This window comes from Bubalus kerabau, chromosome 3 (genome assembly GCF_029407905.1).
Source record: "Bubalus kerabau isolate K-KA32 ecotype Philippines breed swamp buffalo chromosome 3, PCC_UOA_SB_1v2, whole genome shotgun sequence".
In the NCBI taxonomy this organism is placed as follows: domain Eukaryota; kingdom Metazoa; phylum Chordata; class Mammalia; order Artiodactyla; family Bovidae; genus Bubalus; species Bubalus kerabau.
Window position 1 is genome coordinate 126831409 of NC_073626.1, and position 144179 is coordinate 126975587.

The following is a 144179-nucleotide window of genomic DNA, read 5'->3' on the forward strand; positions in this document are numbered from 1 at the left end:
ATGAGTCAACTCTTAGCATGAGGTGGCCAAAGTATTGGAGTTTCAGCTTCAGCATCAGTCCTTCCAATGAACACCCTGGACTGATCTCCTTTAGGATGGACTGGTTGGATGTCCTTGCAGTCCAAGGGACTCTCAAGAGTCTTCTCAAACACTGCAGTTCAAAAGCATCAATTCTTCGGTGCTCAGCTTTCTTTATAGTCCAACTCTCACATCCATACATGACCACTGGAAAAACCATAGCCTTGACTAGACAGACCTTTGTTGGCAAAGTAATATCTCTGCTTTTTAATGTGCTACCTAGGTTGGTCATAACTTTCCTTCCAAGGAGTAAGCACCTTTTAATATCATGGCTGCAATCACCATCTGCAGTGATTTTGGAGCCCCCCAAAAATAAAGTCTGATACTGTTTCCACTGTTTCCTCATCTATTTGCCATGAAGTGATGGGACCGGATGCCATGATCTTCGTTTTCTGAATGTTGAGCTTTAAGCCAACTTTTTCACTCTCCTCCTTTACTTTCATCAAGAGGCTTTTGAGTTCCTCTTCACTTTCTGCCATAAGGGTGGTGTCATCTGCATATCTGAGGTTATTGATATTTCTCCAGGCAATCTTGATTCCAGCTTGTGCTTCTTCCAGCCCAGCGTTTCTCATGATGTACTCTGTGTATAAGCTAAATAAGCAGGGTGACAATATACAGCCTTGACGTACTCCTTTTCCTATTTGGAACCAGTCTGTTGTTCCATGTCCAGTTCTAACTGTTGCTTCCTAAGATCTAATTGTCATCTGAGTTAAATTCACCCATTCCAGTCAGTTTTAGTTTGCTGATTCTAAAATGTTGTTGTTTACTCTTGCCATCTCCTGTTTGCCCACTTCCAATTTGCCTTGATTCATGGACCTAACATTCCAGGTTCCTATGCAGTATTGCTCTTTATAGCATTGGGCTTTACTTTCATCACCAGTCACATCCACAACTGGGTGTTGTTTTTGCTTTGGCTCCATCTCTTCACTCCTTCTGGAGTTATTTCTCCACTGATCTCCAGTAGCACATTGGGCACCTACCAACCTGGGGCATCATCTTTCAGTGTCCTGTGTTTTTGCCTTTTCATGCTGTTCATGGGCATCTCAAGGCAAGAATACTGAAGTGGTTTGCTGTTCTCTTCTCCAGTGGACCACGTTTTGTCAGACCTCTCCACCATGACCTGTCCATCTTGGGTGGCCCTAGATGGCATGGCTCATAGTTTCATTGAGTTAGACAAGGCTGTGGTCCATGCAATCAGATTGGTTAGTTTTCTGTGATTGAGGTTTTCAGTCTGTCTGCCCTCTGATGGGTAAAGATAAGAGGCTTATGGAAACTTCCTGATGGGAGAGATTGACTGAGGGGGAAACTGGGTCTTGTTTTGATGGGCAGGGGCAAGCTCAGTAAATCTTTAATCCAATTTTCTGTTGAAGGGCAGGGCTGTGTTCCCTCCCTGTTATTTGACCTGAGGCCAAACTGTGGTGGAGGTAATGAAGATAATGGCAACCTCCTTCAAAAGGTCCCATGCACATTCTGCTACACTCAGTGCCCCCAACCCTGCAGCAGGCTACCGGCAAACCATGCCTCTGCCAGAGACTTCTGGACACTCACGGGCAAGTCTGGGTCAGTCTCTTGTGGGGTCACTGCTCCTTCCTCTGGGTCCTGGTGCTCACAAGGTTCTGTTTGTGTCCTCCAAGAGTCTGTTTCCCCTGTCCGGTATAAATTCTGGCAGCTCTATGGTGGGTTAATGGTGACCTCCTCCAAAAGGGCTTATGCCATACCCAGGTCTACTGCACCCAGAGCCCCTGACCCTGCCCCTGCAGCAGTCCACTGCTGACCCGTATATCCTCAGGAGACACCCAAACGCAGTTCTGTCCCAGGTTCTATAACGTTATTAATTGGCCAAATTTTGATATTTTTGTGTCCTGGGGAATAGGTAGGACCAAGGAAAGAGAGACTAGGAAACAGCCAGTTGATGGAGAAGTCAGAATACACATATTTATTGATTATATTTGCCATCTTATATGCACATGGTTCGTGGTGCCCCAAACAAGTATACAATAGTAACATCAAAGATCATTGATCACAGATCACCATATAATAATGATGATAAAGTTTGAAATGTTGCAAAGATTACCAAAACTTGACACAGAAGCATGAAGTGCACAAATACTGTTGGAAAAACAGCACTGGCAGTCTTGCTTGACAGAGTTGCCACAAACATTCAATTTGCTAAAAAAAAAAGAAAAGAAAAGCACAATAAAACAAGGTATGCCTGTACTATGCACTGGATGCTACGAAGGATAAAAAGGTGAAAAATACAAAATCTTCTTCCTCAAGGAACTCAGGCTTTGTTTGGGAGTAAAAATATAAATCTTTGGAAACTTCAAGCAAAAAATAAGATTAAAAACTTTTTTTCTTCCAGTTTATTGAGATATAGCTGACATACAGCACTGTGTAATTTTAAGCTCTATGGCATAATGATTTACATATGTCATGAAATGATCATCAAGGTCAGGTCAGTGAACATCCATTATCTCATATAAACACAAAATTAAAGAAATAGAAAAAAATTCTTTTCCTGTGCTAAGAACTCTTAGAATTTACTCTCTTAACAGCTTTCATGCATAACACACAGCAGTGCTATTTAAATTAATCATGGTGTACATTACATCCCTTACTTACTTATCTTACAACTGAAAATTTGTACCTTTTGACTACCTTCATTCAATTCCCTCAACCCCACCTCTGGTAACCACAAATCTGATCTCTTTTTCTATGAGTTAGTTTGTCTGTTTTTGAAGTATAATTGAGCTGAAACACTATGTTAGTTCCTGTTACACAACATAGTGATTTGATATCTCTATATACTTCAAAATGATCATAAAGATAAGTCTAATTTCCATCTGTCATTATAAAAAGATATTACATAATTATTGACTATGTTCTCCACACTGTACATTTTATGCCTGTGACTCATTTATTTTGTAACTGAGAGTCTGTACCTCTTAATCCCCCTCACTATTCCCCCTCACCCCTCCCACTGGCAACCACCTATTTGTTCTTTGTATCTATGACTCTGTTCCTGTTTTGTTATGTTTTTTCATTTATTTCATTTGTTTTAGATTCCACATATAAGTGAAATCATATAGTATTTGTCTTTCTCTGTTTAACTTATTTCATTTAACATAATATCCTCTAGGTCCATCCATGTTGCTGCAAATATCAAGATTTCATTCTTTTTTCAAGGCTGAGTAATATTCCATTGTGTGTGTGTGTGTGTGTGTACCACATCTTTATCCATTCATCTGTTGATGGGCACTTAGCCATGTCTTGTAAATAATGCTGCTATGAACATTGGGGTGCATGTATCTTTTCTAATAGTATTTTTGTTTCTTTGGATAAATACACAGCAGTGAGATTTCTGGGTCGAGGGTAGTTCTATTTCTAATTTTTGAAGGAATCTCCATACTATTTTCCATAGTGACTGCAGCAGTTTATATTACCATCAGTGGTATGTAAGTGTTCCCTTTTCTCCACATACTCACCAACACTTGTTACTTGTCTTATTGATAATAGTCCTTCTGGCAAGTAGGAGGTGATGTCTCATTGTGGTTTTAATTTGCATTTCCCTGATGATTAGTGATATTGAGCATCTTTTTATGTCCCCGTTGGCCATCTGTGTGTCTTCTTTGGAAAAATGTCTATTCACATTTTATGCCCATTTTTTAATTGGGTTGTTTGAGTTTTGTTTTTGTGTTTGTGTTTTTGGCTACACTGTGCAGCATACAGAATCTTAGTTCCCCATCCAGGGATTGAACCCATGTCCCCTGAAGTGGAAGTATGGAGTTAAACTGCTGGACCACCAGGGAAGTCTGTAGTTGTTTGTTCTATTGATGTTGAGTTGCATGAGTTCTTTGCATATTTTGGATGTTAATTCTACATTGGCCAGCAACCTTACGGAATTCATTGATGAATTCTAGTAGGTGTTTGGTGACATCTTTAGGGTTTTCTGTGTTTAGTATTATGTCATCTGCAAAGAGTGACAATTTTACTTCTTCTTTTTCACTTGGATTCCTTCTATTTCTTTTCCATGCCTGATTACTGTGGCTAGGAGTTCCAATACTATGCTGAATAAAAGTGATGATAGTGGACATCCTTGTCTTGCTCTTGACCTTAGAGTAAATGCTTTGAGTTTTTCACCTTTGAGTATGCTAGCTGTGGGCTTGTCATATACAGCTTTTATTATATTGAGGTATGTTCCCTCTTTACCCACTTTATTGAGAGTTTGTTTTTGTTTTGTATCATAAGTGGATATTGAAGGGAATAAAATATAAATAACAAAGATGGCAAAGTGAAATCTAACAATGATAAAAACAGAATTAATTACCAGGTACTTTGCCTCTGCTCATCATAGCTCCTCACACTTGGGGTCCCAACCCCCCTCCTAGAGCCTCACCCCTGTCCCTATCTGCATCCTCAGACCAGTCCATCATGAGAAGCTGGTTTGTGAGCAGCCTGAGTCCCATCCTCTCCCTCTATCATGAACCCATCCTATCCCTAGACCCTAGGAAGTAGGTACCTTTCTGCCCATTTTATAGATGACAAAACTAAGGCCCATAGTGATTAAATGACTTCTCAAAACCCCAAATTCCATAAGTAACAGAACCTGGATCCCATCCCAGCTCTATTTGACAGTCTGAGCTTCACCTGCACACTTGGTCTACCCACACTGGGAGGCATTTGGTAGGAATTACACTAGGGTGTAAGGCAGCATTTCTGCCCTTGTGGATTGTAATCCATTTGAAGGGAAGAGTATTTGCTCACCTGGAACAGTTGGTATCATGCAAGTGCAAATATGTGTGTTGAGTGCAAACAACAGAAACCCAACTCTGGCTGCCAGGGATCTCCAAATCGACAGGAAAGTGGGAGAACAAAGCTCAGGAAATGGCCAGGAGCCAAAGGAGGCTGGAAGCCCAAAGCATAGCCAGTCACACCCCTAGCTCCTCTGGGCAAGGTCCGCCTCACTGCGGCTGGTCTCTAGGACTGCTGCGGTCACCTCTAGCCATGGCCATGGGGAACGGTGTCAAACTCTCCCTTTGAACGATGTCATCACTTAAGATTCTGAGCCCTGGATAGCAGTGTCTTTTTGGCCAAGCCTGGTCAATATGCCAAGGAACTTGGTGAGGGTACATTTGCCCTCTTCAGCTTTTGGAGTGGGGTGGCTTATATTCTGCCAGTATCACATAAAGGGGCCTTCCTCTCAAATAGGATGGGCAGGGGGCAAATATGCTGGGCAGTACTGTCCCCATCCCAATAACCCCTGCAGTAAGATAAAGCTAAAAAGAGTAGTCTGGACACTGTGGGGTCTAGTTGTCTAAAGGAAGAGCCCAGATGAGCACTGAAAGAACTCAAGAGGTCTTCACAGAAGAGGTGTGCCTTGACATTGGCCTCATAGAGAGGATGTGGCCCTTGCTCTGGCCCTGATGCTTGGTCTAACCTGGAAAGTTGTCTTTTGGGTGACTGTTGCCATGTCATTTTCACAAGTCTGCCAGCCCCTGGCACTGAGTTGAGAGCCAGGCCTGCCCAACTTCTAGTTCTCCCAACCATCTTGCTGGCCATCTTCACTGGCTCCATTTCACAAATAAGGAAACTGAAGCTTAGAAAGATCACATGTGTGGGGTGGAGGAGACTGATGTGGGAACTCAGGCCTGTTCGACCAGGATCCTCCACATTCTTTGCCAGAAGCCTGATGCTTCCCAGCATGGCTAAGAAGTAGCAGGAACACTACACTTCACTCCTTCCTGCTCAATGCTTTGCTCAGGAATTTTTGTATCCTTCACGCCAACGCTATGAGAGTGAGGGCCATGTGATTACCCCTTTGAGTAGCTGAGGAATTTCTAAGGCCAAGGTCAACCAGCTTTCGTGGCCTGGTGCTGGCTTTCTGGCCTCATCCAGCCTGAAAGCTGCCTTCCTCCCCGTGACCCTGCTGCTGGAGGCTGTGGGGTAAAGTGGCTTGGGGAACAGATCCCATTAAGATGTGTCCATCCTCAGAGTGTAAGCCCACACCAAGCCCGTCCCCGGAACCCAGTGGTCAAAGGCACTGAGGGGACATGTCTAGGGGAACAATACGTATTGATGACTCTGGCAGCGGCAGCTGGCAGGCTCTGGCGGCGGTTTCGTCTGGGGTTTGAGGTGGGTTTTACTTGGATGCCAAAACCCAGTTACTCATCATTCTTGCTCTACCTGGGCCCCTGGGCTGCCTGAGACCCAGTAGGAACAGCTCCACAGCCCAGATGGGCTGTCCCCTGGCCCCTCTCCTCCTGGGAGTGACGGATATCAAGGCCCTGACTTGGCCTGGACTGGCCTGAAACCCCTCCAAAGACTGGGACAGAGGCCTGGACACTGGGCTCAGACCTCCCAGCCCTGGAGGCAGCGGGCACCCTTCTTTATACAGGGCACACACACCTGAGAACTTTCTAGAGAAGACTGCATTCTTGCTTCATTACTGGCCACCTACCTGTCACTCCAGAGACTCTCTCTGTATATTACACAGACTTTACATGCACACCCAGAGCCAGGTCACCTTCTGCCTGTCACCACCTCAGTCACCTCAGTCGTCTGAATGTCAAGAGATCTCAAGCCAGTCCTGGCTCAGCCACCAAGGCATGGCCTTTCACGTCCCCTCTCAGTATCTCCAACTGTGTAATGAGGAGACTGGACATATCGGCCTCTTGGTCTGCACGGCTTCATGCCTTCTGGATCTCACCTGCCTTCTGCTCCAGCCACCTGGGTACCTGCGGGGACCAGCTCTGAGTCCTCATCCACGGAGCATTCCTTGCCTGATGGCCATGCAGTTACAATAGGAAATGGTGGGATGCAGGGGCCTAAGGATAAGTTCCCCGCTTCCCTCCGCCAGAAGGAGTATGTGCCACTTCTTAAAGCCAAGACCCAGGAGACTGTCATCAATCCCATCCAAGCATCCGTTCTCCACCCCAGCCCATGCCCTCCCCTCTCCATTGCTCCATCTCCCAAGGGTCATACTGTTACCAAAAGGGATATGGGGGAGAGGGAGTGGTCCAGCCACTTGCCACTCAAAAGCCAGTAAACAGGCCAGATTGGTGGAAACTTTGCTTTATTTCAGATGCTGGCAACTGGAGGTGGGGAGGGCGGTAGACATCTGTCCAAAGGCTGATCCCCACCCTCCAGCAGGGGGTGACAGGTCTTATAGACTGGGGGGGGGGGGGGGGCTGGGCTGTGCAAAAGCAGCACAGTCGTCTCTAACAGTCATCCTCAAACTGATCATCAGTGGTCTGACCAGCGTCATCTTGTTTGTTTCAGGTACAGTTAATCTTCAGTTCCAGGGTCCATTTGTTCCCATTTCTTTGTGGTCCATTCTCAGAACTGTGGCAGCTCAAGTCCTGGGTACAGTCTGGTCATCATGTAGCTAACTTTTCCACCTGGTGTTTTGCTATCTCTAAGACAGCTCACAGGGTATGGCTCAGAATATTAGCTATAGCCCTTGAGAAAGAGCTAACGTCCTTGACTATGCTTAATGACTACATTTTTATTATTTAGTCTCCTTTGACTGTTTTCCTTTGTCTCAGCATTTCTCACTTCTCTGATTAAACTTATTCTTTGATTAAAGTTTTTCATAGGCAAAAGGCAGGCAGAGGACATAGGGGGGCGGCAAGGACCATATGGTCCTGCTCCGTTTCAGTACTTACCCCAAAAGATTTCACACAGAGGCTGGAAGCCTCAGGCTCTGCTCGGATGAACTCAGGTCAAGACAGTGGGTTTGAGAATCTCTCTGGTCTCTGTTTTGTCACATGGGAAGGATGTTCTCTTAAGAAAAAATGCCGAGGCCTGGGTCTTACTCCTGTCACACCTGCTTTGCATCCCTGTGTAATGAGGCTGAACTCTTGCAGACTTGCTCCCAAGATGAAATGAAACAATGCTTCGAATGCACTCTGAACAATGCCCATGTCCAGTAGGTGCTCAGTAGGGACCTTTCCAGCTGTCCCTTGGGAGGCGCTGCCTCGCCAGCAGGCCCTGATGACAGAGGAGCCAGTCCACCCAGGTCCCCCACATCTCCCCCTTCGACCAGCCCCCAGATCCAGCGTTCACAGGCTGGATGATACGCGCCCAGAACTGGGGCCAAGACTCCGGCAGGCGCTCAAGATCAACAAGCGTCGGGTTTCCTGGTTGAGGACATGCACGTACACCATGTTCGTCTCTCCAGAAGGAGGTGGCAGCTCCAGAGGCAGCCCCATGCAGCTCTGTCACCCTGACTCCCTCCCACATCCCCCCGCCCTTGGTTTCCCCCAGCTGCCTGGGCCCGTTCACCTGAGCAAACCCGCAATGGCTCCGTCTCAGAGTGACGAGCATCAGACATGACTGTCTGCACCCCTTGAGCCAGCTTCTAACCCTGGTTTCACAAGACCCTGGGAACTTGGCTCTGCAGTACCTCTGATCACAACCCCATTCACCTCTGGAAGTCAAGGCTGGGCAGGGAGGGTGGGAGCCTGGCAATGAAGGAACACCACGGATCTGATCCTCAGGAGGCAAGTGCGACTGGCCGGACGGGCAGACATCAGCACTGCTCCTCCAGCCATCTGGCTAAAGCCGCAGATTCCCAGTCAGTGGAAGGCCAGGGCCCTGCCCGCGGGAAGGTGGTATCATCACCCAACAGCCAGATACACCTGGGAGAAACGCAACACGAGCCCATCAGCCTTTTAGTGGTAGGCGCAGTAGGTGCTAAGGGGAGGGAGGGGCAGCTCAGAAGGTCCCAGAGGGTTAATCCTGTAAAAGTCCAACTCCAACTTCCACATCCTATGAGGTGGACAAAAATGTGACCAAAAACTCACCCTCCAGCCTGGCTTTAATATTAACCTTCACCTTATCCAGGAGGCCATGTCTGGTCCTGACCCAGACCTGAATTTGAATCCTAATGAAATCCATTCTGCAGCCAGACCTCAGTCTCCACATAGAGGGCTCAAGAAATCCTTGTGTGACAGCCAACCAAATAGAACTCAGAAATGCTCTGAGAGAAGACTCTGGAAAAGGCAAAGCAGATTCAAAGAGCAGCTCCTCTGTAGGAAACCCATCTGCAGCTCTGGACCACAGCACAAGACAGGGCCAAGGACTCGGATGTCTGGGAGTCATGTCCCTTCAGCACCTACGGAAATGGGCTGAGGGCCCCCCAGGCACCTGGGGTCAATTAAGGTGTCTAGGAGCAGCGGTGGAGAAGGAAATGGCAACCCACTCCAGTATTCTTGCCTGGAGAATCCCAAGGATGGAGGAGCCTGGTAGGCTGCTGTCTATGGGGTTGCACAGAGTCAGAGACGACTGGAGTGACTTAGCAGCAGCAGCAGCAGGAATAGCGGACATAGATATCTGGCTTCCTGTCCTCTGGTCTCCTGCTCCTGCTTGGAGGCCTCACTGCTCACACTAACCAGCTATTGATCCTTGGCATACACGTGGGGATCCCTGCAAAGGCTGGGTCCCCTGCTCAGCACTTGGAGGTGAAGTATGTGCAGGTCTTGCCCTCAGGAACCCAGCTGCAGTGGGGGAGGCAAGATTTATTCTACTAAATCTTATGCCTGTTCATCCTACAGACATTGCACATCTTCTGCAATTCCCAAGCTCATGGGTAAGAGTCTCACAGTGCAAGGCTTTGGAAATCTGCTTTAGGGGACACCCCACATGCAGCTCCATGTCTTCAGATGGACTCACATGTGTAAACTTTCAGGCCTGTGCATTCATTTATAATGAGTATCCCTGGGACATGATGGAAACTGTTCTTGGCCTGTGACTCTGCCTTCTTCCCACAGCAGACCTTCATCAGAAAATAAACAATCATACATAGGTTGCTCAGAGAGCATGAATGTGGCACAGAGAGAGCTAGAAAAACCAATGGGTCCAGAATTCTGAAAGGTCATTGACTAAAAAGGCTCTTGTGGGCATTGCTGGAGTGGGCACTGCCAGTGTTTGCTTCTGTGTGGCTGTGACAGAAATTTTCTTTCTTTAGACATTGTAGAAGATAAGAATACACCTGGCTTCAAGTTCTCTGAGACTCCTTTCTTTTATGTGTATTGCCTCACAGTGGCAAAATGGTTGCTGCCTCACCAAGCCTCATAGCAACATTCCAGTATCCCCTACAAACCTGACAGAGGGAAGCAGGATGGTCAGAGGGAAGGAGACCCCTGCATTGGTGGGTGGAGAAGGCCTGAGTGAGTTCTGAAAAGTAAATCAGCTCTTGGGGCTGCTATGAATGGAAGGAAGAAGTCAAAAGTAAGGGTAGATGGAGGGTGGGGCTAGATCACAGAGGGCGGGAGGTTCAGCTGAGGGAAAGCTGTCCTCATCCTGCCCCAAAGAAGGATCCATTCTGTTCCTGCATTCTCATAGTGATGGCTCATGTTTGCACAGAGCCCACGAGTCCAGGCTGCTCTAAACAGTTTACTGGCATTAGCTCATTTACCTGGCACAGAACTACTCGGAGGTGAAGACTGTTCCCACCTCCACCTTACCAGTGAGAAAACTGAGCAGAGAGGGCAGCAGTTGTCCAAGGTCACACTGGGAATAAGTGGCTCCCAGGCTGTCTGGCTTCAGAGCACAGGCTCCGAGCCTCTACCCCACTCAGCCACAGAAGCACCTTTGGGTGGTTGGGGCCTGGGACAGAAGCAGCCCAAGGCTGCATCCTCTGACCTCCTCGATTCTCCTTGACCCTCAGGGAGGCGCCTCTCCATTCCCAGCCAGGTGAGGATGCTACTGACCTGTCCCTTCAAACCAAAGCCTTCAGAACTCCAGGCCCTCAAAGGGAGCTTGTCTTCCAGGGACAAAGCAGCAGATGCCAAGCCCCAGGGGGTGGGCTGTGGGCCAGGGACATGGTTTGGCTCCAGAACATCATAGAGCAATTTGCAACACCTTCAAACCTCCCAGAGCAGCCAAGAGAGGCACAGGTCTGCCTCTCTTGGCTGGAGAGAGGGCCAGGTGTTGATTTACCTGGGCCGGGGGTGGGGGCAGGAGAGGAAGGTGCTGGCAGCCCACACCTCCCCCCAGAATGCCGGCACTCTCCTCCACGCAGCTCATTGCCTGGGGCTCCCACAGCCAGGTACCGGCCTTGGCGGTCTTACCTATGAGATCCATCAGCACCCCAGCTTAGTCTCCTGGTTGCAGGGGTCTTCAAGGTATGAGAGCACATACGCAGGTGGGAGGCTGGCTGTGACCAGCCCACCAGGACCACCCATCACCTTCAGCGCTGTGGGCTCAGCCTGGGTTGCCTGCCTCTGAGCTGAAGCAGTGGGTCATGACTGGATGGTTTAAAGCCCTCATTTAAAACAACTGATGCTTCCCCTAGATCTGCTGTAGGCCAGGCACGATCTTATGAGTTTACTTCCCTTTACCTCCCTCTCGGTTCCATAAACACCTACTGAATAATACTAAGTACCAGGTACCCTGGCCGGTGAGCCAGGCCCAGGCTATCCCCACCATAACCTACAAGGGATGGACTGCCATTCAGGCTTTACAGAAGTGAAACTGAGGCTCAGAGAGGTCAAGCAACTTACTCAGACTCTCACAGCAGCCATGGGAGGATTTGAACCCCATTGTGAACAACCCCAAGTTCTTGTGCTCAGTCCTGAGGAGCAGGGCAAGCGGGACAGTGCTGGGCGGCTGAAGCAGGATGGTTGTGGGGGTGGGTGAATGCGGAAGGAGTGGGCCCTCAAAGAACAGTGACTCACCCACTGGGAGACGTCATCACAGGTTACAAAACAGGCCTGGCCCATGCCAGACACTTATTATCACTCACTTTTTTCTGTTTCTTCCCTGCCCTTCCACTCCCTGTTCCTTGAGCTCCTGGAGTACATTCTGTTCTTGCTGAACTGAGCAGGGCCACTGGGTTGCCCCATGAACCGAGGGCCCTCAACCACCGGGATCATTACTCCAGGCCGGGAGGACCTGAGAGATGCAGTTTAAGGTGCGTACCAGAGCCCAGGCTGTCCAACTTGCAAGTCTGCAGGGCTCCCCGTGCTAACACTCAACTTAGTGCCAGGGCTGTTCCATTGCCCAGGCTGCCTTTCAGTCTGGCCTCCTCCATGCCTCCCAGACGCTCGGCATAGACACGCTGCTCAGATCAACTTAGCACCAGGGCTGTTCCATTGCCAGGGCTGCCTGCTCTGCAGTCTGGCCTCCTCCACGCCTCCCAGGTGCTCAGCACAGAAACCCTGCTCAGACTACTACACACACCACCCACCTTCACACCCACAGGCTGCCCACAACACTCCCTACAATTTCTTAATGTTGATCATGGTACTGGGGTTGCTCTTGCGTTTAGGAAACTCTCACTGAACTATTTAGATGTAAAAGGTCATCATATCTGCAACTTATTCTGAAACACTTTAGAAAAAATAAATTTTGAGAGTTATAGATAAATGATGAGGAAGATGATAGATACTGGATAGATAGATGATAGATATGAGGAAGACAGAGAGAAAGAAAGTGTGGCAAAATATTAACATTTCAAGGAATTTGAGTGAAGGATATTGGAAATTCTTTGCATGATTTCTGCAACTTTTCTCCAAATTTGAAATAACTTCTTTAAACATGCAGAAAATTAGAATAGGGAAATAAGTTTTAAAACCCATCTACCTAGAGTTTCATCTCCAGAAAGGCCCTCCCAATCATTGAGACTGGGTGTGGGGCCCCTTCCAGGCTTTCCCCAACATCTTCATGTCCCCTGTCACACTGCATTTTAATGAACTGTTTGCCACTTTAGCCAGTGAGTGCCTGGAGGACAGGGACTGTGTCGAATTCAGATCTGTGACCCAAATGATGTGTGTGTCTCTGCCTCTGGGCTCAGTGCTCTGAAAATACAACAGTAAGATAAGATGGTACCCTATGTCCAAAAGCTCACAGTTGACTAGGGAAAGGAGAGGAGAGAATAATAAATCATGACACTTGTCTCAGACAGTGCAGACATGCCACGTGGCTGCCAGCACTCACTCTGGCCAGAGCCATTTTCCTGAGCCACCCAGTTACCTCCTCCCTCCCCCACCCCACCAGCTGACTCTGATGAGCCTGGGCCCAGGATCTCTGAGAGCCAATGTCCCTCCAGGGAACTGGAAATCTGCGGAGAGGAAAGGCCAGGCTACTGAGAGCCAGGGAGATGGGGAGGAAAGGCAGGGTGGTGGGGACACTGGGAGAGGCCCAATCTTGCCAGCTTTTCTCTCAGGACTTGTTCTTCATGGGGCATCTACCTGTCCAGGCTCTGCTCCAGGTATAGATGATACAGCAATAAATGAAGCAAAGCCCACTTCCCAAGAATGGCTGTCCTGCTGCAGGAGACAGTCAACTCCGCATATCGCGAGCTCTACAGCTTGGGCTCTCTCAGCGTGGAGAAAATGACTCTGATTAGCAGGCTCTGGGCAGTGGTGGAAGGTGTCAGTCCAGCCCTGAGAGGATGTGCAGGTGGCAGAATTGAGGCCTCCAGCAGGGACACTGAGGCAGACACTATTCTCAAGTTGCCACCAGGGAGGTGTTGAGAGACCCTCCCCTGCCTCCTTTGAAAGGTACACATGCCTTTGTCCAGAAGCAGTAGGGAACCGTTGACCAACCTTTTGACCAGGCGTGATGATAACCACTTGCATGAGTTGTCTCATAGCAGGAGGTTCCGATAAGGAACATGATGCTGCTGCCGAAAACTAAGAATTAAGGCAGGGCCAAAAAGAGGGAGGAGACTCTGGCAGTCTGTCTGTCCTGCCAACCTCCCAGAAGCCTTCTTGCTGGAATCCATCTTGGCTGCGAGATGCACACATAATTAGGAAAGACCTTGAGTCAGACCAAATAAGAGCCAAGCAAGATGATTGTCCAGAGATAACCCGGAAACTGAGCCCATCACCATAAAACCTGAGACTGCAAGCCATGTGGCAGAGCAGTACTCCTGGGTTCCCTCACCCTGCTGCCCTCTGCCTGGGCACCCCTTCCCAATAAAGTCTCTTGCTCTGTCATCACGTGTGTCTCCTCTGACAATTCACTTCTCAGTGTTAGACAAGAGCCCAGTCTCGGGCCCTGGAAGGGGTCCCCCTTCCTGCACAGAGAGAAGTCCCACGGGCCTTCCACCCTCTGTATGATTGGCCTTGGGTAAAAGCAATGGTGATCTCGGCTGTGTGACCCCACCACCACCCCCTGCCCTGCCAGGACTGTCTTCTTCCACCCAGCAGCGCAAGCTCTTCAGTCTTTCCCAAGGTCATAGCCTAGGTTAGCCATAGGTCAGGTGCCTTCCTCAATGGACATGAGTACTCCCACCCTGGCAGCCTTGGCATAAGTCACTTCAGAGCATCATTATGTGGGGATTAGGGTCCAAACCTGGGAAGAAAGAAAGAGAGTCAGGGAGACCTGTACTCCTCTCCTGATCCTCCATGACTGGTGGCCTCGAGTGAGCCTCAGAAGTCAGTCACCTCCTCTGCGGTGTCCAATGTCTGTTGAGTGGGTATCCTCACAGGCCGGTGTGTTCACTACCTCATGTCTGCAAGGCGGCACTTGCATGGGCACTTTCCAGGGAAGCCAGCCTCTGCATCTCTGACTCCAATTCTGTCTGGGAACCAGGAGTTCCCTGGCCAGGGATCCGTCCTTGGCCTGCCCTGGGCCCCATGCTGGGCCCTGGACCCTGGTGGTCGGTCTCACTAAGTCTCATCTAGGTTGGCCTCTAGTTCACCAGGAGTGGCCAGAGGGCTGGCTGTCTGGAAGGGTGAGTGGTTCTAGGACAAGCTGCAGGTCTACACAAGGCAAGGTGGGAACCGGGAGGGAAAGGATATGGGTGCTCACAGGGGGCCTGGCTGCAGGGAGTGAAGGTCCGACACTCTGCTGATAACTGGCCTTCTTTCTCCTCTGTTTCCTCATCTGGAAAATGGGTGCAATAACACCCATCTGACAAAGCCATTATGAGGATTTTCTGAGAGTATGAAGTGCAGAGTCTTGCTCATAGTTGACCCTCAGAAAACAGCAGTTCCCTGATTTTTGCTTATGAAAGTTTCACATGATGGGGGTGAGGGGAGTGTGTGTAGTGGATACTCATGAATGTCCCCTTCAGGGATGAAGGACCTTCTCTCCAGGTTGTTGGGTGGGGTGAAGCCCCCCACAGTCCCTGCAAGAATTGCTGCCCTGAAGTCACATCCCCTCTGCCTTCAAACCACATGCCTTCCACCTTAGGGTCACAACCTCCTGGGTGACCAGCATCCAGCGACTGACTTGCAGGTGATGTAAGGGTCTGGCTCTCTTACCCCTTGTGGGGGAAACTCTGAAATGTGTTCCGGCCTTGAGCTGCCTGTGGGGCCCTTGGAGGCCCCACCCGGACAGCCTGGAAGCCTGATATGTTCATCTGCTCTTCCCTGCTTCCCCACCACGTCCCACTCCCAGTGCCAACCTCAAGACCATTTCCTATTGGAAACTCCCTGGCAGTCCAGTGGCTAGAACTTGGCGCTTTCACTGCTGGGAGGCACAGGTTCAATCCCTGGTCATGGAACTAAGATCCTGCAAACCACATGGCATGGCCAAAAAAAAACACCCAAAACAAAAAACCAAAATGGCATTCATTCCCTGTTAAATGTCCTGCACAGTGATCTCTATCCTGGAGTCTGCTTCCCAGATCCCTCAGTGTTCAAAATGTGGATTTATGTAAGAAAAAAAAAATCAGATGGGCTTTGTGGCTTTACAAAAGAATCCTTTACTCTCCCAAAAAACTAACTCTTCATAGGCTTTCCTTAAAAGGTGAAACCCACTGACGTATTTAAATTAGCGCTTGAATGACTCACAGTGAATGGGCTGTATCCAGAGTAGCCCGTGGAAACAAGGGCCTCGAAGGGAGATCTGGGGGTTACTCTGGAAGCTGGTCAGCATCTCCAATTCAGAGCTCCCAGGATGTAAGACAAGGGCCCGTGCTCCAGAGGCTCTCGGCCCAGGGGAGGACAGGGCAAGGTGAAACACCTTTGCTGGTGCAAGCTAGGGGCTGTGGGAGTTGGAAGGGGGCGTGTCTGGCCTACCTGTGTTAGAGGCAACCGGGAGGGCTCTGTGCCTGCAGGAAGGGAAGGGTGTCCTGGGCAAGAAAGCCATGTGGTCGGGCCCTTTCCACATTAGTGCCCCGTACCTTTCCTGTGTCATCACGTTGAAACCAGGCACCTGCCCTTGGGAAGAAGGTACGATTATCTTTAGTCTAGGGGCTAGAGAAGTGGTCAGGGCTGAGCCTGCCTGAACCCTCCTGTTGTTAGAACACACTGGCCAGGTGTGGGCTGAAATGCCTCGTGGTGGGCAGTTGTGGGCACCTGCAAAGGAGTCCCTTTGGCTCCTGGGGACTGGGCACTCCAAGGCAGGATCTGGGCCAGCATGTGGCCAGGGGAGGCGGAGGACACCCCTGCTGCCAGCTACTCTGAGGCCTCCTCTTTCTTCAGAGTTGCCAGCAGAGCAGACTCAATGGGCAAGAACAATGGATGACTGCTCTGGTACTGCCCAGCTCGACGGCAGGGTTGGGTGGGGATGGGCTGGCCCCCTGGAGAGGGTCCCTTAGGTGCAGCACTCTCCTCATCAAGCAAGCATGAGGAACATGGACCAGAAACCAAGTGCTGCCAACACCAGTTGTGGAAGAGACTGAAAGAAAAGCAGGCGCATCCAGAAGAGAAGACAGTAGAAGATTCTTCAGGTCCGTGGGGGAACTGCCTGCTCCAGCTGGGAGCACTGGGCAAGGGACGGGTTTTGTTTTGTTTTGTTTTTCAGAATGACTTGTTTTATGAACTGAGCATTTCTTTCTCTTTCTGTCTTCTTCAAACCTATTTTATTGTGAAACTTAATGTGAATACAGAAAAGGGCACAAAACAGACACACAGCTCAATGACTTATAACAAAGCCAACATTCAAAAAGATCACTCCTGGGGCAGGAAATGGACCACTGCAATTCCCCAGAACCACCCCCAAGCTGAATCCTCTCCCACTGCCCCCTCCCCCCCGTCCCCGCCAAGTTAACCACTAGCCTGACATTCACAGCTATCACTTCCTTGCCTTTCTGTTGAACTTGACCACCTAAGCATCCCTATACATTCATAGATTTGCCTTCTTTACCAAGCTAGGAAGTTGGGTAACATGCATTCTTCCTTGCTTCTTTCACTCCCTGTCACGTCTGAGATGGTCATGAGCTGTTTACCGAGAGGCCTTATCAGAGCATCTCTGCAGCCAGGCTGGCTGGTACCCCCTGCAGGGCATGACCTGGGCTCTGAGTCTTCCCACACCTGGGCATCCTGTCCAAACTTGAAGGTGCCAGTCCCAAAACAACCACCCATCTGAAGAGTTCCAGAACTAAGTCTGAACCCAGGCTTCACCACTTTCTGACTGTGTCATCTTGGGCGGTTTTCTTTTTGGCTGCTCTGCATGGATTATGGGATCTTAGTTCCCCCATCAGGGATCAAACCCATGTCCTCTGCAGTAGAAGCTCAGAGTCTTAACCACTGGACTGCTAGGGAAGTCCCTGACTGTGTCATTTTAATCAAGGTACTCGCTTTTTCTGAGACCCCATTCAGTTCAGTTCACTTCAGTCGCTCAGTCGGGTCTGACTCTTTGCGACCCCATGAATTGCAGCACGCCAGGCCTCCCTGTCCATCACCAACTCCCGGAGTTTACCCAAACTCATGTCCATCGAGACCCCATTACTCCTCTACATAGTAATAATAGTATCTCCTTGCAGGATGTTTTAAGAACTATGGATGTTTGGGTAAAGGCATGGTACATTTCTTATCCTCTTAGCTATAATGTCCCCAACCTGATGTGATGTTTAATAAGTTACTTATAAACAACCACTTGTGAGAGGGACCCTTTTCTTCCTTTTTATTTGAAAACATGATGGTATCTATGAAATGCAATGCCGCCATAGTTCCTGGCTGAAAAGACAGCTCTATCAAAGTGCTGTCTGCCCCCAAGCTGTTTCTGGGCTTGACGGGAGCAGGAGGAAAGTTCTGCTGCCCTGGGGGAGCCCTGGACACCAACAGCTTGTACCAAGTCCCTCCCAGAAGGAGCCTGCTAGGGCCTCCTATTCCTCTGGCTTCCACCAGCTTAGAGCAAGGAGTGTCCATGAAAATGTTCCAAAACCCATTGTACGCTGCAAGTTTGGGCATTTCAGACCCACCCCAGCAGGAGCCGAGAAAGCACCTCTCTGTAAGCAAAGGCCCCAGTGTTAGAAAGAAAGGCAGACGGAGGTGGCGTCTCTGGGAGAAGAACCACACACCAGGATTTATGGGCAGCCAATGGCTGGTGGCATGTGGGGCAGGAGCCTAAAGTCAGACTTCCTTCAAGCAGCCTCTATCCCCCACTGGGTGCCCTGTCAAGCCCAAGGCACCTCCTGAATTGATGCCAGGCCTCCCTGGGGACGTCCGTGTCCCTGCTTCCTGACCTAACTAACCCGGACCCCTGAGCCTGCCCCATCCACAATGCCTTCTGCAGTTAAAGTGCTGAGAATCCTGGTCAGGTGGAGATCAATTTTAAAATACAGAGGACAGTGGCCAAAATAAAAAAAATAAGTGAATGGTTGAAATCTAACATCTTCTGTTCCAAAATAGGATAGCTGAGTCTGTTTGCAATTTTCACCCATGGATGAAGACGTCTCACTCAGAGAAATGGAATTTACACTCAGGTCCCCAGATGTCACTCTGGTCCTTCTTAGTTCTAAGTCACTGTTGGACTCAAAGGGGACAGGCTGGAGAGGTCAGGTCTGGATCACTTTCCTTCAACTGGAGACAAGCAAGCTGGGCCCCTCGCCATGGCAACTCTTATACCTAGATCTCTTCCTGGTCACCACGCAGGTGTCAGGCCACTGGAGTGGAGTACGGGTGGGGCCTTCCATGGGAAAGATGATGTGAAAAGGTGTGGGGGAGACTTGTGCAGATAGAACTCCCTTTCAGGATGTCAGGCCACACTTTCTGGCCAAGAATGTACCACATTCAAGTCAGTGTTTTTAAGCCTGAGGTTTTTCCTTGGAGAACAAACACGGTAGCCTTAACCTGTAGGGTGTTGCAATGGTTAAATGTGGCCATTTATGCACAGAGGACTATAACCAATCTTCTGGGATAAACCATAATGGAAAACAATATTTAACAGATTGTACATATGTGTATGTGTGTGCTTAGTGACTCAGTCGTGTCCGACGCTTTGTGACCACCAGGGACTGTAGCCCTCCAGGCTCCTCTCCCTATGGGAGTCTCCAAGCAAGAATACTGGAGTGGATTGCCATTACCTTCTCCAGGAAATATTCCCAACCCAGGGATCGAACCTGGGTCTCCTGCCTTACAGGTGGATTCTTTACTGTCTGAGCCACCAGCCCCATATATATGTGTATAACTGAGTCATTTTGCTATGCAACAGAAATGAACACAGCACGATAAATCAACTATAATTCAACTAAAAAAAAAATGTGGCCATTTAACTGAGTCTGCTGTGTGCTTGGCCTGAACTGTGGTACATACATTCTGTAAGTGGTGGTGATGGGTATCTGGAAAAAGACCCTCCCAGCCCTGATACTCCCGTTAGCCTTCACTGGGAGGTAGGGACTCGGCTGCCCCCTGGCAGAGGCTGGTTGGGTGCCTGGCCCCTCCAAGCCACATAACCAATCTCCACTTGCCTCAGGCATAATCCTCTGGGGCAAGTACCTCAGTAACCTAGGGTTTCCCCTTGACGTGCACCTGCCCACATCCACCATCCTTACCCACTCCAGCTTTTCCTTGCATCCTTGTCTCCTGAAGGCAGCCTTCTCCCTGCTTTCTGGGTCCAACACAGTCCAGCACCCTAGGTGGCCACTCTGTCCCAGGAAACACCCACTCCCTTCCAGGCAGGTTCCTGACATCTCTGATGTGGGGAGGGCGTGAGTTGGAGGACAAAGCCCTGTCTGAGGACATGGGCACCTGGGTTCCTTCTCAGTCTGGATGGGCCCCAGTAACCAGGGGGCCTGGGTGTGTTGCCTCTTTTTTGTGGGCCTCAGATTCTCTAGTAGCAGCAACAGAAGAGTTTAGACAATCTTGGAGCTACTTGCACCCTCCCCTCTCCACCCTGGGTATCCTCAGAGACTCCCTCATAAACCCATGCCCCCTTTACAACTCAGTCTGGTCCTCAGAGCAGAGTTTGGGGTGTACAGCCACACACAGTTGAAAGAAGGTTTAGGGGGACAGATTTGAAGACCACTGGCCTGGGCAATGTCGAGGGTTCCTGCCAGGTTGACTATCCAGGGTCGGGTGACCTGGGTCTGGCTGGAACTGGGCCAAACATGGCCACAGCTGGGTCACGTGGGAGCAGGTCCTCCCTCCCATGCCTCCTCCATCACCCCATGCCAGAAACAAACAGGACCAAAACCAGCCTGGAAGCCTCAGCCCACCTCACAGTGGACCCTGTGTATCCCCCACCCAGCCCTGCTTGTTTTGTACACAAACACTAGGGATAGGGTGTTGGAAACCTGTGCACCGGTTTTGTCTTTCCAAAAACAGTGCTGCTTTTTTTCTTAAAGGTGCCGTTGCACACTAGGGTTGGGGAGGCAAGTCAAGGCCATGAGGAGTCTGGAAGGGGACTACTTAGTCAGTAAAAAATCTGCCTTCAACGCAGGAGACCCCGGGTTGATTCCTGGGTAGGGAATCCCCTGAAGAAGGGATAGGCTATCCACTCCAGTATTCTTAGGCTCTCCTTGTGGCCCAGCTGGTAAAGAATCCTCTTGTAATGTGGGAGACCCGGGTTCGATCCCTGGGTTGGGAAGATCCCCAGAGAAAGGAAAAGCTACCCATTCCAGTATTCTGGCCCGGAGAATTCCATGGACCATATAGTCCATGGGGTCACAAAGAGTGAGACATGGTTGAGGGACTTCGACATTCACTTTCACTGTCTTGGTCAAGATTTTGCCTTCAAGTGCAGAGGCTGCCAGTTTGATCCCTGGCCAGGGGATCTAAGACCCAACATGGCTTGCAGTTAAAAAAATAACACATAAAACAGAAACAGTATTGTAACAAATTCAATGCTGCTGCTGCTAAGTCGCTTCAGTCGTGTCTGATTCTGTGCGACCCCATAGACGGCAGCCCACCAGGGTCTGCCGTCCCTAGGACTCTCCAGGCAAGAACACTGGAGTGGGTTGCCATTTCCTTCTCCAATGCATGAAAGTGAAAAGTGAAAGTGAAGTTGCTCAGTCGTGTCCAACTCTTCGCGACCCCATGGACTGCAGCCTACCAGGCTCCTCCGTCCATGGGATTTTCCAGGCAAGAGTACTGGAGTGGGTTGCCATTGCCTTCTCTGACAAATTCAATAAAGATGTTAAAAAAAAGAGGCTGGAGGAGGTGGGAGACCACAGTTCTGCAAGTTCCTTGCTATGAGCATGAGATGGGGGGGTGTCCCCTACATCATTCCATCTAGCAGAGTGCCTGACACACAGCAGTGTGGGCTCAGAATGACTGTTGGTGAAGAAAATAAAAAAGAATGAATAAATTCTGATGCAGAGCCCCTGAAAATCAGCCCACTTTGGGGCTGATTACGTCTCTATTGAGGCAGAGTCAAGCAGTGGTTTTAGTGCACAGGTTTGAGTCAAAACACTGGCCTTCAGATTCTTTCCTGGACAAGTTAATGAGTCTCTCCTGCTCCAGTTTTCTCTTTCCTGAAACTGAGCTGTTGATGGTGCCTGAGCAGGGCTGTTGGGAGCATTGGTATCTAGACCCTAAACAAAGCTGGGTGCAGGGGTGATGCTGGACATATCAGTGAGTCCTTTCTTCATTAATTCTGGTGGGTTTTGTTGTTTTTGTTCCGTCACTAAGTTGTATCCGACTCTTTGTGACCCCATGGACTGCATCATGCCAGGCCTCCCAGTCTGTCACTATCTCCAGGAGTTTGCTCAAATTCATGTCCATTGAGTCAACGGGTTTCTTTATTTATTATTAAACTCCATGGAGGAAGCGAATGCTGGACCTATAACTGGTCTGCATTTCCCAACCACTGAAGAATGGGACCAGTGATCTGTGCAACTTCCTTCTGTCTATAGTCATGTGAGGAAAGTTGCTGGGGGCCACTCTCAAACTGGTCTCTAAAACCACTCCTCTTATCCTCTGGGTGCTCAGCCTCTGCCTGCAGCAAAAGGTCAAGTAGAGGGCTCTAAGGCCCTAGGAAACAGTGGGGACCCCAGATGGAGGAACTTTGGTCCTTGAATGACCACATGGAACATAGCCTGGCAGCCCAGATCAGCCTGAGACACAAAAGAGAAATAAACCTTTATTGTGTAAAGCACTAAAATCCAGGGGAAGGGGTGGAGTGATGGAGTCTAGCATCACTTACCTAATATGACCATAACATGAGACTATGAGTGTAAAGGGATATAGCCTATCCCTTCTCCAGGGGATCTTCCCAACCCAGGAATCAAGCCGGGGTCTCCTGCATTGAAGGCAGTAGTCAACTCTTCCCAGGGCATCTTCAACTAAATCCTTTTTTCCTAATAATTATTATCTGGTAAGATTGTGTGTTCCAGTCTTAGTAGTCTTCTTTTAAATGTTATCATTTGGCTACTTTACAGACAGTTCAGTTGGTCTACCATCCATTCTTTTAATTCATAAGCTGCTAACAACCTAAGAAAAAATGGTACCCAAAGTGCTACTTAGAACATGTGGTTTCATCTGTTGGGAGAGTGTGTAATTTCCTCAGGTCTGTCTCACCACAGCAAAGATTTGAAACAGCAGACAGGTGTTACAGCTCGGTTAAAGCTCAGAGTTTTATTTGGCAAACAAAGGATAATATGCCCTTCAGGCATGAGGGTGGGCCGACCCCAAAGAAGAGGCCTCAATCCATCTCGGCGTTCTCTTTTTATACGTTTTTGTCTCCTCCCTCCCAAGCCTGCCCAACGCAAATTGGGCTAGCCAGGAAGGCTGTTTGTTTCACCTGAGGTTCTTACTCCAGTCCATGGATTTTCTTTTGTTCCATTTTCGTGGGCTTTTCCCTTTCATTGTCTTTTAGCCACTGTCATTTTGGACTCCATTTTTACCTACCTATTCTAACTACCTAACACATCCACCCTTTTACATGGTCAAGGGAAGAGTTAAGACATGGCTGAGATGGGCATGGGATGACCATCATCCCTGACTTCACCAAGGGGATGAAGAATTGGGAGGTATCCAAAGAAAACTCTAATTCAAAAGTATACATGTGCCCAATGTTTATTGCAGCACTATTCATAATAGCCAAGACCTGGAAGCAACCTAAATGCCGATTAACAGCTGAATGAATAAAGCTCTGGTATGTGTATATATATATATATATATATATATACACACACACATATATATATATAAAATGGAATATTCAGTTCAGTTCAGTTCAGTCGCTCAGTCGTGTCCAACTCTTTGTGACCCCATGAATCACAGCACGCCAGGCCTCCCTGTCCATCACCAACTCCTGGAGTTCACCCAAACTCACGTCCATCCAGTCGGTGATGCCATTCAGCCATCTTATCCTCTGTCGTCCCCTTCTCCTCCTGCCCCTAATCCCTCCCAGCATGAGGGTCTTTTCCAATGAGTCAACTCTTCGCATGAGGTGGCCAAAGTATTGGAGTTTCAGCTTCAGCATCAGTCCTTCCAATGAACACCCAGGACTGATCTCCTTTAGAATGGACTGGTTGGATGTCCTTACAGTCCAAGGAACTCTCAAGAGTCTTCTCCAACACCACAGTTCAAAGGCATCAATTCTTCGGTGCTCAGCTTTCTTCACAGTCCAACTCTCACATCCATACATGACTACTGGAAAAACCATAGCCTTGACTAGACAGACCTTTGTTGGCAAAGTAATATCTCTGCTTTTGAATATGCTCTCTAGGTTGGTCATAACTTTCCTTCCAAGGAGCAAGCGTCTTTTAATTTCATGGCTACAATCACCATCTGCAGTGATTTTTGGAGCCCCCCAAAAATAAAGTCTGACACTGTTTCCACTGTTTCCCCATGTATTTCCCATGAAGTGATGGGACCAGATGCCATGATCTTTGTTTTCTGAATGTTGAGCTTTAAGTCAACTTTTTCACTCTCCACTTTCACTTTCATCAAGAGGCTTTTGAGTTCCTCTTCACTTTCTGCCATAATGGTGGTGTCATCTGCATATCTGAGGTTATTGATATTTCTCCCGGCAATCTTGATTCCAGCTTGTGCTTCTTCCAGTCCAGCGTTTCTCATGATGTACTCTGCATATAAGTTAAATAAGCAGGGTGACAATATACAGCCTTGACGTACTCCTTTTCCTATTTGGAAGCAGCCTGTTGTTCCATGTCCAGTTCTAACTGTTGCTTCCTGACCTGCATATAGGTTTCTCAAGAGGCAGGTCAGGTGGTCTGGTATTCCCATCTCTTTCAGAATTTTCCACAGTTTACCGTGATCCACACAGTCAAAGACTTTGGCATAGTCAATAAAGCAGAAATAGATGTTTTTCTGGAACTCTCTTGCTTTTTCCATGATCCAGTGGATGTTGGCAATTTGATTTCTGGTTGCTCTGCTTTTTCTAAAACCAGCTTGAACATCTGGAAGTTCACAGTTCATGTACTGCTGAAGCCTGTCTTGGAGAATTTTGAGCATTACTTTACTAGTGTGTGAGATGAGTGCAATTGTGCGGTAGTTTGAGCATTCTTTGGCATTGCCTTTCTTTGGGATTGGAATGAAAATGGACCTTTTCCAGTCCTGTGACCACTGCTGAGTTTTCCAAATTTGCTGGCATATTGAGTGCAGCACTTTCACAGCATCATCTTTCAGGATTTGAAATAGCTCAACTGGGATTCCATCATCTCCACTAGCTTTTTTCGTAGTGATGCTTTCTAAGGCCCACTTGACTTCACATTCCAGGATGTCTGGCTCTAGGTGAGTGATCACACCATCATGATTATCTGGGTCGTGAAGCTCTTTTTTGTACAGTTCTGTGTATTCTTGCCACTTCTTCCTAATATCTTCTGCTTCTGTTAGGTCCATACCATTTCTGTCCTTTATCAAGCCCATCTTTGCATGAAATGTTCCCTTGGTATCTCTAATTTTCTTGAAGAGATCTCTAGTCTTTCCCATTCTGTTGTTTTCCTCTATTTCTTTGCATTGATTGCTGAGGAAGGCTTTCTTATCTTTCCTTGCTATTGTTTGGAACTCTGCATTCAGATGCTTATATCTTTCCTTTTCTCCTTTGCTTTTCACTTCTCTTCGTTTCACAGCTATTTGTAAGGCCTCCCCAGACAGCCATTTTGCTTTTTTGCATTTCTTTTCCATGGGGATGGTCTTGATCTCTGTCTCCTGTACAATGTCACGAACCTCTGGATAGTTCTTCAGGCACTCTGTCTATCAGATCTAGTCTCTTAAATCTATTTCTCACTTCCACTGTATAATCATAAGGGATTTGATTTAGGTCATACCTGAATGGTCTAGTGGTTTTCCCTACTTTCTTCAATTTAAGTCTGAATTTGGCAATAAGGAGTTCATGGTCTGAGCAACAGTCAGCTCCCAGTCTTGTTTTTGCTGACTATATAGAGCTTCTCCATCTTTCAGCCAGAAAAAGGAAAGAAATAATGCTATTTGCAGTAACATGGAAGGACTTAGAGATTATCATACTAAATGAAGTCAGACAAATAAAAATATAATATGGTATCCCTTATATGTGGAATCTAAAAAAATGATACCAATAAACTTATTTACAAAACAGAAACAGACTCACAGGTGTAGAAAACAAACTTATGGTTACTGAAAGGGATAGTGGCAGGGAGATAAATGAGGAGTTTGGGATTACCAGATACACACTATGATATATAAAATGGAGAAAAAATAAGGTCTTACTGTATAGGATGGGAAATATATTTAATGTCTGATGATTAATCATAATGGGAAAAATATGAAAAATGATGTATATATACATATAGTTGAACCTCTTTGCTGTACAGCAGAAAATAACATAACACTGTATATCAGCTATATTTAAATTTTATAAAAAGAAAAGTAATTGGGAGGAAGGGCACCCCACAACCTACCTAGACATACTGGATATTCCTTCCAAGCTTAGAGCAGCATCTCTTCCAGGACATGCTTCCTCCTTACCTCTGGCCCCATCACCCCCTCCCCTGAGCTGCCTGCACAGCCCTGGAGTCCATGGCAGTCCTTGGAGCAGATGAACATGGGTCAGAAGTCCAGCTCTGCTTCTGACCCGCTGTGTGTCCTTGAGTAGACTATTCAGCTTCTCTGAGCCTCAGCCTCCTTATGGGCAATACAGAGACTTTAACAACTGCCTCAAAAAGTACACTGAGCATTAGGCAAGTTTACAAAATGTCAGAGAGCAAAAACTCTTCCTCTGCCCTCTGATGTTCAGTATTAAGGAGCCAGAGAATTAATTGAACAGAAAGATTAGCAGGAGAAAAGGCAGGTTTTTATTCTCTCCTGCACACAGGAGTTCACAGAAAAATGTGACTCAAGGAGACAGAATTTGGGATTTATATAGGTGGCTCAGATGGTAAAGAATCTACCTGCAATAAAAGAGACCTGGGTTCAATCCCTGGATCAGGAAGATCCCCTGGAGAAGGGAATGGTAAACCACTCCAGTATTCTTGCCTGGAGAATCCCATGGACACAGAAGCCTGGTGGGCTACAATCCATGGGGTCGTAAAGAGTCGGACACAACTCAGAGACTATACTTATACCATCTTCATAGGGGAAGGGGCAGGAAAGAAGGGCCCTTGAGGAAAACAAGTCATTTGTTTTCCTGAATGACAAGTGGGCCCTCAGGAGAACTGGGAGAGGAGGGGAGGGGAATTTTGTAACAATGTTTGTTAGGTGATTTCTTATCCAGGTGAAGATATCTGGATTTTTTCTCTCTGGTGACAGAAATCAGCCTTCCCTGGTTGCAAAATGCCCAGGGAGAGGATTTATGACAGCTGAATTCTTTCAGAAGACTCTGCTTTTATGCAGGTAAGAAGAGTTAAAAAACAAAACAAAAAACTTTCTGTGGTAGTGTATCCTGGCTCCTTCTAAAGCCCTGTAAGACCCCTGGCCCATGGTGGGCACCTGACTCAGGCTGCCTTCCCAGGCCCCTCCGTGCAGACCCAACCAGTGTTCTTTTGCTCCATGATTGGTTCTTGTCCCAATTCCTTACCCTCCCATCCAAATTTTCCCATCCCTTGTCCTCTATTACCATAGCCCTGTTCCCTGTGCTGTGAGCTAATAAACTAACGTGCAGGCCTGCCAAGGCGCACCAGCTGATGCCCTGCCCTCTACAGGCATTCCTCCCTAAGGCCTCCAGCTCCCACTCTTGCACTCGCCCACTACCATATTGCTATCATTTAGTCATTCAACCAGCACTCTTGGAGAGGCTTCTCTCTGCCAGGACTCCAGAGTGGCCGTGATCAGGCAGACCACTCTCTGTCCTCTAGGAGCTCTGCCTGGTGAGAAGGGGATACAGATACATGGACAGTTCAGTCTATGCCCAGGAGCCCAGGGGAGCTCAGTGGAAGAGCAGGGCTAGCAAGCTCAGTGCCTTGTTAGTACCAGGAGAGCTGAGTCCACAAAGGGACGGTTGGGGGAGGGGAAAATGGAGGAAGGAGGAGACAGAGGGAGGGAAAGAGGAAGGGGGAGAGAAGGAGGAAGCAGGAGAGCTGGCTAATTTCCCTCCACCCACCTTTCTCTTCTCTATGGGCTTTCCTGATGGCTCAGATGGTAAAGAATCTGCCTGCAATGCAGAAGACCCAGGTTCAGTTCCTGGGTCTGGAATATCTCCTGGAGAATGGCAATCTGCTCCAGTATTCTTGCCCGGGAAATTCCACGGACAGAGGAGCTTTGTGGGCTACAGTCCTTGACTAAGCAACTAACATACACCTTTCTCTTCTTTGGATCAGGGTCCAGCTCCCCTCCCCCACTCATGTCAGCCTCTCAGATTATCAGATTTTCCAATAGCCACTCCTGCCTGATAAACTCACTCCAGATAACCCTTTTTCCTTGTAATTGAGTTTAAATATAGATCCACCCAAAGGCAGCCGAACCTCCCTTTCAACAACGCTGAACCTTTATTTTCTTGGGCTCCAAAATCACTGCAGATGGTGACTGCAGCCATGAAATTAAAAGATGCAAGCTCCTTGGAAGAAAAGCTATGACCAACCTAGACAGCATATTAAAAAAGAGAGACCTTACTTTGCCTACTAAGGTCCATCTCGTCGAAGCTTTGGTTTTTCCAGTAGTCATGTATGGATGTGAGAGTTGGGACAATAAAGAAAGCTGAGCACTGAAGAATTGATGCTTTTGAACTATGGTGTTGGAAAGGACTTTTGAGGGTCCCTTGGGCTACAAGGAGATCCAACCAGTTGATCCTAAAGGAAATCAGTCCTGAATATTCATTGGAAAGACTGATGCTGAAGTTGAAGCTCCAATACTTTGGCCACCTGATGGTAAGAACTGACTCATTTTAAAAGACCCTGATGCTGGGAAAGATTGAAGGCAGGAGGAGAAGGGAATGGCAGAGGTTGAGATGGTTGGATGGCATCACCGACTTGATGGACATGAGTTTGAGCAAGCTCCAGGAGTTGGTGTGCTGCAGTCCATGGGGTCACAAAGATTCATACACGACTGGATGACTGAACTGAACTGAACCTCCCAGCTACCAGGCTCCCTTCCCTGGAGTAGCCTGGGCAGCCATGGGGCATGGCCTTCTCGTGTTGGGGGCCCAAGAACCCTCTCCAAGCTGAACCCTGGTGCCTGTGCCTACAGCATGGAAGCCCCAGCACCTGCCTTTCCCAATGTTTGGACCAGGTGAGGGCAGAAGACATGGGCAGTTTGGGTCCTGCCCACCGCTCCCGCCCAGGCAAGACACAGGGGGAGAAGCACTTCCGCTGGCCCCTTTGCCCAGCTAGAGAACAACTCTCCTTCAGGGGCTCTGCTCTGCTAGCCTGGAATGAATTCCCTCCGGCTCCAGCGAGTTTGGTTCCTGTTTGTCAGCCCCTGAGGGCCCATCTTCTCTGACACACTCCTGGTGGAATTTCCAGCCCACAGGATGGAGGCCCAGGAGTGGCCCCTGACTTTCTCTGGTTTCTCAAAGGGACAACCACGACCAGTGACGTGGAGCCGCTGCAGCCAAGGACTCAGGAGAAGGGCTCAGTGTGGTTGCCGCATATGCCAAACAGGGGAGTGGAGAGTTGGCAGCCTCTCTACCTGCAGCTAGAAGGCCCCCTGCCTCCCCCAGCAATCAATCTTACAACCCAAATCAGCTTCCCCTAAAGTGAGGATGGGGATTCCCCAGTGGTTCAGCGCTAAAGAATCTGCCTGCAATGTGGGAGACGTGGGTTCGATCCCTGGGTCAGGAAGATACCCCTAGAGGAGGGCACGGCAACCCACTTCAGTATTCTAGCTTGGAGAAGCCCATGGACAGAGGAGCCTGGCAGGCTGCAGTCCATGGAGTTGGAAAGCGTCGGACACGACTGAAGCTACTGAGCACGCACGCCCACAAAGTGAGGACAGACGATCCCACCATGGTGACTGCAGGCCTCAGGTTCTGATGACCTCTGTGTCCACTGACCTAACATTCTCCAGTCCTCCTGTGCCACCACCCCACCCTTAGCTCACACTCAGGTCTGCATCTTTCTTTCTTTTTTTTTAATTATTTGGCTGCAGGTCTTAGTCTTGGCATTCAGAATCTTCGATCTTGATTGTAGCATGCAGGATCTTTAGTTGTGGCATGTGGGATCTAGTTCCCTAACTAGGGATCAAACCCAGGCCCCCTGTATTGGGAGAGCAGAGTCTAAGCCACTGGACCATCAGGGAAGTCCCCAGATCTGCATCTTGAGTGACTGGAGAGTGACTTTAAGAGGGCACATGCCTCAAAGGGCAGGGGTTCTCAAAGTGTGGCCCCCACCAGCAAACAGCACCCACTGGGAGAAATACAAAGTCTCACCCCACCTTTCTGAATAAGAGACTCTGCAGATGGGGCCCAGCACTGTGTCTGATGATCTCTTCTCTCTCCAGGGATTCTAAAGCTTAGGACACTGGTTCTCAGCAGGGGCTACAAAGTTGTTGTTCAATCATGTCTGACTTTTTGCGACCCTATGCCATCCACGCAGACCAGGAACTGCAGTGGGGCTTCTCTGGTAGTTCAGCTGGTAAAGAATCTGCCTGCAATGCAGGAGACCCTGGCTCAATTCCTAGGTTGGGAAGATCCCCTGAAAAAGGAAATGGCAACCCATTCCAGTACTCTCACCTGGACAATACCATGGACAGAGAGGAGCCTTGTGGGCTACAGTCCCTGGGGTCACAAAGAGTCAGACATGACTGACCAACTGTGAGAGCATGGGCTGCAGCACGCCAGGCTTCCCTGTTCTTTACTGTCTCCTGGAGTTTGCTCAGACTTGTCCATTGAGTTGATAATGTCATCCAACCATCTTATCCTCTGTCACCCCCTTCTCCTCCTGCCTTCAATCTTTCCCAGCATCAGGGTCTTTTCCAATGAGTCAGTCTTCCCTCCGCAAAGAATTACAAACCATGACTAAAAGGCTCTCACTCAGTTTACTGTGGGCTGCTGCTAAGTCACTTCAGTCATGTCCGACTCTGTGCAACCCCATAGACGGCAGCCCACCAGGCTCCATCCCTGGGATTCTTCAGGCAAGAACACTGGAGTGGGTTGCCATTTCATGCATTTCTCCAATGCATGAAAGTGAAAAGTGAAAGTGAAGTCGCTCAGTCATGTCCGACTCTTAGCGACCCCATGGACTGCAGCCTACTAGGCTCCTCCATCCATGGGATTTCCAGGCGAGAGTACTGGAGTGGGTTGCCATTACTGTGGGCTAGGGTCATTCAAAACTCTTTACTAATTTTTAAATTTTTAAATTTTTAAATTTTCTAATTTTTAAATTAAATCCTAGGAATAGGGCATCATCAGTCCTCTTTTATGGATGAGGAAGGCAAGGCACAGAAAAGTTAACTCCCCTCGCCCAGGTGACCAAGCTAATAGCTGACTCTGAACCAAGGCAGTGCCCCCACTGAGAAGGTTCTCAAAGTGTGGTTCCTGGACCAGCGGCATCAGCATTGCCTGGGAACTTTTTAAATTTTTTGGCCGCAGCGTGAGGCATGCAGAATCTTGTTTCCCTGACCAGAAACAGAACCCACTCCCCCTGCAGTGGAAGCACAGAGTCTTAACCACTGGACCACCAGGGAAGTCCTATCTGGAAATGTTTTAGAAATACAAAATCTTAAGCTCTAGTTCAGATCTGCAGTCAGAAACCCTGGGTGCAGGGAGTTTGTTGAACAAGACCTCCAGGTGATTTGGATGCAATTTGAGGATCACAGCATCCCATCCTGCTACCATAAATGGGGCGTCATAGGCGATTCATCCCCAAAACCTCATGCCCACATCGTGGCCAAGGGAACGTTTGCTGGAAAGAGAGCATCTTGTACACTGCAAGGGCTCCCTCCACTCCTGCCCATCTGGAAGGATCTGGGCAGGGGAATGTGCCGGTGGAGCTTGCCTACCTGGGCCTGGCTGGCTCTCCTGTGGATTGCGTGAAGGCAGCTTCTGCTGGGCCCTGCGGTCAGGGTCGGGGGTCGGGGACGGCTCTAGGCCCCAGCCACTGGGACGGCCTGCCTACGGTAAGCTGGGAGCACCCCTGGGGACACGCCACTGGACTTGTGTCCTTCTGCTCACATCTGAGTTCCCTGCTGGGGCAGAGGCCACACGGGCAGGTGGGCAGCTAACAGCCAAGCCAGGTTCCAGCCCCAGTGGCTCTGAAACGTCAAAGAGCTCCTGAATTCAGCTGTGAACTTCTGAACCCAATCCTGTCTGACCCTTCTTAGTTTCAGGACCTCCATGGCTGTGTCCCACCATCCCTTTAGAAAACAAATCAGAACTCCCTTCCTCTGCCCAATGAGACCCCATGTCAGTATTGTCAAAAATGCAGGGCACATCCCACTGATGGGCCGGGAAGTCAACTTGGCAGGTCAGAATCCGCATTTTTTAAAAAAGCAATTTATTTATTTTCGGCTACATCGTGTCTTAGTTGTGGCACTCGGGATATTTGAACAGCACATGGGCTGCTTTCTCTTTGTGGAGTGCTGGCTCAGTAGTTGTGGCTCATGGGCTCAGTCGCCCCACGGCATATGGGATCTTAATTCCCTGTCCAGGGACTGAACCCAAGGCCCCTGCATTGCAAGGCAGATTCTTAGCCACTGGACCACCAGAGGAGTCCCTGGACCTGCATTTCTAAAGAAAACCTAAAATGGAATCATTCAAGTATTGTTTGGTGAGACTCCTATTAATAGGTGTTTACTGGGTAACATTATTAATTCAAAGAATCACAGTGTTATCTGACCTGATCCCCAGTCTCCATCTGTTTACTCTGACCCCTCACAGTTGGGCTTCCCAGGTGGCACTAGTGTAAAGAACCCACCAGCCAATGCAGGAGACATAAGAGACATGGGTTCTATCCCTGGGTCAGGAAGATCCTCTGGAGGAGGGCATGGCAACCCACTCCAGTATTCTTGCTTGGAGAATCCCATGGACAGAGAAGCCTGGAGGGCTATAGCCCATAGGGTTGCAAAGATTTGGACATGACTGAAGCAACTTAGCACGCACCCCATGGTGTGAGTCTTTTGGATCTTGGAATACATCAAGCTATCCTTGCCTTGGAGCATCCCCACCCCAACTGCTCCTGCGTGTCCCTGGGAGCCTGGTCCTGCCCAGCCTTGTGCTAGGTCACACACCGTCACATAGCAGCCTTGGGCGAGGTAGTGACAAGGGTCTGGGCTGGTGGCAACTACAGATGTGCCCCCATCGGGCTTAACACAGCCCATCCACTGATCAAGCTTCAAAGACCCAAGGTCTCCTATTGAAACAGGAGAGAAGGGCCGGGCATAATTTTTGAATGCCACAGCTTGAGGACACAATATAAACCAATTAGAATCAAATGGGTCCAAGATGGCAGACAAGTCCACTTGATCTTCAATCAGCAAGTTAAAGGACACACCCAGAGGTACCATGACGACCCCAGGGCACTGTCAAAAGACCAAAAGTGGACGGCGGCCCAATTCCTAAAAATCTCCACCCCTTCCCCAAAATAGTTGGAATAATCCTCCCTCTCATTAGCCTATGAAATTACCAAGCCCATAAAAGCTAACCACACCACATTTCAGGGCTGCTGCACTTGTCCTCTGCGATGGCCCATACTCTGTGGAGTGTATCTGTCTCTAGATAAATCCACTTCTTACCTACCACTTTGTCTCTCACTAAATTCTTTCTGTGATGAGACATCAAGAACCTGAGCTTCATTAGGTCCTGAAACCAGGTACCAGGTTTTGGCTGGGTTTGAGTTCCAGCACATGGGTTAAAGTCCTAATGTGATGTAAACAGTTTTACTATGAGTATGGTACTAACCCCCCCAAAAAAAAGGAAAGAAAGAAAAAGAGAGAAAATGAGTGTTAGCACGATGTGGAGATATTCGAACCCTTATGCACCACTGGTTGGAATGGACCATGCGATCCATCAATTGCACTTCTTGGTGGGTGTGTATCAAGGCAGAGATGCCAACAGATAATTTCACACCCATGATCACAGCTGCATCATGCATAAGAGGTGGAAGCAACCCAAGTGTCCATGGATAGATGGATGGATACACAGCATGTAGTATTTAAAGGCAGTGGAATGTTATTCAGCCTTCAAAAAGAAGGAAATTCTTGGGAATTCCCTGGCTGTCCAGTGGTTAGGACTCAAAGTGCTTTCATTGTTAGGGTCTGGGTTCAATCCTGGTAGGGGAACTAAGATTCCACAAGCCTCGTGGCAAACCGAGAAAAGAAAAAAACTCTGTGACCCTCACGGACTGTAGCCTGCCAGGCTCCTTTGTCCATGGAATTTTCCAGGCAAGAATACTGGAGTGGGTTGCCATTTCCTACTCCAAGGGAATCTTCCCAACCCAGGGATTGAACCCAAGTCTCTTGCATTATTTGCATTGGCAGATTCTTTATCACTGGGCCACCTGGGAAGCCCCTGAGGACATTATGCCCTGTAAAGTCAGCCACTTACAAGAGGACAAAGACTGTATGACTCCGATTATAAGAGGCCCCCAGAGAAGTCACATTCACAGAGACATAAAATAGAAGGGTGGGTACCAGGGGCTGGAGGAGCTGTTTAATGCTGAAGATGGTAAATTCCCTGTCACATACATTTTACCACAACTGAAAAATATTTAAAGGCCAGAGGTCTGAGCCACACAGGTTTCTTACAAATGAGTTTTATTTGCATTCTGACCCAAGCACGGAACCTACACAGAGATCTCTCATCTTCACAATGGTACAGTAACAAGTGCAAATATGCTTTATTTCAGGTACAAAAACTTGGCAGTGTGACAACTTTTGTTTTGATGCCCACTCCACCCTACAACCCCTCCCAATGTCATGCCTACCTGACCCATCAGAGAGCCACACGGCCACAACTGAGATGCCCACCACCTTAAGAGAAGAGTCACCCCATCTGGAGAAAAGTGACGAAGTGACATTTCTAAAAAAGAAATCACTTTCTATACAGGAGCATTGGTAAGCACAGTAACCAAGGTGTTGCCCAGCCAAGGGGAGGGCTGGTGGGAGGCACAAAACAATGACCTTCTCTTCTGTCCCCCTCCTTACACCGCCCCGCCCACCCCCCCAAATCCACCGCAGGGCATAGAGCCCAGGGATGATGTCATCAGGAGAGTGAGCATCCCCTTTCAGGGATGAAAGGACTCGCCCGTGCATCTGGGACAAGAGTGCGCGAGGTCTAGATGCAGGGTCGGGACCCTGGCTCAGCCCATCGATAGTCAAAGGACCCAGGCCCCTATCTGATTTCTCAGTCTTGATTTCCTCAACTAGAAATCAGCCTTCGGGGCCTCAGAGCTGTGAGGAGGCTCAAATGGGACAACGGCAAAGCACGGAGCCCAAAGTCTGGCTCAGGCGAGGCCAGTCAGCATCATCAGCGGTTGGTGCTAACGGAGGGCTGGCTGCGGCGGTGTCTGGCCATCTTCACTGGAAGCAAAGAAGCTGGGGCCCAGAATGGGCAGCCAAGCCACAGGGAGACGGGACCGCCCCAACATGAGGCTGCCTATGGGCTGGCTTCTCCCAGGGGCAGAAGTGAGCACTGGGCCCAGGGAACCCTTGCAGAGGGCAGGGAAACCCTCCCCATCACCTAGCTGAAGCTGTCACAAGCCAGTCCCTCTGTCGGGGGAAGAGCTGCAGACGTGTGGAGGGGGCTTTGGGGGACCCCAGAGCAGTCTAGAGGTCCTCAGGTGCCAGTAGAGGTGGAGGTCAGGCCGCAGCTCCTGGGGTGGTAAAGTCCTAGTGACCTAAGTCAAGAGACCGCCGCCCACCAGGGCCCGGAGCCGGTGCTGTTTTCTCGGACACAACCTCCCGCACCCTGCCCTGCGACCAAAGGCCCAGCAAGTCTCCAAGAAGTGGGCAGCAGGAGGGAAGGGGCAGGAGCAAAGGACTATGATTCCTGAGCAGCTGCGGCAAAGACTGTCTGGGGGAGGGGGCACATGACTAACAGGCGGCCTGGGGGTCTGGTTTCAAAGACTGCTCGGCTGAATAATCCTCCTGCTTCAAAGCTCCAAACAAAATCCTTTTTATTATTTTTAAAAGCCCTTATTTTCAAGGATATTATTCAACATCATGTAGGGGGCATATACAGTAACAGAGGTCTAGCTCAGCAGTGGGCAATGTTCTTCTGTGAAGGCTGGATGAGACCTATTTTTGACTTTAAGGGCTTCAAGGAGGCAAATAAGAGAAAATGAGTTTCCATGTTTCAGATGATGAAATTCAAACTATAATAACTGAGTACAGGTTTTGGCAATACAAACGGGAGTGGAAAGGCGGAGGGGAGGACAGGATGACATTTCACTTCATTGAGTTCAGTGTTCCCTGTTATCAAACAGACTACAAAATGCAGCAAGAAGCTGCATTTGGCCTGTCCCTGATGAGCAGGTGTAGGGTGGTCGTCGAGGAGGTGGAGTGATGGGTACCAGGGCTAATTATATTGGTATGTCTTTCAAGAAGGATTGAAAATTTTTCACGATAAAAGGCTTCCGGGTCCCTGCTAGCCCTCTGCAGGCCACCACCCCTCACCCCATCCCTGTCTGGGGCTCCACAGGATGAAGGCAGGGACAGGCTCACACACTCCCTCCTGGGACAGGCTCACACACTCCCTCCTGGGACAGGCTGGCCTGGCTGCCCAAACAGCCAGGTGTCTCAGCCCATGACTAAGCAGTGCTGGCCCCTCCCTGCCTCACCCCGCCAGTTGTCCTGGACAGAACAGCAAAGCTACCTCTTAGAGATACTTCTTGGGGATGCTGCCACTAGAAAGTCCCTACATGGCCAGGTGAGAACCACACCCTCAGAACTCAGTCATTCCCCGCAGGAGCAGGAGGGAGGAAAGCCCAGCCTTTGCATGGTGCCCTGGGGAGCTGGGCAGAGGCTGCATGGAGTTCTCAGGCCCGCCCCGGGGAAGGAGGTAGGGGTGGCTTGTCTTGTACTGCACTGCTCTGCCCCACAGAGTGGAGGGAAGGGGACCGAAAGGTGATCAGACAGGATGCACAAATACTTCCTACTACTGCCTGGCCTGACTGATGATGTCACACACAGAATACGCAATCCAAGGGGACAAAGGGAACGTGAGGTGGCTGCAAGTAAGACCAAGTCCGAGGGCCTTGCTTTTGAGGTCCTGGTTAGATGTTAGCTCCCAGCATTGCTCTGCTCCCTAGGGCAGGACTGAGGATGGGCCTTTCCCCACAATTAGGGCAACAGTCCCCTAATCAGTTAGTCTGAACCAGGAGCATCATGTAAGGTCTAAAGGAAGCAGCAGTCATCATTCTGTCTAGGTGAGCTGAAGACACTCAGGGCTGCCCTCCTCATGCCAGATACAGGGGCACAGGAGGGGATTCATGTGCATCCATGAACATGCACACACACAGGCATGCATGCATGCATGTCTGTAACGTAGACACAAAGCCAGCCAACAAGGAATCCAGCTTCAGGCTGCAGGGAATGGCTGGTGGCCACTCTTAAGAGCATGGATGGAATCAAGTCACCCCGGTTGCAAGCTAGGCTGGATTCCTAAAGACATGGCTAAGATGCAGTGTCTCACATCGAAATGCACGCAACCTCGCAGAGTGTGTACCAGCCCAAGCAGAAGCACTGAGGTGCTGTGTACCACTAGGAAGCACGCATGTACACGCCACCCATCCACAGTGCAACTCTGATGGAGGGAAAAAAAGGAATGCTCCCCTCAGACACACTCATGCCTGAGTCATTCACAGCCCCAGAAGCCTCCTGAGAGGAGGTGAGATCCAGAGAGGCAGAAAAAGCACGCCAAGTGAGGGCCTAGGAGCCCAGGACTCCTGGCTCTTGGTCACTTGCTTTTCCATCTTCTCTGAGCTGCTGGGGGCTGCCTCCCTCTGCTCCACTGACAACAGCAAAAGAAGCTCTTCCATTTTTCTCATTAACTCGTTAATGATTTTCAGACCTTAACTCATGCAGGCCAGCCCCTGAGGCCGGTCTGGACTTGGAAACTTGTGACGCATTGCTCAGGCAGCTCCACTCTGCTCCTGGGAAAGTCCCTCTAGGTTCATGGCTCTTCCCAAGAAGCCCAAGGTGGCCGGGGAAGGAGGTCACCAGGACAGCATCCGACCTTTGCTTAGTACTTTACACTGAGATTTCCAACTCCCTGCCCATCCTGCTCTTTCCAAAGGCCTGTCATCCCTTCCCCCATTCCAAAGCCCATATTTTTATTATAAAGGGGCAACTCGGTAACCAGGAAAAGGCTTATCACAACCTTGCAGACAACTGCCCAGCAAAGAAATGCGATGGACTGAGGAAAAAGCACTCCACTTGGGGTTTCTGGTTCAAGACAGTGGCTCTGGTGCATGGGACATCTTCTGTCCCTTGGGGGATCCCTTTTAAAATTTGTTGCTGCCAAGGAGCAGCCACAGCTCAGAATACATGGGGGTGGAGGGGACTGTTCTGGGAGGGGCCACCCTGTCCAGCAGGCCCAGGCGCTGGACTCAGAGCACACAGGAAAGACAGTGGACAGGAGTGAAAAGGCCACAGTTTTGCTGTACTTTAACGAAATGAAAAAAAAAAATAGACACAAAATCCAAACACTTGCAGCTAGCTCCTCTGACCCCTGTGGAAGCAACAAACTGCTGAATTGGGCAGCTAAAACATTTTGGTACCAAATGACTATGTATTCTTCTTTGGTATTTATTATTTTCTACTTCTGTGTAAGCTACAAGACTGAACTATAACCATTAGAAGGTAAGCAGAGCTGATGCAGTGTGCATTCCAGGTGAAAGACTCCACCTACAGCAAACTGAAGGTCACAGATCTTGACTGGACCCTTATTTTGAATGAAGAAATAAAAATAAAATATTAGCCTACCACATTTTTAGAATTAAGATTTTAGCCTGTCATCACTTGGCCTGGGAAGTGGCATCTCTTGGGTCTAGTGAATTGTAGACATCTCAAAATGCCAGAAGTCACAAGACCAATAATCTAGTTCTGGTTCTGGTGGACCTTGGGCAAGTTTTTCTACTTCTGTGTGACTTGGTTTCCTCAAAACAGAAAATGATTGATCTTGACCTTCCCCTAGGACCGATGTGTGGAGCCATGCATCCAGAAAGGCTGTAGATCATCAGAGTGATGTCACCCAATACTGTTGAAACAGGGAAAGGGGGAGACAAAAAAAAAAAAGAAAAGAAAGCCATTTGTAAAACTGGTGGAGCCAAACATGGGCTGAAAAAAAAAAAGGTGAGCATCCTAATGACAGTCCCATGTCGCAGAGAAAAAGATCCAGTAAGAATCAGGGGCCATGATCAAGGGTATAAAGACAATTCTATGGGGACCCCAATAGTGTTTTCAACAATTGGTGCTGGGACAGCTGACTATCTACATGCAAAAGAATGAAGTTGGACCCATACTTCACATCATAAATACAAATTAATTCAAAATTAATCAAAGACTACTGGAGAGCTAAAACTATAAAAATTGTTGGAAGAAAACATAAATCTTCTTGACCCTGGATTAGGCTGTAGTTTCTTAGGTATGACATCAAAAGTACAAGCAACAAGAGAAAAATGGTATCTTAGAGATCATCAACATTAAAAACCTTTGTCCTTCAAAGGACATCATAAGAAAGTGAAGACAACCCCCAGAAGTGGCGAACAGTTTGACACTTCATATATCTGATAGAGGGCCTGCATCTAAACTATACACACTCCTACAAGTCAATAATAAAAAGACAAATAAGCCAACTGCAAATAGGCAAAGGATATGAATATACATTTCTCCAAAGAAGATGGCCAGTAAGCACATGAAAAAATACTCAACATCATTAGCCATCAGGGAGATGCAAATTGAAATTCCAATGAGACACCACTTCCATCATCAAAATGACACTGGGATGCTATCATCAGAATGCCAGACACTAGCAAGTGTTGGTGAGGATGGAGGAAAACTGGAACCCTCACACACTGCGGATGGGAATGTAAAATGATGCAGCTGCTTTGGAAAACAGTCTGGCAGTTCCTCAAAAAGTTAAACATGGAGTTACTAAATGACCCAGCAATTCCAGTCATATGTATGTTCCTAAAAGAAAACACACCAAACCATGTACAAATACTTCATAGCAGCATTATTCACAATAGCCCCAAGACAGAAACAACTCAAATATCCATCAAGTGATGGAAGGATAAACAAAGGCAGTCCATCCATGGAGTGAAATATTATTAAGCTATAAAAAGACCGAAGTACTGATACATGTTCAATATGGATGACCCTAGAAAACACTATGCTAAGTGAAAAAAAAAAGACCACGAAAGACCACATATTGTATGATTCCATATACATGATATGTCTTGGGTGATGAAAATGTTCTAAAATTGATTGTGGTGATTCTGTGAATTGACTAAAAAAATCACAGAACTGTACACTATAAAGAGGTAAACTGTATAGTATGTGAATTATATCTCAAGAAGTCTGTTACATGCTCCCCATCCCCCCACCCCCAAAATGGGAAGGGAATGAGAAGCCTGTCCTTACAGAGCAGTACATCATACCTGTGGTCCAAGCATTATTATTACCAGAGCTCCTTTCACTCTCAGAAATGCCCTGGTTTAGATGACAAATCTATGTCATTACCCTATCACTATGTGATATCAGGCAGGTGGCTTTGCCCCTCTAGGCTTCAGTTTCTCTGTCTGTAAAACAAGGTCTACCCAGTTATGATCATCTCTATATTCCCCCAAAGCATGCTATTCCCCAAAAGCTCCACTTGAAAGGCTGTCAGATCCTGCTCAGCTGGTCACAGTGCTCACCATGCTTTGTTAGATGAACCTATGTTAGCAATATAGATCACAGGGTCCCAAGAGACAGACACTAATTCCTGAGTCTACTGGTTATCTAAGAAAGGTGATCCAACCATTCTAATGCAGGAGAAATGCCCAAACACAGCCTCTACAAATGAAAAGAAAGAAACCTTCAAAGGGGAGCCCGCCCAGAAGATACAACGTCCCTAGGGAGCTTGGGAAGGTTGGTGGTCTTCTCTAAATGGGATTTGGTGAGTCCACCCAAGAGGACTGGGCATCAGGAGAGTCATGGTCATGTGATCCTACAACAGGATGTTCACTTCCTAGTCCTCCTCTACTCACGACTGCTTAGGAAATAAACTTACACCCAAAAAAAGCCCAAGAGGAATCATTTGGTTCTCTTCCCTTTTATACTCATGAGAATATGCCTAAAAATAGTCTTTTCAGCCTCGTCCTCTCCTCCCCAAGGGCCTTAGAACCAGGTGTGTGTGGCTCCGTAGTGTCTACCCCAGCAATGGAGAGACACAAGGCCCCCTCTGGGCTGTGAGCAGCAGCAGACACTTAGAATCAAGGTCAATGTGAAAAGAAGCAGAAGGCACAGGTCAACCCAACACCCATCAAGCCATCCAGGAACAGGAAGGACAGATGCTCACCAGGATCACCAAGACGGGAAACCGACACAGAGACAGGACAGTTTCAAACCACCCCCACGTAGTCAGCCGCCCGGGGACCCAGCCAGTTAGCAGAGAAGAGAGTGAAGGCCTGCGGGAAAGGCAGAGCCTTCTCTGGAGGCAGGAGAATGGGCGGAAGGAGCCGGCACAGGTGGCACCCGGGTACCTGGTGAACCAGCCTCCAACCAGGGGAGCAAGAGGTTTCAGAGCAGATGGCCCCTGTTGGCCTTTTCAGATGGAAGGACTGGGAAAAAGAACAGGACTGTCCCAAAGCTGGAGGCTAAGAGGAGGGGAGAGAGGAGCTGCTGGCTTTCTGCCCTCCAGGCCCACAGCCTCCGCGGGTCTGTGGCTTTCACGGGCTGGGCCAGGTCCCTCCTCGCCACAGCTTCCAGGGGTGTGATATCTACATCCAAGGGGGTCTGTGGGGCTGGGGGTGGGAGGCAGCTGCCCACTCTGCATCTGCTCAGAGGCCACATTTCAGGATGACGTGGTAGCCGTCGTTGCTCTCGGCTGCAAGAGACAAACACTGAGGTGTTAAGGGAAGAAAGGCAGGCGTGGCAGTTTCTGGGAGCCATGGGATTGGGGTACCAGCAGACACTCTGCATGGATGCTGGCAGAGGCCACCAAAGTAAGACTGCACAGAACCAAGATAACAGCAGAGATCCCAATGCACACCTTCTCAGCTGCCTTGTTGAGCTTCTTTTTAATAGTGGGCTTTTTGCCACAGCCCAACACCCAGGGACTAAAGGGCCTGTGGGTAAGGAGGCCATGGGTTTGATGGCTGCCCGGGTCTCTGAAGGCACTTGGTGGCTGGATCAAGAGAACAAGGGGAGGAGACTGTCCTTGTCATGGTCCAAGGTCTATGGCCCAGTGAGGGGCTTTCATTCCTGTATAACTCCACACACTCATCTGCCCCAGCCCTCTGGGGTTGGGGGGAGGGGGTCATAGCTGGTCTCCCCTTTCTCCTGGTAGAGGAGTTCCTTCTCAGACCCCTTCCTCGGGTGGGCCCTTCATGCCCCACCCCCCTCCCCCCCACCTCCACACACAGCCCCAGGTTCCCAATCCAGGCGGCCTGGAAGCTCAAGCGTTACTGTGCTCCTCGCCTGCTCCTCCTGGAGACCCCACACGTTTTTTTTTTTTTTTGGACATGCAGCATGTGGGCTCTTCATTCCCTGACTCTGACCCTCTGACCAGGGATTGAACCTATGCCCCCTGCATTGGAGGCGCAGAGTCTTAGCCACTGGATCATCAGGCAAGTCCCAGACTCATACTTTAGAGCAACTCAAATGTGTCTTACTTCTCCTCGGCACTGGGTTCGTGCAGCACACAGTGAATGGCCAAGATTTCCCTTTCACGGTGACCTTGGGGCCCACCTCTCCAGTTCACACATTTCCGAGGCTGAGTTTCCCGGGAACTGTGTGTTTCTTTTCCCTGGAGGATGTTTCCAAGTGACACTCACTCAAGGGCTCCCCATGCCAGCCCCACTCACTGGCCTGCTCTCCCCTCACCCAGTTAACCCAGGGGGTGAAGCCAACATCCTTTAATTAAATAAGAGAGGGCAGGGAGGAGCAGGTTTTACCTTTTAAGGTACTGAGGATGAAACAGGATTCATCTTGGAAATTCTGCACCATCTGAAAGGCAAAAGAGAGACCATGTCACTTCAACAACAAGTTCAGAGAATGAAAAGCCTCAGTGACGCAGAGCCCAGCCACTCACAACCATCAGAAATGAGAGGAGCTGCATTGACACACACACAGGAAGACAGTTACGTCTTACTTTCACGGAGGAAATATGATGCCGAGTCAATGGACAGAGCAATTACAGTTGTTTGCTTTTTTTAATTTATTTGGCTGCATGGGGTCTTACTTGCGGCATGCAGCATCTTTTTTAGTTGCGGCATGTAAACTCTTGCCTGTGGCATGTGGGATCTAGTTCCCTGATCAGGGATTGAACCCGGACCCCCCGCACTGGGAGTACAGAGTCTTAGCCACCGGACCACCAGGGGAAGTCCCACAATTACAGTTTTGAGTAACAAAAGACTGAATGTAAAGGACAGAAGAACCCTGGAAGGGAATTAAAATGTCAACATTTCATACGAGACTCCATTGTTACTGATTTTCTTTCATTTTTGAGTTTTCTGAGTGATGGGGTCTTCCAATCCCTCTACAGGACACATTATAGGAGCAGATGTGTGTAAAACAGCACCAGATAAAAAACTAAAGTGCTTTACACAGGGAACTACATTCAATATCTTATAATAACTTACAATGGAAAGACTCGGAAAAAGAGTATCTATTAATGTATGGAGGCTCAGCTGGTACAGAACCTGCCCACCAATGCAGGACACACAAGAGATGAGGATTTGATCCCTGAGTCAGGAAGATCCTCTGGAGAAGGAAATACAACGTACTCTAGTATTCTTGCCTGGAAAATTCCATGGACAAAGGAGACTGGCAGGCTACAGTCCATGGGGTTGCAAAGAGTCGGACATGACTGAGCGCACATGTGTACACACACACACACATACACACAGATGTATAACTGAAATCACTGTGCTGTATACCTGAAACTAACACAACATCGTGTGTTCAGTTCCCTGTGGCAGGAACCAAATAACGATTCACCAGCCCCCTCTCTCTGGAACTTTAATTAATAGCCCAGTGACCTTGGACAAGAAAACTTCCTGTCTCCAGGCCCTGTCTGTCAAACGAGGCTGTTCTGATAAAAATATATACATAACCAGGATGCAGAGCAATAGGAGCTGGCATCCTCTCTGGGGGGGAATCCATCCAGACAGTTGCTTTCTAGGACTGTCCACAGGAGCCAGCACAGAGGACCACACATATCTCTCCTACCCAGACGGGTGCCCCAGCCAACCTCCTGCACACACACACACAAAGCACACCTAAGGATGTTGAGAACAGCACCGTGTGTATGAGTGAAAGCTAGAAACAGCCCCCTGTCCCTCAAGAGTAGAAGCAGCAGCAACTGTGACCTGATCACACCCAGGCACTCAGCAGGGCCGGCGACCCCCAGCAACACTCCTCAAAGTACATGAACCACAAACTGTAAGTCCTGAAGAATACACTCCTATTCCACTTATATGAGGTTTTATTTTTTTAATATAAATTTATTTATTTTAATTGGAGGTTAATTACTTTACAATATTGTATTGGTTTTGCCATACATCAACATGAATCCGCCACAGGTATACACGTGTTCCCCATCCTGAATCCCCCTCCCTCCTTCCTCCCCATACCATCCCTCTGGGTCGTCCCAGTGCACCAGCCCCAAGCATCCAGTATCGTGCATCGAACCTGGACTGGAGACTCATTTCATATATGATATTATACATGTTTCAATGCCATTCTCCCAAATTTGAAATTAATATATTGAGGAAGAACCAGGGAATACAAAATTCAGACCAGTATGTGGAGGGGAATGTGGAATTAGTTCACAAAGGGGCTTCCAACAACACTGCACTAACCTGAGTGCAGGTATTGAGTATTTCAAACTCTACAAATGAGCTTCCTATACTCTAAATATGTATGCTATATTTCACAATACACATTTAAAGAATATGAAAAATACACATACCTACCTAAACACACCACAACACACACACTGGCCCACAGGACAGCAAAACCCGTTTACCAATTAAAAAGTGCAACCTACATTTTATTGCCTGCTCTGGCTGATGGCCCCAAATCCTGCACATCCATCTACCTGTCGACCCCTGCCCCTCCCCTAGGCCTAATGACGCGTGAAGTACATTTACGCTATGCTGCCGGCCGGTTCCTTCGGGGACTCTTGGCAGCCCCACCACTGGAGCATGCCAAACCTGACGCAGGGCCCACACGGGCTTAATCAGTAACTGCCTTGTTTAATGAAGTGCCCTTGCACCCCAGGGGCCGGCTGTGCGACTGGCCGGGCTGCCTCCAGTGCTCCGGGCAATTAAGAACCAAAGGTTTCCAATTGATTCGAGGTTAAGAGGCAAGGGGACTTCGGAGGAATTAGAGTCACCTACTTAGCGGAGGTGGTGTTGAGTTCTATTCTCTGCTTCACTGGCTTAACTGCCTGCTCCAAGGGGGCATGGGGCAGGCTGGGGAAGGAACCCCCTTAAGGGACTGGTGAAATTGCAAGGGTTCCATGAATTCTTGGCTTTTGTCTTCACGACAGAAATGCGTTGTGAGATCAGACCCCTGCCTGATGCTCAGGGCGCTTTAACCTTCCTGGCTATTCTAAAGTACGCGCTCAGGCCAGTAGCTCTGGGCTTCGTGTGCTTTATCTATGAGATGAGGGCCGAAGAACAGCCACCCTAGATTTGAATATGACAATGTGAAAGCAATTCTGAGCTGATGACAAAAATAACAAGTTACAGATCAAGTCCCTTGTTCAAATGGATCCTGGGTGTGTGTTTTAAAAACCCATACCTACACACACTCTGGCAAGTGACAGACACACACAGACACAAAATTATCCTCCATGATCACATCAAATCTAATCTAAACTCTTCAAGGAAAAGAGAGAGGGGCAGAAAAGGGCCTTTCATGCTTGCCTTCTTCTGGTTTATGCTGCCTGATTTCTTACACAAATTGTGAATTACTTTCTAATTAAAAAGGAAGGAAAATACCACCTTGTCCACTCCCAGGATGAAACTCCCATGAAACAGGGGACTCAGGACTCCTGTGTAGGGAGCTCGGGCAGTCATGATGACAACATTAGTAATGCTACTGATGATGATGACAGTTTATGCAGATCCTTAAAAACCTTATACGTTATATGTTATCAAATTTAAAGCTCTCTCTCCAACACTTTTTGCCCCCCAAAACAAATGCTTAGCTAATTTAGCATCTCCTGGTACCTGCCACTGTTTCTTCATTTTATCCTTACTACAACCTGCTCTTTGGGTAGAATTATCCCCATTTTGGAGACATGGAAACTGAGGCTCAAAGACATTACATAGATTTACCCAAGGTCACCTGGCTATGAGGAGCCAGTCTAGGTGGAGACTTCAGCTCAATTCCAAAGCACACCTTCTCCCTGCCTTCCCTACCACCATTCCTGGACTGTTTCCTCCATCACCCTCAGTAGGTTGCCCGTTAGTGGGTGGAGGGTCTGCTGCAGGCTGGGCTGGGGTTCCTTCTGCCCCTGCTCCCATCAGCACAGCTCTGTGCAGAGGCCTCATTTCAGGAGTGGTCAGAGAGGCTGCCGTCTCAGAGCTCGAACTCTGCTGCTCTGGCCCACCTGTGTTTCTACCACAGCCTGAGCTCTTATGAGCTGTCCACCCTGGGGCCATATGCAACCTCTCTGTGCCTGCTTCCTATCTGTGAAATGGGCTCATGACAGCACCTGCCTCACAAGGAGGCTGGCAGGACTAAATGAGTCACTTAGAAGACTGCACAAACATCGTGAGCGCTGCCGAAATGCTAACACTCATCATCAACATTATTACTAAGAAAAAGGGTCCAGCATAGGACAAACTCAAAAGCTTCTGTTCTACAACATGCAGGAATGCTAAACCGCATCAGCAAACCCGTTTGATGACCCCCGCTGAGCCAGCAGTGGAAGCTGATCACTCTGGCGCACCGTCACAGCTGGGCTGTGTTCTGAACCTGTGTCCTCTCTCAGGGGCTGCCTGTGTCCTGCAGAGGCTTGTGGGGCCAGGGACAGACCCCGGAAGGCTGCAGCAGGCACCTTCACCACTCAACACAGGACGCTTCTGTTACTTAAGAGCCAGGTCATCTCATCAACCCAGCCCATCTCACATCCCCAGGGCTGCCGCCCGTGCAGATGAGCACCTGCATCCTCACTGCCCTGCCTGGCAGCGCCCTGAAGCAGTGGTGCAGGGCACCTGGTGGGGACAGGACATAGGGTGGAGGGGAGACAGCTATGCCAAGCCTGGTCCTGGCCTCAGACCCCTCTCTCCAGGCTGTCCCAACAGACCCTACTGCTGAGAGCAGGTGGCAGGTGGATGAACCCCATCTTCAGGCTAAAGTCACCCCCAAGCCCTGCTGGGCTGTTTCTTGCTCCTGCCCAGAGCCCCAGGTCGGTTCCGCGGGGTGGGGCCACAGCACTCACCTCGTTGCTGACCACCACGTGGATGCCTGTGGGGCCCTGGCGGTACACCCGGTGGATGTGCTGTGGCGAGATGCTGTACAGGTTGGCGATCTTCTCGATCAGCTCCAAGGTGGTCAGCTCCTCCAGGAAGATGGCGTGGTACACTGGAGGGCGGAGGACAGGTCCTTCTATAGAACAAGCATCTGCTTTCAAAGCAGCCCACCTACCAATTCTCCCCCCACACCCTCGAACCAAGAACTAGCCCAGATGGACTCTGGGATCTGGCCATACTGGGGGCACCTCTGGAAGCCACAAGGCCCCTGCGTGGTCCAGCACCAGGTGAAAAGATGCCAAACTATGTTCTTTATCCCTGTTTCAGTCTCTCCTGGGGAATTCGTGTAAAATGGAGAATCCTTGGATCCACCCTGGACCCCAAGATTCCTGTCTCGTTTGGGGATGGAGGCTGGAAGGGGAACAGCTGGCTGAAACCTGCATCTTTTAGAGATTTCCAGTGATTCTGAGGTGTGGCCTGCTGTGTACCCTACCATGGGCAGGTGGAGGAAATCCCGTGTCTGCGTTCCTTCCCTTCCATTGGTTAAAGGGGTTACTGGATGGCTCCAAGAGAGGCCAAGAGTGAGACTCAAGGATAACTGCTGCCTGACAGCAGGAGAGGGGCTGGCCCTTGCCCTCCTCCACAGCACAAACAATACCCAGCTGGAGCACTGTGACCCAAAAGGGTGAAAGAGGTGGCATCAGGAACGTCATCAGACAGTTGGGATAACAGTGACCATGAGGCTAGTAGCAAAACCCAAACCAGTTAGGGAGGAGCAAACCCCATGGGTGATGGGGGGAAGAGGGGCAGACCTCAATGCTCAGGGACCTCAAGTCCCTCAAAAACTAAAACACAACTGGATTAAACAAGAGATGCCCAAGCTCCTCCCTCAACTAAAGGAAGAAACTCTTGGTTCAACAAATCTAATTGGCAGTTCCATATACTAAAAGGGCACGGACACGCACGTGCACACACAGTGGCTCCCTTAGAGGGAAGTTACAGAAGCCACAGGGTTCCAGCCACACACAGACTCACCTTCCCAGGATTTCACATGCTGTTCACAGAATGTGGTCATTGGGTAATGTTCCTTCCTGAACTAACCAGGTAAGAATCCCAGAATCTCTGTTCCAAGATTCCTTTTTTATAACAGAATTCTCATTGTACTTTTCCCCCACACCCCAACTTTTCAGAGCTAGTTCCACTTTTTCTTATTTTACTCCTCAAAAAAATTGGACCGCGGGCATCAAAGAACCAGAGGGATTCCAGCTTAGCCCTGTGGGTGTAACCTTTCATCTCTGGCCTTTCCTGCCGCTGGAGGAATGTGGAGGTGACCAGCACTGCTCTGAATAGCAGACAGTCAGCCACCCACTACTCAGAACTCCTCTCATCTTGTTTCTCGAGTGAGGCAACAAGAGGCCCTCAAGTGGGTCAGCCTAAGCTCAAATCCTGAAGCTGCCACCCCCGAGAAGCCAGACCTCGGCCCTCTCCAGACCTCTGAGCCTTGGTGTGTGGGCTGGGGCGCCTGCCTGCTTTTTCCATGTGCACAAGAAACCGTGAGACTCAGGCTCTGTCCTTCCCAGACTGACTGCAGGCGGAGGGCTGGACTCTTGCACACATGTCCTGAGGCCTGGACACCAGCTGCCAGGGACTGGATATATGGATCCTGTCTCTGCCACTCGACACTGGCCTCTCAGGGCAGCCTCTGTGCCTCAGTTTCCCCCATAGCAAACCCTGAGTGGTCCCTGTCTCTTGGGGTGTTGGGTCCCTTGCTGATCTGGAGGGGCACATGGCAGAGAGGGGTGGGGGGAGGGGGGCTCTCACTGCAGACAATGCAGAGTTCAGACCACGCGGGTGGAGCCAGGCAGCTTGTCAGACTCAGTGCTTAAAGATGCTCAGAAACAAGGTGCTGAAAACTGCTAGCCCCAAAGAACCATGTGCCCCAGAGGTGCTCTAAGACTCTCTTGGGCACTAGCCAAACCAAATGGGAAAGCCTCACCCAGCTGCGGGAACACAGGAGGACACACTCCTGGGAATACACTTGTCAGGTGGCATTTGTCACCAGCCAGGGAGCCAGAAAGCCCAACTCCCAGTTCTCCCCCGAGTAGCTCGGTGACATTGGGGGCCACGTCTCCTCTCCAGGCCTGTTTCCCTAGATGGGACATCAGTAAATGGGACAAGACTGTCTCAGAGATGATCTCCACCTTATACATTTCAATCCCAGGATGAAGCACAGCAGAACCCCTCTTGCAAGCAAGGCGGATCAGGGGAGACACTCTCAGCCAGAGGACTCTCCCTGTTGCTTTGCTGCCCTCTCACCAGCCCAGGGGAGGGGCTCCCCACAACTCACCACACAGGTTGGGGTCCCCACTGCCGTCCCGCTTCTGCTGCAGGGGCACGCGGCTCTGCTCCAGCTCCTGGCAGACATAAATGGTCATCTTCGGCCTCACGTTCCTGGCAGGAGGAAAGGAAGATAAGGAGCAGGTATGGGGGACCGAGCTCTGTTGTTCCAGAATGTTCCAGAACACAGGGTGGAAAGAACAGTAGAAGGGACTTAGGGGGAAGAAAGAAGGTTGTGGGGATACAGAGTGCCTTCCTCCTCTGAGGAAGGAGCTGTCAGGGAGAGAATCCCATCCAGGTGAGCCCTGACAGCTTCGAGCAGACTTGCTAGATGGAGACCCGGGGATGGGCGAACCTCCCAACCGCCACCCAGGACCTGCAACTTGCCCAGAGTGGACTCTGCTCATAGCACCAATCTGAAGATACGAGGTTCTTCAGGGTGATAATCAGAGCAAATGCATTCTTCGGCTTACTCTGAGCTCACTGCATCCTCACTCATCTATTGGGAAGCCAGGACCACTGTCCCTCATTGTACAGATGAGGAAATTGAGGTTCATGGGGGTTAAGGGTTTGGCCCAGTTGCCAAGTTCCTAAGAGGCAGATATGGGATTCAAACCCAGACATACCCTCTCACTCTCAAAACGGTGCTGTCCATGTGTGGCTATTTAGACCACTCCATCTGCATCTGACCCCCACCCCCTGCACTGGGAGGACAGGGCAGGCATCTTAGAACCCACAGCCAAGAAGCAGAGACTCAGAGACCAAGGCCCACATCAAGCCAAGAAGAGGGAAGGAGAGAGTGGGCCTCCAGGCAGGGTGGGTTGCAACCCAGGGCATCTCACCCTCTCTGGCCCCTACCCCACTCCTAGCACCTCCTCCTGCACTCACCCCCAGAGAAGCCCAGATCCCACCAGCTAGCCCACCAGGTGTCCAAGGGGCTGAGAAATGCAGGCCACCAGCCATACCCTGCCTCCAGTGGGAACTAACACCTACCTGCCTTTAATGGCGTTGAAGAGCCGGATCCCATCTGCAGGGCCACAGATCTGGACCAAGTCATCTCGGGACATCTTGAGCAGGTCAGCACCTGGGCAGGTAAATGGGGCCGGCTTGTTACATGGTGACTGAGGCCTGAGGCTGTTACACGGCCGCTTCCCCAGGTACCTGCCAACTTGGGGCAGGGAAGAGCTAGCCTCCGCCTCAGGAGGCATGGGCATCCCACACAGAGAAATGGCAAAAGCTAAACAACATCACATCATAGCCCAGGAGGTGTCAGAACTCGACAACGGGGTTCACAAACTCAGCAGAACTGACAGGCATTTGCTGGTTAGTCATCCTTTCTACCTGGACCTGACTCTCCCTCTGGGCTTTTTATTAGCATCACTGTCCATGATGTATCTTATCAGCACGTGGCACTGATCATGTGTGTTCCTGCCTGTAAGCAGAAACTCATGGCTCTCTGGAGGCTTTTGGGGAGCCTGGGCACCCAGACACCCATGCACCTAGCACCCAGATCAAGAGGTAGGACATTCCCACCAGCTCACGTGCCCCTCATGCCAGCTACTTCCCCTCTCCCCACCTCTGGGAAACTGCTGTCCTGATTTCTTACACACAGAGGAGTTTCACTCGGTTTTCCATTCACATGGCACTTACGTGAATGGAATTAGAAACTGTGCCTTTCTAAGTCTGACTCTCCCTCCAAGTTTCATTTAAGGCTTATCCGTATTGCATGCAGTATGAATCATTCATGCCCACTTTCAGAGAGTACTCATGACATGAATAAACCACAATGCCTGTACCCTCTCTCTGCTGATGGGTATCGTGGGTGCTCCCAGTTTGGGGTGATCATAATCGGTGGACATGGTCCTTTCCTCAAAGACCGAACAGCCCCCAAGAGCCTTGAGCTCACGTGGACTCTCCAAGGTACAAGGATGACATCAGCCTTCTGCTAAAACCTGGCCAACAGCCACGTGGTCCAGAGTTACAGCGTCTACCCACTTTCCCTGCCACAGTTAAGGTACAGTTTGGGGTATACTTCTGCAGCCACACTGGCTCCCCTTTCATAGGAAATAAAAGCCACACCCTCACACTGTTGCACCAAGGTCCCTGGGCACCTCCCTCTCTGACCTCACCTCCTGTCTGACCCACTCAACCCCATCATCTGGGCCCTCGTTTCTGTGGCCACACCAGACAGGCCCCAACCTTACACTTGCCCTCTGCTTGGAAAGCTCATCACCCCCCAACACACACACACCCACTTGACTCACTCCTTCCAGGATTTCCTCAAAGATACCTCCTCAATGAGGTCTACATAACACCTTGCTTAAGGTGGAGGCGCCCTGCCTCCCTCCCAGTCTTCCAAGTCCCTGCCCATCACAGAAGGGTCACAGTGCATTGAGACGGGCAGTTTACACTTCTGTGCCAACTCAGAGCTGCCCAAGGCTGGAGTCCCTGCCTGACTGCCCTCATCCCATCCACCCCCAGCACAAAGGATGTACTAAGAAGAACTGAGCTCAAAGATGACTGTTGGGGTGCTCTTTCCCTTCTGCTACCACAGATGTCTTTGGCGGCCACTCCTCTGGTTCCAGCCAACGCTGACTCCCTGTCACTCTGGACTGCCAGGGGGCAAGGTTTCATGGCTCAGCTTCCCTGTCCCCCACTACCCCCAGCTCAGGGCTGCTGTCTGATGGGCTCATCAGCAAGGGCTTGAAAAGCCTTTACAGAAGGAAGAGCCAGCTTTCCCTTCTCACCTTGGCTGCACCACCACCTCCCACATTGCTTACCTGAAGACAGCGTGATGAGCAGCATTTGGGAGGAAGAGGCCAGGAGGCTTACTGAGTACACCCTGGCTTTCTTGGCTAAGGGGCCTCTCCAGGAGGCACAGAGCCCACCCCGCAGGCAAGGAGCAGCTTGAAAAGCCTCCCAGATGGCCCTCCCTTAAAGCCACGAGCAGGTGGACACCCCAGGGGCAGGCCCACCCATTGAGCCCTGGGCCCAGGGCCAGCACATGTGAGTGACCACATGCCTCTATGTCCCCAGGACAGACCACAGCCCCTGGGTGCCCAGGGCGCCCAGAGCACGTGCTGAGTGTTCTGAGATCCCGGTAGGTTCTGTGCACCGTTCAGAGATGCTCACCCGAGAAGCTGGCGAAGAGCCGGCAGAACTGGGAGAATCTGTTGCGGTGGAGCCACTGCTGGGCGTCCTGCATGGAGGCCGAGGGGAGCAGGTGCTGCAGGCAGAGAGGACAGGCCTTGAGGGGGCGCTCACTCACCCTGCGGGAACAGGTAGCCAGCGCCCCACCGCAGCAGTCACTTACATCACTGCCCACGGGCAGGGCCTCCACTGGGTGGGTTGGGGAGCTGTTGCTGCAAAGGAAGAGGAGAGGCGGTGAGCAGCCAGGATGCTCCTTGCTGGCCTGCCCTTCACGTCCCTCAGCTCTGGGGCTCACTGGAAACAAAACGGGTCCTCGAGAAAAATACAAGCCGGAGCCCTACTCTATCCCTGCAAACTCTTAACAAAGCCTCTGGTGTGGACAAGGGTTCTGATGAGCTACACATCCACATCCCTCCTCTAAGGATCCAGGTTTGTTTTGGGCAGATTTCATGGTCCCCACCCCGAGCCCCAGTCAGTGGGAAGTGCAGGCTGACAAAGGAGACTGGGCCTCGAGCCTCACAGGGACTTGGTGTGAAGACGGCAAAGGGCCACACCCAGGAGGGCAGAGGAATCCCTGGGGAACCATTCTGCAGCAACAGCACCCACAGTTTGGCATCCATCGGGGGAAAATCTTTCTCATGGCTTTCCCCCAAACGGAGGCAGAAACCTGAACACCCGGGCTTTTAAGCCAAGAGAAAGACAGTCAGAGATGACCCTCCCAGATGGACGGTGGTAATACTACAATGTGAGTGGGCCTGGTGTCACTGACCTGGCCACTTAAATTTGTTCAAACGATAAAATTTACATTATGTATGTAAGTGTGTATGTGTGTGTGTGTGCGTACACTAAGTTGCTTCGTTGCTTCTTCAGTCACGTCCAACTCTGCGACCCTATGGACTGTAGCCCCCCAGGGGATCAAACCCACATCTCTTATGTCTCCTACACTTGCAGGCAGGTTCTTTGCCACTAGCACCACCTGGAAAGCCCACTGTAACAATAAGGAAAAAAGAAAAGACCTTTGCAGCAATGATTCCTAGGCCAGTCATCAGTGACTATAGATGCAGGTCATCTGGGTCTGGGGGTACCAGGACTCTAAACATATTCCCCTGACCGAGTGTGGAATTCATACTCCCCTGGAAGTAGGGAAACTGAGGCTGCAGGAAGTGAAGGAATCTGCCCCCAGAAAAGTGCAGAGTTAAGAACCTGCCTGCAGTGCAGGAGACCCGGCTTCGATTCCTGGGTTAGGAAGATCCCCTGAAGAAGGGCATGGCAACCCACATCAGTATTCCAGCCTGGAGAATCCCATGGACAGAGGAGCCTGGTGGGCTATAGCCCACGGGGTCACAAAAAGTTGGGCATGACTGAGCGACTAACACTTTCATTTTTTTTCACTGCCTGAATAAAATACAGCAGCCCTTCCTTGTGCCCCCTTCTCGGTAAGGACTGTCCTTACCTAGTAAATCAAGTTCTTGTCTGGCTTGCCCATCAGTAAAGTTCTCTGCCAAGCAGGGGCTCCAAACAACCCGCATGTTCTACACGCCCCTGTTAAACCCGTCTGGCATCCTCCCTGACCCCACCAATAGGAGGACAGTGTCGTCACAGTGACACCACAGGATAGGAGGGACCGCTGCCTGCTGGCCCCTGCACATCTGTCACCTTGGAATCAGCACGGCCTGGGCCTTGGCAGAGCCGGTGACCAGGGGTGGGTCACTTCTGTGCTGTAGGTCCAGATTCCCAGAGGGGTGGGGAAGATCCTGAGCTGAGCCCCTCTGCCCAATGACCATGCACAAGGGCTGCAGCAAGATCTAAGAAGCTCCTCCAGCCGCTACGGGGTCCAGACGTCCACCTCCTGAGGCCCCAGCTGTCTAGGAGGTGGCCCAGGAGCTCGCGGGCTGGCCCACCTTAACTTGGGGAGGGAGTGGGTGCTGGGTGCTTAGTTACTCCACCAGTCGGCCTTTCTAGAAGTGTAATCAAGCATGAAAACCTGTACACATGATGCTAAAAATGGTCGTGAACACAAGTCAACCGCCCTGAAACCCAATTGATGCTGGGCTACAAGAGCAGTGAAGACACAGAGAGGAAGCTAGGGAATGAGTCCACACCTGTGGTCACTTTAGAGACCACAAAGGTGCACATACCCTTCGCCGAGGCCGAAGCTGTTTGGTGAGCCATTGTAGCTTGGGGATGAGGCACTATTCACCTGGTAAACCACATCGGGCCATGGGGAGCACTGTGGGGAGAGAGCACAGGGTGGCAGTGGTCCCGAGGACCCAGACCTGCAGATGAGATGAGCCCAGCTTCCCTAGCCCTCCCACTCGGTGTAAAATCACAATCTTTCAACACCCAACCCACACTGACCTGGTACCCAGGGATGGGCGGGGTGCTCAGACAACACGGAAGAAATCAGATAGAGCCAAGAAGAGACCTCGTCATCAGTAGGTCATCCCCAGGGCAAGCAAAGCATGACACATGTCTGTCAGAGCTTCCAAGCAGCCAAAGCAAAGAGGGAAACCTCATCAGTGCAGGACAGGCCAGGTGCCCGCAGGCAGGTCTTCCCCACACAGACAAATGGGTGTAAAAGCAAGAAACAGGGAGCACTGGGCCACTTCCAAAAGAAAATCATTGACGAAGCTCCGTATTACTAATAGCATCTCCTGATGGGCCTCAGATGACAGGGACAGGCACCTCCACACTGGCTTGTAGCAGCCTGTCCCCAGCACAATTCCATGGGTATTTATAACATTTGAGGCATCCTGCTTAACCCAGGAGCCGAGGGAGACACAGCAACACAAACGACGTGACCCCTGAATGCCCGGAACTTCTTGTGCTGAAGCCTAAATGAACATGTAGGAGTCCCCCGAAGCAAGCCTAGACATGTGGGTGCTGCCTGGGGGTTGGGGGACCAAGCATTCACCACTTCCTTTTTCTGCGATGACCCTGCTCTGGACATGGTCAGACGGAAGCATTCCTGAGACTTAAAATCACCCACCTGACCACAGGGTGGGTCAATATTTAACTCTGTTCTGAGTGAGGGCTGGAATGTGTTCGTGCCAAATCCTGGAGCCCTTGGGGGTAGGAAAACTGATGAGCTGACAAGAGGGGAGCCGGTAGTTCCTAAAGTTACAGATTGGGTAGGGATTTCAATACCTGGTTGGGGAGAGGGGCTGGGCCATAGCCTGGAGCACCCAGGGGACCTGTCCTCCAGCAGGGAAGTCAGGGGAGAGGCAGGCGCCAGCGGCTGAGGCCCAGGTTGGAAGGAGAGGTGGCCACAGACAGGCCTGGGAGGCAGGGAGGGTCCTCAGGGCATGTCACCAGCATATAGCAAGCCCGGGAAGAGCTAAGGGTCCAAGTGCTGCCCCACACCATGTACTTCTGGCTCTGACCAGCTTCCAGGGGGCAGGGCTCCTCCTGTGCCGGGGCTCTCAGCCACCGTCAGCCTCAATCCAACGAAAGGCCAGCGTGCATCTGTCTGCAAAATTAGTGTCCCTGCTCTCCTTTTGCAAATACTCCTCTGCAGATGGCTTGTGTGTATCTCTCTCTCACACCCACACACACATCCTCACATACATGCACAGCTCCTCAAACAGGACCTAGTCACCGGTCTCTGAGCCACCCTGTGTCTGGACCTCACCCTTCACACAGACTTAACCCCACCATGGTCAGCACTGGACCTCAGGCATCCATGGAGGGCCTCCCGAGTAAGTCAGAATATTCACACAACACCTATTAGCTGGCCTGAGCACAGGGCACAGTGGGGAAGAGTTATTAAAATCAAAAACAGAGCCCAGTAAATGCAGCGGCAGCAGCAGGAAGGGCCCGTGACAGGAGGAAAAGGAGCCTGCAATAGGGAACGTCTCAGATGGACCCTGGATGGAAGGACAGAGCAGGCTGGTGTCAGCACCTGGGTTATGAGGAAAGCACCCCAATATCCATCCCAACAGCCAGAGAGTGAGTGTTACCCCCTTGAACCCAGCAACCCCCTCTCTGAGAACAGAAGCTGCAGACATTCTTTCCTCGTGGAGAACTTCACATGAGCAAGGTGTTCACAGCGCCCTGTGTGAAACAGCAGGAGCCTGAGAACAGTCCAGCGTCCGCCAGCAGGCTGTCCACACAGAGAAGGCTATAGAGCTGGATGAAGCACTGGAAAGCTCTTTATGAACAGATAAGAAATGTCAGGAAATAGAGACAGTCAATCTTAGAACAGTAACTGTGTGTATGTGTGTGTGTGTACTGTTGGGGGAAAAAAGCACGCGTGGGGCAAACTTGTTTGAATTGGTTTCTTTCGCAGAGAATGTGGGGCCTGATACAGAAGGACCCAGGGTCACCTACCGCCCTGGGGAAGAGAAACCGAGGCTGGATAGTGCTGGGAGAGATATTTTCTGATGGAGATTCTTATATCTTTTGAATTTGGACCACATGAATATATTACCTATTAAAAAAAAAAACAAACACCTAATTTTGAAATGTGCCTGGTGAAATGTGCCAACAGCAGCCAAGAGTTAGAAGGTATTTGTAAAACGTGTCCCTGGACACCAGGCCTCAGATGCCAGCAGTTTCAGATATGGGAACACACCAGGACTGAACAGCACTCTCAGAAGCACTCACCCCAAACGGGCACTTTTCCAAGGATCCAGGCTGACAGCCCCCCTGCCCACCTGCAGGAGGAGGCCCCCGGCTCACCTCTGAGAGGATGGTAGTCTCATAGGATGGCTGGTACTTCTCCTTCTCTTGGGCCGTTCTTTTCTCCATCTTTTCCCGGTCGGTCTTCTGCTTCCGGTCGGCTCCCTTTGGCTGTAAGTGCAGAGCACAGGGGTCCAATGAGCTCAAAGCTGGCAGAGGCAGCTGTCTGGGGGAGATCCAGAGCTGAGGGGCGGCCCCTAAGGCTGGCACACTCCCCACTCACCCCAAGCAGGGTCTCGCAGACAGGAAAGACTGTCTCTCACCTCCCAGGCATCTGACACATGGTCCTCCTGCCTGGAACCCTTGCCCACCCCAAGGGAGCTCAGAGCCCACTCCTGGTCCATCAGGGACTCTTACGGGGTCCGCTCAGCTGCTCTGGCAGGCATGCTTGGGGCAGAGCTTTACCAGTGGCCACTTGCTAATGCAAAGGACCCCCTCAGGAGCCTTCCTTGGGTTCCCCATGGAGAGAGAGAGGAAGCGGACAAACTAGGAGCTGCTAGCCAGGGCTCCATCTACACTCGCGGTCCACCTCTAAAGCCTCCTTGCCCCTAACATTTAGGGCTCTGGGCACACTCCCAGCTTACAGTCTGCCTGCAGGGTAACATCCATCCTGACATGGCCTGTCTTGGGCGCCCAGAACACCTGAGGAATTCACAGGTATCCAGGCCTCACAGGTACTACTATCGGCCTCATTTACAGATTAAGGAGACAGAAGGTCCAGTGACCCATCGAGACCAGAGAGGAACCACATGCTGATTGAGTCAAGACTCCAGGTTAGAAGAGCTGGGCACAGCCACCACGCTGGCTCCAGCAGGCCCAGCTGACGGGAACCGTTTGGACCACTAAGACTGAGTTCACAGTCTGGTGGGTGGGGTCAGATATCGAGACTCCACAGGGCCCTGAACTGAGCGTTTTACTCTGTATAGGGCAGACCACGCGAGGTGGGCAGTCAGGGAAGAAAATCCACCCTTCCGCTCCATGGTGCCTTTGGGATCATCCTGGTGGGCACTTTCCTCAGGCTGCAGCTGCTGACTCCCAACTCAGGGGGCATTAGGAAATAGCCTTTGAGGGGACATCCAGGCTGGAGGGAGGGATCTTTGCTCGGGGTCCTATGGAGACATGAACAACGGATCTGGTGTCCAGTGGGAGAGCCAGGCGTGCGGCAGCTGGACCCCCATCATCTGGTTTCCCTGCTCCACCTCCATCCTGTCCCAGAAAGGAGGCCCTTCTCCCGGCCCAGAAGCATTACTGGCAGAACAAGGCTGAGCATGCCTGTGGGAGAACCACTCAGCCCCAGGGAGGCCCCTGCAAGGAGTTGGCAGGAAGGGAGAGTCCTAAGACATCCCCACAGAGCCCCAGGGCAGCAACCCAAGAAGCCAGGGGCTTCCTAGTAACCAGGGTGACATGAGATGGGAGAGTTACAGGCAGTTTGGCAGGGCTCTGCCTGGCCCTGGTGCACACCTATCTCAACTGCTCCTGTGGGTGGGTGGCCAGGCCACCTCAGGCATTCTGAGGAGCTCATCTCAGGTGACAGGGCTTCCCTGGCGGCTCAGATGGTAAAGAATCTGCCTGAAATGCAAGAGACCCAGGTAGGATCCCTGGGTCAGGCAGATTCCCTGGAGAAAGGAATGGCTACCCACTCCAGCATTCTTGCTTGGAGAATTCCATGGACAGAGGAGCCTGGTGGGCTATGGTCCATGGGGTCACAAAGAGCCGGACACCAACGACGGAGCGACTAACTAACTTTCGCTTTCACTTTCATTTTGGGTGATAGATGCTCCTTCCCTCTTGCAGGAGATGCCAAAGCAGCTTCCAGCTCAATTCCCCCAGTAAGGCCTGGTGTGGTGTTGAGGAGCCAGGTAGAGGCCTCATTTCTGAGTGCCCGCCTTGAGGTGTAAGAGGGGGAGCTAGCAGGGGGCCATGGGGAGAACTGGGCATCCCTGGCACAGACTGCTCCTCCCTCCTACTGCCTGGCCCAGGGCCTGATCCCAGGGCATCACACTGGATGCACCACCACCTGAGGGCAGAAGATGGCTGGTGGGATGTGGTCTGCACACAACCAAGAGAGGATGGGACTGCAGGACAGGCAGAGACCACTACTGTGCAGCCTCAGAGCTGTCCAGGGGGAGCTAGAATCAAGAACCCAAGACCAGAGGCACTGGTAAACAGGATCTGCAGACTAATGCTCTCCAAAGATGGCCCCGTCCTAATTCCCAGAGCCTGGGAGAATGTTACCTTAGGGCACAATAGGGCAAGGTTGCAAATGGAATCAGGATTGCCAACAGTGAGTGACTAAAATAGGAAGGTGAGCCTGGATCATCCCAGTGGGCCCAGTGTAATCATGGAGGCTTAAAGTGTGTGTTGGGGGGAGCATGGAGGGATTGGGGTAATGCTGGCTTTGAGGATGGAGGAGGGGCCACGGGCCAAGGAAAGCAGATGCCTCTAGAAGCTGGAGATGCCAAGGAAAGAGATTCTCCCCTAGGGCCTCCAGAAAGGAATTTAACCTTCCTGACACCTGACCCTAGCCCAGTGAAACCCATTTCAGACTTCAGCATTAGAAGATAATGTAGTATTAAGCCATTCAACTTTGGTGATTTTTTTTTTTTTTACATCAGGAGGGAGATATAAATATGGGGGAGAAATGTAACTTCCTTCAGAGGCCAGATTCAAGTCTTCATCATGCTGAAGTAGGTTTCTGGAGGTGCCACCACTCGGGCAGCAGAGACAAACTCACGTCCACCAACACATAGAGCCTGGCCAGGGCCTCAGAACCCTTTGCCCATAGCCCACAGATGGCCAGACACTATTAGTGGGGATGAAGCTGGCTGCCCAGCTGTGTGGTCACCTAAGTGCAGACACAGCAGCTTCAGGGCCTTCCTGTCCAATTGGGAAACAGGCCAGATGAGCACTCTGCCACCAGGCTGATGGTTCTACCTGTGGGCGCTTATTTCCACATCTATCCCTAGCTCAGAAACAGCAACACTGACCCAGCTTCTTCTGGGACAGGCCCTCGTTTCTACAGCCTCTCCCTCTGGAATCTCCAGCTCCAGCAGCTGGAACTCTGTCAATAAGTCCCCAGGTCCCGATTGCGAAAGACCAGAAGGAAAGGGAAAGGCACCAGGGCTGGTCCTCAGGCACCTGCTGGGATTCCCCAGGAAAGCGGGCAGGTCCCATCTGCTGGCAGCGGTCCTGCTCAGGGCCGGTGCGCCCACCAGAGTGACGTGGACTCTGCTGTCACCCCCTCCCCCCAGGGCCACCTTGAGCTGCACCACTGGCAGTCATTTTTAGGAAATAATCTGTCCAGAGAGCTGGGATGAGAAACAATGACAGGCAACTGCAGGGGGAGAGGCAAGAAAGGAAAAGGGAGGCGGTACCAGGAGGCCACTGCAGAGGGACAAGGGTCTTGGGGCCCTAAAGAACAGCATCCACTGGGATTAACAGATACACAATAACATGTGTAAAAGAGGTAACCAACAAGGACCCACTGTACAGCACAGGGCACTATATGAAATATTCTGTAATAAGCTGTAATGGAAAAGAATTGATACATATAACTGAATCACTGTGCTATACACCTGAAACTAACACAACTTTGTAAATTAACTATACTGCTATAAAAACATTAAAAAAAAAACAACATCCATGGTCAGGACCTTCAAAGGGGGTCTCCTGACTTGTTTTTTAAGGAGACTCTAATGGGCAATCACAGACTCTGTGGCCAAAGTGCATGGGAGGAAAACAGAAATCTCTAACCGTGCCAGTCCCATCACTCTGGTCAAGCAGAGCTGAGCCCGGCTGCCTGTGAGGGTGAAAGAGCCCAGGCAGGAGCCCCTAGCCCTTGCCCTCATTGCTGAGCTCTGGGGTGTTGGCCTCCAGTCCTGGGCTGGGGTGGCGGTGGGCGGGGCGCTGGCGGCCATCTTACCTTGAACACCTTGATCTGGCAGCTGGCTGAGTGCAAGTGCTCCGAGTACTCTCCATTTTCGCTCTGCTTGAAGGTGTCGATCTGCACCCGGAAGGGCACACCCTTCTCACCCCCGTGCTTCCTCGGGGTGAACTCGGTGCTGATGCAGTGCACCTGCGGGGGATGCGGTAGGCAGTTAGCCAGAGGTGGCCGAGGGTGGGGTCTGAACCCCCAGGAGCTCCTCTCCCAGGAGATGTGTCCATCCCACACAGTCAGACCCGCATCCACCTCCCCGCTGTCCCCCAGTGCTGGCCACTGCATCAGGCCACTGGCCACCCCCCACAGCCTCTCACTTCCATCCTTTGACCTTGGAGGCCCTGCCTGACCAGCTAAGTCCTTGCCATTACTCCAGGCCCACTGACCCCATAACTCTCTCTCACTCCTCCCCCTGAGACCTCTGCCTGGACAAATCCCAGAGACCACAGAGCAGGGACCACAGCTTAGTCCTTAGGAGCCTAGTCCCTTAGTCCCCAGGTTACTCAGGCCAGGCCAGAAGCTAGAACCATTTCTTGACTTCTGATAAGTGCCTGCTACATAGAAAGCACTTGATGTGTACTGATTGCTATAATAACATAATCACATTGTCATAATATTGAGTTGGTGAAAAAGTTAGTTGCAGTTTTTTCCAAAAGGTGGTATGAAAAATCCGAACAAACTTTCTGGCCAACTCAATACAAATACATATTGTTGTAATAATAAACAATAACATTATAATAATTCTTTTGAAATGCAATTCGAGTATTTTAACTATGCAAGGCAAAAAGGTCGCTTACCCTCACTGAGCGATTACTATGAACCAGGCCTGTGGTCATGGCTCTGTTTTCATTCTCTAATTTATAAGACAGGGAGGAAAACCAAGAAGCTCGAAAAGGGACCCACAGCAAGTGAGAGAGCCAGAGGCACAGGGCCCTGGCCCAGAAGCACAGTGCCCTGGCCATGCCCTTGGGCACCTGGATCCGCTGTAGTGTTTAACACAAGGTCAGATCCATAGCAGAAGCTCTTATGGGCTTCCCTGTTGGCTCAGATGGTAAAGAATCTGCCTGCAATGCAGAAGACCCGGGTTTGATCCCTGAGTTGGAAAGATCCCCGGGAGAAGGAAATGGCCAACCCACTCCAGTATTCTTGCCTGGAGAATCCTATGGACAGAGGAGCCTGGCAGGATATACAGTACATGGGGTTGCAAAGAGTCGGACACAATTGAGCAACTAAGACTTTCACTTTCATACCAGGAGCTTCAGAATTAAACATTTAATAACAGAAACAATTATGAAAAAAAATTTGTACTTCAAATTATTTATGCTAGGACTCAGTTACTGTGTAAAAAGCTTACATATTGATAAGCAACACCCACACAGGAGTCTACAACATCCCAAATCTTCCTCCTAGCCCCAGTGACCAACCAGTCTCATGGCTCTGGGCTCCACTCACCCTCCCTCTCAGCCTCCTTGCCTGTAACCAAGGGCAAAAGCCCATCAAGGCCCCACGCATGGATAGTTTTGAGAAACAACACGATGGACCCCAAAGTTCTGACCTCCTCACAAAGGGCAACCTCCTTCCTGCTCACCTGAATGAACGCAGATGCTCTCTTTGAAGGATCCCACAAAAACTCTACTGCATTCAGCTGGGTCGGGCTGGCCCTGGGGTCCAAGATACCAACAGACAGTGGAATATCTGTGCACACACACACACACACAAAGGTGCAATCGTCAGCCACTCCCAATATTTCGGGAAGGACTCCTATTACAGGTCCAAACTCCTTACACAATTTGAAACGCCAAGAGTTCTGAAAGCTAGGTTCTGCGTAACTCATTTGGCAGAATCCTGACTTGAATCTCCATGAAGCTATTCCGACCCCGCCCCATTGTGTGCCATCACTCTATATGGCTACAAGAACATGGCCTGTTCGTGGTGCGACCCGACTGCAGGTCTACACACCCTACTATTATTCCAACTTCTGAATTCCAAAACCCATCTGGCCCCAAGTTTTGTGAATAAAAAGCCTGTGGACCACTGCCTGAGCCCTCAGTTCCATTTCGGTTGTCCCCTCTCTGATGCCCACCCTGCCCTCCATCAAGTCAGGATCCTTCTGTGAAGGTTTCCCTGCTTCTCACTTCCTGACAACAGGTCCTTATTTCTAAATGCCCCTCCCCATGTACCCCAAAAGGGGTACTCCCCGAGGGCAGGGCTCATGATGTGGTCACCTCCACCAGCTCCCATGGGGTTTCACACAAGGCAGAAGTGTGGTAAGAGGCCCTGGACACTGCTGGGTCCTGATGGTGCCCAGGAAGAACCCCCCCATTCAGCCCAGAAACCCACCAATGTCCAGGATCCGGTCCCCAGGCCGGCTCCACCGCCAGCCCTCCAGCTGCTGGTGCTCCGTGTACTGCAGACGCCGGTCATGAAATACCACGCGGATGATGCTCTGGGGGCCGGGGCCAGGGTCGGGGGGGTGGCAGGGGGGAGAACAGCTGAGTGTAGGGCCCAGAGGGACCCGCAAGGAACCCACCCTGACCTTCCCCCAATCAGACAAACCTCTCTTCCTCCGAGGTCCTCTGCCTGGGGCCTTTCCCCCTAGCTCCTCATGTCGCCCCTCCCTCCTTGGAACCCCAACAATAGGAACAGCAGCACAAACAGCGAGGGATGCCCTGCTCTCAAGGGGCTGCTACGTGCTTTGTACACAGGGGTCATTTACAAACCTTCTGTGCAAGTGAGCAAATTGAGGCTCAGAAAACATTGGGAAGAGACAAAGCCAGGCTGCAACCTGAGTCTGTGTGACCTGGCCATCAGCTCCCAGCACTGCCGGCCTGACCAAGGCCCCTCAGACCACACACTCCAGGGACCTTGAGCCCACCTCTGTCCCTGGAGCTTTCCCCAAACCTCCCAGGCACTCCTGATTCCCAGTGCAAGCCCAGGTGTTAGGCCCCCAATCAAGCACCCCCAGGTACCCAGGCAAGGTGCAGACCGGAGCCTTACCTTCACATATTTTGTGTTCAGATCCTGAAAATCTCCCAGTTTCCTGTTCTCCAGCAGTCGGATTTCATAAGACTGACCTGGAGGGAGGTTAATGGTACATTTTCCACTTCTGTTTTCAATTTTGGGGCTTCGGCAAGCTAGAGGCCTTCTCAATGCCCACCCAGGCCTCATGGCTCTGCGACCAAAGCAGAGAAGAAAAGCCAGGGACAAGAAAAGTTCGTATCACACTATGGACAGGACACCCCATTTGTCCATCTGACCTGGTAGGGACCCAGGGCCCCCTAGGTAATGCACATGACCCCTGGAGAGAGCACCTCTACAATGTTCAAAGACAGAATCCAAAACAATACAGTTAACATTACATTTACAGAGCACAACTTTGTATTTCTTTATAAAGAACATCCCTCATACACTCAGATGAAGAAAACAAATACTTAAACCTACATTCAATAACTGAACAGATGGACCCTTTCTGAAAGCAAGTTTAAAGGAATGAATAAAAACCTGTTAAACATTGTCTCTAACTGCAGAATGAAGAGCATTTTCTCAAGCTAAAAGAATTTCATGTATTTGAAAGGTGTGGGGATTCTGTTTGGGGACATGTAACCAGCAAGAGCCAGTTAAAGAATACAGATAGGGAAAAGATCCATCCATAAGAACAAACTTAAAACCCCAAACTTTAAAATATCTACAAGTTACCTGAAGAAAACTACACACATTTTACTGGAAGATAAAACATACCTTGAAAAAATACAACACAAAACATTCCTAGACAGAAAGACCACCTATCAAACGATGTCAACTTTTTCCAAATCAAGTTCAGCGACAATTCTAAAACACCTGGCCACACATTGCAGCTCAACAATGGATGTGTTGCAAATAAGAGAGAACAAATGATGTCATCATTGGTCTTGGTATATCCAATCAAACTGTTAAAAAAAATTTTTTTTTAAATAATGATAGGCTCTCAAGAAGTTATAAAAATAGTACACAAAGGTCCTGAGTATCATCCCCTAGCTTCCCTCAGGGGTGGCATCTGAATTCACTATGGTACATTATCAAAACTGACCACGGCACAGTGCAATTAACTAAACCCCAGACCTCACTCAGGTTTCCTGGGTTTTGCAGATTTAATCCAAGTTACCACTAGCTTAAAAAGTTAATTTCCTAAAGTTTTGTGTTAACATGAATGATTGTTTATCAGACACTCAATGGGGAAGGACTGAACCTAAATCAATGAAAAAAAAGGAAATCTAATGTAGAGAAAGACACAGATAAAGATATATATGCATCTAGGAGCGGCACAAACCCAGTGGTTAACAGTCTTACTATATCTAAAAAAGCAATGATTAGACAAATATTAAGACTCCCTGGAGTGGGTTGAATTGTAGCCCCCAAAAGATATGTCCATACCCTAATCTCCAGAACCTGAGAATATTATCTTTGCTTTGGAAAAAGTTTTTGCAGATGCAATTAAGTTAAGGATATTGAGGTGAGAGAGATGATCCTGGTTTGTCCTGGAGGTCCCTACATCCAATGACAAGTGCCCTTGTAAGAGGACACACAGAGAAAAGAAGGAGCAGGGACCCATAGGAGCAGAGACTGGACTGATGAGGCCACAAGCCAAGGAGTGCCTGGAGCCACCTGAAGCCAAAAGACGCAAAGAACAAATTCTCTCCTAAAGCCCCCACGGCTGTGGCGGATTCCCGACTTCTGGCCTCCAGAACTGGGATAGAATAAACTTCTGCTTTGTTTTAAGCCAATATGTTTGTAGTTCTTTTGTTAAAGCAACCCCATGAAACTACTATAGTCCTCCTCTCAATGAAAAACATAATGGACAGACACTGAAATCAATCATTCATTCCAAGTATTTGCTGAGCAACCATGTGCCAAATGCCAGGTGAATCTTGGGAGATGAGCAGAGGGACCCAGTGGTGTGGTCATGGACACAGTGCTGGCTGGGCTCAGAGATGCCCACTCAGCGAAGTTCCCTTCTCCCTTCAGGAAGGCAGGACTTGTCCAACTGGCTTGCACCAGCCCTGGCTCCCTCTCCATTCAGGCCAAGACCATGGAAACCACTCAGGTTGTCCTGCTGGGCACATCCCGTCAAAAGGAAAAGGCACAGAACTCCAAACTCCTGCCCTGCCCTCATGCTGGTTCCGAAGGGTCTTGCTGATCTGAACCGACACTAGTACCTTTCTGAAAAAGCCAGATTTTTCACATAACATTTCCGGGCTCCTGAGCCAACACTCCCGTGACAGCTACATGAAATGGAGCCTCCCACGCCCTAACTGGTTTTTCCAGTGTCCTCTACCTTCCCCAAGGAAGAACGCAGCCGGCTCTGGCATGAAGCCCAAGGCCCAAATGGTCATTACTGTGGGTTTACAGGCACCCTAGGGCCCCATTAACACTGACCCCAGGCTCTGCAGGGCAAGCTCAGCTCAGGCCTGGCAGAAGGTATCTCCCGTGCCACACAGAGTAATTCCCAGGCCCGAGCATCACAGGCAGCCATTATTTGGGGATCAGAGCTACTAAGTGGGACTTCAGGTCCAGGGTCCCAGCCACCTCTACCAGCAGCAGAGACCTTCCCCCTATGCTTCCCCATGGAGTCCCCCAGCCACTCTACATCCCCCTGCTCAGGCTTCAGACAGAAACCTGGCTCCCTCTCCATTCAGGCTGCCTCAATGCCAATACGCCTCCCAGCCCCCTCCGACCCCGCACAACACCAACAATCGGGCTGATGAACAAGGTCAGGGTGGCAGAATTGACCTGGGGCTGAAATGACCTGGGGGATGAGGGCATCTCTCTGCTTGGCCAGCCTCATTTCTAGGCACCTGTGGGAGCCACAGAAAGTGGGCTCTGTCAAGGCCCAGGGCTGCGTGTGTTCTGCTCAACACTGTACTGTCTGACGCAGAGGAGCGACTCGGGTCTCTGCAAGGCTCCTCTGTGCTGAAACTATAGGGTTTTCAAGACACACTCCTGCCCTCAAAGGGATGGCAATCCTCTGGATACACCAAAACAGCACCGGCATAAGGCAAACCCTAGAGACTGTCATACTAAGTGAAACAGATCAAACAGAGAAAGACAAATACCATATGATATCACTTATATGTGGAATCTAAAATACAGCACAAATGAACTTATTTACAAAACAGAAGCAGACTCACAGATTTAGAAGATGAACTTACAGTCACCAAAGGGGAAAACTGGAAAGGCATAACTTAGGAGTTTGGGATTAACATATACACTCTATTATGTATAAAATAAACAACTAGGACCTACTACAGCACAAGGAACTCTACTCAATATTCTATAATAACCTATATGGGAAAGAATCTGAAAAGAAGAATAGATACATGTATATATAAATGAATCACTCTGCTACAAACCTGAAATTAAAATGACACTGTAAATAAACTATGGTGTGGTGGTGGTTTAGTTGCTCAGTTGTGTCTGACTCTTGGGACCCCAAGGACTGTAGCCCGCCAGGCTTCTCTGTCCGTGGGATTTCCCAGGCAAGAGTACTGGAGTGGGTTGCCATTTTACTCCATTATATAATAAAAATTCAATTAAAATTAAAAAGAAAGAAAAATAACTAAAAAGAAGAATGCCTCTAAGAAACGACGGAGATCCAAAGCGGGTGATCCTCACCTAGAATGGGGAGGTGGGGAGGAAGGGTTTGAACAAGGAGAGAACATTTGCCATGGACTTTAAAGAGCAGGCAAGATTTCTACAGTTGAGGGGAAGAAAGATCAAGAAAGTCACCCCCAAGAAAAACAGTGGCCAGGAGGTGGGTGGGGAAAAACATGCCTTTAGGAAACACCTAACAGCTTCCATTTACTGGGTGCTGACTCAGCGTGAAAGTCTGCCCAGAGATTAACTCACCTGAATCAACAGCGCAGTTTAGATTATGAGTACCGCCTGAAGGAAGCAGAGGCTCAGAGAGGTTACCTGACTTGAACAAGTACACGGCTAGTCAGTGGTGGATGGAGCCAGGGGCAGAAACTTGAGCTCATCCAACCTGGTGGGTGTTGTCTGCAGGACAGAGGACTCTCTCTCACCTTCACCTTTCTGAAGGCATCTGGTTTCATTCTGTGTGCTGGTTAAAGTCTACCCACAGCATCTGGTGGCATATAAAGCACCTCAACAACCACATCCCCAGGCAATATGGTACTCTGTTCTCCTTCCTTCTTCCCTTTAGGACTGTAAATAAAGGTAATTCCTAGGAGGGCCAACTCGACTTTTTCCATGACCCTAGATAAAACATTTCCTTGTCTGCAAAATCCTCTGCTTGCTACACAGTATGATAGTAAAGCCTGTTCTAATTTCAGAATTGTGAAATGTGGAAAAAGAAAAAAAAAGTTGGTCTTAGAATCAAGGGATGGGTGTGATATGTGCGTGCGCTCAGTCATGTCCAACCCTTTGAGACCTCATAGACTGTAGCTTGCCAGGTTCCTGTGTTCATGGGATTTCCCAGGCAAGAATACTGGAGTGGGTTGCCATGCCCTCCTTCAGGCGATCTTCCCGACCCAGGGATCAAACCTGCGTCTCTTGTATCTCTTGCATTGGCAGGTGGGTTCTTTACCACTAGCATCACCTGGGAAGCCCTAGAATCAAGGGGATAGAATAATAAATAAACCACCATCACTTAACTGTCATCCAGCGATGAGTTGGGACATTGCTAAGCCCTTCTGAGCATTATTTCATTTAGCCCTCTCAACCATCTTCGGAGAAGGCAATGGCAACCCACTCCAGTACTCTTGCCTGGAAAATCCCATGGACGGAGGAGCCTGGTAGGCTGCTGTCCACAGGGTTGCAAAGAGTTGGACACGACTGAGCGACTTCACTTTCACTTTTCACTTTCATGCATTGGAGAAGGAAATGGCAACTCACTCCAGTGTTCTTGCCTGGAGAATCCCAAGGACAGGGGAGCCTGGTGGGCTGCCATCTATGGGGTCGCGAGGAGTCGGACACAACTGAAGTGACTTAGCAGCAGCAGCAGCAGCAACCATATTATGAGGAAAACCCAGTATGGCTCCCACTGTAGAGATGAGGAAATAAAGTCAGAGATTAAGTATCTTGTTGAAGATCAAACCCAGGTCTGTTGGACTCTGAAGACTGGTCACTTAGCCAAACTACTCCACACAGTGTCTAGTGGCTTCCAATGCCCCCTTCTGGTTCTGATACTCAGGAAGCTCCTGAATTTCTTGATATTCATTTCATTTCATGACCCTGTTCCATCTACCAAAACCTTCCCCTTTCTTTCAAGGCTCAAATTCCTAAGGCCCATGACCTAAGTTCTCTGAACCAAGATGGGTCTTAGAAGTCTGGTGGCTATGTGACCATTCTGTGGTATATCACTTGCTCATGATAAACTGGGTGTGTTATTCTAGTCTATTAGAATAGACTATTTAGTCTCCCTGAAACACATATTACAACCCCATTTAAAATACTCTGTAGAGCACAGGGAACTACACTCAATATCCTGTGATAGACCATAATAGAAAAGAATATGAAAAAGAATGTGTGTATATAACTGGATCACTATGCTGTACAGCAGAAATTGACACAGAATTGTAAATCAACTATACTTCAATAAAATAAAAATTTCAATAATAATAAACAAAATACTCTGAACATATTATAAGGTTACAGTAGCTAAAACCAGGACATTTTTGGAATGATGACAAATAGAACAATGGGAGAAAAAAAAAAAATAAAGAGTCCAGAAACAGATTTTTAGATACATGGAAATTTGATCTATAACATGATTTTAAAAAGACAGACTTGGGGACTTCCCTGGTGGTCCAGTGGTTAAGAATCTGCCTCTCAATGCAGGGGATGTAGATTTGATCCTTGGTCAGGGAACTAAGATGCCACATGCCATGGAGCAGCTAAGCCCACGAGCCTCAATTATTCAGCTCACAAGCTCCAGAGCCCATGAGTTACAAACAAAAGACCCCACATGACGCAACTGAGACACAAAGCAGCCAAATAAATACATATTTTTAAAAAAATAAAAATTAAAAAGATAGACTTTTCAACACTGTGGGATAAGTTGAGGTTATCCATACAGCAAAAATATATCCATACCTCATACCACACATAATAAGTTAATTCTCAGTGATTAGAAACTATAAGAAAAAAAGCAAAACTTTCTAAAACATTTCTTAAAAAGTATGAGACTACTTTTTGACCGTGGGATAGGAAAGGTTTCTTTAAACTAGAAACAAATACATAAACAAAAAATTATGCCCTTTACATCATGTAGGAAAAACTCTCTCTGTTAACATTTATAAAGCAACACTTTTGAAAATGCCAGAGGTGCTGTTAGTATTTACACAGTCTCTATCAATGGGAAAGGACCTGGCAGACTGGGCCATATATGGTCATCCCATGAAAACATAAAAAGGTCAACAAACACACAGAAAGATGTGCCGGATGGTGTAAGTAAACAGGGCAATGTAAAGTAAAATAAGATATCATCTAACATCTGTGCAGAAAGGCAAAAAATTTCAGTTAAGCATGTGGAGAATGGACTTTGGGGCACTGCTGATAGATGTGTTATACAGATACAACCACCGGGACAAGAGTTCAGGGGGAAGAAAGAAAGTCAGGCTGAAGACACAGAGGCCTTCTGTTAAGCACATCAATTTAAGAAATGTCCTAAGAAAATCCTTGATGAGCACTGGGAGACTTAGACAAAAACTGTTTACTGTGGCATTGCTTGCTGCAGTGAGAAATTGTCACCAACTATATCCAGTCACAGGAGAAAGACAATTCTATTATGGAACTTAAAAACGGAATAACACACAGAACTTAAAACGAGTCCTCTGGAGACACGCACCAACATGGAGAAATCTCAGAAACACTCAACAAAGGGCACAGGGATGTCTAGAAAACCACTTTATATAAAGTTTGGAGCCAGCAAAAATGGCACTGGTCATTTTTAATGGCAAAGTGTACAAGGAGTAAAAATTTTAGAGTGCACAGTGAAAGCGAACATGTTAGTCCCTCAGTTGTGTCCAACTCTTTGAGACCTCACTGACTGTAGTCCTCCAGGCTCCTCTGTCCATGGGATTCTTCAGGCAAGAATACTGGAGTGGGTAGCCATGCCCTCCTCCAGGGGATCTTCCTGACCTATGTACAGAGGTATAACCAACTGCACAACCATGATTATGCTTTTGGGAGGAAAAGCAACAGAATTAGAAAGAAGTAAAAATCAGAAACAAATTTGGCTGAAAACACCGCATTGGGTACATGAGTATTTGTTCTCTCATCTCTAGAGCATTCAGTCGATCTGAATTAGTTGACCCTAGAACATTGCAGGGGTCAGGGGCTCAGCGTGGCTGAAAACAATCTCAGAGACTGCCCTCCAGATCTGCGGTTCCTCCGCATCCCTGGGCTCCACCAACTTCAGATTGTGTATTTGCTATTGAAAAGAATTTAATATTGTGTATCACTGGACCTGTGCAGTTCAAACCCATGTTGTTCAAGTATTTCTCACACAAAAGAATTCAGTGGAGGAAGAACTCTCGGAGCTGGCATCGCATTCTGCACTGCATTCTGCATTGCATTATGGTTGTGTGTTTCCAACTCCCCAGTCCTGCTATAGAGGGTGGTTCTCTTGGGCCCCGTTGCTGAGCCACCACTGTACACGCCCCCACACCACCCCCTCTGTGCCAGGGACATGCTGGGGGCAAGGGCTGCATTGCTTTACTCAGTCACACTCCATCCCACAATTTTGCCACTGAAATTAAAAATCACCTGCAGTGTATCAGCCTATTGTTTTTAATTGATTGAACTATAATTGATTTACAAAGTTGTGCTATATAATTTCTGCTATATAGCAAAATGATTCAGTGATATATACATATATTCTTTTTCATATTCTTTTCCATTAAGGTTTATCATAGGATAATGAATATAGTTCCCTAGGCTATACAAGAGGACCTTCTTGTTTATTGATTCTATATACAATAGTTTGCATCTACTAATCCCAACTCCCAGTCCATCCCTTCCCTACCTCCCTACCCCTGGGCAACCACAAATCTGTTTTCTGTGTCTGTGAGTCTGTTTTATAGATAAAATCATGTCATATTTTAGATTCCACACATAAGTGATAACATATGATATTTGTCTTTCTCGGTCTTATTTCACTGAGTATGATAATCTCTAGATCCGTCCATGTTGCTGCAAATGTGAGCCTGTTTTATTTAATCAACTCACTTCAACTTAATTTTTTTAAGTGTGTACCATGCCTGCATATAGAAAATCATAATCATATACTGCAATTAAACAGTCATTGTAAACATTACACAGCTATGCAGCTACCAGTGTTTTTCTGCAGTCCCTTACGATTATCTTGGGGATCTGGCTGGCACCCAGGTTTGGAGCCCAGACTCCCCTCTGGGCCCATCACTTTGGCTCCCTGTGTAAGTCTCAGTTTCCACACCTCCCAAATGTGGACAATATTGCAGTTAGCACAGCAGGTTGATGCAGGTGCATAGGAGGTCCCTGGCTCAAAATCTCCCCTGCAATGAGGTCATTACAGCACGTCTTGGCTTTTCGAAGCTTTGCCAAAGCCTTTGAGGCAATTTCCTCCAATGACTCTGCCCCACCCTCCACTATGGAGCAGATCAAGGCCTTTTAAAGGAAAGCAGGGAAGAGCCCCAGGGCCAGGATTCAGCCTCTGCAGATGGCAGTCAGCCCTGTCCAGAGGAACCAAGGTGACGGCGTGGCAGGGCCGGAGGAGCAACGGCCACAGGCTCCATCCCTACCAGTAGGGGCCAGTGGAGCTCAGTGACCTCCTCCCACTTTAGGGTTCCGGTTTCAGCCTTCGGGGTTCGGGGGCAGCCCTCAGCTGAACTGAGGCTCCCTAGGAGCCTTCTAGGGAGCTTGGTCACCACCTGGAAGAATGGCCTAGACTTTGTCTAAAAGCCTTGACACCACTCACAAGGGGATGAATGCCTCCCTCTCACCCAACCTCCATCTCTCTCCCCTTCCTGCCTCCACCCCATGCAGGGAGGAGCAGAAATGGGGAAAGAGGGCAAGGAGCACAGGGGGAAAGAAGAGGAAACCCTGCCAAGAAGCTTATATAAAACATAAAGGCAAAGCCCTCTAAGTGGTGCCCAGCCCAGGCAAGGGCCCAGCAAACCGAACTTCCTCCCTCCTCCCTCATATAACCCCCAGTAACCAACATCTCCCAGCTCAGGCATCAGCAAATTTTCTCCAGGAAGGGCTGGGCAGTGACAATTTTCAACCATGTGGCCATAAGATCCATCACATCTCCCGCATTCAGCCACTGTAACAAGGAAACAGCCACAGATAGCACAGGGATGAATGGGCATGGTTGGATTCCAATTAAACATTCCATGGACAGTGAAAGTGAAATTTTCACATAATTTTCACTCCTCTTGCTGAGCTCTTCCTTCTTTGCAACTTCTTACAGTGCTTTGCAACTTTGTTCCTCAGGCTACCAGCTGGCAAGAAGCTTCAAACCAGCTACCAGTTTACCTGAACTAGATATGCACATGTGCACACCACACACACACCCTAGCCCCTTGGACAGTACTGACGTGTTTTAGGTTTTTAACTAATGGTGGCAGAATCTGACACTGAATTCCCTAAAGCAAATAACAGAGCTGGAACTAGTCAGCCAAGCCAAGAACATGCAAAGATGTTTAACCTCTGTAGTGGTCAAAGACAGGCCGAATGAAAATAATGCAATGCCAGTTTCATTTATCAGACTGGCCAACATTTAACAGATTACTAACATCCCTCAAGGACAAAATGTGAGGAAATGAGCTTTCACATGCCAGGAGTGGGAGATGGGATGTCCCAGCCTTTGGACAATATCCATCAAAGCTACAAACACACACAGCCTAGGATCCAACCACATCTCCTGCATTCTAGTCTACAGAACTGCTGGTACACATGAAATTAAAAATATTTTTCTGAAGCTATTCGATGCAGCAATACTGGTACAGCTAAAAACAAAATGAACTGAATGGTCAAAAATAAAAAAGAACAGAGGCTTCCCTGGTGGTCCAGTGGTTAAGAATCTGCCTGCCAATGCAGGGGACATGGGTTCAGTCCCTGGTCTGGGAAGATCCCACATGCCTTGCGGCAACAAAGCCTGCTCACCACAACTAGAGAGCCTCTGAGCTGCAACTAAGACCCAATACAGCCAAAACTTTTTTTTAAATAAAATAAAAGATTACATATGTAAAGGACCTACTGTAGAGCACAAGGAACTATATTCAATATTTTGAAATAATCTATAAGGGGAGAGAAGCTGCAGAAGAATATATATATATATATATACACACAAGAATGTACATATAAATGTATAACTGAATCACTGCTGTACACCTGAAACTAACATGATATTGTAAATCAACTATACTTCAATAAAAAAGATTACATATGTGTAAAGTTACAAGGATATATTATACAATACAGCCAATTTTTTGTAATAACAATAAATGAAATATAGCCTTTAAAAACTGTGAATCACTATACTGTACACCTATAACTTATATAATATTACACATAGACTATACTTTAAAAAAAAAAGATAGTGGAAACCAAAAAACTTAAACAGATCCAAATCCACAATAGAAAAAAAAAGCCACCACACACACACATACATATGAATGGGAAAAAACAAGTCAGTGAATAATATGTACACAGTAATTATATTTATATTTTAAAGTGTTATATGTATATCTCTATACTTGTGAGCCAAAGATATGGAACTAATAATGCAGAGAAAGACCCTTCCCTCTTACATTATATATATTTGCAGCATTAACTTTTTAAAAACAATTAAGATCATTACATGTAAATGTGAAAAACATACAGCACAAGAAACGGAGAAGCATTGTCTCATACTATCCCAAGCCTGTAATAGGTGACCAGGGTGACAATGGTCAGCACTTTTTTCTTCCAGCATCAGGTTGGTACCCAAAAGTTAATCAGACAGGTGGGCATCTGGGAAAAACAGTGTTTCCCCAATAAACAGACCACCAGACACACAGATGAGGTCAGACCCTTAGGTCTCTCTAGGCGGCCACCTGGAGAACCTGCCGCACAGGATGACTGTGCCCATTTTGTGGGTCAGGTCACCCAGGCCCAGGGAGCTGCTGATGCGCGCAAGGTAGTGGCAGCCTGTGGCCTGGCCCAGGACAAGCAGGGAGAGGGGAGCAGGGTCAGAGCAGACACACTGGGGTAGGGTCAGACCCTCCCATATTCTGGGCAGGTTCTCAAACCCCTCTGCTTCTTATTCTACATCTGCAAAATGTTCTTTGCAAACTGTTGTGCGGATGAAATGAGATCATGCACCTGCAGCCGGGCAGGTAATAAGGACTCAGTAAACGCCCATCGTGACTAGCACCTCCAACCAACAAGTGTACTGAGCCCCACCCATGCCCGGCCACTGTCCTGGGGATTGCATGCCCTCCCCACCACTCCAGCCCTGAGCATCCTGTCCGCCCAAGGCCATTCAAGGTCACCCAGTCCGAGGCTACCAGCTGGAACAGGGCTCCAGGCTACCTGACTTTCTTCTGGGCTGTCTAGGGGAAGGAAAGCTACTGTTGCCGTCAGGGTGCTGCCCAGGGCAGACACACCCCTGCCTGCCCGCCCACCCACCCATCCCGGGGCCGTACCCACTGGGCACTCCTGCAGTGCAGCTCTGCCCAGCCAGTGGAACCCAGCACAGGGCCTCTGGCCCAGATCACCGTGTTCCCAAGAACAGGAGGCAATTGCCCGGGCTGGCAAGATTTATAGGTTGTTTACTTTCCAGCAGTTACTGCTTTGGGTAATTAATGCCACATAAAACATAATGGAGGCCCTCGATAGCTCTCAGAGAATGGAGGGCCAGACGCCAGCAGTCCTGAAATAATAGCAGATGGAGGAAGCACAAGGCCACAGAATCTCTAGCAAGTATCTTGTCACTTGCATATGTGTGGCCTTGGGCAAGTGTGTGAGACCGAGTGCTCACACATAAGGCACGCTTTACTACTGCAAGGCTTTACTACTATCACAGACCGGAGTCCTGATCTTGACGGCTCACCACCTGGGTGACCTTGAACCTTAACCTCCTCACAGCTACTTATGAATGCCAGGGACTAGGCTCTGTGTCTGGCATACAGTGCATCCCCAATAAATACTTGGAAGACAGTAAGTATGTGTGTGTTTATACAAAAGTAGAAGAGTAAACCACAGCCTAGAGACCCCTTTTAGAGGGGATTGCTTCCAGGGCAGGGGTCAGGGAAAACACAAGATGCTCAGCTTGTCTTAAGCATCTGGCAGTGCCAAAGTGAGGACATGCTCAAAAAAAGGATGGAGGCATGTCACAGCATCATGGGGGCCAATCTGAAGGAGCTCCCAATAGTCACAACTGGAACAATTTCAGAAACAAAACTGGTAACAATAGTATTGAATTTCAACAAAGAAAATAAATATCCACTTATATACTGATACAATGGTGGTGGGTGGTTTAGTCGCTAAGTCGTGTTCAACTCTTGCAACCCCATGGACAGTCTTGCAACCCCATGGACAGTAGCAGCCTGCCAGGCTCCTCTGTCCATAGGATTCTCCAGGTAAGAATACTGGAGACTGATACAATAAATAAGTGAATAAATAAATTAGTAGTAGATAAGAGAAAGCTCTTACAATAGTGTTTCAATTACTATATGTAGAAAGAAATATCTTTTCCACTCCAAAATATTTATTAGTTACAAAGAGGGACATTGTAACTTCACAGTGGAGAAGCCTGGCAGACACTCAGTCATCAAGGTTAATACCATCAGCAGAAAGACATTGTCAGTGTCATGATTCCCCAGTATGGTGCCCTGGCAAGCGCATCATGTCGCTTCAACCCCAAAAAGCAATAATCTCAGTATCATCATTTAAAAACATCAGATAGGGACTTCCCAGGTGGACCAGTGGTTAAGACTTCACCTTTCAATGCAAGGGGTGCAGGTTCGATCCCTGGTTGGGGAGCTATGCTCCCACATGCCTCAAGGCCTTTTAAAAAACCAAAACATAAACAAACTCAATAAAGACTTTAAAAATGGTCCACATCAAAAAAAAAAAAAAAAAAACAGGAAGTGGTCACAGATCAGAGGAGACCAGGAAATATTTCAACAATATGCCATGTGGGATCCCAGACTGGAATCCAGACAGAAGCAGGACAGTAATGGAGGAACTAGTAAAATTCAATAAAGATGTGGTAGAGGTAACAGAATCAAGCCTATGTAATTGCCTGCTTTCAATCACCATACCATGGTTACATAAGATGTTCACATTATGAGAAGTGGGTAAAAGGTAAGCAGGAACTGGCAGCAGTACTAGTTCTGACATTCTATGTCTAAATTAGCCTCTCCTCCCCCCAGCCCCACCCAGAACTGGGGCTAATAGACCTGACTGCAACCGGCAATCATGCACGTTGTTGACTGAATCCAAATCAGGGGCCTCTAGATCCCCAGATAGGTGATTAACATCTTTCAAAATTGCTCAGTTTGCTCTCAGTACTAGGAATGGTATGGCTTTTTCCTGTTTCATTTTACACTTGGTTGTTGCTGATTCATAGGAAATTCATTACTTTCTACATGTTCAACTTCTCGGTAGCCACTCTGCTGAACCAAATCCTTAATGTATGGAAATGAGCAACATGGAATGGCAGATATGCAACCTGTTCTGATTTACAGAATGTTAACTGCATTCGGTCCAAACTAATACAAGGTTTCTTGCAGCCCAATGAACAAAGTGAAGTGAAAGTCACTCACTCATGTCCAATTCTTTGCGACCCCATGGACTATACAGTCCATGGAATTCTCCAGGCCAGAATACTAGAGTGGGCAGCCTTTCCCTTCTCCAGGGGATCTTCCCAACCCAGGTATCGAACCCAGGTGTCCCACATTGCAGGCGAATTCTTTATCAGCTGAGCCACAAGGGAAGCCCTTGAACAAAAGGGCAGGAAAAAAATTGGCAATAAACATAAACTGCCAGCTTGTTTTTTAAGTAAAAGGAACGCAAAAGGCATACAAACACCTTAGAAGATGGCTCAGTTTCACTCATTAACAGTTGATGGGAAGAAAGTAAGTGCGAAATAAAATCCAGAGCAGGGCTTCGGTGGTGGTCCAGTGGTTGGGAGTCCACCTGCCAATGCTGGGGACATGGGTTCCATTCCGGCTCCGGGAAGATTCCACATGCTGTGTGACAGCCAAGCCCCTGCACCACAGCTACTGAGCCCAAGAGCCCTAGAGCCTGCGCTCCGAAACTAGAGAAGCCACTGCAATGAGAAGTCCACGCACTACAACAGGGTAGCCCCCAGCTGCCACAACTAAAGAAAGCCCACACAAAGCAGCAAGGACCAGTGCAGCCAAACATAAATATGTAAATAAATCTTTAAAAAAATAAAGTAAAATTAGGAGCACATTTTCTGTGTACTGATTAGAAAAAATTCCAAAGGCTGATAGAGTCCAGACAGGGATGCGGAGAAACAGGTACCCTCCTACACAGGCGGGAGGGGTGCGAACAAGTAAGTTAACAGGACAAAGGACAGCAGAGGGTAGAAAACCAAATCTCTCAGATAAGGTCAGGACAGTGACTCCCTCAGGCACCTCCCCTCCAAGCCTGGCCCAGCAGGAACTGTGTCCTGGGCTAGGGTTCCTCACAAGCCTTTGATCTTGAAAGGGGGAGCCAGACCCTCCTGGTTGATCGACCATCACTGTCTGGCCCCTGGCACCCCGTTTTCTGTCTCAGCCTCTGGTACGTGAAGTATACCCTGGGGCAGTTACTGTTGGGGCAAACAGTGTTTATCAGGGAAACACAAAGCAACCGAAAAGCAACCAAAGCGCCTCTTTTCCTTACCCCCAGGCCACCCAGGAGAGCAGGCATCTCAGGGAAGTGCTTCATCCTCAGCCTCTGATCAGAGTGGAGAAAGGCCAAGGGTGGGGGCAGCCACACTGACTCAGGGGCCAAGCTCAGGTGAGCACAGGACCTGTACCCTCCTAGGAATCAGGGAATTAGGGGAGCAGTCCCTCTAGGCATGTGTTCCCAGGAGCATCTGGTGGCTTCACTGTCTGCCCCCTGCCTACAGAGGCTGGGAAGCTGGTGCTCACAGAGAGCATAAAACAGACAAATCCTCAGAGCATCCTCACAGTGTTGGAGCCTCTGGCTTCAGTTTGCTCCTGAGACCCAGTGGCAATCCCGCCTTGAGGTCACCTGCTCCATGGGATGCTGGTAAATGGCTGATGGTGGCCACCAGAAGAGGCTTCCGTCACCCCACCTTTAATCCATCAAAATGATGGACAATTATAACTGCTAGATGTGGAGAAACTGAAATCCTCCCGTATTGCTGGTTCAACATAAACTAGCAAAGCTGCTTTGGAAAACACCCTGGCAGGTCCTCAAAAAGTTAAACATACAGTTATCAAGGAACTTGCCTGGTGGTCCAGGGGTTAAGAATCTGCCTTCCAATGGAGGGGACATGGGTTCCATCCCTTGTCGGAGAACTGAGATCCCACATGCCTCAGAGCTACTAAACCCACGTGCCACAACTACAGAGCCTGCGCACTCTACAGCCCAAACTCTGCCATCAGAAAAGCCCCCGCGTGTGCAACAAAGAGCTTCGAGTGTGGAAACTAAGACCTGATGCACTCAAATAAAATTTTAACTTTTTTAAAAAAAGTTACCATAGGACCCAGAAATTTCACTAAGTGTATACACATGAGAAATGAAAACATAGTTCCACACAAAAACTTGCACGTGAAGATTCATAGCAGCATATTTATAATAGCCAAAAAGTGGGAAAAAACTCAAATGTTTGTCAACTAAAGAATAAATGAGGTAGGTTCACACAGTGGAATACTATTCAGCAACAGAAAGGAATGAAGTTCTGATACTTGCTACATCATGGATAACCCTTGAAATTATTATCCTAAGTAAAAGAAGTCAGCCCCATGAGACCACCATTTGTATTATTCCACTTATTCCAGAATAGACAACTTTATAGATAGAAGGCAGATTAGTGGTTATCAAGGGCTTGGGGAGTAGAGGAACAGGGGGCAGGGAGGAAGGGAATGAACACTGACTGCTCCTAGGTGCAGAGTTTCTTGTAGTGACTTTTTAATTTATTTAATTGACTAAACTAAAAAACAATGACACTTAAATGGTTATATGAATGTACAGGGCATGTGAACTGCATCCTAACAAAACTTAAAAAGAGAGCAAGATCAGACTGAAGTACAACTCTGTCAAATAGGGCAAGTCACACAGCCTCTATTGGTTTTCATGGACCACCACCAATACAAGAGGGTAGCATGAGTATGAACAGGACAGATCAGAGCCTCTCAAGCTTTTTTTAGAAAAATATTTATTTATTTATGGCTGTGCTGGATCATCGTTCCTGTGTACCAGCTTTCTCTAGTTGCAGCAAGCTGGGGCTACTCTTCGTTGTGGTGAGCAGGTGACTCATTGTGGTAGCTTCTCCTATTGTGGAGCACAGGCTCTAGGTACATGGGCTTCAGTTGCTGTGGTGCACAGGCTTAGCTGCCCCTCTACATGTGGGATCTTAGTTCCCTGACCAGGGATTGAACCCATGTCCCCTGCATTGACAGGCGGATTCTTAACCACTGGGCCACAAGGGAAGGCCTTCAAGCTTTAGTACATTCATAAATTACCTGGTCACTTGCAGGGAAATGCAGGTTCTGATTCAGATATCCTGTAGCAGACCCCAGATTCTGCATTTCTAACCAGGTGAAATGCAGGTGCCATTGGTCCATGGACATTCTCAGTAGCAGGGCAGGAGGGATGGCATCTCAGGTCCTCTCCAGCCCTAATACTTCAGGAATCTCCTCTGGTCCACCTCTGTGAATTCCCAGAGCAGGTATGGTTTCTCCTTCCCACTGAGGACATATATCATTCCTTAACCACCCAAATGGGAGCTTCCAGGACCTGGTGCCTGGATGGAGACAACGTATTCTCCCCATGAGAAGAATATCAAGAAATTCCCAAGTATGCCTGAGCACAGAACACCTGGCTGGGCGCAGGAGAGTTCTCAACCTGCAGGGCAGAGCCTTGAGTGGGCAGGGACTCAACTTGTCTTCAGAAGGTACAGGTTTCTTGGACTTCTCTGACGGTCCAGTGGCTAACGCTCCAAGCTTCCACTCCAGGGGTTGTGGGTTTGATCCCTGGTGGGGGAACTAAGTTCCCACATGCCAAGTGGCTCAGCCAACAAATTTTTAAAATAATAATAATAATAAAAGAAAGCCTAGGTCTTTCTTTCTGGAAGAAATGGAAAACAGCACTATTCTCAAGGCAGGGGCTCTCGAACCCTAGGATACATAAATATCAATAACAGGACACTTTACACAGATTCCTGCCCTTCCCAGCTCTAACCTGGCAGGAAACACACTCCAGGTGACTCCGATGCTAGCGGTCCAAGGCCCAGACACTGTCCCAGAGCTGCTATGGAGAGAAGACAGAACTGCTCTCCAAGAGACTGCCAGGAACCCACGCCACACGCTGGCATGTCAGTTCCACCCTCCAGACCCCTCTTTCCCCATCAATCAAAGGGGTGGGATGAGATGCCTCTCAAGGAATCAACAGGACATTCCTGCATGAAACAGCTGAGGGGTAGAGTAGAAGGGAGCAAGGGAGGCCAGCTGTCTACCTCTGGCCTCCAACCAAGACTACATCAACCCAAACAATCGGTTTCTTTGCTGGAGGGCTTTGCAAGGAAGAGTATCCCAGGGGGAACCGCAAGAGGGACAGAAGAGTCCAGAGAAGGAGAATGAGATGGGGGACACCAGCTCCTAATTAACACAAAGAAGCATTTCTTCCCCTCCCTGTTCAGCCAGGGGCTCACGACTGGCCCCGCCCTTAGTTAACTGCATGGCCTGGAAACACTCTGTTTTTCCTTTGGGCTTCTTCCTTCTCTTGGGAAAGGAAATGGTTGGAAGGATCATGGTACCTACTTGAGTACAGCAACTCCTTTAAAGCAAGACACAGGGACTTCCCTGGTGGTCCAGTGGCTAAGACTTCTAGCTCCCAATGTGGGGCCTGGGTTCAATCCCTGGTTGGGCAATTAGATCCCACAAGCAACTAAGAGTTCACATGATACAACTAAAGATCCTGCATGCCACAGCTAAGACCCAGTGCAGCCAAATAAGTAAATAAATAGTTTGTTTGTTTTTTTTAAAGAGAGACACAAAAAACTTTCCTCAATCAGAAAAGAGAATCCATATACATTCTTTTAAGTTGCAGTTTATTCATTTATAGTGTTGTGTGTTTGTTTCTGCTGTACAGCAAAGTGATCCAGTTATACATATATCTATATTATACATCTATTCTTTCTCAGATTCTTTCCCATTACAGTTTATTATAAGATATTGAGTATAGCTCCTTTGTTATTTATTTTATATATTGTAGTTTGTATCTGTTAATCTCAAACTCCTAGTTTATACCTCCCTTCTTCCCCTTCACCTGGCCCCCACCTGTCTGCTTTGGTAATAATAAGTTTGTTTTCTGTACACATTCTTCTGGGAACTCCCTGGTGGTGCAGAGGTTAGGACTCCATGCTTTCACTGCTGAAGGCCTGGGTTTTATCCCTGGTCAGAGAAGCCATGCGGCACAACGCCCCCTCCAACCCCTGCCAAAAAAAAAAGATTATATACATTCTTCTACATTAGTAACTCTAACCATACTTCAGTGGTCCCTGAAACCTAACTCAGGAGCCCCTGTGCACAGGGCAAAGTGGGTCCATCTACTCCTGACCTTTTTTCCTGCTCCCCTTCCCTCCAAACAGCCAAATTTAGTGGCCGAGGGAAATAATACTTATTGAGACCCACTTAAACAAGACTATCTTTCCACAATGCTAAACAAATTATAAGGCTTCTGACCTGTGCAGTGACCAAAGTGAAGTCAATTAAACTTGGTAAACCTCCCCGACCCCCTCCACCACTCCTCCTGCCCACTGAAGGTCTGTCCTCATGGCCAGGCCCGTGTTTGGTTCAGGAGTAGGACTCTCAAGGCTCTAGGTGGACAGTTGTAGCCCCCAAGCCACTGACCATGGGCAGAGCTGCTCTGATCAGAAGTATTCCAATGAGGTTGTCTGAATTAAGGGCTTGAGGGGCTAGTCCCTTTGACCTTCTCCTAGAAACTTGGGGATGCGCTGCTTTGACTGGTTTTACAGGAAAAAGCCAAGGTACTTTGGAGGGGGGAGAGTAAAATCAAGCTAGCCAAAAGCTTTTCTGCCCACGTTGAAGAATGTGTCAAGTCAACGAGCAGATTAGACTCATCACAGAAGCCTTCAAGGCCACTGCAGCGGGGTGAGTCCTCAGACGTTACAAACTCTGCTGCTGAATGCCTGGCAGCACTTAATAAAGATGCAACTAGGTCCACCTTTGCATCTTGACTGAGGACAAAATGCAGGTCCCCAGAAATTCATTCCCTGGAATGATGCTGGCTCATCTGGAACGCCAGACACTGTCACTTGCAGAGGCATCAAAACAGTCCCAAGCGACAGGGGCCCAAAACATGGAAAGACATCTCTGAAGAATGTAGAGCATATTCTGAAGGAAAGAAAAGATGGGAGAGTGAAAGGAACACAAAAAGTGCTGGGGAACTTCACACAAAGGGAATGGGAGGGCAATGATAAAAGGAGGCAGCGAAAATCTCTGAAGATGATATGCTCACTTGCTCTCCTGAGAGATTTCATGAATGATGGCAACTTGACATCAGCCAAAAAGAGGGAGTGAGAAGATGCAGACCAATATTGTCACTCAGAGGTCATTCTGAAGAAACTCAGTGATTTTGTTAAATATTTCCTTTAAAAATCTAGAGAGAGAAAAGTGGAGTATTTTTAAAGTGACGTGAAGAAAATCAAATGCGGTAGCATTTTCAGTTCAAATGCAAAGTCTCCAACCAGGGTAGGCATCTCCTCAGTGTGAAAATCCAGAGGCAGACAGTGAGATTCCAAAATTCCAGCTGAAACTCAACACCGCCTGAATTCCACTATAAACATGAAAGGTAACTTTGCAGAAAACTAGTGGATGACAGAATTTACTGTTTAGAAACAGAAGCTTCTCAGAGTGTATGAACACACCAAAACCTGACTCCTACAGGAAGATGATGAAAGACCTGGAGAAATGAAAGATGGATCAACTCCAATGAGAAAAGAGCTCAAGAAAGTTTGTTGGGAGAGTCATAGACATAGAAAACACACCTGTGGTTGCTAATGGAGAGGGCATTGGGGGAGAGATGGATTGGGAGTTTGGGGTGAACAGATGCAAACTATTATACAGAGAACAGATAAACAAGGTCCTACTGTATATCACAGGGAACTATATTCAATATCCTATGATAAACCACATGGAAAAGAATATCAAAAAGAATGTATATAGGCCTAGAGTATGCTTTACAAATGCAAACCAACCAACCTAGAGTCCATACCCCAACCTCCTCCTCTTTTAGGCTTTCAGAACATCATGCTCCAGATGCTCCAGGCCACTGGTCCCCTGCATTAATTGTTCCAGAGACTGATGTACCAGACACCTAGGGACAGCGTTTTTGCCACAGAGGCAATCCTAACCCTGCTTACTCTGCCTCGCCCACTCCTTCCCCTAGAAACCATACAAAAGGGTCTTATTCTCCCTGTGTTCCCTCTGTTTCCTGACTGACCCTGGTGCCTCTCCCTATAGCTCTCCACTCCAGAACCATGAGTAAGGAACTGTCTTTTTCATGGTAATGTCTCCTTATCTTTTGGCCTTACAATACCTAAAAAATAATAAAACCTCCACTGAAAAGAGACCAGGACATCCCCCGCATCATCATGTCCCCAAGGGAGCATGAGGGGTGAGCTACAAGGGCTCGATGGCTCAGGGTAATGTGGAGGCTGGATTCAGATTTACAGCCAACCTCTGAACATGTACCAGCATGGCAGGACAGATGATGTCTCTCTTCTCTTTAAATTAATCCTGATGGAAGCCAACTTCATTTCATGTGTTACTTCATGGATGCTGCATTTGTTCTCATATTGTAATTTCTGATATAGTGTTTCTAGATGTTAATGAAAAACTGCTGCCTGCCGTGTGTGTGTGTGTGTGTGTGTGTGTGTGTGCGTGCGCGCATGTCCAAGTCTTTGAAACCCCATGGACTGTAGCCTGCCAGGCTCCTCTGTCCACAGAATTTTCCAGGCAAGAATACTTGAGTGAGTTGCCATTTCCTCCTCCAGAGGATCTTCCCAGCCCAGGGATCAAACTCAATGCCTCTTGCATCTCCTGCAGTAGCAGGAGGATTCTTTTCCACTGAGCCACCTGGGAAGTTCTGCCATATCAGTAAACAAAGGATGTTACTGTCCTCAAGTCCTCACACTGCAGCTGCCTCACCCTCCCCAGTGGCGCACCCCGAGGGGACTCCGGATGAGAAAGCACAGAATGCTGGCCCCATAGCTGAGGTGCACATCAAAGGAATGATCTCAGTGAGCCCAGACTCTTGCATCTTCCTGTACACAGAAGAGTGGTAAATTCCTTAACTTAGGATGCCTAATTTTCTTTAACCAACAGTAACTGTTTGATGTTCCCACAATCTGGTTTTTGTTGAAAAACTCCTATATACTCTGGCTCCTTCATCACCTCTTCAGAGCAGTCCCTCAGAACAATCTGAGAGACTGCGTAATAGGCTCATGTCCTTAGAGAGTCTGCCAAATAAAACTCTCAGTTTTTAAGTTGTGCATTTTCTTTAGTCAACACAGAATACAGATTTTTAATATATCATTCCCAGTTTATTAGACTCTGTGGACTAGACTGCCCAAGTATTCTAGCTTAACTAAATGGTCCACTATTGCTTAAAGCATAACTGATGCTTGACAAGACCAAAAGAAGACATCTGAAACGTTAAAAATCATTTTCTACATGCTGAACTGTAAGAAATCTGTACACGGAATCTTCTAGTTATTTCAGTAAATGCTGATTGGTTTTAAAAACAAAGAAATTCTAAAAACGCAATCAACAAAAATAAAAACCCCAGTTAACTTTTAAGTATATTTATTAACTGATTAATTTATAGATGAATTATGAGGAATTGACATTTGGGAAAACACTTGTTCCTTATTTTGTTGGGATTTTTCTAAGTTTTGTCATATGGTTTATAATATCCTTTGCTGAGAAAACATTTCTAAACTTTATGGAGCCCAAATAAAGTATACTGGCACAGCAAAAAGAAAACAAACAATAACAACAAATACCTCAGTTAATTCTCAAGACAACACCTTAAGTTGTTCTGTATTTTACAGAAAACACAGGTGACAATTTCAGTAATGCAAGAGGACAGAGAGCCAGGAATTGAACATGGGTATAGCCAGCTCCGAAACACCTGGCTTTCAATCTGCTACCAAGTTCCTAAGAATGGTTACTTAAGTGTTATCCAAACTGGTGTTAACAACAGAGACAAAGGTTTTTTTTCTTTTAATTTAATAGCACATGCTGAATATCCTTCATGGATAGACATAAGGAGACACCGCATGCTTTTTATGGCTACATAGTCTACCAAATGAAAGTTCTATATTCAATAGATTATTATGGGACAAATGATGGTTATTTGAAAAGTAACAGAGTTGGATTCACCTCATTCTTTACATACAAGAATAAGTTCCAAAGTATGAAACAGTAGGGGGAATTTTTTTCTAAAAAAACAGGTGAATAAAAAAAAATTTTTTTTAATGTTTAAAAAAAGGAATTCCCTGGTGGTCCAGTAGTTAGCACTTGCTCCTTGGAATAAAAGTTATGACCAACCTAGACAGAATATTAAAAAGCAGAGACACTACTTTACCAACAAAGGTCCATCTAATCCAAGCTATGGTTTTTTTCAGTAGTCATGTATGGATGTTTGAGTTGGACTATAAAGAAAGCTAAGCGCCAAAGAACTGATGCTTTTGAACTGTGGTGTTGGAGAAGACTTTTGAGAGTCCCTTGGACTGCAAGGAGATCCAACCAGTCCGTCCTAAAGGAGATCAGTCCTGAATATTCATTGGAAGGACTGATGCTGAAGCTAAAACTCCAATGCTTTGGCCACCTGATGTGAGGAACTGACACATTTGAAAAGACCCTGATGCTGGGAAAGATTGAAGGTGGGAGGAGAAGGGGGTGACAGAGGATGAGATGGTTGGATGGCATCACCGACTCAATAGACATGAGTTTGAGTAAACTCTGGGAGTTGGTGATGGGCAGGGAGGCCTGGCGTGCTGCAATCCATGGGGTCGCAAAGAGTCGGACACGACTGAGCGACTGAACTAAACTGAACTGAACTGCAGGGAAGGAATGGAGACACAGATACAGAGGATGGAATTGTGGACCCAGCGGGAGAAGGAGAGTGGGATGAATGGAGGAAGTAGCATCAGCACATATACACTACCACGTGCAAAACTGATACCTCGTGAGATTTGCTGTACAACATGGGGAGCCCAGCCTGGCCTCTGTGATGACCTAGAGGGGTGGGATGGGGCGAGGAGAGGGAGGCTCAAGCGGTAGGTGATATACGTATAATCATGGCTAGATTGTGTTGTTGTATGGCAGAAAACAAAACATTGTAAAGCAATTTCCCTCCAATTAAAGAATGAATTTTTAAAAATTAAAATAAATTTTAAAAAATTAACAAAAAAGGGAATTCCCTGACAGTCTAGTGGTTAGGACTCAGCACTTTCACTCCATGCCAAAAAAATATTTTTTTCAGAAAAATAATGTAGGTGAATATTAAGATCTTAAAGCGGAGAAGGCCTTTTACCATGTAAAATAAAGAACAAGCAAATGAAACCTAAATGAATAAAATACATGAAAGTGTGGGAAAATATGTCTAACACATTATCCCAAATAAGCAAAGAGCCCATCAGTTAGTTCAGTCACTCAGTTGTGTCTGACTCTTTTCGACCCCATGGACTGCAGCACGCCAGGACTCCTTGTCTATCACCAACTCCTGGAGTTTACACATGGACATCACCAGATGGTCAATACTAAAATCAGACTGATTATATTCTTTGCAGCCAAAGATGGAGAAGCTCTATACAGTCAGCAAAAAGAAGACCAGGATCTGACTGTGGCTCAGATAATGAACTCCTTATTGCCAAATTCAGACTTAAATTGAAGAAAGTACGGAAAACCACTATACCATTCAAGTATGACCTAAATCAAATCTCTTACGATTATACAGTGGAAGTGACAAATAGATTAAAGGGACTAGATCTGACAGAGTGCCTGAAGAACTATGGATGGAGGTTCATGACACTGTACAGGAGACAGGGATCAAGACCATCCCCAAGATAAAGAAAGGCAAAATGGTTGTCTGAGGAGGCCTTACAAATAGCCATGAAAAGAAGAGAAGTGAAAGGCAAAGGAGAAAAGGAAAGATATACCCATTTGAATGCAGAGTTCCAAAGAATAGCAAGGAGAGATAAGAAAGCCTTCCTCAGTGATCAATGCAAAGAAACAGAGGAAAACAACAGAATGGGAAAGACTAGAGATCTCTTCAAGAAAATACCAAGGGAACATTTCATGCAAAGATGGGCACAATAAAGGACAGAAATGGTATGGACCTAACAGAAGCAGAAGATATTAAGAAGAATACACAGAACTATACAAAAAAGATCTTCACAACCCAAATAATCACAATGGTGTGATCACTCACCTAGAGCCAGACATCCTGGAATGTGAAGTCAAGTGGGCCTTAGGAAGCATTACTACGAACAGAGCTAGTGGACGTGATGGAATTCCAGTTGAGCTATTTCAAATCCTAAAAGATGATGCTGTGAAAGTGCTGCACTCAGTATGCCAGCAAATTTGGAAAACTCAGCAGTGGCCACAGGACTGGAAAAGGTCAGTTTTCATTCCAAACCCAAAGAAAGGCAATGCCAAAGAATGCTCAAACTACTGCACAATTGCATTCATCTCACATGCTAGCAAAGTAATGCTCTAAATTCTCCAAGCCAGGCTTCAACAGTAAAACAGGCTTCAACCAGAAAAACATCTACTTCTGCTTTATTGACTATGCCAAAGCCTTTGACTGTGTGGGTCACAACAAACTGGGAAATTCTTCAAGAGATGGGAATACCACATCACCTGATCTGCCTCCTGAGAAATCCATATGCAGGTTAGGAAGCAACAGTTAGAACTGAACATGGAACACAGACTGGTTCCAAATCAGGAAAGGAGTACGTCAAAGAGCCCATACAGATAAATAAAAAATGAATTTAAAAATCCCACTTGAAAAATGAGTATATCTGATGAAAGACAAAAAAGCATGCTGCTGCTGCTGCTAAGTCGCTTCAGTCGTGTCCGATTCTGTGCGACCCCATAGATGGCAGCCCACCAGGCCCCACCGTCCCTGGGATTCTCCAGGCAAGAACACTGGAGTGGGTTGCCATTTCCTCCTCCAATGCATGAAAGTGAAAAGTGAATGTGAAGTCGCTCAGTCATGTCCGACTCTTAGCGACCACATGGACTGCAGCCTACCAGGCTCCTCCGTCCATGGGATTTTCCAGGCAAGAGTACTGGAGTGGGGTGCCCCAAAAAGCATAGAAACAATAAAATCAAACATGAAAAAATATTCAACATCACTGAGGAAGTGAAAATTAAATCAGGCACACCTTACATTTTCCCCACTGATTGTGTGTGTGTGCGCGCTCTGTCACATATGACTCTTTGCAACCCCGTGGACTGTAGCCCGCCAGGCTACTCTGTCCATGGGATTTTCCAGGCAAGAGTACTAGAGCAGTTGCCATTTCCTTCTCCAGGGGATCTTTCCTACCCAGGAATCAAATCTATGTCTCCTGTGTCTCCTGCATTGGCAGGCAGATTCTTTACCAGTGGGAAGCCCTCTACCAAAGGTTAAAAATTATTGGCAAAAGTACAGAAAAATAGACTTTCTTCATTCATTCAGAGAAGTTCTGTGTGCCAGACACTGTATTAGTGAAAGAGATACCCAAGGTCTCTGCCTCAGGAAGTTTATGTTCCCTGTGTGTAGAGATGGAAGAGAGATGATAAAGAAGAAAGTAAACAATAATTCAGATAGTATCATTCATAAAACAACAAATGGGACAGCTCCATTGACTCCACTGCATGCCAATAAGGCAGCATTTATCAAAATGTTGTGCCAGCTAGTCTATTTCTAGATATTGATTCTACAGATATTCTCACTTTTTGTTTAAATATAAAGATATGTGGTACATGGATGATCAATGGAGTGCTGGGTTTAATTATGAAAAAATGGGAACAATCCTAATGTTCCTCAAGAGAACTAATTATACAATATCCATATAATAGATCAGAAAGACCCAGGGGAAGATCAGCTAGTTTGTTTGTTTTTAATGTATCCACGTGGAAAGATTTTGAGGATACATTGTTTGTGGGGGGAGGGGGAATTGCCAAAATAGTATACATAATAAGATCTCTTAAAAAAAAAAGACAAACACATTCCTATAAGTGCATATGTATGTGTACCTATATAATTAGACATACATTGATTAATGTATGACTATAAGATTACACATACATGGTTTAATCTATGACTAAGAAAAATCTGGGAAGTGGAATTATGAGAAGTTATTTACAATACAAATTTCTGTACTGTTTGGCTGTTCTGTTTTACAAGAAATATGTGCTATTTTTATACTCGGCAAAGAATAAGGGAGAAAGCGTTAAAAAATAAAAAGTAATGTATTCAAGGATTATTTGGTTTCCTCAGTTTATATTCCCAAACTTCAGGCTAAAAATTAATCTGTGAAGAAAACTTCAGCTAAGGAAGAAGGATAACAAAGTAACTAATCATTTGCCTCATTCCTTAAATTCAAAGTTACAGACATAATTGGGGAGAGGGGGAAATCTGTGGCTTTCTATTTGCCAGACATTAGTTCTTCACTTAAGTTTCAAGGCAACCCACAAAATGAAACCTGGCTTGATTCCACAGATGAGGAATCTGAGGGTCTTAGAGGCTAAGTGATACCCCTAGAGCAGAAGTTTCCTCACTTCTAGGATCCCAGAAAACAAGACTTCCTGCTGGGGGCTCTTATCTTCTGGCCATTCCCTCAGGTCAGGTGGCTGGAGAGCAGGAGGGATGAGGGTGGGGCAGGAGAAACTGATTATGGGGTTTTGATGCTGTTCCAGGAGGCATTTTTCTCCCGGGCCCATTTGGATCCTTTGCTTCCTGCCCTTCTCCCCTATAAAGCTCATATTCCCTCCCTCAGAGCTGCATCTGGAGTTCCAGGTGGCAGACACAGCTCCTGGAAGCACCAGCCTAGAATCCTGCCTGTGAAGGGGTCCCTAGGAAAACCAAGTGCCTATCCCTTCAGAACTCCCTTGAATATCACATCAATGCTCAACTGCTCCCCAAGCTTGCCTGATTTTGCCACCTCTCTCAGCCTGTAAAAAAAAAAACATTTTAGGAGAATTACTCAAAAGGGAACATCAGGAAGTGCTTTGGGAATTGTAAAGCCTAGGGTCCCCACGTTGCAATTAAAGTACCCCTAACACAACAGCTCACATCATGGAGGAAGGAGTCCAGTATTTTCTGTAATCACAGTTTTAAAGACAGTATTTTAACACTCTGAATAGGAATGTCCCCTGAGGGTTATGTCTATTATTTTGTTGTACAATGAATGAAGAACTAACAGAAAAGTTCAGCAGGGCTTCCTCCTGCCTTTAATCTACCCCAAAGCTACCGTCTTTCAGTTCTAAGGGGTACAATTCTTAGTTCTAGAACCAACCTTATGTTAATCTTTCAATTAGGAAAAAAAAGATTAAAACAGAAAAAAAATAAATTCAAAGTTCCAATGTGATGACCACATTAGCTTTCAAATAGGATAGGGGAAACATATATTCACTTTATTATTAATAATGGTTAATATGCGAATGGCTACTATGTGCTTCCCAGGTGGCACAGTGGTAAAGAATCTTCCTGTCAATGCAGGAGATGAAGGAGAAACAGATTCAATCCCTAGGATCAGGAAGATCCCCTGGAGGAGGAAATGGCAACCAATTCCAGTATTCTTGCCTGGGATATCCCATGGACAGAGGAGTCTGGTGGGTTACAGTCCATGGGGTTCACAAAAAGTCAGACATGACTGAGGACTCACACATGTGCCAGACACTGTTTTCAGTGTTCTTTCTGCATTAACTCATTTTACCTATATAGTAGATGTTTTATTTCCTTCATTTTATATGTGAGGAGTTAGAGGCATTGCGAGGTAAATGACTTGCCCACAAGGGCTACCCAACAGCTCAACCTCAACAAGGCAGTTGGAGACCTTGGCCTTCTGGTCTACCTCTCCAGTCATTCACACTCCTCCTTGGGTTCCAAACCCTGCTGCTACTGCTAAGTCGCTTCAGTCGTGTCCAACTCTGTGCGACCCCATAGACGGCCTCCTACCAGGCTCCTCTGTCCCTGGGATTCTCCAGGCAAGAACACTGGATTGGGCTGCCATTTCCTTCTCCATTGAATCACTTAGAATTCTTCACAAATAGTACGCATAATTGCAACCCACCCTGCCCATTCTTGCCTTTGGACATGGTTTTTCTGTCACTGAACTCTCCTTCCGATGGACAGGAAGTTTTATTCCATGAATGAACATAAGACTCCTGGAAAAATCTATCACTGTATTTAAAATTTAAGAGATGTTTTGGTAGGAAATACCAAAGCTTTTTTCATAACAGGCCATGCTTGCAAACTTGTTCTTATCTCAAAGCCAGAATTCCCTACACAGATTGCCTGAGGTTCTCTTTCTTCTGATCTTCCTGACTCCTCCCCCACCGCCTACTTCATCTCTTCCCTCTGGCTCCAGTCTTCAGGAAAGATGTCTCCACAGTGACCTTTGGCCACTGACAAAGAGGTTGGCCTGGATTTTGTGGACCTCCCTTCAACTGCTATCTATCCCTTCTCATTAGGACTCCATTTCAGAGGAAGAGCACAAACTTTGCTTCTCAAACCATTTTCACTGCATACAAAATTAGTCATTGGGGTTGATGACAGAACACTCACAAGGAACACACCGTATCCAAGTCATGATGTAAGGCAATGGACAGACACTACACTGAGAAATGAGTATCCAGTGATTTAAATGACTTTGTAATTTACAGACCCAGCATCCTTCTTACATGAACAATGCAAAGAAACAGAGGAAAACAATAGAATGGGAAAGACTAGAGATCTCTTCAAGAAAATTAGAGATATCAAGGAAATATTTCATGCAAATATGGGCACAATAAGGAACAGAAATGGCAAGGACCTAACAGAAGCTGAAGTGAATAACAAAAGGTGGCAAGACTATACAGAAGAACTATAAAAAATGGTCTTAATGACCTGGATAACATGATGGTGTGGTCACTCATCTAGAGCCAGACATCCTGCAGTGTTCAGTCAAGTGGGCCTTAGGAAGCATTACTATGAACAAAGCTAGTGGAGATGATGGAATTCCAGCTGATCTATTTAAAATCCTAAAAGATGATGCTATTAAAGTGCTTCATTCATTATGCCAGCAAATTTGGAAAACTCAGCAGTGGCCACAGGACTGGAAAAGGTCAATTTTCATTCCAATCCCAAAGAAGTGCAATGCCAAAGAATGTTCAAACTACCTCAACAATTGCACTCATTTCACATGCTAGCAAGGTAATGCTCAAAATCCTTCAAGCTAGGATCAATAGTAAGTGAACCAAGAACTTCCAGATATACAAGCTGGATTTAGAAAAGGCAGATGAACCAGAGATCAAATTGCCAACATCTGTTGCATCATAGAAAAAGCAAGAGAATTCCAGAAAAACATCTACTTCTGCTTCATTGATTATGCTAAAGCCTTTGTGTGGATCACAACAAACTGGAAAATTCTTAGAGATGGGAATACCAGACCACCTTACCTGCCTCCTGAGAAATCTGTATGCAAGTCAAGAAGCAATAATTAGAACTGGACATGGAACAACGACTGGTTTAAAATTGAGAAAACAGTACATCAAGGCTGTATATTGTCACTCTGCTTATTTACCTTATTTGCAAAGTACATCGTGCAAAATGCAAGGCTAGTCGAATCACAAACTGGAATCAAGATTGCTGGGAGAAATATCAATAACCTCAGATATGCAGATGATACCACTTTAATGGCAGAAACCAAAGCAGAACTAAAGAGCCTCTTGATGAAGGTGAAAGAGGAGAGTGAAAAAGCTGGCTTAAAACTCAACATTCAAAAAAATGAAGATCATGGCATCTGGTCCCATCACTTCATGACAAATAGATGGGTAGAAAATGGAAACAGTGGCAGATTTTATTTTCTTGGGCTCCAAAATCACTGTAGATGGTAACTGCAGTCATGAAACTAAAAGATGCTTGCTCCTTGGAAGAAAAGCTATGACAAACCTAGACAGCGTATTAAAAAGCAGAGACATCATTTTGCCGACAAAGGTCCATAGAGTCAAAGCTATGGTTTTTCCAGTAGTCATGTATGGATATGAGAGTTAGACAATAAAGAAGGCTGAGAGCCGAAGAACTGATGCTTTCAAAATGTGGTGCTGGAGAACACTCTGGAGAGTCCCTTGGACAGCAGGAAGATCCAACCAGTCAATCCTAAAGGAAATCAACCCTGACTATTCATTGGAAGGACTGATGCTGAAGTTGAAACTCCAATACTTTGGCCACCAGATTCGAAGAGTGGACTCACTGGGAAAAAAACCCTAGTGCTGGGAAAGATCTGAGGGCAGGAGTAGAAGCGGGTGATAAAATGTTTGGATGGCATCATCAACTCAATGGTCATGAATCTGAACAAACTCCGGGAGACAGTAAAGGACAGGGAAGCCTGGTGTGTGGCAGTCCATGGGGTCACAAAGAGTTGGACATAACTTAGTGAGTGAATAACAGCAGCTTAGTCACTAAATTGGGTCAGACTCTGGGGACCCCACAGACTGTGACCCACTAGGCTCTTCTGTCCATGGAATTCTCCAGGCAAGAATACTGGAGTGGGTTGCAATTTCCTTCTCCAAGAGATCATCCTGAACCAGGCAGTTTATTGCATTGCAGGCAGATTCTTTACCAATTGAGCCACCAGGGAGTTATGACAATAATATGTCCCAAATAATAACAGAAACTAGTGAAATAATATGCAGACATTTTATTTTTTTTATTCCTTCAACTTTTGTTCTGTACTGGGTAGAATTCTAGCCTGGGAGAAGACAAAGATAAAGGAAATGAAGCCCTTGATGAGCTCAGAAGCTAATGCGGAAGATGAAATTTATTAGATAATCATAATCTAGATGCAGACATTTTAAGTGGTGTTTGAGGTTATAATAGAAAATATTATAAATATTTAATAAAATCAAAAAACAACTTTATAAAGCATACAATCTCATTAAAAAATTTAACTATAGAAGGAAGATTTAATGGCTATAAAAATTTATCTTAAGAATAAGTGATTAAAAATGTCTAAGAGACATATTTTCAAGCTATAATTACTGCAACTAGAAATGGGGCAAGAATCAATGAATATCAGGTATACAGGACAAACATCTATACAAGGCTCTGTTTCTGGACTAGTACTTTAGAATATGGCTTTTCAAATGTTTCAAAGTGTCATTTAAACCAGTGAGACTAAGAGATAAACCAGGTGTCAACTAGTAGGTTAACTATTTAGAAAAATAAATAAACTTAGACTGTTAGATCACATCACAAATTTCCAGTGCAACGTATCAAAGTATAAATCCCACCGGTAAGGCTAGGGAAAAAAAGAAATAAATATATTTTATGCAGTAATAAGCCAAAGTATCACTAAATGACATTATTATTTCCAGAAGACTTCCAAGTGCACTGCAATGTAAAAATTTAGAAACATGAAATTTAGGAAACCACTAAGTTGATTTTGGGGTAGGCAGGCATTCTAAACATAAAAGAAAACTTATTTTAGAAAACTGAGAAGGTTTGATAATATATACTGAAATTCAATATCTACACTGAAAAAAAACCCATGATACATATCTCATACATATATCTAATTACCACAAAATAAATATAATTGTCACATAAATACATATATCACAAAAAATATATATTCTTCACATAGGGTAAGCTGTTACAATCAGTAAGATAGAACCATCCCAGTAAAAAAGTGTGTGAAGAACATGAACATAACTGATGGAGAAATTTAAAAGATCAATAAATATATTTTTAAATATTCAGCCACATTAGCAATGATATAAATGCTAGTTTAAGATTAAATCCTGTTTCACTAATGAGGCAAAAAGCAACAATATCCAATATAAGAGACAGTAAAACATACCCTACTGGCTACCTCGTAAATTGGTACATTCAGCTGAGAAGTCAGTTTGGCAAGATGTAGCAAAAGCCTTACTTAACTCCTTTGAACCAGTAAGTATATCTCTGATTTATATTTATCCAAAATAATAATCAACATTTCACACAAAGACAACTGAAAACTAAGTATTCATACCATGAGACTAGTCCAAGTTAATAGAACTCTGAAATACTATGCAACCATTACAAAAATGTAATCATGGAGCACTTTTAATAACACGAGAAAAGCTCATAAATATAGTAAACAAAGAAAACAGGGCATATATCTGCAGCACTGTAATAATTTTAATTTTACGTATGCAAATATGTAGAAATATGGTTAGCAACGGCTCTCAGGTGAAATTAGAGATTTCAATTTAATTTTTAACTTACTTGCTTTTAAATGATCCAAGTTTCCTATAATGAACATGTATTATATTCTTTTTTTAAAATTTTTATTGGAGTATAGTTGATTTAAGCCATTGTGTTAGTTTCCAGTGTATAGAAAAGTGAATCAGTTATACATATACGTATATCCACTTTTTTTCTTTTAAGATTCCTTTTGCATATAAGCCATTATAGAACAGTGAATAGAGTTCCCTGTGCTATATAGCAGGTTCTGATTAGTTACCTATTTGATGAACATGTATTATTTTCAATAATCGGGAACATATAACTAAAAAAGAAGATCTAAAGTAAATACACCAAATCAACCCCTGGGCAGCTCTTTTTGCCTCTCTTTCAACTTATCTATACTGAGCAAAGGATAACTCCTTTTTAAAAGAGGTAGTGTTGACTGTCAAACATTGCCCAAAGGTGACTGATTAAAGAAAGGAGGGAAGGAGTTGAGGGAAGGTACAGGAGACAGTAAAGGCCTTACAGATAGGGTGGGAAGCAGTGGGAGAGGTGGGCACACTAGACCAGCAGCAGGTCCAGCAGGGCCTCAGACCCCACGACCGGCCAGGAACAAGAACCACCCCAGACCCCAGTGCTCTGTAAACATCACCCAGCTTCTTCATGCGACACTTAGGCAAGAGAGCAGAGGCCCAGGGGAGGACAGCCACTGCTTGAAGGTACATAAGTTGGTAGCATCTGACCTTCCATGAAAGAGAAAGGAAAATGGCCAAAGCCATTCCACAAACAAGCACAGACACACAGAGCTATTCTTCCACCAGCCAGGACACCTGCCATCAGGGGTCACTGGCCTCAGCAGATGGAACATAGATCTCAGGGCCTGAGCCAGGTGCCCTAGAGCTGCCTGAGCCTGGCCTGGGGACCCACAGAGGCCGCTGAGCCACTCACAGGGATAAGCATGCCCATCCCCTGGCCACATCCAGAGGCAGACACAGAGCCATCTGCTAATTCTGAGCTCATTCCTGGCCCAGAAGCGGGAAGGTTGAGCTGTCAGAGGTAAGCCTGATGGCAGGCTGGACTTCCATCCCGCCCCCACCCCATCTGGACTTCCGTTCCCCAAATCAGGGAGTCAAAGTTCTACAGAAAGGAAGCTGCCCATGTAAGATAAATTGTAACCACACTGCTGCCCCCGCCACCACCTCCCTCCAGAAAGCACTGCATCCCCCAGCTCCTTGGCTCTTCCCATTCGAAACGGAAGGGCAATGATTCCACTGAATGCCAGGCCCTCTGAGGTGATCCAGGGAGGAAGGACAATCAACACAGACACATAACCCCACAAAAACCACAAAAAGGTCATCGGTTAGGCCACTGGTCCATGTGTCCTGATAAAGAACATCAGAAATGGAAACTACACTTCACACACCTTAACTCTCTCAAACGTCACAAAATAACACTTCTCATTTTGCACGTGAACACACTGAGGCTCCGAGGGGAAGTCACAGAGCTGGGAAGGGCTGGGATCGGAATGCAAAGTTCAAACCCCGTGCCATTTCTCCCAGGACACGGTGAGCACGCTCGTCCCCATCGCTACAAAGGGCTCCTGCCTGGCACATGTGGAATCCAGCCTTGAGGATGGGCCTTCCCATCACTGATAGGTACAGTTCCAGAAAGGGCGGCTGACCCCGTACACCAAAGGTGCTCACTCTATGTCCAGGAAAGGGCACCAGGTGTGGCCCCAGCAAATAGCAAGTATAACTATGGCCGCCATTCACCGAGCATCATCTGCTCCCTGGAGGGCCCGCATGGAATGTGAAACACTGTTTGGCCTGAGTGAGACACAGCTGATGTGTCCACTTTGGGGGAAGAAAACACTGAGGCTGGGAAGTCTCACAGCTAGGAAACAGATGCCATCTGACGGCAGAAACCCCTTCCCAAACCCCATCTCTCCCACCCTGATGAGGAAACAGGCCCAGATGAGTCATTCAGGTCAACTCCCCACTGCTGGGTGGTACCCTCAGCCCCCAGGCTCCACCCTGGCCCGGAGCTCCAGCACTACCTTGGTTGAGGTAGGTCAAAGTCTCTTCGTGCAGCTTCACAGCTGGGGATGTGGCGGCACACAGCACATACTGCAGGGGCGGCAGGCGGGCCTCGTTCTCGGGGGACAGTTGGGGCTCCTCCTGCTTGAAGATGGGCAGAGCGAGGACGTCGCTGCAACACACAGGTGGGAGGGATCAGGAGCAGGGCCCGCAGAGCCAATGTGCAAAGGCAGGACTAAGCGGCCAACCTCGGGCAGCATCAAGGGCAACGCAGCCCAGCCTAGCGCAGCTAGCAGGTTCAGCTCCCTACACGACGTCACAAATACTCTAAAATGCTTCCCAATGGAAGAGACCAATCCTGGATGATTCTACTTTCACTCCGTGACCTTTGAGAGATTTATTCAGATGTCGCATGGTTTCCATCCACAAGTGTCTGGCTTTTATAACAAGAACTCGAACAAAATATTTTATTTTTCAAATAAACTCTTCTAGCTATTGGTCACATCTCAGACCAAGACAATCCTGTCCTCTAGGCTCTATAAACCATGCAAATACAGAAACTGTCTACTTCACTCATAAAAACCGAGACATACTTCCACACTTCTAAAAAGAAAGGACAGCTGGCCCATAAACCTTATTTTAACGGTCATGTTAATATCTCTTAACTGCAAAACTAGAACAACCGTAGTTTCAATTCAGTTTTCTCATCCAAATGGAAAATACTGAGATGCTCAAAGATTCTTTTCCTCTACCTCTAAACAAAAATTCCCATCAGATCCAAAAAATCAGCTTCACATCAGCCTAGGACTGGAGAACTTATTTCTAGATGTGCTTTTTTAAGTGCATCCCCAAGAAAAAACAAAATCTTTGAGAACATGAATGACTTGCATGCAAGAGGGACTTGGTTAAGCTCTCTGGATTATGAAGAGATTATAGTATGGACACTGGCGCCAAAAAAGGGTCCTGTGCCCTTATCTCCATAAGCCTCCGCCCTCCGAGTGTCCCGGGTGCTGAATCAGATTCACTGACCCCACTTCACTATGTAAACAGCAGAGTCACTGATACAATCTATTCCTCTTACAACACCATACACAAGTATCTAAAACACAAGCCGGGCACATACCCCAGCATGTCAGACCAACTTTCAGAAGGAAATGTCCAGCTGTGGCTCACCTAGGAACCTTCTGTATGGAGGGCCGCCCCTGCCACCACCCACTGCCCTGGGTCCTCCACCTCATGCCTTCCCTTGTCCAGATTGGGGCACATGCCCAGTCTAAGTGGTTATCCAGGAATGGGGGTGAAGCAAAGAGATCTGATTCCCGGGGGATTGCATAATTTCATGTTTGCCCAGACCATGTTAAGTTAATAATCCATGGGCTGCTGCCTTTAAATTAAAAAAAAAAAGGTGGGGGTAGCCAGGGTTGGGGGAAGAGCCATCACTCAACAGTAACTTATTTCAATCCTGGTATCCTTATCTGCTGAGGAATAAAAGTCACCAGAACATCAAACAGAAGTAGGGAAGAAAGGAGTACAGACCACTACCCCAGGAAGGTCGGACAACTTGAAGAAATGCTGCACAGTGACAAGATGACCAAAATTAAATGCACAAACCAAGCAAAAGAATAAGATCTTCTTCACTCTAGGGGGAACAGGGGCATGTTCATGGACCCTCCCCATGGCATCCATCAAGGTCAACCTCTCCAAGTGTAAAAGCCCTGGCTTCCAAGAAGTAACATAAAACAAGAGAGTGTGGACCAAATGAGTCTTTATCCATGGTCCCCATATGACCCCAGAAACCCATATGGCCTTATAGCACCTTTTACCCCAATTCCCAACCACCTCACCAGGATGAATGCAATACCAAACTCTTAAAGTAAGGGCACCTCTAGTTCAAGAGGAGAATTATTCCCTAAAGGGATGACATTTTCGGTGTCCAGGAAGTTTTACATACACTCACTTCTTCACTCAGGGTCACCTTCAAAGTCATTTATAAGGTATGGCAACAAACTGAATCACTACAAACTAAAATTGAGGCAAAATTACAACTAAAATTGCATCCTACGATACAATAAAAATGTATTCCATTGTAGCATTTCGGGTAAGTGAATGGACACAATCTTCTGCCAGAGATTAACATCTGCCCAGTGGGGAATTCCCTGGAGGTACAGTGGTTAAGACTCCTGGCTTCCACTGCAGGGGACTCCAGTTCAATCCCTGGTCAGTGAACTAAAATTCCATATACCACACAATGCAGAAAAAAAAAAATCTGCCTGGTGGGCTTAACACCTCCTCCCAGAGGAGCCTGCCTCTGGTGGATCACCATGGTCTGCTGTGAGACATAAGTCCTTAATTAAAACCCTAGGCTTATGCCATCTCCTACCTCTCTTGCCCATGAATAAAACACAGCAGACATATTACTTATTCCCAACCATTCCTTTGCCTGCTGGAATTGGGCTGTCTTCAGAGAAGACTACTGGACAAATATCTATCAAAGCTAGGATTTCCACACCACCTGTACTGTTAAATCTGAGTTGGAACTTTTGGGGGTCAAAAATAAAATAAAGCAGGCAGGACAGGTCTCTCTGTGGGGTGGTCTGGCCCACGGTTCACTTTCTCTGAGCTCACATCAAATGCCCTTTGGGTTAAATTAGGCACATTTCATAAACTGTGACTAGGATGGAAATAAAGACAGGCTAAAGCTGGTTCAGGCGAGTTCAGAAAGTGAAATGACTGCCCATTAGTACCCAGCCAGCTGCACAACAGGGAAAAACAATCCTCCAGGAACTGAAGCTAACGGGGGTGCCACTTCCTTGAAGGGGACGGGAGAGAGAACTTTGCAAAACAGGCAGGACTTACTTTTCCCTCTGAAGAGCACTAGTCAAATCCCTGCAGAAGAAGAAAGATTTCCATCAAGGGCAATCAACATGCGGGCCTCGGACCCACATACCAAGACCACCTAGTGGCAGAGGGCACCCGGTCCCTCCCGAGCCCCCGCCCGCCCCCGCTGCAGGTCCGCTAGGCGGAGCGCAGGGCCGCGCTCACCGCTCGCTCGCCCCTCGGGCGGACCAAGGACACTGGAGAGGACGCGAGGCTCGGAGAGGGACCCGGGCGGAGAGGGGCAAAGAGCAGGGGACCAGACTTCCCGGGACAGCTCCAGACCGACGGCAGGAAGTTTCCTCTTCGACGCGAGCGGGGAGAGGAGAGACGCAGAGGTGGAAAGACCCCGGGGAGATTGCGACCCAGAGATGTGCGCTCCGCGCCCGCCCGGGGTCGTCGGGGGAGTAGCCCCGCGAGCACTAGGTTCTGCAAACCCGCCTCCCGCGCGAGCCCGCAACTCCGAGCGTCGGGTCTCGCCAGGGTCGGTCTGTCTGTCCCAGGCAGGAGTCTGGGCAGATCTCCCTCAGTCCCCAAAGGGCACAGAGTAAGGAGGCGGCGAGGGCGCTCGGGATCCCCGGCCCGGCCGCTCCTTTCCCGGCCCGCGGACGTCAGACGGCTCCCAGCCCGCGGACCCCGCCCCGAGCCCCTTACCGCAGGTAGCTGCCGGGATTGTGCTGGTTGTAGTGCTCGGGCTGCGTGTGCCAGAACAGCATGGCTGGGGCTCCGAGCCCGGCCCGACCCAGGCGCGCGGCGGACGGGACGCGGGGCGACCCAACCTCTAGGTCACCTGCCAGCAGCGCTCCTTACAGCGGTGGCCGCCCGCCCTGCGCATTTATGGACGGCTCGGGAGGCGGGGCCTCGTCCGGACCCGCCCCCAGGCCGCGCGGCCGCCTCACCTGGTGACCCGCACAAGCGCGCCCTTCCCGGGAGCGAGCGCGCCTCCAGGGCGGCGACCGCGAGCGTGCAGCGCGGCTGCGGGCGGGGATCTGGCCCGGCACTGCCCGTATCCCGCCCTCGAGGGTGGGGCCCAGGTAACCGTCCCCGCAGCCCTGGTGTCTTCCCTCTCCCAGAGCCTCACCGTGGGTGGGGTGAGGAGGCTGTGAGCTTGGGTATCTGAGACCCCGACATGCTGTCCCCTTAACTTGCTCTCGCTTTTTCACAGCACTCTCAGAAATCGTGTTTTGTTTTAATCTACACTCGAGTATTGATCTCTTTCCCAGTATAGTATAATCTCCAAGAGGACAAGGTGTGGACTCTAGCTCACTCTGTTATCCCTACCTCCTGGAAAAGTGCTTGGGACATGGTGCTGCTGTGCTGTGCTTAGTCGCTCAGTCATGTCCGACTCTGCGACCCCATGGACTGTAGCCTGCCAGGCTCCTCTGTTCATTGGATTCTCCAGGCAAGAATACTGGAGTGGGTTGTTACGCTGTCCTCCAGGGGATCTTCCCAACCCAGGGATCGAACCCAGGTCTCCCCCGTTGCAGGGGGATTCTTTATCGTATGAGCCACCAGGGAAGCCCGGGACATAGTGAGTGCTCCATAAATATTTGCTGAATAAATACGAAAAAGGAATGCCTCAAGTGAGTAATCAGAGAAAGCTTCTTGGAGGAGGTGACGTTGAACTGAGGCCTTCTAAATTCACAGGAAGCGCTTCTGTGAACATCCGGAGGGAAAGTGGTTCCAGGCAGGGGCAGAAGTAATTGGCAAAGCCCTGAGGCTGACCTACTTGGGCATGGCCTGGGGCTGGGTGACCCACAGGTGAACTTAGAAAGTGAGGTGGGAGTGGTGGGCGGGGCAGATCAAAGAGGAACTCCCAGGCCCTGGCAAAGAAGGAGCTGGGGTTTTAATCTAATTTGTGTTTCAGCAGAGGAGTTGCATATCTGATTTGTTTTTGTAAAGATCAGTCCGGAAGGAGTGCAGACAGTGGGTCATAGGGGTGCAGCAGTTAGGAGGGAGTGGAGGTAAAAGCACCATGACCTACATCCAACGAGAGCCACACCCCCACTACCACTGCCTGGCACAGATGAGCTGCATATTCTCTTCCTGGGTGTTAACGGAATCAAATGATGTCCCTTGGAAACAGGGATCCAGAACTCCAGCTTCCCCAAGCGTGGAGGTGAGTCAGATCCTCCCTCAGTCTGCTCTCCAGCTCCCCTCCCTCCAACCAAGGTGACAGCTGGCAGGCAACCCCCTCTGGGAAGCTCTTAGTGACCACCGCCTCCCCACTGCTCTCCTGTCACTCAGATCTCCCTTCAAGGATGGATTTGCTGCACCAGCCACAGGGAAAGCACAGCAGACAGTCCTCAGCACTCTGCCCCTGCCCCCAAGGACTCTGTTGTAGAGTCGCCTTGCCCAAGGTAGCTTCCCTGTTGGGGTGGCCCCAATGACCAGCCAGACAAAAGTATCAAAGTCTGGCCATCTCCGCTAATGGGCTGTTGTAGCCTCAGGATTCTGCATGGGGTGACTCAGAGCTGTCAGGGGGCTTCCCTCACATACTCCTACTTCCTTTCCACCCCTTCAGTTCAGTTCAGTCGCTCAGTCGTGTCTGACTCTTTGCGACCCCATGAATCCCAGCACGCCAGGCCTCCCTGTCCATCACCAACTCACGGAGTTCACTCAAACTCACATCCATCCAGTCCGTGATGCCATCCAGCCATCTCATCCTCTGTCGTCCCCTTCTCCTCCTGCCCCCAATCCCTCCCAGCATCAGAGTCTTTTCCAATGAGACAATTCTTCTCATGAGGTGGCCAAAGTATTGGAGTTTCAGCCTCAGCATCAGTCCTTCCAATGAACACCCAGGACTGATCTCCTTTAGGATGGATCTCCTTGCAGTCCAAGGGACTCTAAAGAGTCTTCTCCAGCACCATAGTTCAAAAGCATCAATTCTTCAGTGCTCAGCTTTCTTCACAGTCCAACTCACATCCATACATGACCACTGGAAAAACCATAGCCTTGACTAGACAGACCTTTGTTGGCAAAGTAATATCTCTGCTTTTCAGTCTGCTATCTAGGTTAGTCATAACTTTTTTCCAAGGAGTAAGCATCTTTTAATTTCATGGCTGCAATCACCATCTGCAGTGATTTTGGAGCCCCAAAAAAATGAAGTCTGACACTGTTTCCAATGTTTCCCCATCTATTTGCCATGAAGTGATGGGACCAGATGCCATGATCTTAGTTTTCTGAATGCTGAGCTTTAAGCCAACTTTTTCACTCTCCTCTTTCACTTTCATCAAGAGGCTTTTTAGTTCTTCTTCACTTTCTGCCATAAGGGTGGTGTCATCTGCATATCTGAGGTTATTGATATTTCTCCCGGCAATCTTGATTCCAGCTTGTGCTTCTTCCAGCCCAGCGTTTCTCATGATGTACTCTGCATATAAGTTAAATAAGCAGGGTGACAATATACAGCCTTGATATACTCCTTTTCCTATTTGGAACCAGTCTGTTGTTCCATGTCCAGTTCTAACTGTTGCTTCCTGACCTGCATTCCACCCCTTACATAACTGTTAATTTCAAGGGAACTTTCAAATAAGCGTCCTGAACACTAAGCTCTGTCTGAGGTTCCAGGACAAGTGCAGTATTGATACGGGAGACACTCTGAGGCGGTATAGAAAGAGCTCTTTCCTGGGTTCCTTCACTGGGCAAATACCTCCAGAGTACCTGCCACGTGCCCCTGGGTGCTAGGTGCAAGTTTACATACTTTTTATGTTTTTAACCGGAGTATAGTTGATTTACAATGTTGTTAGTTTCAGGCATACAGCAAAGTGAGTCAGTTATACATACATTTATCTATGTACCTACTCTTTTTTTAGATTCTTTCCCCATATAGGTCATTTTAGACTATTGAGTGGAGTTCCCTGTGCTATACAGTAGCACAGGTCCTTCTTAGTTATCTATTTTATATATAGTAGTGTGTATATGTCAATCCCAATCTCCCAATTTTCCCTGCCCCCTGCTTATCCTCTGGTAACCATAAGGTTGTTTTCTATACCTGTGAATCTATTTCTGTTTTGTAAGTTCATTTGTACCATTTTTTTAGATTCCACATATAAGCAATATCATATGACATTTGTCTTTCTCTGTCTGACTTACTTTACTCAGTATGATGATCTCTAGGTCCATCCATGTTGCTGCAAATGCCATTATTTCACAAGCTTGCATTCTCACTAGAGAGGCAGGGGAGAGTGGTGGTAGTGAGCAGCAATCACAATGCAGTGTGATCAAGAACATAGGTGGGAGGCTACACTCCTTGGGGTTGCAAAGAATCGGACAGGACTGGGTAATTAACACACACACAGGTGGGCCTTGCTCTCCACCAGGGCAGACTGACTCTCCCCCGGGTGGTCCAGAGCTCCTGAAGAGTGGGAGTGAACACCAGGGAGGATTTTGGAGCTCAGGGCAAGTCTCCCAGGTAAAATGATGTCTCCTCATGGATGGGTTTGGGGAAGTTAAGCCCATCTGTGAAGTCGGGGCTGGAGGAGAGTCTCCAGCTGAGCACACAGCCTGTGCAAAAGCCTGGAGAAAGATCTCCTGGAAGGAGATCATGATGGCTCAGACCTGACTTTCCCACCTGGCTTTGTCAGGATGTGTGGCCATGGGTGGGGTAAATAAACCCATGCTGCCTTTCACATCGAAATGGTCCTAGGACTTGCTTTGATCACAGAACATAGGTTTTCCAGGACCAGCTGACCCTAAGAGGCCAGGCAGCTTCTGCCTCCATTCTTTCAGAGCTTTGGACCACCCAGGGGAGAGTCTATCTGCCCTGTTGGAGAGCAAGGCCCACCCATGTGTTAGTCACTTAGTCCTGTCCCATTCTTTGCAACCCCATGGACTGTGGCCTGCCAGGCTCCTCTACCCATGGAATTCTCCAGGCAAGAATACTGCAGTGGGTAGCCATTCCCATCTCCAGGGCATCTTCCTGACCCAGGGATCAAATTCGGGTCTCCTGTATTGCAGGCAGAACCTTTACCATCTGAACCACCAGGGAAGCCCAATGGCCCACCTGTGCCCCAGCCATTTCAGCCACCAAGGAAGGCCCACCTGTGTGTGTGTTAATTACCCAGTCCTGTCCGATTCTTTGCAACCCCAAGGAGTGTAGCCTCCCACCTATGTTCTTGATCACACTGCATTGTGATTGTTGCTCACTACCACCACTCTCCCCTGCCTCTCCAGTGAGAATGCAAGCTTGTGAAATAATGCCATTTGCAGCAACATGGATGGACCTAGAGATCATCATACTGAGTAAAGTAAGTCAGGGGCTGTCTTGGCTGAGCCAGTGGATCTGCTCCAGCAGATGCCATGTGAAACAGAAATGAGCCACCCACTGAACCCTGCCCGGAATGCCTAGAAGAAAACACATGGATATAGCTTTAATCCATGAAGAGGCAGCATGGTTTGTCTGATACTAATGGAGAGATGATGTACTGGGCCCTTTGAAGTTCAGCCTTGCCATTGGTGAATAGGAGTAATCAGGCTTAGTTTCAAGGTGGTGATGAGACTTAGGATCAGTAAGCACAGTCTCTCAGGAATGACCAGCCCTCTCAGTCCCTTTAGGGGACTGCATACCTTCACTCCATTCCTAGAGTTTGACTTTTTTTTTTTTCCTTTTTGGCTACACAGTGCAGTTTGCAGGATCTTAGTTTCCCAAGGGATTGAACCCAGGCCCTGGCACCACTGGACTGATAGCGAATTTCCAGATTTTGATTCTCTTGAGAGTAGGATTGGCAGTGCCTTGAAGACTACATCAGAGTCACTCTGTGTGAAGTAGGATGCCCACCCCTGCCTGTGGGTTGTCGGTGTTGCAGGGCTCAATTAAGCCCAGCCTGGACCCGGGGGCTCTCAGACTAGTGTGTAGAAGACAGATGTGCAGGCGATGGCCTATTGGTCCCTCTTTTTCATTTTGTAAACGTCCACAATTCACTAATGATGGACTATTGACTTTCACTGTGTGCCACGCCCAGGGCCATTCTCTGGAATTTGGGATAAGCAGGCTTATCACCCCATCTCACAGATGAGGAAACTGAGGCTCAGGAAGCTGAATGCCACAGCTGGGTTTTGAGGTCAGAACTGAGAGTTCTTGCTCTTTGGATACCATCAGTTTCTGTCCCGAGGGCTTGTGTTTCTTTCATCACAGGAGGCTAGGCAAGCATGCTGTGACCAGAGGTGTGTCTGCTCCCAAGCAGCTGCCCAGGGCCCCATGGAGCTCATGGGCAGGGATGTTCTCCTGGGGTGATCCTCTCCCATGGGCCCTGTTATGCCCACAGGGTTGGGAACAGCGGATTGCAAATACAGAGGGGGCAGTGCCCTTCAGGTGGAGGCTGGCCCGCCCTCACTGCTGTGCACACTGCCCAGGCAGGGGAACGGGATGGGCCCAGAGCTGGCAGGAGGGAGCCCTCCTGCACCTGGTCTCTGGCCTGCCCGGCCCTTGAACCCTGACTCCTGCTGAGGGGCAGAGCCCCAGGCAGGGAACAGGGAGGAAGCTCCCATCTGCTGAGCACTGACTCTTCGCAGGCATTAATTTCATGAACACACTGTCTCCACCATAACCCTTGCAAGGTTCACTGTGATTATTCCAAGAGGGGAGATCGAGACTCCAAACATTGGCACAACCTGCCCAAGGCAAGGTGGCTGAGATCCCAGATTTGAACCCAAGCCTCCTGACTCTGGACCTCTGGACTCAGCGCCCTATTCTGGTTCTGGCCTTCAGCCCCTGGCTGAAGTCAGGGCATGGGTGGGGCAGCTGTGCCCAGGGTTGTGGCCGAACATACCCAGTGTGTGCCTGACAGCTGGGGGAGGCTGGGGTCTCTGAGGCCCTTGGGAGCTGACAGCCTTTGTGGGGAGGCAGCAATCTTCCATGAGTCTGTGCCCCTACCAGGCTCTGGACTCATCCAGGCAGGGGCCTCATCCTCCTTGGAAATGTGTCCCCTGCACGTGGCTTGGGGTCATTACACAAAGGCTACTTAGCAGCTGCTCATCTGATTTGACTGATGTGAACTGACGTGAAACTGGGAGGGACTTCCCTGATGGTCCAGTGGTTAAGTCCCCATGCTCCCACTCCTGGGACCCCAGTTACATCCTTGATCTGGGAATTAAGATCCTGCAAGTTGCATAGCACACACAAAAAACAAATAAACATAGGAGACACTTCCAACAGGAGAATCACCAGTACAGTCGATTGTGCAATTAACTAATCTTCTAGGAATAACATAAAATTGTGCACAGCATTCCAAAGGGTCAGCCCCCTCCCCTCTGCCCCAACCTCCTCATCAGTGTGACTCCCGGGGGCTCTTCCCCAGCTGCGGTGCCCATGGGCACATGTGTCTGCAGAAGGCACAGTAGGGGTGCCAGAACTGTCCAGAAATCTTAGAGCTGGGTAACCCAGGTGGGTTTTCTGGGGGAGGAGAGGAGGGCTAATTTGAGCTGGGTCTCAAGGGAGGTGGGATTTCTTTAAGTGAAAGAAAACAGCAGGGGGTTCTCAGGCATAAGGAAGAACACCTGCAAAGGTGCAGAGCAAGGAGTGTGGTTCTCTAGGGGGACAATAAAGCAAGAGCCACAGGCTAGCCCCTGGTGTAGGAAGGGGCCAGGTGACCTCTGAATTCTGGGGAGTGGAGTGGCTGTGTTGCCTTCGGTAAGTCACTTAACCCCTCTGCTGCAGAGTTACAATGAGTGTTTACTGAAGCCTGTTCTTTGAATCAGCAGCTTTCGAAGTGGGGGTTAGGGTGGGAAGGAGTGGGTAGAGGGGTGAGTTAGGCTGAGTCCTCTGTGGATCCTATTGGAGCTGGGAGGCTGAAATGTATACTCACACTGATCAGTCATGGAGACACAGGTTGCTGCTGGGGAGGGGAGGGGACTTGGGGAAAGTGATTCCGAGGGTGGCCAGTCCCCGAGAGGGATCCTGTCAGTGCTGTCAGTGCCTCGGCCTGGGAGAGGACACCTTGGCTGGACATGACTGCACCGGCCATGCTCTTAGAGCTGAGACTTCATTTATAGAATGAACATGCCGCTTGCCTCTTGGAACCATTGGTAGGACTCAGGGAAACAAGCATGCAGAGCCTCATGTCCCAGCTTCCTAAACACAGTCAGCCATTCAGTTGCAGATCACCAATCTGAGTGTTCACTACTTCTTGAATGTTCCAAAGTGTACAGTGGGTCCAAAACTCCATGTCCTTGGAATTGGGTATCTGCAGGGATCCTGAAACAAAGCCTCTGGAGATACTGAGAAATGGCTGCATTGAGTTAAATACATTTTATTATCAAAATTAATTTCACCTGTTCATTTTTACTTTTTAAAAATGTGACTGCTATTAGAAATTTTAAATTTAAATATGTGGCTTGCATTACATTCCTACTGGACAGATTGGTCCAGAGTAGTGGCTCTCAACTCAAGATGACTTAACCCCTCCTTCAGTGGACACATGGCAATTTCTAGAGACATTTTTGGTTGTCACAACTCAGGGGCTGTGGTCGTGTCTAGTGAGTAGAGGCCAGGGATGCTGGTGAACATCTTACAATGCACAGAACAGGCCCCCACAACAAAGAATTATCTGATACAAAATGTCAGTTGGGCTCAGGTTGTGAAACTCTGTTCTAGAGATAATTAGTGCCTTACATTCTACAGTGTCAAGAACCTAGCCTTCTTATACCTTGTTTCTCTGCCACGTGTATCTTGCATTTGTAAGGTCACAACATAGTCTAAAATGGCTGCTGGAGCGCCAGCCATTTTGACAGCACTCCTGCCAACAAGAAAGAGGTACAGAAAAGGGAACTCCGGCTTTCTTCAAGAAAAATGTTCACACCTCTTCTTCTTACTTAACAATGATTGGAGCCTAATCATCTGGCTTCACCTTGCTGTATGGAAAACTGGGAAATATAGGTCTTAAGGTATGGCCCAGGCCCAGCTAAAACTCAGGGGTTTCTTACCAAGGAAGATGGGAGAATGGATTTCAGGGGGATATTGGTATCTGTCTTACCTTGACAGGGCACTAGGCAAGAAATATTATTCCCATTTTACAGATGAAGAAACAGAGGCACATGGGTGAGGGACTTGCCAAGACACAGAGTAGAGGGCAACCTGCAGCATGAGCTGAGGTCTCCTGACTTCCCATGTCTCTTCATCACACCCTGCTTCTGTTTTGTCCTTGGAATCCCACCAGCCAGTTACACATGTTGTTGTCTCCTTCACCATGGAGCCAGATCCTCTATCAAGACCTTCACTGGCTCTCAAATATGCTCCTTCACATTCCTGTAAAATCTGGAGTTACTAGCAGCATGTCTACCTTCCTGAAACCCACCAAGATGGAAATAGCAGGCTTTTTTTTTTTTTTTTAAAGTGAAAATGCACGCAGCCCCTGTTCCAGAATGACTTTTTCCCCTATCTCAATATGGTGTGTAGATGCTGCGGGGTGCTGTCCAGCCATTCCCTTGAGGTCCAAACACCTGTCCTGCTCTTACCCACCCCTGGGAATGCTGGCTACTGACATACAGCTGGGCACCTCTCTGGAACTTTCCGTCCACTGTCATGTCCCCTTTCTTGGGACAGCCTACACCCAAGGTCTGGTCAATGTAACATATACAGGCCCGGGTCCTGTGCCCCAGCCAGGCTCTCCTAGGCTCAGAGCTGCCATGGGATTGGCTGAAGCCTTCTTTGCATCTGCCTTGCAGTTCAACCCTCCGCTTCCTGCACTTCATTTAGACATAGATTGACATCCATGCTAACAGCATTCCCCATAAAACTTCCTGCACCTAATCTCCACCTCGGAGTCTGCTCCTGGGAGGGCCTGTCCAAGGATGGCAGGTGGGAAATGCACAGGGAAGAGGGGAAGATGGCAAAACCCTCAGCTCTACCATTTACCAGGGACTTCTCTGAATCTCACCGTCCTCATCCCGTTCCTGTCATCCATTAGCATATTCATTCATTCTATTCATTTAATGAGTATTTGTTGAGTTCTACTATGGGTTGGGCGACCACACAGAGCTGAAGGTTTGATATAGGGAGATAAGTGTGCAAGCAAACATACAGTCCCATGGTGGAGTGTGGAATTGTGAGGAAGCAAAGACGCAGTGGGCATGGAGGGACTCCATAACCTGCCAAGCCCTAGGAAGAAGCAGGATTCTTCGCCCTGGGGCTGCTCCCTAGCTTTCTGCTTCCACCTGCAGGAGCATGGGATTCCCAGGAAGCCATGCTTCCCTTCCAGGCCTTGGGTACACTTAGGAGGCATTTCTGGTCCATTGGCCAGAACACACACTCTGCCCCGTGTGGCCTGAGGAGTCCCGAGAGCTGACCCAGTGGAACCAGGCACACCGCCCACAGGTCCAGGGCCCCATGTTCACTAGCACGTGCCCCGCTCCTCCTGGGCTGCCCCGGTGGTCAGGAGTGAGGAACAGTTCCTCACTGTCCTGTTCAGCAACACAGACTTTGCCCTGATTGCCTAGAGTCTTTTGACCCCTTCCCCCTGCTCGACAGAGTATTTCACTGAATCTAAGATGTCATCAGTGTAAGGTATTCCATTATTTTATGAACCAAGAAGAGAAAACACTGGGAGTTAAACTTGATACAATGTTTTCTTATCACTTAGAATTTGCATTTGGTTCTTCTTGAAGTATCTTTTCTTTAGTGAGGTGTCTATCTCTCTTGTGCACACATAAAAATGGAGAACATAAGCAAGGGAGGTCATTTAACTTATTTCTGGATGTTCTCTATGTTTTCAGGTATGGCTCTTCTGGGTCCTCTTTTAATGAAGAGCTGTTTCTTGTAGGTTCTGCATCCTGGTTCAGGGGTGGAGCACTCACTGATGGTGCAGCATTTGGGAGCACTGTTTGTCCCTTTTTTAAAAAAATTATTTGGAAGTATAGTTGATTTACAATGTTGTGTCAATTTCTGATGTACACAAAGTGATTAATTTATATACATTCTTTTTTCATATCCTTTTCCATTATGGTTTATCACAGGATATTGAATATAGTTTCCTGTACTCTACAGTATATAATAGTTTTCATCCGCTAACCCCAAACTCCCAATCCATCCCCCCCATCCCCCGTCCCCCTTGACTACCACAAGTCTGTTCTCTATGTCTGTGAGTCTGTTTCTGTTTTGTAAATAAGTTCATTTACGTCATTTTTTTAGGTTCCACATACAAGTGATATCATGATACTTGTTTTTGTCTGACTTAATTCACTTAATTCTCTAGGTCCACCCATTCTGCTGCACATGGTATTATTTCATTTCTTTTGATGACTGAGTAGTGTTCCATTGTGTATGTGTACCATATCTTCTTTATCCATTCATCTGTCTGTGGACATTTATGTTGTTTCTGTGTCTTGGCTATTGTGAATAGTCCTGCAGTGAACACTGGGATGCATATATCTTTTTAAATTAGTTTTTTCTGAACATCAGGAGTGGGATTGCAAGATCATATGGCATCATCTGCACCTTTTTGATAAAGATACTTTCACAACATTATACTATAAGGAAGTACTAATGTATGTACAATGTGAACTCAAAACTGCCAAATGGCCAAGAGCTATCACCAACAGTCAGAAACATCCTGATGAAAATGTGAAGAAAAAAAAAAAACCACATGTCTTAAAATCAATGGTATATGCTGGCTTATCACAACTGTGAATCCCATTCTTAAGGTCAAAATTTTAAACTACATTTCCCAACCCCCTTGCAGATCTATGACCTAGTTTCCACCAATAAGATGCACTCATCAAGGCTCTGATCTAGAAGTGATATGAAGGAATGGCTAGATAAAGGTCATCCATTTTGCTGGCGTGGGTGGCAGAAAGTGTTTCTGAGATTAATCAAACGGGTGAAGCAGGACTGTTTCTGGGAGCATTGCCTAGACTTGCTTCTTCAGTTCATCTAACAATTCTGCAGGAACAACATTTTGTTCTGCCCCCAACTATTTAGAATTACCCATCTAAGATCTCTTCTTTCCTTCTTCTTTGTTAAGACAAAGAAGAAACAGAGGCTCTGATCTTGTTCAGGCCTAGCAATCTGTGCCCAGTTGAAAACCTACATTTCTCAGGCTGTTATTTGTGGTTAATAGAGAGATAACCACATGACTAAATTCTGGCCAATGAGATGTGAGTAGAAGTTGGTAGGTGGAACTTTTGGGGAAATTCCTTAAAAGGTGAACTGACTTCAGTGTGTTCCACAAAGTCATGATCCTAAGATAGGGTGGTGTGGGTCAGCTCCCTGAAACTAAAGTTTCATCTTATTAATGGTTATTGTAATATATTTAAGGGAAGTATCTTCAAAAACAAAATTACACTCTGAAATACATATTTGGAATTATGATAAAGCTAGAAAGATATAAACCATATCTTTCTCCATGATCTGTTGATTACCCCTTGACCATGGAGAATGATTTGGTTCTGCACACACATTTGTATTTAGTGTCTGGACCCCAGTCAGCTACAGAGGAAATTGCTGGGTACAAATTGGCAAAGTGCTTCTGTACATAATATTAATGCAGGAAATATTTGACAAGCTAGACTCTGAGTTTATTGCCTTGCCTTTTTGCTGGTATATTTTGAATTCCCTGACCCCTGATTTAGGCTTTATTTTGTATTTGCAAGATTTGTTTTTGAATAATTATGAATGTCCTTAATTAGGGGGAGTGATGGATGTGTGAATTATCTTGATCTTGGTACATTCCATAGTGTATTTGCGCCAAATCATCACATGATACACTTTAAATATATAAAATTATATTTCTCCATTATTCCTCAATAATTTCAAAGTTGGGGGAAATTAATGTTTGTCTTATGGAAAACTCATATTTACAACTCAACAAATACTATTTTTCCATCTTGTTTGCATTGCATCCCTTTTCATACCCTCAGAAGTTTATTTTAATTCTGGGTGGTCCTATTTCTTAGTGTTGGACTTAGAAATAAGTCCTGCTGATGAAGCTTTAAGTTGTTATTATAAGTTTCTTTACAGATTAAGTTCCTTCTTTTAACATTTGTATCAGTGTCACTACTCACTCCGCATAGCAGCTTCTCCAACATTATATTCTGTTGAACCTAGTAGAGAAATCGGAATATCCTCTTTCCCACCTAAAAAAAAAGTGCTTAAACATTTTATATGGCAAAGAAACCTGGGGGAGAGCTGGATCAATTGATCGATATCCTTTCACCCTTGCCTTTTCCTGCTCCTGACTGTCTTGAAGGCAGTTGTGAAGGCTGGAGCTCAGGCAGCCATATTATGAAGGGTAAACACCCATTCTAACATTGAGCAGAAGTACAAAAGGAATTGTAACCCTTGAAGACATCATAAAGACATTATTTCAGCCCTGAATTGCCCACCAGATCTTAATTGATATTAATTGGTCCTTATTTGGTACTCGGGGCTGCAATTACAAATCTAAAAATTTTAAATTGGCTGGATGGAGAGGGTTGGGTTTGAGGCTATAAAAGTAAAGATGTGACAGGCTAGAAAGTTGTTGCCTTTAGACATGTGGTAGTGAAACATTTGTCGAGTTGCCACCTGTGGTCTTTTAGAAGCTGGATTCTGTGCCAGTCAAGTCTGTAGGTTAGTGCACATAGTGGAAAGGGGGCATTGGCATGTGTTGACTCAGCTTATTCTGGCTGCTTTGAGTCAAGTCCAATAAGAAAAGGGAAACCCAGATGAGAGCCAACCGGTGATAAAGGGAGAAAATACCACTCTACCTACAGTCCGAATTCTAAGCTGTTTGAGGGCACTGGTTTGAAGTTTCACAGAGTTCAAGAATTCTGCTGCTCCCACCATGCTGGGCAATGAATGTAAAGAAACAGCCTTAGCCAGAGATTTTTTTTAAATGGCCTTTCATCCTTTTCACTCTAGTGAGACTTTTCTGCCAGATGAAGGGGGCAAACTCACCAGAAAGATTGGGTTAAGGATGTGATTAAGAGTGTTGCTTTTCCTATTGTTTCAAATGGCATCAAGGCAGGCACAGAGGGGGATGGGCCAAGGGGGATGGGCAAAAAGGGTGGGCCAAGGGGGTTTTGGGTAGACAGAGCATTGAGGTCTGCAGTTACAGGGCTCAATGTTTGCAGACTAAAAAAAAGTCATCACAGTATAATTGTCATGGGATTAGTGTCCAGAATATATTAAGAATTTCCAGCGCGGCCGCCCCGGGTCCGGCCCGGCAGGTGGCGGAGCGCGGGGACGCGATGGCGGCGGCCGAGCCCGCGAGCTGCGCGCCGCCCGGGGCCGGCAGTAGCCGGCACGAAAAGAGCCTGGGGCTGCTCACCGCCAAGTTCGTGTCTCTGCTGCAGGAGGCCAAGGACGGCGTGCTGGACCTCAAGGCGGCTGCAGATACTTTGGCTGTGAGGCAGAAAAGAAGACTTTATGATATCACCAATGTCTTGGAAGGAATTGACTTAATTGAAAAAAAGTCAAAAAACAGTATACAATGGAAAGGTGTAGGTGCTGGCTGTAATACTAAAGAAGTCATAGATAGATTAAGATATCTCAAAGTTGAAATTGAAGATCTAGAACTGAAGGAAAGAGAACTTGATCAGCAGAAGTTGTGGCTACAGCAAAGCATCAAAAATGTGATGGACGACTCCATTAATAATAGATTTTCCTATGTAACTCATGAAGACATCTGTAATTGTTTTAATGGTGATACACTTTTGGCCATTCAAGCACCTTCTGGTACACAACTGGAGGTACCTATTCCAGAAATGGGTCAGAATGGACAAAAGAAATACCAGATCAATCTAAAGAGTCATTCAGGACCTATCCACGTGCTGCTTATAAATAAAGAGTCCAGCTCATCTAAGCCCGTGGTTTTCCCGGTGCCCCCCCCCCCCAGACGACCTCGCGCAGCCTCCCTCTCAGCCCCCCACCCCAGTGCCTCCACACAAGCCCAGCTGGGCCGTCCAGAGCCTGCCTGAGCCACCTGTCTCTGAACGAAGCCAGCCTCTCCAGCACACGCCCGCCACAGACTTGTCTTCAGGATCTATTAGTGGAGATATCATTGATGAGTTAATGTCTTCTGATGTGTTTCCGCTCTTACGGCTTTCTCCGACCCCAGCAGATGACTACAACTTTAATTTAGATGATAATGAAGGCGTTTGTGATCTGTTTGATGTTCAGATACTAAATTATTAGATTCCATGGAAACTTGGGACTGTTATCTACCTCTAACTGTGTAACATTTTAGACTTCTTAATAACCTAAGTATTTAAAATAATGAATGTAACACCTTTTTAGTTCACTGATTCTGAAATGTTCTTCCCTAATACTTTATTTTTGCTTCACAAAACTTCAACCATAAAAACAAAGGATTCTGACTGTTTCAGGAGAAAAAATGATTTCACATCCACCAACCCTCCACCCTCAAGTAATTACTTTCTGAAATTTCAACTTTTCTTCCCACTCTGAACCCTTCTGTTTTCTTCCCCTTACATGAGAAGAAAGTTAAAGTAGACTTCAGGTCATGAGAAACAAGGAAGTTGGCCAAGGGCTTATCTCTTGTTCTGTCTTCCACTTGTACTGCCACAAGACTGTCCGTGTTCCTCTGTGTCCTCCAATCCAGACATTCACTGCCACTTATAAAGTGAAGGGTGTAAACTAGGATATATTAACTGTTTCAGTGAACAGAGTTTGTGAAGTGCCTTCTGTTTTAGCACTTTAAGTTTATCACATTTTGTTGACTTCTGACATTCCACTTTCCTAGGTTATAGGAAAGATCTGTTTATGTAGTTTGTTTTTAAAATGTGCCAATGCCTGTACATTAACAAGATTTTTAAAATAAAATTGTATAAAAGATTAAAAAAAGAAAAAGAATTTCCATAAATTAGTGAGAACAAGATAAAGCAGTCAGTTGAATAAGGGCCAAAATAATTGAAGACAAATTGCCTAGAATAGAAAACACAGATGGCCCATAAGCATATAAAACATTGTTTAACCTAACTAGTAGTCAGGAAAATACAAATTTAGGCCATGAGATGAAATTTCACAGCCTGGCAAAAATTTTAAGGTGCAAAATACCAAGTGTTGGTCACTTGTACAACAGTGCTGAGGATGGTGTAAATTGGCAAGCCACTGTAGAAAATGTTAAATGTGCACATCCCAAGCCCTAGCAATTTTACCCCGAGTATACTCCCTGGAGAAAGTCTTGAACTTGTGCATCAGGGGTCAGAGTAGAAGTGTTCATTTTTTTTTAAAAGTAGCAATGGACTTGCCTAGTGGTCCAGTGGTTAAGAATCCACCTGCCAATGCAGAGGACCCAGGTTTAATCCCTGGTCCAGGAAGATTCCACATGCCTTGGGACAGCTAAGCCCACGAACCACAACTACTGAGCCCATGAACTCTAGCATTTGCTCCACAACAAGAGAAACCACCACAACATGAAGCTGGTGTGCCACAACTAGAGAAAGCCCACACATAGTAACGAAGAGCCAGCACAGTAAAAAAATAAGTAAATAAATTTTTTTTAATAAAGAACAAAAAATAATATGAGCAATAGCCATCTTTGACTGTAGAATAGATAATTTTTGGTTAAGTAAATTTAACACAGAAACACATACAGCAGTGAAAATGAAATTAAAAAACAGTCACATACATCAACATGGTTAAATCTCAGAAACATAATGTTAAAAGGAAAAACTCAAGTTGCAAAATAATTGTTTTCTACTTATAAAAAGTATAAAAACAGGCAAACTAAATAATACATTGTAAGGAGATACATAACTATGTAGAAAAATTAACATTGTAAGTGCCAGTGGAGGGGAAATGGGTGGTGGTTTTAGTTTTAAAATGTCAATATATTGTATATGCACTCTTTTATGTATGATACACATATAAAAACATTACAGTAAAAGAACAAAACAAAAAGTTTTGGGGAGGCATATTATTGGGCTATGATTACTCACACAGATTTGACCAAGACAACTCTAAGATAACACTTGGAGTCTACAAAATCCCACTTTCAATAATGACTAGAGCAACTAGACAGAAAGTAAACAAGGAAATAAAGGACCTGAACATTATTTTAGGTGAATGGGACCTAATAGACTTACATAGAACATCCACCCAACAACAGCACAATATACAATTTTCTCAGGTGCACACAAAATATTCTCCAAGATGGACAATTTGTTAAGCCACAAAGCAAGTCTTATTAAATTTAAAAAGTTGAAGTCATAAAAAGCATTATTTTTTATAATAATGGAATGAAACTGTAAAGCAACAGAAGGAAAGCCACAAAATTCACAAATATGTGAAATTAAACAACACATTCTTTAACAACTAATAGGTGAAAAAAATCAAAAAGAAAATTAGAAAGTATCTTGAGACAAAAATGAGAACATAACATATCAAAACTTACAGGCTGCAGAAAAGCAGTGTTAAGAGAGATTCTGTTGCTTACATTTTAAAAAAGAAGGATCTCAACACAACAACTTAACTTTACAACCTCAAGGAACCAGAAACAGAACAAAATAAATCTAAAGTAGAAAGCAGTCAGAAGGAAGGAAATACTAAAGATTAGAGAAGAGATAAAATAGAGAATAGGAAAACAATCGAGAGAGTCAATGAAACCAAGAGTTTCATTCTTCAAAAGGATCAACAAATTTGACAAAACTTTAACTAGACTGACAAGAAAAAAAGAGAAAAGAGTCAAGTAACTAAAATCAGAAATGAAAGAAGAGACATTACTACCAATTTTACAGAAATAAAAAGGTTTAAGAGAGTACAATGAACAATTGTATATCTTGCCCCCAAATGAATGGACAAATATGAAATGGACAAATCCCTAGAAACATGCAACCAACAAGAAGGAATCATGAAGAAACAGAAAATCTGAACAGACCTATAACTTATAAGGAGATTGAATCAAACATCAAACACCTCCCAAAAAAGAAAAGCGTAAGACCAGGTGATGTCACTGGTGAACACCACCAAACATTCAGAAAAGAACCAACATCAGTCCTTCTTATATTCTTTCAAAAAACTAAAGAAGGAAAAATTCCTAACTCATTCTGTGAAGCCAGCATTACCATGACACCAAAGCCAGGCAAAGACATCATAAGAAAAAAACAGACCAATATCCTGTATGAATATTGAGGTAAAAATCCTCAACAAAATACTGGCAAACCAAATTCAACAGCTTATTAAAGGAAATGTTCACCATGACCAGATGAGATTTATTCCTGGAATGCAAGGATGGTTCAACATATGAAAATTAATCACTGGTATACTCCCCATTAACAGAATGAAGGACAAAAATTACCCAGTTATCTCATTTGACACAGAATTGCATTTGATAAAATTCACTCTCTAATGACCAAAATACTCAGCAGACTAAGAATAGAAGGAAACTACCTTGACATATGGAAAATTCACAGCCAACTTCATACTCAATGCTAAAAGGTTGAAAGCTTTTCCTCTAAGATGTAGATCAAATGAAGAATGATTACTTTCACTACTTCTGTTCCATGTTGTACTAAAAGTCCTAGCCAAAACAGTTAGGCATCAAAATGAAGTAAAAGGCATCAAAATTGGAACTGAATAAGTAAAAGTATATTCAGAAACTCAGTGATAAAATCTATGGCTACCCTCTTATCGAGAAGCCAAAGACAATGGAATGTCATCTTTAAAGTGTTGAAAAAAATCCAGAATGTTTTATTCAGTAAAAATATTATTAAACAGTGATGGGAAAAAGAAAGAGATTTTCACATAAACAAAAATTGAGATAATTCATTGCTAGCAGATGTGCACTACAAGATATGGAAACACCATCTTACTGAAAAGGAGTAATATCAGAATTATTCAGGAAGAAAAGAAGAGCACAAGAAATCAAAAAGAAATATGTGGATAAATATAGTAGAATATTGTCCATCTTAAAGTCTTTAAAATGTATTTGATTGCCTAAAGCAAAAATCATAACATTGTTTCTGTGGGATTTATAACACAGGTAAATGTATCACACGTGACAGGCAGACCTCATTTTACTGCTCTTCACTTTATTGTGCTTCTCTGATACTGAGATTTTTAATAAAATGAAGGTTTGTGGCGACCCTGCATCAAGCAAGTCTATCAGTGCCATTTATCCAAGAGCATTTGCTTACTTCATGTCTCTGTGTCACATGTTGATAATTCTCACAATAGTTTAAACTTCTCATTATTATTATATTTGTTACCATGATCTCTGACCAGTGACCTTTGATGCTACTATTGCGAAAATACTATGATTCACTGAAGCTGTAATGAAGTATTTTTAAATTAAGATGTATACATTAATTAAGGTATGTACAGTATAGTGTAAACATAGCTTTTATATGTACTGGGAAACCAAAAAATGTCTGTGACTCACTTTATTGCAATATTCACTTTATTGCAGTGGTCTGAAACCAAACCTGCAATATATTCAAAATATGCCTATAAATGTTTCTATACAGATTCAAGGTTCCTGAATTTTACATGAAGCAGTATATTATTGACATTTGTTTCTGTGTAATTCCATTGTGGTCAGACGACATAGCATGCATGATTTCAGTTCTGTTTTAAGGCTCAGCTACTAGTTTATCAACTGTAAACCCCTTGTTTTCCCCCTTAAATCAGGAATTAAATAAGTATGTGCACTCTCACAGCCTTCCTCAGTGATCAATGCAAAGAAATAGAGGAAAACAATAGAATGGGAAAGACTAGAGATCTCTTCAAGAAAATCAGAGATACCAAGAGAACATTTCATGCAAAAATGGGCACAATAAAGGACAGAAATGGTATGGACTTAAAAGAAGCAGAAGATATTGAGAAGAGGTGGCAAGAATACACAGAACTATACAAAAAAGATCTTCACGACCAAGATAATCATGATAGTGTGATCACTCACCTAGAGCCAGACATCCTGGAATGCGAAGTCAAGTGGGCCTTAGGAAGCATCACTAAGAACAAAGCTAGTGGAGGTGATGGAATTCCAGCTGAGCTATTTCAAATCCTGAAAGATGATGCTCTGAAAGTGCTGCACTCAATATGCCAGCAAATTTGGAAAACTCAGCACTGGCCACAGGACTGGAAAAGGTCAGTTTTCATTCCAATCCCAAAGAAAGGCAATGCCAAAGAATGCTCAAACTACCACACAATTGCACTCATCTCACACGCTAGTAAAGTAATGCTCAAAATTCTGCAAGACAGGCTTCTACAGTACATGAACCGTGAACCCCCAGATGTTCAAGCTGGATTTAGAAAAGGTAGAGGAACCAGAGATCAAATTGCCAACATCTGTTGGATCATCTAAAAAGCAAGAGAGTTCCAGAAAAACATCTATTTCTGCTTTATTGACTATGCCAAAGCCTTTGACTGTGGATCACAACAAACTGTGGAGAATTCTTCAAGAGATGGGAATACCAGACCACTTGACCTGCCTCCTGAGAAATCTGTATGCAGGTCAGGAAGCAACAGTTAGAACTGGACATGGAACAACAGACTGGTTCCAAATAGGAAAAGGAGTACGTCAAGGCTGTATATTGTCACCCTGCTTATTTAATTTATATGCAGAGTACATCATGAGAAATGCTGGGCTGGATGAAGCACAAGCTGGGGTCAAGATTGCCAGGAGAAATATTAATAAACTCAGATATGCAGGTGACACCACTCTTATGGCAGAAAGCGAAGAACTAAAGAGCCTCTTGATGAAAGTGAAAGAGGAGAGTGAAAAAGTTGGCTTAAAACTCAGCTTTCAGAAAACTAAGATCATAGCATCTAATCCCATCACTTCATGGCAAATAGATGGGGAAACAATGGAAATAGTAATAGACTTCATTTTGGGGGGTTTCAAAATCACTGCAGACAGTGACTGCGGCCATGAAGAAGTCCCTTGGAAGAAAAGTTATGACCAACCTAGACAGCATATTAAAAAGCAGAGATATTACTTTGCCAACCTAGGTCCATCTAGTCAAAGCTATGGTTTTTCCAGTAGTCATGTATGGATGTGAGAGTTGGACTACAAAGAAAGCTGAGCACCAAAAAATTGATGCTTTTGAACTGTGATGTAGGAGAAGACTCTTGAGAGTCCCTTGGACTGCAAGGAGATCCAACCAGTCCTTCCTAAAGGAAATCAGTTCTGAATATTCCTTGGAAGGACTGATGTTGAAGCTGAAACTCCAATACTTTGACCACCTGATGTGAAGAACTGACTCATTTGAAAAGACTCTGATGCTGGGAAAGATTGAAGGTGGGAGGAGAAGGGGACAACCGATGAGATGGTTGGATGGCATCACTGACTCAATGGACATGAGTTTGAGTAAACTCTTGGAGTTGGTGATGGACAAGGAGGCCTGGCGTGCTACAGTCCATGGGGTTGCAATGAGTCGGATATGACTAAGTGACTGATCTGAAATAAACTCTCCATTCTCACTACTTGTGTTAAATATTGTATTGCACTAGCCAGTGCAATAAGGCAAGTAAAAGAAATAAAAGGCATGTAGATCAGAAGGAATCAAAACTATCTCTTTTCTCAAAAAACTGATTACTTTTCACATAGAAAATTCTTACCTACATCTCTGCAAACAATGACAATATAGCAAGATCACAATGTAAGTCAGTGTGCAAACAGTTGAAATTAAATTACATTCCAAGTATACCATTAAAATGTATACAATACTTAGAATTTAACCAAAGATGTGCAACACTTGGATCAGTGGAGAGACATCAGTGTCATTATGGAAAGGCTCAATATTGTTAAAATGCCAGTTCTTTCCAAATTTGTCTATAGATCCAATGTAGTCTCAGTCATAATCTCACTAGGCTTTTTATTTTCTAGAAATTGACAAATGGATTCATGAAGTCTATATGAAAATGCTAAGGATATCTTGAAAAAGAGGAACAAAGTGAATGGACTTCACACTGTGTGACCTCAAATTCACCATATGGTTTAGTAACCAGGTCAGTGAGGTACAGCATTAATGATCAGATGTCACCGAGTCCAGACATAGACCCACATTCACTTGATTTCCAATAAGAGGTAGCCTCTACTTTGAGCAACTATTCCATTGGGAAACAGATTTTGCTCTGGTTAAGAGTTAATACCTATGGGGGACCAAATGACCATGACCATGAACCTGAGCTGCCCAACAAGAGCTGGAGGTTGTCTGATCACCTCACCATCAAATCGGTGGGATTAGACTCAGGCAAATCCTGGAGACACATGGAAGGTACACAAGCAGGTGGCTCACCCATCCACCTACACTTCCTCCCTCAACCCACCCTATGGCCAGTTGAGGAAAGCACTGAAGCCCTGTTCAGATGGCCCTGAACAATATGCAGCAGCCAACTGAAGATGAATTGCCATGGAGCAACTCAGTGGTATGCTGAAGGATGGTGGAAATGGGAGATCCTCCCAAGCCAAGACCTCAAGCAGTACGTCATCACATGATCCTCTAGACGATATGAAGTAAGGATCACTCCTGATTTGTGGCTGGTAGCTAAGGTCAGTGGTCAGGAAGTTGAAAGTAGCTAGACTGAAAGACTCATAACAAGCTTAGAGAAAGAACAGGCCAATTATGTGACAATATTTGTGTCTTGTATGAATGCTTCCCATGAGAATACCTGTTGCAGAGCAGGTTTTTAATTGTCCATCTCTTTCTGCAACCAGTACATACTCACTGACAAAGTAGAACAGTGATAGCAGGGATGGAGGTCATATGTTGGCACAAGAGCATGGAATTGATCACTCTAAAGCCATGTGGGGACTTCTCTGGAGGTCCAGTGGCTAAGACTCCATACTCCCAATGCAGGGGGCCCAGGTTCAACCCCTGGTCAGGGAACTAGATCCGACATGCCAGAACTAAAGATCCCTCATGCTGCAGCTAAGTCCCAGTGCAGCAAAATAAGTATTTTTTAAAAAAGTAAAATTGATTTGACTACCATAACTATGAAGTGCCCTCACTATGGTGCCATACCATGGGGGAATAGTTGGCCCCCTGGTGGAGGTTGGTTGTGTTGGGTGTCCTCCGTCACAGAGGCGGCAGTAATTTTTCCTTATTGGGATAGACAGTTCTGTGAAGGGGTTTTCCTTCCTTATCTGTTTTGTTTCTTTGGCAATATCATCTGTGGACTTACTGGTGCCCTAAATCACTCAACATTGCTACAGGTCAAGTAGCGCACTTAGGCGCGGCCGAGAGGAGCTACCCCACGTCCGAGGTCAGGGGCAGAAGCCGGGAGGACCCCATGAGCGAAGGGCGGCGGCTAAGAGGAGTTACCCCACGTACGAGGTCAGGGGCAGCGGCTGAGAGTGCCAGGCTGCGACAGCGCAGGAACGGCTGAGAACAGCTACCCAAGTCCGAGGTCAGGGGCGGCAGCCAGGAGGAGCTACCCCACGTCCAAGGAGTGGTGGCTGCGAGGGCTCAGGAGGGCCTAGAGGAGCTATCCCACACTGAAGGTCAGGAAGGGCGGCAGTGAGGAGATGCCCCTCGTCCAAGGTAAGGAGCAATGGCTGTGCTTTGCTGGAGCAGCCATGAAGAGATACCCCACGCCCAAGGTAAGAGAAACCCAAGTAAGATGGTAGGTGTTGCAAGAGGGCATCAGAAGACAGACACACTGAAACCATACTCACAGGAAACTAGTCAATCTAATCACACTAGGACCACAGCCTTGTCTAACTCAATGAAACTAAGCCATGCCCGTGGGGCAACCCAGGATGGGTGGATCATGGTGGAGAGATCTGACAGAATGTGGTCCACTGGAGAAGGGAATGGCAAACCACTTCAGTATTCTTGCCTTGAGAACCCCATGAACAGTATGAAAAGGCAAAATGATAGGATGCTGAAAGAGGAATTCCCCAGGTCAGTAGGTGCCCAATATGCTACTGGAGATCAGTGGAGAAATAACTCCAGAAAAAATGAAGGGATGGAGCCAAAGCAAAAACAATACCCAGCTGTGGATGTGACTGGTGATAGAAGCAAGGTCTGATGCTGTAAAGAGCAATATTGCATAGGAACCTGGAATGTCAGGTCCATGAATCAAGGCAAATTGGAAGTGGTCAAACAAGAGATGGCAAGAGTGAATGTCGACATTCTAGGAATCAGCGAACTCAAATGGACTGGAATGGGTGATTTTAAATCAGATGACCATTATATCTACTACTGTGGGCAGGAATCCCTCAGAAGAAATGGAGTAGCCATCATGGTCAACAAAAGAGTCCGAAATGCAGTACTTGGATGCAATCTCAAAAACTACAGAATGATCTCTGTTCATTTCCAAGGCAAACCATTCAATATCACAGTAATCCAAGTCTATGCCCCAACCAGCAATGCTGAAGAAGCTGAAGTTGAACGGTTCTATGAAGCCCTACAAGACCTTTTAGAACTAACACCCAAAAAAGATGTCCTTTTCATTATAGGGGACTGGAATGCAAAAGTAGGAAGTCAAGAAACACCTGGAGTAACAGGCAAATTCGGCCTTGGAATACGGAATGAAGCAGGGCAAAGACTACGGTTTTGCAAGAAAATGCACTGGTCATAGCAAACACCCTCTTCCAACAACACAAGAGAAGACTCTATACATGGACATCACCAGATGGTCAACACCGAAATCAGATTGATTATGTTCTTTGCAGCCAAAGATGGAGAAGCTCTATACAGTCAACAAAAACAAGACCAGGAGCTGACTGTGGCTCAGATCATGAACTCCTTATTACCAAATTCAGACTTAAATTGAAGAAAGTTAGGGAAAACCACTAGACCATTCAGGTATGACCTAAATCAAATCCCTTATGATTATACAGTGGAAGTGAGAAATAGATTTAAGGGCCTAGATCTGATAGATAGAATGCCTGATGAACTATGGAATGAGGTTCGTGACATTGTACAGGAGATAGGGATCAAGACCATCCCCATGGAAAAGAAATGCAGAAAAGCAAAATGGCTGTCTGGGGAGGCCTTAAAAATAGCTGTGAAAAGAAGAGACATGAAAAGCAAAGGAGAAAAGGATATAGATATAAGCATCTGAATGCAGAGTTCCAAAGAATAGCAAGAAGAGATAAGAAAGCCTTCCTCAGCGATCAATGCAAAGAAATAGAGGAAAACAACAGAATGGGAAAGACTAGAGATCTCTTCAAGAAAATTAGAGATACCAAGGGAACATTTCATGCAAAGATGGGCTCGATAAAGGACAGAAATGGTATGGACCTAACAGAAGCAGAAGATATTAAGAAGAGGTGGCAAAAATACACAGAAGAACTGTACAAAAAAGATCTTCACGACCCAGATAATCATGATGGTGTGATCACTGACCTAGAGCCAGACATCCTGGAATGTGAAGTCAAGTGGGCCTTAGCAAGCATCACTACAAACAAAGCTAGTGGAGGTGATGGCATTCCAGTTGAGCTATTTAAAATCCTGAAAGATGATGCTGTGAAAGTGCTGCACTCAATATGCCAGCAAATTTGGAAAACTCAGCAGTGGCCACAGGACTGGAAAACAGTCAGTTTTCATTCCAATCCCAAAGAAAGGCAATGCCAAAGAATGCACAAACTACTGCATAATTGCACTCATCTCACACGCTAGTAAAGTAATGCTCCAAATTCTCCAAGCCAGGCTTCAGCAATATGTGAACCGTGAACTTGCTGATGTTCAAGCTGGTTTTAGAAAAGGCAGAGGAACCAGAGATCAAATTGCCAACATCCACTGGATCATGGAAAAAGCAAGAGAGTTCCAGAAAGACATCTATTTCTGCTTTATTGACTATGCCAAAGCCTTTGACTGTGTGGATCACAATAAACTGTGGAAAATTCTGCAAGAGATGGGAATACCAGACCACCTGATCTGCCTCTTGAGAAATCTGTATGCAGGTCAGGAAGCAACAGTTAGAACTGGACATGGAACAACAGACTGGTTCCAAATAGGAAAAGGAGTACGTCAAGGCTGTATATTGTCACCCTGCTTATTTAACTTATATGCATCATGAGAAACGCTGGGCTGAAAGAAGCACAAGCTGGAATCAAGATTACCGGGAGAAATATCAATAACCTCAGATATGCAGATGACACCACCCTTATGGCAGAAAGTGAAGAGGAACTCAAAAGCCTCTTGATGAAAGTGAAAGAGGAGAGTGAAAAAGTTGGCTTAAAGCTCAACATTCAGAAAACGAAGATCATGGCATCCGGTCCCATCACTTCATGGGAAATAGATGGGGAAACAGTGGAAACAGTGTCAGACTTTATTTTTCTGGGCTCCAAAATCACTGCAGATGGTGACTGCAGCCATGAAATTAAAAGACGCTTACTCCTTGGAAGGAAAGTTATGATCAACCGAGATAGCATATTCAAAAGCAGAGACATTACTTTGCCAACAAAGGTCTTTCTAGTCAAGGCTGTGTTTTTTCCTGTGGTCATGTATGGATGTGAGAGTTGGACTGTGAAGAAGGCTGAGTGCCGAAGAATTGATGCTTTTGAACTGTGGTGTTGGAGAAGACTCTTGAGAGTCCCTTGGACTGCAAGGAGATCCAACCAGTGCATTCTGAAGGAGATCAGCCCTGGGATTTCTTTGGAAGGAATGATGCTAAAGCTGAAACTCCAGTACTTTGGCTACCTCATGTGAAGAGTTGACTCACTGGAAAAGACTGATGCTGGGAGGGATTGGGGGCAGGAGGAGAAGAGGATGACAGAGGATGAGATGGCTGGGTGGCATCACTGACTCGATGGACGTGAGTTTGAGTGAACTCCAGGAGTTGGTGATGGACAGGGAGGCCTGGCGTGCTGCGATTCATGGGGTCGCAAAGAGTCGGACATGACTGAGCGACTGAACTGAACTGAACTGAAAGAAAAATAAGACAATTGACCAATAATATCCATGGGATTCATAGTTTTTTGCCATGTTCCTGCTCACTCCAAAGCAGTTGGCTTTCTTGAATAGTGGGATGGCCTATTAACGACCCCATTACAGCACCAGATAAGAGACAATGCCTCAAAAAAAGGCATTGTGTCTATTCTACACTGTACAATCTAGTCCTGAATCAGCTACCAATACATGGTCATGTCTCTTCCTCTTATCATACATGGGTACAGCATACATGGGTCCAGGAGTTGAAGAGCTAATCACCTCCTTCATAATACAACTAATGACTAACCCACATGTTGTTTATCTTGTAGCCCCACAATTTGGGGCTCTATTATTTAAGTAGTCTTGGTAACTCAAGGAATGAATGGATCTACCAGAAGAATTAAGTTAAATTAATTAGAAGATGAGACCCTCACTTGACCATTTGGAAATCCTCATGTCACTGAACAAACAAGAGAAATGACAGTTAAAATGTTGACTAGTGAGATTGACGTTAATTTTCAAGAGGAGATAGTGTTACACAGATACTGCTACACAATGGGGACAGGAAATCCTCAGGAACTGTCCCTGGTATGGCTATGTCCAAAGGTAAGATTAATGGATGACAGAATAATCCAACATAAACAAGATCACTAAGAACTCAGATCCCTCAGGAATAGTTTTGGGTCACGTCATTGTGTAAAGAACCTTTTGAGGGTGAGGACAAGAAGAAGACGGGTAAATGGCCAAGTGTCTGCTTTGGGGTCCAATGTAAGTAAAGGAATGAGTATCACCACTCCCCTCCACCAGCACATTTCCCACACCCAGAACTTTCATTCCCTCTCATGCACCTGCCTGCCCCTTAGCACAGCCAGTCCTTCTGTTCAAATCATACTTCTGAGGAAGCTTCCATCCTTGCTTCCTGAGCCCTCCTCACCCCCAGGTTGGATGATGTTCCCTCCTCGGGGATCTGGGTTCCTCTGGCCATGCGCTCCCAATGCAGCAGCATCATGTCCACACTCATCACCTCCTGGAGATGGAAGCTTTTGACCTATCTCTCATATCTGGTGCCTGCCCAGTGGCTAGCACTGTACAGATGCTCAGGAGCCAGCTGAAACTGGAGCCCAGAAGGCAGAGGTGAGGGTGGGCACTGGCCAAGGAGCATGGTGATCCCCGGGGAGGCTGTTGAGGACTCTGCCAGAGCTGTATCCTGGGGACTCCAGGAAGGCAGACTCCAGCCACATGACACTCTGATGCTACGACACCCCCAATCCCTTGTAGAATAAACACAGATCCCAGATCCAAATAGGGCTTCCCAGATGGCACCAGTGGTACAGAACCCACTTGCCAATGCAGGAGACATAAGAGATGTGGGTTGGATCTCTGGGTCGGGAAGATACCCTGGAGAAGGAAATGCCCACCCACTCCAGTATTCTTGCCTGGAGAATCCCCTGGACAGAAGAGCCTGGTGGGTTACAGTCCACAGGGTTGCACAGAGTCAGACACGACTGAAGTGATTTAGCACGCATCACTCACCAGGTTCAAATAGCAAAAAAGCTGGTATCAGAGGCCTGGAGTCTGGTGGAAACAGCTCTGAATGGGGATACGGTGGGAGGGAAGCAAGTCTCTCTGCTTAGAGGTAGATAAGCAGTAATGACAGCAAAATATTGAATAATAACAATACAATTCCATTGTTGAGTCTGCTGCCCAGAGCCATGCACTCGGTTGAAAAATTTACATTTCCATTTTGAAAACAAGACAACAAAAACTCTGAGAATGCGAGCACCTTCCCCAAGAGGCACAGCTACTCAGTGGCCTCACCACGTGTGATGAGCTGTATGCATCTCCACTGCCTGTGCTCTTTGCCACCGTGCCCTGCTGTTACTACATAAGAGCAGGACAATATTAAGGGAAGAAATCCACATTTGGACTCTTGCATTCATGTTACAGGATGTACAAATTATTGCCGCATAGCAAATTGCTCCAAAACTTAACAAATTAAAATAGCCAACATTTTTTACTTCACACTCAGGTATGTGATGCTGCCTCAGGGGTCTTGATCTTGCAGTCATGTTGTCAGTATGGCTGTGGGCACTGAAGGCTTGGCCAAGGTTGGAGGAGCTGCTTCCAAGATGCGGCACTCATTGTGCTGTTGGCTGGAGGCCTCAGTTCCTCACCTTGTGACCTCTCCACTGGGCTCTCAGACTGTCCTGTCAACAAGGCAGCCAGCCAATATACACATATTTACTTATTTATTTTTGGCTTCACTGCTTGGCATGTTGGATTTTAGTTCCCCCACCAGGGATTGAACCTGCACCCCCAGCATTGGCAGCATGGACTCTTAACCCTTGGACTTCCAGGAAGTCCCCAAGTCTTTTTATGATCTAGTCTCTGAAGTCCCACATGGTCACTTTCACTTTATTCTAGTCATTAAAATTACCTGTAGCATTTTGCATCCCCACCAGCAGCACAAGAGCATTCCTGTAGCTCCAGATGCTCGCTAGCATTTGGTGAGTCAGAGTTTGGGCCATGGTAATAGGTGTGTAGCAGTTTCTTGTTTTACTTTTTATTTGCCTGATGACATATGTTGTGGAGCATCTTTTAATATGCTTATTTTCCATTTCCATAACTTCTTTGATGAAGTGTCTGTTAAAGTCTTTGACCCACTTTTTAATTGATTGTTTCTTTCCTTATTGCTGAGTTGGTTTCTTTCCTTATTGCTGAGTTGGTTTCTTTCCTTATTGCTGAGTTTTAAGAGTTTTTTATATTTTGAAAAACAGTCCTTTATCAGATGTGTCTTTTGCCAAATAGTTTCTCCCAGCCTTGGCCTTTCTTCTCATTCCCTTGACATTGTCTTTCACAGAGCAGAACTTTTTTGTTTTGTTTTGTTTGAGTAGAAGTTTTAAATTTTAATGGGCTCCATTGCCATTAAAAAGAATGAAAAACACCATTTGCAGCAACATGGATGGACCTAGAGAATGTCATACTGAGTGAAGTAAGTCAACAGAGAAGGAGAAATATCATATGATATCCCTTATATGTGGAATCTAAAAAAAAAAAAAACAATGATACAGATGAGCTTACTTACAAAACATAAAAGACTCACAGACTTTGAGAAAGAGTTTATGGTTGTTGAGGGGAAGAATAGGGAGAAGGCCTAGTTAGGCAGTTTGGGACGGACATGTACACACTGCTGTATTTAACACGGATAACCAACAAGGACCTACTGTAAAGAGCATGAAAATTTGCTTAACTGTTTTGTGGCAGCCTGTCTGGGAGGGGAGTTTTGGGGAAAATGGATACATGTATATGTATGGCTGCGTCACTTTGCTGTTCACCTGAAACTACCACAGTATTGTTTGCTAATCGGCTGTACCTCAATACAAAATAAAAAGTTAAAAAAAATTTTAATGGAGTCCAGCTTATCAATTATTTCTTTCCTAGATTCTTCCTTTGGTGTTGTACTTAAATAGTCATCACTATAGACAAGGTCATCTTAGGTTTTCTTCTATTTTATCTTCTGGGTGTTTTATACTTTCCAGTTTTACATTTATATCTGTGATTCATTCTGATTTAATTTTTGTGAAAAGCGTAAGGTCTGTGTCTGGATTCATATTTTTGCTTGTGCATATCCAGTTTTTCCAGCAGCACGGGTTTAAAAGACTATCTTATTCCACTGTATTGTCTTTGCACTTCCTCAAAGATTGGTTGATTATATTTATATGGGTCTGTTTCTGGGCTGTCTATTCTGTTCCATTAATTTATTTGTCTATTCTTTCACCAATATTGTGTTGTATTGGTAATTATAGCGTTATAGTAAGTCTTGAATTTGGGTAGCATAAGTCTTCCAACTCTGTTCTTCTCCTTCAATATTTTTTTGGCTATTCTAGGTCTCTTGCATCTCCATATAAACTTTTGAATCAGTTTATCAATATCTACAAGATAACTTACTTGGATTTTGATTGGAATTGCTTTGAATCTAAATGTCACATTGAGGAAAACCGACATCTTGACAATATCGAGCCTTCCTAGCCATGAACATCAGATTAGTTCTCTTCAATTTCCCCCTGGAATTACTATTTGTGCATGGTGTGAGGTAGGGGTCAAGTTTCTCTTCCTTCCCCTCACATTTATGTCTAAGTGACCTAGTGCACTTACGGAAAATACTTTCTTTCTCCCACTGTTTTGCAGTGTCACCTTTGTCATAAATCAAATGTTCAAATATGCATGGGTCTACTTCTGGGCTTTTTATTTGTTTTCATCATGTATTTGCAGTTCGTCTATTACTGCAGAATGCCAAATTACTGTGAGCTTTGTAAAAATTCTCGACTCCTGGTAGAACAAGTCTTCCCACCTTGTTTTTCTTCTTTGAGAGTTTCTTGTCTACTTTTATCCCTTTACAGTTTAAAAGGAGCCTTTCAAGCTACATAAAAACATCTTTTCAGAGACTTCCCTGGTGGTCAAGGGCTAAGACACTCCGAGTGCAGGAGGCTCAGATTCAGTCCCTGGTCAGAGAACTAGATCTCGCATGCTACAGCTAAGACTGTAGCCAGTGCAGCCAAATAAATAAATATTTTTTTAAAGACATCTATTGAAACTTTTATCAGAATTGCATTAACTGCACAGATCATTTGGGAGAGAATTGATAACGTTACTATGTCTTCTGTTGAATAGCTTTCCATTTAGTTAAATCTTTACTTTTCTCTCAAGAATGATCTTAGAGTTTTCGTCAATGAAGTGTTGCTCTTTTTGCTGTTGTTAGATGTATTTCTGGACTTCCTGGTGGCTCAGATGGTAAAGTGTCTGTCTACAATGCGGGAGACCTGGGTTTGATCCCTGGGTCGGGACGATTCCCTGGAGAAGGAAATGGCAACCCAACTCCAGTACTCTTGCCTAGAAAATCCCATGGACGGAGGAGCCTGGTGCAGGCTACTGCTCTTGGGGTTGCAAAGGGTCGGACACGACTGAGCGACTTCACTTTCACTTTTAGATGTATTTCTAGGTATTCAAATGTTTTATTCTGTTGTAAACAGTGCCTGTTTAAAATTTTCATCTTTTGTTTGTTGCCGACATATATATAGAAATAGTTTGTTTTTACTGGATTGTATCCAGCAATATTCGGAGAAGGCAATGGCAGCCCACTCCAGTATTCCTTTGCCGGGAAAATCCCAGGACAGAGGAGCCTGCAGGCTTCAGTCCATGGGGTCGCTAAGAGTCGGACCTGACAGAGCGACTTCACTTTCACTTTCCACTTTTGTGCATTGGAGAAGGAAATGGCAACCCACTCCAGTGTTCTTGCCTGGAGAATCCCAGGGACAGGAGAGACTGGTGGGCTGCCATCTATGGGGTCACACAGAGTCGGACACAACTGAAGCATCTTAGTAGCAGCAGCAGCAGCATCCAGCAATATTGCTGAATTCATTATTCAATCTAGTGATCTGTCAGTTCTTTAGATTTCCTATTTACATAGTCATTTCACTCACTACTTACAACAGTCTTATTTCTTCCTTCCCAGTCCTTATGACTTTTTTTTTTTTGGCCATGCTGTGTGGCATGCAGGATCTTAGTTTCCTGACCAGGCATCAAATCCATGCTTCCTGCAGTGGGATTGTGGAGTCTTAACTACTGGACCACCAGGGAAGTCCCCCCTTATGACTTTAATGTCTATTTTTCTGGCCAGGGCCTGCAGCACAACATTCATTAGAGGTAGCTTGGTTTGCTCCAGCTCTCAAAGGGAAAGCTTTCAACATCTCATCATTAAGTATGGTATTTTCCCTAGTTTTTTTTAATAGGTAATCTTTATCAGATTAAGAAAATTTTCTTCTGTTTTAAGTTTTCTTAAAGTATGTTTAAAATCATGAATGGATGTTGAATTTTTATCAAATGCTGTTTCTAGATCAATTAAGATGATCATGTTTTTTTCTTTATACTCTGTTCATGTGATTAATTTCATTAATTGACTTTCTAATGTTAAAACCAACCTTGGAATAAATACTACTTGACCTTATGTTACAAGATTCCTTTTGCTAATACTTTGTTTAGGATTTTTGCATCAATGTAATGAGTGAGATTGGCCTGTAATTTGCCTTTCTCATAAGGTCTTATCAAATTTGGTATCAAGGTTATGCTGACCTGATCAGGTGGAGTTTTCTCTTATTCTAATCTCTCTGGAGGAGTTTCTGTGGGGCTGATTTTTATTTTTCTTCCATAAGTATTTTTTTTTAATTTTATTTTATTTTTAAACTTTACATAATTGTATTAGTTTTGCCAAATATCAAAATGAATCCGCCACAGGTATACATGTTCCCCATCCTGAACCCTCCTCCTTCCTCCCTCCCCATTCCATCCCTCTGGGTCGTCCCAGTGCACCAGCCCCAACCATCCAGTATCGTGCATCGAACCTGGACTGGCAACTCGTTTCATACATGATATTTTACATGTTTCAATGCCATTCTCCCAAATCTTCCCACCCTCTCCCTCTCTCACAGAGTCCATAAGACTGTTCTATACATCAGTGTCTCTTTTGCTGTCTCGTACACAGGGTTATTGTTACCATCTTTCTAAATTCCATATATATGCGTTAGTATACTGTATTGGTGTTTTTCTTTCTGGCTTACTTCACTCTGTATAATAGGCTCCAGTTTCATCCACCTCATTAGAACTGATTCAAATGTATTCTTTTTAATGGCTGAGTAATACTCCATTGTGTATATGTACCACTGCTTTCTTATCCATTCATCTGCTGATGGACATCTAGGTTGCTTCCATGTCCTGGCTATTATAAACAGTGCTGTGATGAACATTGGGAACATACACGTGTCTCTTTCCCTTCTGGTTTCCTCAGTGTGTATGCCCAGCAGTGGGATTGCTGGATCATAAGGCAGTTCTATTTCCAGTTTTTTAAGGAATCTCCACACTGTTCTCCATAGTGGCTGTACTAGTTTGCATTCCCACCAACAGTGTAAGAGGGTTCCCTTTTCTCCACACCCTCTCCAGCATTTATTACTTGTAGACTTTTGGATTGCAGCCATTCTGACTGATGTGAAATGGTACCTCATAGTGGTTTTGATTTGCATTTCTCTGATAATGAGTGATGTTGAGCATCTTTTCATGTGTTTGTTAGCCATCTGTATGTCTTCTTTGGAGAAATGTCTGTTTAGTTCTTTGGCCCATTTTTTGATTGGGTCATTTATTTTTCTGGAGTTGAGCTGTAGGAGTTGCTTGTATATTCTCGAGATTAGTTGTCAGTTGCTTCATTTGCTATTATCTTCTCCCATTCTGAAGGCTGTCTTTTCACCTTGCTAATAGTTTCCTTTGATGTGCAGAAGCTTTTAAGGTTAATTAGGTCCCATTTGTTTATTTTTGCTTTTATTTCCAATATTCTGGGAGGTGGGTCATAGAGGATCCTGCTGTGATGTATGTCAGAGAGTGTTTTGCCTATGTTCTCCTCTAGGAGTTTTATAGTTTCTGGTCTTATGTTTAGATCTTTAATCCATTTTGAGTTTATTTTTGTGTATGGTATTAGAAAGTGTTCTAGTTTCATTCTTTTACAAGTGGTTGACCAGATTTCCCAGCACCACTTGTTAAAGAGATTGTCTTTAATCCATTGTATATTCTTGCCTCCTTTGTCAAAGATAAGGTGTCCATATGTGTGTGGATTTATCTCTGGGCTTTCTATTTTGTTCCATTGATCTATATTTCTGTCTTTGTGCCAGTACCATACTGTCTTGATAACTGTGGCTTTGTAGTAGAGCCTGAAGTCAGGTAGGTTGATTCCTCCAGTTCCATTCTTCTTCCTCAAGATTGCTTTGGCTATTCGAGGTTTTTTGTATTTCCATACAAATTGTGAAATTATTTGTTCTAGCTCTGTGAAGAATGCTGTTGGTAGCTTGATAGGGATTGCATTGAATCTATAGATTGCTTTGGGTAGTATACTCATTTTCACTATATTGATTCTTCCAATCCATGAACATGGTATATTTCTCCATCTGTTAGTGTCCTCTTTGATTTCTTCCATGAGTGTTTTATACTTTTCTATATATAGGTCTTTAGTTTCTTTAGGTAGATATATTCCTAAGTATTTTATTCTTTCTGTTGCAATGGTGAATGGAATTGTTTCCTTAATTTCTCTTTCTGTTTTCTCATTATTAGTGTATAGGAATGCAAGGGATTTCTGGGTGTTGATTTTATATCCTGCAACTTTACTATAGTCATTGATTAGTTCTAGTAATTTTCTGGTGGAGCCTTTAGGGTTTTCTATGTAGAGGATCATGTCATCTGCAAACAGTGAGAGCTTTACTTCTTCTTTTCCAATTTGGATTCCTTTTATTTCTTTTTCTGCTCTGATTGCTGTGGCCAAAACTTCCAAAACTATGTTGAATAGTAATGGTGAAAGTGGGCACCCTTGTCTTGTTCCTGACTTTAGAGGAAATGCTTTCAATTTTTCACCATTGAGGATAATGTTTGCTGTGGGTTTGTCATATATAGCTTTTATTATGTTGAGGTATGTTCCTTCTATTCCTGCTTTCTGGAGAGTTTTGATCATAAATGGATGTTGAATTTTGTCAAAGGCTTTCTCTGCATCTATTGAGATAATCATATGGTTTTTATTTTTCAATTTGTTAATGTGGTGTATTACATTGATTGATTTGCAGATATTGAAGAATCCTTGCATCCCTGGGATAAAGCCCACTTGGTCATGGTGTATGATCTTTTTAATGTGTTGTTGGATTCTGATTGCTAGAATTTTGTTAAGGATTTTTGCATCTATGTTCATCAGTGATATTGGCCTGTAGTTTTCTTTTTTTGTGGGATCTTTGTCAGGTTTTGGTATTAGGGTGATGGTGGCCTCATAGAATGAGTTTGGAAGTTTACTCTCCTCTGCAATTTTCTGGAAGAGTTTGAGCAGGATAGGTGTTAGCTCTTCTCTAAATTTTTGGTAGATTTCAGCTGTGAAGCCGTCTGGACCTGGGTTTTTGTTTGCTGGAAGATTTTTGATTACAGTTTCAATTTCCGTGCTTGTGATGGGTCTGTTAAGATTTTCTATTTCTTCCTGGTCGAGTTTTGGAAAGTTGTACTTTTCTAAGAATTTGTCCATTTCTTCCACGTTGTCCATTAATGTCCATTATGTCCATTGGCATATAATTGTTGATAGTACTCTCTTATGATCCTTTGTATTTCTGTGTTGTCTGTTGTGATCTCTCCATTTTCATTTCTAATTTTATTGATTTGATTTTTCTCCCTTTGTTTCTTGATGAGTCTGGCTAATGGTTTGTCAATTTTATTTATCCTTTCAAAAAACCAGCTTTTGGTTTTGTTGATTTTTGCTATGATCTCTTTTGTTTCTTTTGCATTTATTTCTGCTCTAAGTTTTAAGATTTCTTTCCTTCTACTAACCCTGGGGTTCTTCATTTCTTCCTTTTCTAGTTGCTTTAGGTGTAGAGTTAGGTTATTTATTTGACTTTTTTCTTGTTTCTTGAGGTGTGCCTGTATTGCTATGAACTTTCCCCTTAGGACTGCTTTTACCGTGTCCCACAGGTTTTGGGTTGTTGTGTTTTCATTTTCATTCGTTTCTATGCAAATTTTGATTTCTTTTTTGATTTCTTCTGTGATTTGTTGGTTATTCAGCAGCGTGTTGTTCAGCCTCCATATGTTGGAATTTTTAATAGTTTTTCTCCTGTAATTGAGATCTAATCTTACTGCATTGTGGTCAGAAAAGATGCTTGGAATGATTTCTATTTTTTTGAATTTACCAAGGCTAGCTTTATGGCCCAGGATGTGATCTATCCTGGAGAAGGTTCCATGTGCGCTTGAGAAAAAGGTGAAATTCATTGTTTTGGGATGAAATGTCCTATAGATATCAATTAGGTCTAACTGGTCTATTGTATCATTTAAAGTTTGTGTTTCCTTGTTAATTTTCTGTTTAGTTGATCTATCCATAGGTGTGAGTGGGGTATTAAAGTCTCCCACTATTACTGTGTTATTGTTAATTTCTCCTTTCATACTTGTTAGCATTTGTCTTACATACTGCGGTGCTCCCGTGTTGGGTGCATATATATTTATAATTGTTATATCTTTTTCTTGGATTGATCCTTTGATCATTATGTAGTGACCATCTTTGTCTCTTTTCACAGCCTTTGTTTTAAAGTCTATTTTATCTGATATGAGTATTGCTACTCCTGCTTTCTTTTGGTCTCTATTTGCGTTCCATAAGTATTTGATAAAATGCACGAGTGTAGCCATCTGGGTTTGGAGTTTTGTGTGAAGTTTTAAAATTATGTATTCAACTTCATTAACAGCTATAAGACTATTAACAATTTTCTTTTCTCTTGTATCAGTTTTGAATTGTTGGATTTTTTTTTCTACAGTTTGTCAATTTAATCTAAATTTTACATTATTGTATTGTATATACTAAGCCTTGTTGTTTATTTTTACTTAAATAAAATGAGTGTATACAATGCAGTGGTTTTTGGTATATCCACAAAGTTGTACAATTGTCACTACTATCTAATTCCAGTTAGATATTTAATTCCAGTTAAAATATTTTAATTATTCCCAAAGAAACTTTATATCCATTAGCAGTGACTTCCCTCTTCCTCTTCCCCTCAGCCTTTGACAACCACTAGTCTATTTTTTGTATCTACAGATTTGCCTATTTTGGACATTTCATATAAATGGGGTTATATGGTATGCAGCCTTTTGTGACTGGGTTCTTCCATTCAGTGTAATGTTTTCTTTTTTTTTTTGAGGCATTCAACTTTTAATTGCCTTTTAATTTTTACCATATTAATCACTTTTATTTTATTTTTAAACTTTACAATATTGTATTGGTTTTGCCAAATATCGAAATGAATCCGCCACAGGTATACATGTGTTCCCCATCCTGAACCCTCCTCCCTCCTCCCTCCCCATACCATCCCTCTGGGTCTTCCCAGTGCACCAGCCCAAGCATCCAGTATCGTGCATCGAACCTGGTCTGGTGACTCGTTCCATATATGATATTATACGTATTTCAATGCCATTCTCCCTGTATACGAGACAGCAAAAGAGACACTGATGTATAGAACAGTCTTCAGTGTAATGTTTTCAAGGTTTACCCATGTTGTAGTATTTATCAGCACATCATTCCTTTTCACGGCCAAATAATATTCATTGTAGAGATATACAGCTACATTTTGTTTATCTACTCATCAGCTGATGAACATTAATGAACTTTAGTGTTTCCACTTTGGGGTTAATATGAATAATCTTGCTATAAACTTTATTTAATGAGTCTTTGGAAGGACAAATATTTTCAGTTCTCTTGGGTAAATATCCAGGTTTGAACTTACTGGGTCATATAACTCTATGTTTAGTTTTTTTGAGGCACTGACAGACTTTTCTAAAGTCTGCACCGTCTTACATTCCTACCAGCAATCCAGCAATGTATAAGGGTTCCAACTTCTCCACATCTTTCCCCAAACTATTGTTGTCTGCTTTTAAAAAATCAATTAATTAACTTATTTAATTTTATTTTTGGCTGCATCTTCATTGCTGTGCAGGCTTTCCTGAGCGGCAGCAAGCAGGGGCTGTTCCTTGTTGCAGTGCGTGGACTTCCTTGCAGGAAGCATGGGCTCTAGGGTGCACAGGCTCAGCAGTTGTGCCACATGGACTTAGTTGCCCCACTGCATGTGGGATCTTCCCAGAGCGGGTATCAAACCCATGTCCTCTGCACTGGCAGGCAGATTCTCAACCACTGGACCAGCAGCAAAGCTCCCTGTCTGCTTTTTTGACCCTATCCATTCTAGTGGGTATGAAGTGATATCTCATTTTGGTTTTGATTTGAATTTCTTAAATGACTAAAAGTGTTGGTCATTTTTATGTACTAGTTGGACTTTTTTTTTTTTTTAGAAATGTGTATTCAGGTCTTTTGCCCATTTTAAAATTGAGCTATTTGTCTTTTATTGTTGACTTATAAAAGTTCTTTATATATTCTGGGTATGTCTTTTATCAGATACATGATTTACAAATATTTTTTCCCATTCTGTGTGTTTATTTTTTTACTTTCTTGTTTCCTGAAACACACAAAAAAACATTTATTTTTAAAGTTTTTAACTTCAGCGAAGTTCAATTTTTTTTTCTTTTGTTGCTTGTGCTTTTGCTGTCATACTGCCTAATAAAAGCTCATGAAGACTTAACATATCTTTACTTACAAGAATTTTATAGTTTTAGCTCTTATTTGGACTTTCATCCATTTTGAGTTAATTTTTGTATATGATGAGAGGTAGATTCAAATTCATTCTTTTGTATGTGTTTTTCAATTGCTCCTCATTATCTTTTTAACACCTATAGGATCTTTGATGATGTTCCTTTTTTATTTTTGATATTAATAATTTGTGCCTTTTCTTTTTATCAGTTAATCTTGCCAAAGTTTCGATTTTGAAGTGTTAATTATATTAGTCTTTTTAAATAGTCAACTTTTTGCTTTATTGAGCCTTCCTAATACATGTTTTTTATTTAATTGATTTCAGCATTATATTATTTTTCTCATTATTTTGCTATTCTTTTTCTAACATCTTGAGATGAATAACTTATACATTTTCAGCTTTTCCTTTTTTTCTAACATATGCATCCAAGGCTAAAATTCTCCTCTGAGCTGGGCTTTGGCTGCATTTCGAAATGCATCATTTAGTTAAAATTTTTTTATCAGTTAAAAAATTTTCTAATTTCTGCTATAACGTCTCTTCATCCATTGGGTTATTTATATTTTAAATGTCGTGCTTGCATGATATATCTTCTTCTAACCTGATTTTCAACTTACCTGTGTACTCAAGTTTAGATCTATCTCTTGGAAAGAACATATACTTGTGGTTTTTTAAAATCCAGTCTAATATTTTTGTCATTTCATTGTTGTGTTCTGTCCCATTTGTATTTAATGTAATTAGTAGGATATTGGCTTATATCTAACATCTTACTATGTGCTTTCCATTTTTCCTATTTCCTTTTCTATTAATTTTGACTTCTTTAGAATGAATTGTTTTTATTATAAAACCTCTTCCTTTATATTAGTTTGAAAGTTACACCTTGTTTCAACTTTATTTATTTTTTTACAAACCCTTGTGTCGAAGGTTGACTTTCAATAGATCGCAGCGAGGGAGCTGCTCTGCTACGTACGAAACCCGACCCAGAAGCAGGTCGTCTACCAATGGTTTAGCACCAGGTTCCCCGCGAACATGCGGTGTGTGACGGGAGAGGGGGCGGTCGCCTTTCGGGCCGCGCCCGGTGTCCCGGGACGAAGGGCTCTCCGCACCGAACCCTGGTCCCGAGGCGCGGCGCACAGACCCGCGCCCCGCCCCGAGGGACGCGGGCGACGTCCCGCCGCCGGGGACCTCGGGAGACCGGGATCCGAGGCCAACCGAGGCTTCCGAGGCCAAAGGAGACTCTCGCGGCGCTGCCGGATCGTTCTGCCTGCGCAGCATTCTGACTTGGAGGCGTTCAGTCATAATCCCACAGATGGTAGGTAGCTTCGCCCCATTGGCTCCTCAGCCAAGCACATACACCAAATATCTGAACCTGCGACTTTATTTTTAAGTTTTTCTTAAAGTTTCAAAGTCCATTGGTAACTTTTCAAAACCAAATGTTAATCAGTACTTTTATTTTCTTCTATAGAACACTTGACTTCATTTGGATCCCTTTTAATTTTTGTGCCATTTTTATGGATTTTTAATTCCATATACATTTTAAATTCCATGAGGCTTTTTTTTGGAGGGGGGTGGGCACAGCTTGTGGGATCTTAGTTCCCCAACCAGGGATCAAACCTGTGCCCCCTGTAGTGAAAACTTGGAATCCTAACCACTGGACTGCCAAGAAACTCCCCACAGGACATTATTATTGTTGTTTTTTTCACACAGAATCTTTTAAATCGTCCTCATAATTACCATTTCAATCAATCTATAGTCCTTTCTGTGCGGAGAAGGCAATGGCACCCCACTCCGGTGTTCTTGCCTGGAAAATCCCATGGACAGAGTAGCCTGGTAGGCTCCAGTCCATGGGGTCGCTGAGAGTCGGACACAACTGAGTGACTTCACTTTCACTTTTCACTTTCATGCATTGGAGAAGGAAATGGCAACCCACTCCAGTGTTCTTGCCTGGAGAATCCCAGGGACAGAGGAGCCTGGTGGGCTGCCGTCTATGGGGTGACACAGAGTTGCAAACGAGTGAAGCAACTTAGTAGCAGCAGCAGCAGCATAGTCCTTTCTGTAACAAAATCCTAATATTTGAGATCATTTCTTTCTGCCTGGAGGAATCCCTTTAACATTTTCTAAAATACAGGTCTACCCATGAAGAATTTTATTGCTTTTTATTTGTGTGAAATTTTATTTCATATTCTGCCAGACAGGATGTTTTTGTTGGGTATAGAATTCCATTTTCTTCTGTTTTTCTATTGTTTCTGCTGAAAAGTCAGCTGATAGTCTCATTGCTTCTTTGAACGTAATCTTTGTTTTTCTATAAGTGCTTTCAAGATTTTCCCTTTGTCTTGTTTTTATGACGTTTTATTATGATGTACCTACATTTGCTTATTTTATTTGCCTTTACTGGAAGGATCAAAATTAGAGGAAGGCAATGAGATGCTTATAGCACAAAATTTAAGGATGAAGTCAATCATGGGGTCATGCAAGTAAGTGTACTTTCAACCCAGTCCTGCTTACTGGACTTCAATGGAATTTTTAATTTGCAGTTTGGGGTCTTTGTAATTTTGAAAAATTCTCAGCTGTTATCTTTTAACATACTGCTTCTGCTTAAATCTCTTCCTACTTCACTCTAAGTTTCCCATTATATGGATTTTACATCTTTTACAGATCTATGTTTCTTACTATTCCTTCTGTATTTTCCATTTTTTAAATATGTCTGTGCTTTATTCTTGATATTGTCTTCTAGTCTACCTTCCAGTTCATTATCTTTTCAGCTGTGTCTAATCTGCTGTTAAAGAGTTGTTTTGCCTTGTTTGTCTGTCTGTCTGTCTGTCTGTTTTTGGCCACACTATGTAGCATGTGGGATCTTAGTTCTCCAACCAACGAATGAAACTGTGCCCCCTGCAGTGGAAGTGTGGAGTCTTAACCACTGGACCACCAGGGAAGTCCCTGCCTCATAGAGTCAGTTAATTGCAGTTAATGTATTTTTCAATCCAAGAATTTAAAAACTTGTACCATATCCTTTAAAAAAATTTGTTATAGTAGCTTTTTTAAAGTTTCCAGTTCTCTGCAGAAATTCTGAATCTTATCTTTTATCTCTTTCAGATCAGATCAGATCAGATCAGTCGCTCAGTCGTGTCCGACTCTTTGCGACCCCATGAATCACAGCACGCCAGGCCTCCCTGTCCATCACCACCTCCCAGAGTTCACCCAGACTCACATCCATCGAGTCAGTGAAGCCATCCAGCCATCTCATCCTCTGTTGTCCCTTTCTCCTCCTGCCCTCAATCCCTCCCAGCATCAGAGCCTTTTCCAGTGAGTCAGTTCTTCGCATGAGGTGGCCAAAGTACTGGAGTTTCAGCTTTAGCATCATTCCTTCCAAAGAAATCCCAGGGCTGATCTCCTTCAGAACGGACTGGTTGGATCTCCTTGCA

General features: G+C 46.3%; 1 protein-coding gene and 1 pseudogene across 5 annotated transcripts; one reads left to right on the plus strand and one right to left on the minus strand.

Moving 5' to 3' along the window:
* Nucleotides 1–34242: 34242 nt before the first annotated feature.
* Nucleotides 34243–102650, minus strand: TFCP2L1 (transcription factor CP2 like 1). 5 transcript variants are annotated; one of them, XR_008712025.1, is made up of 17 exons: nt 102476–102650; nt 101804–101833; nt 98968–99119; nt 64239–64315; nt 63582–63687; nt 62830–62936; nt 61227–61379; nt 57305–57415; nt 54763–54854; nt 52788–52836; nt 52607–52700; nt 50468–50558; nt 49485–49588; nt 47107–47273; nt 42605–42656; nt 41701–41835; nt 34243–41535 (listed from the first exon to the last, which is right to left on the minus strand). XR_008712025.1 is itself a non-coding variant. In XM_055572921.1 (16 exons), exons 1-16 carry the CDS (start codon nt 102535–102537, stop codon nt 41489–41491), a joined length of 1494 nt encoding a protein of 497 aa, XP_055428896.1. In that variant the 5' UTR covers nt 102538–102650; the 3' UTR covers nt 34243–41488. The 5 variants fall into 5 exon arrangements, 3 of the variants coding, with proteins under 3 accessions (XP_055428896.1, XP_055428897.1, XP_055428895.1); XR_008712024.1 differs by lacking the exon at nt 41701–41835 and adding an exon at nt 42323–42456; XM_055572921.1 differs by lacking the exon at nt 41701–41835.
* Nucleotides 102651–115933: 13283 nt separating this feature from the next.
* On the plus strand, nt 115934–117605 carry LOC129647774 (transcription factor E2F5-like; annotated as a pseudogene).
* The last annotated feature ends 26574 nt before the right edge of the window (nt 117606–144179 follow it).

Bases quoted from the DNA above. Each gene is read 5' to 3' on its own strand.
- TFCP2L1 (XM_055572920.1), bottom strand. From the start codon at position 102,537: ATGCTGTTCTGGCACACGCAGCCCGAGCACTACAACCAGCACAATCCC. The intron at 52,701-52,787 runs GTAAGTGACTGC...CTCTGCCTGCAG, and splicing joins CCCTGCCCGTGGGCAGTGAT to CACCTGCTCCCCTCGGCCTC. The intron at 42,657-47,106 runs GTGAGTGCTGTG...TTTGCCTTTCAG, and splicing joins ACGTGGTGGTCAGCAACGAG to ATGGTGCAGAATTTCCAAGA.